This window comes from Moschus berezovskii, chromosome 28 (genome assembly GCF_049115385.1).
Source record: "Moschus berezovskii isolate FMDL1 chromosome 28, NW_MosBer_1.0, whole genome shotgun sequence".
In the NCBI taxonomy this organism is placed as follows: domain Eukaryota; kingdom Metazoa; phylum Chordata; class Mammalia; order Artiodactyla; family Moschidae; genus Moschus; species Moschus berezovskii.
The window spans coordinates 14,664,770-14,786,665 of NC_142487.1; the positions used below are offsets into that span (position 1 = coordinate 14,664,770).

Sequence of the window (121,896 nt, forward strand, 5' to 3'; positions counted from 1 at the left end):
AACCTGTTTCTCAGAGTCCTGCAGGCTGGAAGTCTGAGATCAGGGTGCTGGCATAATCAGGTTCTGGTGAGGGCCTTCTTCCAGGTTGCAGACTGTTATCTTCTTGTATCCTCACTGTGGCAGAGAGCAGAGAAAGGAAGTGAGTTCTTTAGGGACTCTTCTAAAGGGTGCAAATTCCATTCATGAGGGCCTCACCATCATGACCTCATCTAACCCTAATTGCATTTCAAAGGTTCTACCTCGTAATACCATGACATGGGGTGAGGGAGGGGTTGTGTGTTTCAACATATGAATTTTAGGGAGACACAAACTGTTAGTTTGTAACCAAAGCTATGCTACATGGTAATTGAAGATAAACCAGCAATGTATTCATTCAATATCTGAGTGCCTACTCTGTGCCAGGCACTCATTTAGGTAGAGAAACAAAAATGATACAGACAGGCCTGGACCTAGAGGAAGCGGGTGAAAGCATTTAAGAACACGTAATAACCCAAGGCAGGCTTAGCCTCATGCTGGGGGCAGGGGCGGGCCAGTTGTGGGAGGTGTTCACCCAGGAGGGTGTTTTGGCAGAGACGGATCAGGGCCTTCAGGGTGGGCAGGCAATGAAATGAGACAGGTGAGCCTGGGCAGGAAGTGAGACCATAGGGAGCAGGCTTATGTGGTGGACTGAGGGGCTTTGCAATAAAAACCAAACACCACCAGGGCACTGCTGGCTCAACAGTCACCCACCAAAGCGCCCATCTCTGCTGCCCTGAACATCACGGGGCTGCCAGACTGTGACCTGCCAGGAAATGGCCAAGGGTCCCCGGTGCTGTTACATGTGTCCATGTGTCATGGTCACTTGGAAGTACCTAGGGTGAATATTCTACAGACCCTGGCTCCCCACGTGGACTCTCCCTTCAGCCAGGACCACCATCAGCTGGCATAAACTCAAGCCCTCTGGGTCAGAAACCCAAAAGTGGTTAAGAATCCGAGGGCCAGAGAGTGCTGGAGAGGGCAGGGACTCTGTGGAGCATCTGAATGAACCTCTCAGGGTAGATGGGACCCAGAGGGACAAAAATGTGAAGTGGGAGCCCCTTGTCACTAGAAGCATTCTTGCAAAGGCTGAGCGACCGCTTGTGGGTGATGCTACAATGAGGATTCTCTGAGTTGGCAGATGGATTGGATTTTGTAAACCATCCCTCCTGGTTCTACAAGTCCCTGATCCCAGGCCCACCACGAAGCCCTTCTCCCTGTGGATGGCAGTTCATTTCCTTCTTCATTCAATTTGAACTCTTCCCATCTGGCTTTGCTTTGGAGCAGTTATTATTGGTAATCAACCATCAATTCAGATCTAATGATGCAACCTGAACACTTGCAGGGCAAAGCCTGGACCTCATCTGCCTTGCAGAGGGACCATCCCAGGAGGTCAGGCTGACCTCTGACCTCTTCCCAACTCCCTCCAGGGCCTGTTAGGGGGTAGAGGCTGGCCCCCTGTCCTAAATCTTCCCCTCCCCCTTCTACACCCTCAGGATTAGCTTCCAAGGCTCAAATCCACCCCTCTGCCCGCCCAAAGAGAAAGTCAACCTCTGGAACCTGAGGCTTTGATTACCAGAGAGCCTGGGACAGAAGCCCAGGAGAGGGACAGGGAGGCAGGCTCTGGGGGTAAATTTGGCGGACGTGGTGGATAAGCTAGGAGTGCTGAGCAGTGCTTCCTGAGCTGTGGGAAGACTCAGCTCCTAGAAGGCTGGCAGGTCAGAGGGGGCTGGTGCATCTCTTTACTGGAACATTTACTGCTTTTGTCCAAGGCAGGAAAGGTTTTCAGCAGGAGCAATGCCTTAAGCCAAAGCAGTGAGGAACGGCGGCACTTTCTGACTGTGTCTGATTTAGGGAGAGATGTTGAGGGGAAGGTTGGGGATTTGGGGCTCCTCCAGTCCCTCTGAAAAGTGAGGCCTATACCTCCAATGAGGGGGGCAGTCAGTCTGTCTTCTTGGTTTGGGGACCAAGAGTGACATGATGCTAAGAAGAACAGAATCCCTGTGGGAGGGAGGTGGGCGGAACCAGGGCTAGGTGGCACACCCAGGTGTGACTCTTAATGCCCTTGACCTGGATACATCGACCTGGCTTCTAGGAGCCTCATTTTCTTCACCCGTGAAACGAGGACAAGCTGAGCCACCCCATCCTTTTCAGGAAGGACAAGAAGCAAGCGTGAGAAGGCGTGAGGACATAGGAGGCAGTCTCTGAAAGTGGAAGGCCTCAGGCCCCTGGCTCCGCCTCACCTCCTCAGCACCGTTTCCAGCTTCTACAGGAGGGATCACCTAATTCTAACCAGAGTTCCTTGTGGGCCGATCAGAGACTGCAGTCAGAAAGTAGGTTGAAGATCAAAATGCTGGCCTGAGAGTCTGAGGTTTTTTAAAGAAGAAAATCCTCAATTCCTGTTGGATGAGAAATTTCTTTTGTTCTCCCGCAGCAGGCTCAGAGCAGCAGAGCCAGAAGTGGAAGGGATTTTAAAGTCACTCTCTTGCCCAAGATCGCTTAGTGGCTCCTCATTGTCATAGCACGGAGCAGCCCCTGGTGCTAACTGAGCCCTGGGTGCTGGGCACATGGTGGAAAGCAGAGCAGACCAGCCCTTGGGATGGGTGGTCAAAATCTAACAGCTGGGTTTTCCCCGAATGCCTCCTCAGGAGGCCTGCTGCAGCAGATTCACTGGGGAAGGTGTGGGGCTTGCTAAAATGCAGGTTCCTAGGCCCACTCCTGGGGCCTCCTGAAAATCTCAGGGGTTGCGACCTGGGGAATCCACCTTTTAAATGTCTCCACATGGTTCTTATAAACACTGACATGTAAGACGCAGTCCTTAAGGATGGTGACTCTAGGGACTGGCCTCTGCCTGCTCCGTGGATTTCCATCTCTCACCTACCCCCAAACCAAGGTGGACACCAAGGCAGAGCGGGAATGGGGGAACCAAGGAGCTAAGAAACATCCTCTGCCCTCATTGCTTCAAGGCCAGGCTAACACTTTCATCCCCTCACCCCCAATCTGTTCCATGTGCCCTGATGTTTGTTGACTGCATTGGACATTTCATCCCTTCCTCTTTGCCTCTTGATGTGCATGGAAGTAGTGCCTCCACTTAGGAACTCAGAGCCTACACATTTCTGCAAGTCTGAACAAATCCTTGCATCCCAGGTGAAACATCTTACCTCTGTCCGTACCCACTAGGCAGGAATCACTGGTCATGTTTTGATTTCACATCTGGCAGCATGTGGGAGAGAGTGAGGGACAGTTTCCAAACAACAATGGTTTCAATGAGATAGAAATTTAATTCTTTCCTACTTTAAAGGAGTCACAGAGAAGCCATCTGGGGCTGGTAAAGTGGTTTTATGGAAGCATCTAGTATCTAGGCTATTTCAGACCGGCTTCTACACCATCTGCATGAGTTTCACTATGTAATTTCCGCTTTATGGTCTGATATGGCTGCACAAGCTCCTGCCCTTACACCCATCTTCCAGTTAGTGCAAATGATAAAGGGGAGAAGAAAAGCACATCTCCTTGCCTTAAAGAATACCTTCTGGGAGTCATACATTAACTTCTGCTTATATGTCACTTGTCAGAACTTAGTCACACTGACAATGGGGGCACTTAGCACAGGGCAGCACCATCGTAGTCTTCCTCAACCTGAGACGCGTTTGCTGTGGTCATATTCATAAATCAACATTTAAGTTGATTTATGAGTATACATGGGGGCTTCCCAGGTAGCGTTAGTAGTAAAGAACCTGCCTGCCAATGCAAAAGACATGAGACTTGGGTTCGATCCCTGGGTGGGAAAGATCTCTAGAGGAGGGCATGGCACCCAGTCCAGTATTCTTGCCTGGAGAATCCCATGGACAGCAGAGCCTGGGAGGATACAGTTCATAGGGTCGCAAAGAGTCAGACACGACTGAAGTGACTTAGCATGCATGAATATATATGACTGCCTTATGTCAAATAAAAGCGAAATTGCAGAAAATGTGAAACAGTAAGAGAATCAGATAATTACAAAGGGATTGAGAGAAAAGTATAACTTTTTAGGGATGAAAATATGAGATTCCTAGAATGACATCACTTTGGATTTAGAAACAACTGGGCTTGGGAACCACCTTTGTAATCTCCTCTCCTCATAAAGGAGGGACTGCCTGTCGGATGTTCTCTTCCTTGTTTAAAAATGTGAGGCGGGTCCCCTGTTCCTCCTTTTCACTTCTGGATTGGTGTGCCATTCCAAAGTCTGACTTTTCGACTCCCCTGCCTGATTTCTTGACTCTTAGAATGTACCCTTCCGTTGATTTTATGCACAGATAGATTACTCTTCCTGATCTACTTGGAAACCTCCAGTGTTTCCCGCTGCCTACCAAATAAACTGTTAATTTCTTCACCAGGCATATAGGTGCGCGTGTGCGCACGCACGCACACACGCACACACACACTATTCCCATTGAGTAAAACCTCTGGCTGTTCCCTTAGCTCACCCGATGAAAGCTGCTATCACAGCTGGAATACCTTAAGAGGCTTTGTGTTTCCATCTGCCACTGCCTGGGAGGACCAGGTCCTGGCTGGCTGAAACAGGATGAGACCCGAGTCTCCGTGGAGCGGAGCCGCCCAGCAACCCACAGACAGCAGCGTCGCCACAGTGGCTTCAGCGCAGAGGCAGAGCTGGCCAGAGCAGCTGATCCCCAGCCAGCCTGCACGTATGTGAGAATAAATGCTTATTGTTGTCTGCCACCGGGATTTTTAAAGTACTTATTATGCAATGTTTTCATAGCGATAGCAAGCCGATCCACCTGACTAGCTGCCTCCCTCCTCACCTGAACCCCTGCAGTATTTTCACTGCCTCTTTTAGAGTGTGAATCACTTCTACCTTCCCAGGTGGCTCAGTGGGAAAGAATCTACCTGCTGATACAAGAGACACGGGTTCGATCCCTGAGTCGAGAAGATCTCCTGGAGAAGGCAGTGGCAACCCACTCCAGTAGTTTTGCCTGGGAAATCCTGTGGACAGAGGAACCTGGCAGGCTATAATCCACACCATGGGGTCGCAAAAGAGTCAAGCGCGACTTGGTGACCAACAACAACGTTTCTGCCTTCAGTGAGAATTAGGTTTGGATGTGAACACAACCGAAGAAACAGAGAAACAGTGGTTTAAACCAGACAGGAATTTATTTCTCTCTCATACGGCGGTTGTGAAGCAGGCAAACTGTCCACAGCTGCCATGGGTGTGTGAACTGAAACTCAGCCTGAGCTCCTGGCCTGGGTCTCAGAGGAAGAAGAAGAAGGCGCACCGCTTTCCACTTTGCCCGACCAGAAGAGACATCCTCTCATGTACCCACGGAGTGAGGGATGTCTGCCTGCTGTCTTTCTGTGTATTTCTTACTTTTAAAAACTCCAATATAAGCTGCATTTGTCAGAGTTCTCCGGAAAAATGGAACAAATAGGATGTAGCTATATTGAAGGAGATTTTTCAATAAGAGATTGACCCACATGATCACAGAGACTGAAAAGTCCCACAGACTGCCACCTGCAAGCTGGAGGCCCAGAAAAGCCAGTGGATGTGGTTCCAGTCTAAACCCCAAGGCCTGAGGACCGGGAGAGTCAGTGGCGTGTGTCCCAACCTGAGTCCACAGGCCAGAGAACTGGGAACAGTGTCTGATGTCCCAGGGCGGGAGACAGTGTATGTCCCCGCTAAGCAGAGAGCAAATCCGCCCCTGATTTGCCCTCTTGTTCCAGTGGGGCCCTCTGTGGATTGGGGGGTGCTCACCCACATTGATGAGGGTGGTCTTTACTCAGTCTACCCATTCAAATGCTAATCTCTTCCAGAGACACCCTCACAGATACATCCAGAAGTAATATTTTGCCATTTATCTGGACATCCTTTAGCCAAATCAAGATGTCACATAAAATTAACCATCACATAAACAAAAGTAGAGAATAATATGAACCTCATGCATCCTTCATTTAATTCCAACAGTTATCAGCTCAGTGTCGATCTAGTTTCATCCGTATCCTTCTCTCTGGGTTTATCATTTAATATATCTGTAAAGCCACTGAAAATAAGGATTTGTTGTGGAAATACAACCACAATATGATTATTCTATCTAAAAACTCAACTAGTAGCATTAGTATCTCGTCAACTTGCATGTCCCCAGTTATTTTTATAGCTTATTTATTCATCACATCTCACATAAGTCTGAATGCTGCATTTGGTTGATATATTCCTTATGCCTCTACAGGGAAACCCTCCATCTCATTTTGTCCCCCTTATAATTTGTTTTTGGAAAAACATTTCTGTCCCATAAAGATTACATGATCTGGATTTTGCTAAGTACATATGTATATGGTTCAGTTGCTCAGTCATGTCTAACTCTTTGTGACCCCATGGACTGCAACACGTCAGGCTTCCCTGTCCTTCACTATCTCCCGGAGTTTGCTCAAACTCATGTCCATTGAATCAGTGATGCCATCCAACCATCTCATCCTCTGTCGTCCCCTTCTCCTCCCACCTTCAATCTTTCCCAGCATCAGGGGCTTTTCCAATGAGTCAGTTATTTGCATCAAGTGGCCAAAGTATTGGAGTTTCAGGTTCAGCATCAGTCCTTCCAATGAATATTCAGGACTGATTTCCTTTAGGATGGACTGGTTTGATCTCCTTGCTGTCCAAGGGACTCTCAAGAGTCTTCTCCAACACCACAGTTCGAAAGCGTCAATTTTTCAGCACTCAGCCTTTATGGTTGAGCTCTCACATCCATGCATGACTATTGGAAAAACCATCATTTTGACTAGATGGACCTTTGTCGGCAAAGTGATAAAGTATTCTTTTAATATGTTTCTCTGTTTCCTGTGCTTCATATCAATTGGAAATTAGACCTAGAGGTTTGATTAGGCACATGTTCCATTTTCTGGAAAGACTACTTCATGAGTGATGGTCTGTTTTTTCATCAGGGAGCAAATCATGTCCTATATGTCTTTCTCTTGCTGATTTTATCCGCTGTCAATGGTCATTGAGTCAGTGACGCTATTATCTAACCATCTCATCCTCTGCTGCTCCCTTCTCCTTTGGCCTTCAATCCTTCCCAGCATCACTGACTCAGTGGACATGAATTCGAGCAAACTCCGGGAGACAGAGGAGCCTGGTGTGCTACAGTCCATGGGATCACAAAGAGTTGAACACAACAGGGTGACTGAACAACGATGATCATTGTTGTGCTTAGGAATATTGTTTCATGAAGATGGTATTCTCATTATATCACTTCTTTTTCATTTATTAGTCAATTCTTCTATAAAGAGAAACTTCCCTTCATCCTGAAATGGAGTTCATTATCCTGAAATGGAGTTCATAGAAGGAAAGGAAGGCTAGATGCTTGATTCTATTTATCAGCTATTTTATTTTTAAAATGGCTTCTTAGCATCTTCCAAATCAGCTCTTTTCTAAGAAAGCCATCCCACACCATCCCTGCTTCCACCTCTTTCCCTAGGACAGGCAGAGTCATAGGACCCCACCGCCCTGCCAGGGTACCTGGCATCTTCAGCATTTAACCTGGGCAGCCAGGTACTCAAGACGATTTCCCGAGCACAATGGAGAAGTGGTTCGTGGCCCCTGGGTACCTGCTGTGTTTCCTGTTGGCCCCACCCCTTTGGGGGCTGTACAGGAGTGACCGGTTCGGTCCCCACGGCTCCCATCCTCGCCACGCCCGGCGTCCCATTCAGTTCTGAGCTGCCGCCTGTGCGTCACTCAGCTCAAGCTGCCGCGGCTACTGCTGCTCCTTTCCCTCTCCTTCCGCTTCCTCTTCTTCCCTCCCTTTCCTCCTCCTTCCTCTTCCCTTCTCTTTCCCTTCCCTTCCCTTCCCCACCTCCAGCTCCTTCTGCATTTACTTCTGGGCCTTTGTTCATGTTTTGCCTCCTTGAGTCGATGCCTCCCCCTACTTTCTCATCTGCGGGAAAAGGACCCAGCCTTTAGGGTCCTCTCCTACCCTTGCTCTATCCCGAAGGAGTCCTTGAGGACTCAAGTCCACCCTGACCTCCATCTGACTCACCATCATGTTTGGTTAAGCCCCTCTTGGATCCTTTTCTTTTCTTGTGTTTGTGCCCAGACCCCCCAGTGACGGTCAGTGCCGGGGGGCCCATGCTTCCGCCCCCAGCAGGCTGCATCTGGACCTCCTGTCTTGTTCAGCACAGGAGCTGTTGTGACACCAATCACGGGGGTGCATTGGTTGAGGCTCTGCTGTTTTGCACCGATCTTGAAAGCGATGTCCGCCCGATACCAACACAGAAGAGCAGGAATTTGCTCATCGGGCTTGGAAAATGCTTGAGGTCTACATGACCGATGAGGTGGATTTGTTTTCATTTGTGGACTAAAGGGCAGTGGTAGTCATAACCCAGGTCTGATATTGGGCTCCAAAGGAGTAGTTCTTGAAACAGTTGCTTCTGGGTCCCAGAAACACGACGCTCTATAGAATCCTTTCTGCAGGTGGCCAGAGTGGAAACAAAAGAGAGTGAGGAGTCAGAGTGTGGGTCAAGGTTCCAAGTGACAGTGCTGTTCCTACTTTACAGAGCCATGTTTCTCCATTTAGGATCAGGAATTTATGGATGGACCTTCACCTTGCATTTTCAGTATCTCCTCCTGAGTCTTACATGCTAAGCTACAAACATGCTCCAGATATCGATTTGGGCAGTGGGCAAGAAGATTATACAAAGAAAAAACTGGGATGAATGAACTTCTGTGGGAAGGGGAGGAAAACAGTCCTCACCAGCATAATGGGAAGAAAATGGGAGGTAGAACAATACTAGGCTGTATGCTGGGGAAAATGGATCCAGCTGTAACCCAGCCTTGAATGGTTCTGATCTTGTTCATGAGCCCATTTCTGAGCCTCAGTTTCCTCATCGGCAAAACAGGGAGGTGGGCAAGACAATAATCAGGTTTCATTCTTGGAGAGAAACTTGAGACCAAGTTTCATCCTATGCTTCTAGAATTCTCTGTATTATTTACAGACTCCGTAACTATCTTCTCATTTGATCCTCACAGTAAACCTTTAATGTGGGTTATTATTACGCGTATCAGACAGATGGGCTAATACACTGAGCACTGAGGCTGAGGGATGGTAGGTTTTATTACAGATGAAGCTTGTTCTCCTGACCCACAGTCCTTCTTAGCAGGAGGTGCAGGCCGGTGTGGGAATGTTGCTATATCGATGAATGTGGGCATCTGCCAGTTATGTTTCTCTGAAGCATATGAAGGCAGGAAGGGTATGGTTAGTAGATGGATTTCCCTAGCTATAGTTCTGGTCTGTTCCTTGATGATTGCTTTTGTCTAATGGCTGTTTCACGTTATGGTGTAATGTCCCCTAAATCCAGTAACTGGGCAGTCATGAATAACAACAGGAGGACAGGAGGTAGCGGACAAGGAGAGATGGACAAGGAAAGGGGAAGGAACGAAGGGCTGCAGAGCCAGGCGCTGTTCTATGTCCTCAAGTATTACCGTGCTTGGTCCTCACCTTAGTCCTTTGGGGAAGGTTGCTATAATCATGCTCATTTTACAGCTCCTGAAACCAAGGCCCAGACAAGTTAAAATAACGTGTCCAAGCTAGTAAGTGGCAGAGCCAGGATGTGAAGCCAGGCAATCTGACTTTGAAGTGTGTATCCAAATTGCTCTGCTGACAAGGTCAGGCTGGGCAGTCATAGCCTTTGTGAGCTGCTGTAGTATAAAATAAGATAAAGAATGCTCACCCAAAGCTAGCCAGGTTGCAAAGGAACTGGCATACGATAAAGTATCAGCCTGCAATGCAGGATCTTCAGGAGACGCAGGTTCAGTCCCTGGGTCGGGAAGATCCCCTGGAGGAGGGCATGGCAATCCGCTCCAGCATTCTTGCCTGGAGAATCCCATGGACAGAGGAACCTGGTGGGCTACAGTCCATGGGGTCGCGAAGAATCAGACATGACTGAAGACTTAGCACACACGCATGCATTTTGCTGGTAGCATTGGCAATGAGCTTAATCTTTTTATAAAGCTTTTAAAATGTATGGCAGGCAACATAAAGTTTTCTATATTTACTTAAGAATGCCAGCCAATCCTCAAAGTTTATTCGAAGTTACAGCTCAACAAAAGCTACCAGCTACAGGAATGTAAAAGTTCCTTGTATGATTTGCAGTAATGAAAAACTGAGAGCAAATTAAGTGCCCAAGAATAGAGGATGATTAAGTAATTTCACAGTGCATTCACTTGTTGGAATACAATGAAAACATCTAAAATGAAAATTAGAAAGATAATTATGGGAAAATGTTTCTGATAAAACTTTAAGTTTATTATTATTATTTTAAACATTTATTTATCTACTTCTTTATTGCTCTGCTGGGTGTTTGCTGCTGTGTACAGGCTTACTCTAGTTATGATGAGTGGAGGCTACCCTCACATCCAAGTTCTAACCAGGCCTGACCCTGCTTAGCTTCCAAGATCAGATGCAATCAGGCGTGTTCAGGGTGGTATGGCTGTAGATTGGGGCTACTCTCATTGCATTGCCAACGCTTCTCCTGGCGGTGGCTTCTGTTGTTGCAGAGCACAAGCTCTAGGGCACTCGGGCTTCAGTAGTTAGGGCGCATGGGCTTAATTGCCCCTTGGAATGTGGGGTCTTAGTTCCCAGATCAGGGATTGAACCCGTGTCTCCTGCACTGAGTAGATTTTTAACCACTGGACCACCACTGAAGTCCCTATTACTATTTTTCTTATTTATTTATTTCCTTAAATACTTGGCTGTCCTGGGTCTTCATTGAGGTGCTCTGGCTCTTCGTTGCAGTGGGCAGACTTCTCTGCAGCACAGAAGCTTAAAAAGTTTTGGCGTGTGGGCTTACCTGCCCCCAAGCATGTGGGACTTTAGTTCCCTGACCAGGGACTGAACCCACATCCCCTGCATCGGAAGGCTGATTCTTAACCTCTGAACCACCAGGGAAGTCTCTAAAATGTTGAGTTTAAAAAGCAAGGTAAAAATATGTAGATTCTGATAACAAAACTTACATAATTATACTGGCAAACCCTGAAACAGAAAAGGAAAAAATTTTAGTAGTTAGGTGTTCTTAGGTTCTTTTCATTTAAAATTTTATTAGTGGTGGCATTATGTTTATTCGATCGGTAATGAACAAAGCGAAGAGCTGGGGGCAGGGGTGGGTTGAAATGATTGTCAAGAGTGGGGCTCTTCTGCCCGCCTTCACCCCCGAGTTCTCTGAGGGCAGTGGAGGTGTTCAGGGTGGGAAGAGGTCTGGGGAATATGCGTGCGCTGGGATCATGCCCAGCTGTGGCCGCCGGGAATACGGTGGGTGTCTTGGCAGAGCCCGCCTGCGGTGTTCCCTTCGCTGTGTTCTTCGCCTGACCTCACTTCTCCCATTCTTTCTTCAAGTCACACTGAGAAGTCACTTTTCTGGAGTCAACCCCGTCTGCTCTCCCCACCTCCCCACCCACTCTGCTAGGCGGTCCTCTTAGGTGTCCCCTTCCCCAGCACCCTGTGCTGACCCCCATCTCTTCCATTTCTGAAGCCCCTCTCGGCAGCAAGGGTTGGGGCCTCCATAGGATTTGGATCACCTCCTTAGGCCCTGACACAACACAAAGTGTATTCAGTAAATAGGCTTCCTTTTCCTTATCTCAAAAATGAAAGCAGGTTTGGTTGAGTAGATTTTTTTTCTCCCTGTTCCACCTACTGCAATTTTCCCATCTAATTTTCCCAGACATGAAATAAAGGAGCCACTGAAGACAAGTTGAGATGGAGGAAATGTCCTCTGCCTTGTGGATGCCAAGCTGACTCTGGTCTTGACTTGGACTTTGGACTGTGAACCTGGTCTGAGGGCCCTGCTGGGAGTTGCCATAGCGGGTGGGCTGAGTGTAGGAACCGGGTCTTAGCAGTCCACCTGACAACTGGGCTGCTGGGTGAAGGCTCTGTGCTTCTGTCTTGCTTGTACCTGAGCAAGCACAGGATGACTCTAAGGAGCCTCCTAACCCTGATATCGCGTCCATGCCTGTCAGCAGTGGAAGTGGGCGTGTCTGTGCACAAGGCTGGTTGCACCTCTGTCAGAGTGCAGAGAATGGTGGGCGAATGGTTTTCTGGGGTGAGCATGTCTCGGTGTGGAACGTGTGCACACTCCTCAGTCTAGGAACAGGGTTTTCTATTCTGCAAATACATATTGTAAGCTTTGTGCTCTGCAGAAGCAACAAAGCGGCGCGACAGGCAGAGAGCCTGGAAGTGTGCATATCTGCATTGTGTGTCCTCTCTGTGTGTCTTTGGGAATGCGTTCTTGGCACGTGTTCGGTTAACAAGGCTTTCGGTGTGTGCCTGCCCGTGTGACAGTGCCTGGGTCCCGTGTGCGGCACTTGCTCGTTTTCCAGCTCCACTTGTGCCCGCAGTCGGGCTCTGCACGTGCGCCTGCCTCCATGCACACGTCCCCGAGTGACCCGGGCACGTTGTGCAAAGACCTCTGGGTCATGTGCCCTGGAAACGCTCGAGCCTGTCTCTCCGCACGCACGAAGGCACCTTCACATGTCTGGGTGCACGTCGCTCTCGGTGTGTGCACGTTCCGTGTGCACGCCGCGCGTGTCTGGGTGCAGGGCGCTCCACGCGCGCGCGTTCCGGCCCGTGGGCGACCAGGGACCCACGCGAGGCTGCAGGAGCCCCGCGGGGCTGACCCCCTTCCCGCGCCCGGCCGCCGGCTGCGGCGATTGGCCGCCCGCTGCTTCTCCGCCGTCACCCCTCCCTCCCTGCGCCCCCGCCCCCCGCGCGCCCGCGGTCCCCGCTGTCCCCCGCGGTTTCGGCGAGGCCGCGCCGCGCTGCGCTCCGTTCCCATTGGCTGGGCGCGCCTTTGTGTGGCGGCAGCTGCGGCCCCAGCGCCTTTGAATGTCGAGAGGGGCCGGGAAGGGAGCCTTTCCATGGGCCATCTGTCTCTCCGCCAGCCGCCGCCCCGCCGCCGCCCGCGCCCCGCGCCCCGCCTCCCGCCCCGGCGGCTCCCGCAGCCCCGCCGCCGCCCGCGCCCGCGCCCCGGAGCCGCGCCACAAAGGGCCCGCGCGCAGCCGCCGCCGCCGCCGCGCGAGGAGCCAGGATGGTCCTGGTCCACGTCGGCTATCTCGTGCTTCCAGTGTTTGGCTCTGTGCGAAACAGAGGTATCGCTTTTTGCTTTCGGGGGTCCTCTTCCGAGCGTGGATCGCCGCGGGAACCGGGCGGGGGCTGGCGCCGAGGGCGGCGGGGCGGGGGAGGCGTTCAGGGCACACCCGGGAGGACGCGGGGCGAGCGGTGGCTTCTCCCCTCTCCCTTCTGGGGCGACCCCGAGTGTGGAGGTGGCCGCCCTCGTGGGAGCTTTTGCAGTGAAGTTAGGGTTTGGCGAATTCGAGTCCACTCCCTCCCCGGCCCCATTTTTTTATTCTTTGCGGCGGACGCGGTTCCCCCAGTCATAGCCCCTTCCCCCAATACCTAGCCCTGTGTGATCGAAGGACGGAGAGAGATGCCTGAGTGTGTGCGCGCGCGCCTGTGTTTGTGTGTGTTAGCCTACTTGGCTTTCTGTGATTTTTTTTTTTTGAGATGTATGTGTGTTTCATGTCATTTGTGTTCGTGTTTCTCCATTATTTAGTCACTGATACCGATGGCTGCCTAGCTGGCATCTGGCATCTGCCCTGTCCCATGCCCCAGCCCCCACCTTCTCGTGGGCACTTGCACGATTTCCCGTCCCATCTTTTCCTCCCCTTTAACCCTTTTTTGTGTATCGCCCTTCTGCTCTCCACCCCCCACCCCATGGTCTTTGTATGACAGTTGTATTTATGGGTTCAAGATGCTTGTGTGTGTGTGTGCGTGCGCGCGTGTATGTGACTGTGTGCAAGTGTGTGCGCGCCTCGGAGAGTCAGGCGTGCACTAATGTGCACCCCTGGACCCGGCCGGCCGGAGAGGGGTGCCGGCCCTTGGTTGTTGCGCTGTGTGTGCGCGGATGCGGTGGGACGCTGCCCCCAGGCCAGGCCTTTGCCCCCGGCAGGCGTTGACAAAGCAGCAGGCCGGCGCCGGCTTTGTTTTTAACTGTGATATATGGGGTGTGTTTGCACGGTCCCCTTCCCCACATCCCCTTTCCCTTACATTCTGCTAACAACAATAGCTTGATTTTCCCCCTTTTCTCCCTGCTTCACATTTATTCCATTTTCTTTTAATAAAAAACTCCTACCTCCCAAAGCAAACCCGACATGCATTTAGATTCTTTTTTTTTTTCTTTTTGCATTCTGCCTCTGGACTCACATTGCTCTTCTTGGAAATGTTTCTGCTGTCCTCTCCCACTCCACGTCTGCTTCAATCCCTCCTGGCTGAAGCCCTCCCCCGACCCCCCCTCCCTCACGCACGGAATGATGTCTTCCCTTTGCGACCAGGGCTGCTCCCCCAAGTCAGAGTGGAGGGGGGTGGGGTCGCGGGCCAGCGCTTTCGTGCGCCCCAGGGGCCCGATTGGGCCAGAGAATGAAAGCCCAGCCCTCTTTCTTCCAGCCCAGCTGTCCCCAGCCCCAGCCTCTCCCCAGAACCGAAAAGGCGAGGTTGACCCCCTTAGGCCTGTTTGAACCGCAGTTTTTTGTGTGATGATAGAACGATGACATTCTGCATTTATCAAATCTTTTTTTTTTCTTCATTGTGTAGCTCAGTGAATGGTCAACTCGCTGCTGTGTGCGCTGTGACCCTTCTGCCTCTGCATTTAGCTGTATTGTGACACCCCTCTTAACCATCTCCTGTCTCCATCTGAGGAAGGCATTGCTATTTAAGCGGCAGTATCCCCTGTCTCAGGCCAGCGGAGCAGTGGGGGGCAGGGGTGGAGGGGATGTGTGAAGAATAGGAATGGGGGGGCTGGGTGAGATCTCCCTTGAAATGCCAACCCCTCCCCCAATACACAATTATATCTCATTACTTGGCATTTCCGTTTAAAACGGGTGTGGAACATTACACTAGGCAGAAATTCAAAAATGATTAAGATGGATGTTGAGCCTGAAAGTATAATTATCCTGATTAAATCATTATCATCCTCATTAATACCACCGATCTCTAAATACCATTGCAGGATGCTGATTCCATGTTTTGAAATTCAAATTGCTCAGCTGCCTTTAAATTTTATTTTTAATACACCCCCCCTCAAAAAACAAAAAACACCTAAGAAAACAAATTCTGCCAGTCAGTCAAAGTTTACTTTCATGGCAAACACGCCCATAGGAAATTCAAGGGCTGAGGGTTAGTCGGGCTGTGAGTAAAATTTAGCACAATGTGATAAGAATTCATGACCTTCCGATAGAGGATACTAATGCTTAACCCAACAACGTCCTAAACCACAATCTTCTTGTAAAACTATTAGATAGCTTGCCAACTTAAATCTGTTCTTTTTAGTTTCCATTGTAGTAGTATAGGATGTAGGCCATTTCAGAATAGATGTAGAGAAATAACCATTTTTGTATCTCATCTTGTTTAGCCGAGTACATTGCACTGTAAATCCCTGTTAAGTGGATTCCTTTTGCCTTGGCTTGGAGGCTGTAGCACCCTATTTGCCACTTATCTGGGTGGCTTCAGCTAGCTCCCTGATAGCACCCTGGCGTAAGTGACAAGATTACATCTAGTCAGAGGCAAAAAATAATAAATATATATATATATATATGAACAATTTTGATAAAATGATAGTTGCTGCTACTCTGAAAATTTGGTACAGCAAGGTCTTTGGCTTAAGGGGGAGCCCTGGCCACGGTGTCTTAATTGTTTAATTGTACAATGTCAAGAGCATCTTTGGACATCCGCCCTGGCCCTCAGAGCTGCCCCTTTAACAGCCGGCTCCCTTCTGCTGCCTCGCTGGCCAGACCTGCTTGAAAACTGAAACAAAACAGCAGCAATAAAGAAAGAATAAGGCCCCTACTTTGAGGGCCCTTCCAAAGTAAAGTCCCAAGGGGCCTCCCTGGATTGCCATTTGGCAATCTGAAAAGAAAGAGAAGAGGAAAAAATGAAAAGAAAAAGAATCCCCAGCAAAATGGTTTTCCATTAAACAGGGATCGCGTGTTCTGCTGTGCTGAATTACTTCCTGTTCTTATTTTGTGGGTAATTTTTTCTGTATCAAATATCCTTTTGGTTGTGTATCTTTTTCACCTTTTCTTGTACTAAAACTAAAGCATGATCTGTATTTTTTTACATCCCCCAGTTGACAATGTACAGCGCTCGGTTAGAGATGTTACCCTGCTGAAACGTACTGTGCTCGTGTAGCCCGGGCCATCTGCTCATTGTACGCTGCTTTTGTTCTGTTGCCCTTCCGAAGCATGGTGGGCCCAGCCTTTTTTTTTTTTCTTTTTTTTTGTATCGTGTGCATGACGACATTGTTACACACAGAATCCACTAATACTAATATACAATCTCTCAATAAAGAACTAGTTTCCTATATTAACCTAGTGTGCTTTTTCTCTTGCTGTTTTCCCATTTATTGTCGTATCCTGCTGTTTAGATTTTCCCCCTTGCTTTTCTATCCCCACCCTCACCCACCCACCCACCACTCCCACCTCCCATTGTAAGATTTGAGTGAATGCCTTCTGGTTTTTTTTTTTTTTCTTTCCTTTTTTTTTGTGATACAGATATGGTGACTTTAATTTCATCTAGTCCATATCTTTCTACAGTAGATGTCTGGGTAATGTGGTGGGGGATGGGTCAGTTGTCCTGACATACCAAAATAGCTCTATTACATAGAAAGAACTCCTATCATTGGCCACCTATGTACCCACCCGATAGCCTCCACTTTTCATCTCAGTTTCCAAGTTTCATGGGCACCGGGTTTATGATGTTGATGAAGAGATGGGCTATAACCCTTAGGTTGAGAAAAGGGATACTGTTCTTAACTAGCAATCTTGTAGCATTTCAGACTCGCCTGAAAAACCCATTTTCAGTTGTCTTTTTTTTCTTTTTACTGTTTCATTGATTTACTGTCCTTCTAAGTCATGCTGGGGGTGACATGTTACATGCAATTGAAGTCTTGATCTGGAATTTGAAAGTATCCTCTCCCAGGTGCATATTTAAATTGTTGGGACCTGCCATGTAAGTTTTGCCTGAAGATCCTGCATAAGGAAGATGTTTGAAACAGAAACCAACTCAGACCACTCCCACATTCATCCCAGGGCCAGCAGCCTGACCTGTTACTGCAGGAATAAGAGGGTCTGTGCCCTCTGCAGGCTGTGAGCCAGTGAATGCTGATTACAGCCCAGTTTCCTGACAGCTGCCTCATCTGTGGCTGGCCCAAGTGCCTCTCTTGAGAAAGAAAGCCAGATCTCTGTCACTGTCCAATTGTGGGGGGCGGGGATCAGGAGGGAAGTCCGAATATACCCCCAAACTGAACTGGAAGAAGAGCCCTTAAAATATATCTTTGTTCCATAGTTATATTTGAGGAGCCAGTGGAGAGGTTTTTTTTTTTTTTTTCCCCAGAGTGGAACCCAAATTCAAACATTTGTCAATTACACCTATTCAATTTCAGCTCAGAATAAGCCTTGCTAAATGAGGCGTTTTAGTCACTGAGGAAATTAGTTGATTAAAGAAATTCACGGTTCCTTCAAAGGGTCATCATTTTGAAGCTGCTTTTCCTTGGGCCAAGGTGCCTCCTGCTCGCCTCTGTGGGCTGTCTCCTAGCTCGCCTCTGCCCCCTGCCAGCCTTCCCTCCCAGGCGGGCGCACCCCTGCCTGACCACAGCGCTTCCTCGCCTCCTTTGTGGCTTGATGCGGCTCTCCTCTCCCCCATGGCTGCCCTTTCTGCTCTGGCCCTTTGTTCTCATGCTCTCCCCAGCCTGGGTGGGAAAGCTGAGCTGATTTACTGTGACACACGGACACACATGCAAGTTCCCAGCAGAGGCTCGTGCTGCAGTTTGTGTGAGACGAGACAGGCAGGTCTTGGGGATTTTGTTTCTCTCCCTCCTTCTCCCTCTCCTCCACCTCCTCCTTTTATTTTGGTTTTCATGAAACTCAATTTTGTTCCCAGTTTGAGAAAGCAAAATAAACCATCCTCCAACCAACCTCAACAAGAAGGAAAACGATTCCAACTCAGGTGATCACCCTAGAGAGCAGTGGCTATTAACCAACTCTCAGATTTGATTTCTTTAAATGAATATTATGTATTATATTGGAATTATCTGATCTTGAGAATGGTTTAGTAACCTAGTAATAACATAGAAAGTTAGGAGGTTACTGGGAAGTCATGTTTTAGCAATTTATCAAATGCATACCATATTTTTGTCTAGACTGTCAGAATAAACTTACTCATCTGAAGGAGCCTTTTTCTCTAACTGGATAGTCCAGTCATTACAAAGCCATTGTACTTTGTATCTACTCTCTCAGCCAACAGACACATACCTGTTTTAATCAATTTTAACTCTTAAGATTTTGGAAAAGCCATCTACTCTGTAGATCCTGTGCTGGACTTTGTAATAAGATGGAACATGGTTCTTATTTACTTTTCCTTTTGAATAAGAGAACTTCTGTCCTGAAACCAGCATTGGATAAGGCCCACCTAATTGAGTGAGTGAAGTTGCTCAGTCGTGTCCGACCCTTTGCGACCCCATGGACTCTAGTCCACCAGGCCCTTCCATCCATGGAATTTTCTAGGCAAGAGTACTGGAGTGGGTTGCCATTACTTAAATAATAGTTTTTCATAAATCGGCAGATACGATTAATCACTCAAGGCTAGGGAAAAAGACCAAGAGTCTCCATGCCCCAGTTTGCAGATAACAGACACTGGGCCACCTCTCACCTCTTTTGCTTGCTTACCTCCTGCCCTACCAGCCATGTCCTTCCCGCCTTTAAATACACAGCCTGCAGTGTCCATTGGAAAACTTAATGCTTCTGAGCCAGGGAAGCAACAGCTCCATGCTGGATCCAAGTGCCGTGGGAAACTCCTGGCCAGGAGACACAGGCCCTTGACTCCAGCTCAGGGCATAACTTTAGGTGTCTCAGCCCTTCCTGACCACAGTTGCTCAAATGTATAAGACACTTGTACACTTGTGCCTTGGTTCCTCTATGAATCTAAATAGTTCTTTAAAAAGTCCTGGCTTAATATAATATGAATCTGAATTTGCTTTTATTGGGATGGTATGGTTTGGCCACAGATGAGCCAATATGTTTCTAAGAGAACTGGAGGGAAAGGCTTACCTTAGGCTCAGATTTTCTGGCTGATTTAAGAACTAAGAGCGAACATCGATAACCCCACAGCTGAACCACTTGCAATGCCTGTATTTTCATGTATCCGTTCATTAAGTCATTCATTCACTGGCTCACTTGTTTGTTCGTTTAGTTAATGAGTGTTCATTGAATTTCTACTTGGGGCCAAGTGAAGGGGGATATGAAAGCCATGTAGGACCTGGATACCTGCCCTCCTGAAGCTTATGCTGAGGCTGGGAGATGGATGCTTACGAAATTAGACACTGTCTAAAGTATTCAGTGCCTCGGCACCCAAACGGATGGCAGAATGTCCCTGATTGGTGCGATGGGAAGAGCTTGGAGCAGTCCAGGAGTTGAGTCCTATCCCAGTCTTGACCAGGAAGGGTGAACTTAGGCCACTGCTCTGAGTGTCCTCTAAACAATGACCATCATTATATCTACCTGATAGAGTGTGTGGAGACTTTTCAAAGACACCTGGCACAGAGCAGGTCCCTAGGCATGCTAGGTGGCCGCCTCCATCCTGCACAGCTGTTGGAATATACTGGCCAAGGGATCAGATAAATCAGGGAAGATGTGCTGAGGAAATGGGGTTGAGTTGTGCCTCAAGGGTTGATGTCTATACCGGAGGGAGAGGAGAAAGACTCCAGGCAGGGACAGGAATGGAGGGAGACTTCAGTCAAGGCCAGGTGGCTCTGCTGACTGGGCAAGAACAGAAAGCGCTTCCGAGGAGGGGTTGTGTGTGTGTCGGGGTGTGGGTGCGGGCCTGTCGCCTTGCATGGCTACTGGAGGCACTGGGACCATTGTCCTGTCTTTGAATGGTTCTCGGGGAGAGCATTATTCCCGGGGTTAAGCAGCATAAGTTTGGGAGAAAATGGGAGAAAAGGCTGGAAGAAATCCGTTTCTTAGGCCTTTGGAAGCTCCAGTAGAGGGATGAGCCCAGAGGGCTTAGCTGGGGAGCAGTCCACGGTGGGCATACAGGGGTGTTGGAAGCCCACACCAGTGCTTTGGAGGATGGGGAGAAGGGCTTATGGGGGGCGGGGGAGGGGTTTCCCACAAGAGGAAATGAGCAGAGCTGAGTTGATGCGGAGGGGCGGAGGGGTGGGGAGGTCTGGAGGTGCCTGGGAGAATGTGAGACCATGAAGGCAAGCAGGGATGATGGGCGGAGCAGTCAGTTTGGGGAGAGTTAGTTCAGCATGTAGATAAATAGAATTTGAGATGCTGAAGGGGGCAGAAGGGAGGGCACCGTGGCCATGTCCTGGGATTTGAGACCTCTAGTCCTGGATGGAGTCCTAGGTGATAAATGTATGGGACATTATGGGACACACCCTCAAAGAACTCTCCCTCCCTGCCTTATCCGGCCAGGCGCCCGCGTCTTTAGTCATGCAGGTCACACTCTCAGCAGCCTCTCCACCAACATTCACTCCCTCAGGGAGCTGTGCTCCGGTATCTCAGTGGGAACAACTTCTCTCAAACTTCACCTTTCTTGAGAAGAGGGGCCCAAGGCCATCAGGTGGCGAGATTATTGCCTCCACGGGTTTGCAAAAAGGTGGGGCCTACCCATGTGAGGAGGAGGGCAGAGTCACCGACAAGGAGGGTGTGGGGGGCAGCTGGGGACAAGAACGGGGCATGAGAGGCGCGGCGTGGGCTCCAGCCTCGGGCTTGGCTCTGTCTGCAGAGAGTGGGTTTTCCCTGATTCAAAGCTCTTCTCTTCTGTCAGCTCATTTCCTCCTCAACACAGTCTGGGAGGAGGTAACTGGGGACCAGAGAAGATAACTGAGACCAAGGGTGGGGAAGGTTGCCCCCTGCTAGCCTTGGGTTAGGGAATGGCTGAGCCGGAAGTGGATGTGGTGTGACTGGCCAGCCGGCTGCGGCTCCCTGCAGAGCTTCCCAGGACCTGCACACTATTAGGAACCCTCTTGAAACCAAGAAAATACTGGAAAGGAATCCCTAATTTTCCTCCACGTCTGGGGACATCAGTTTGTCCGAGTTGGGAGAGGCCTCAGTCTAGCTCGTGGCCAGCCAAGCTGTGAGGCAGGTCAAGCCCCCAACCTCGAGCCTCCACCTTCTGGAAGGGGAGTCTGAGAGACAGGGAGGGCGCATGGTGGACCAGAAAGACCCCAGGGTAGGGGACGAGCAGGGGTTGGAACTGGGTGGTGAGTCCGTTAGCCTGCAGACTCAAGCTCGGAGGAGCCCTCACCAGCTTAACCGGGGGACCCCTGTGCTCAGGTTGCCACCAAGATAACGAGCTGTCCCCCTTCGAGGACTCTGGCTCCCAAGTCATGAGCACCTCTCCTAGGCTTTCTTAGGTCATCATGATGCCTGCGATCTATGTTATATCGTCAAGTAATACACTCACATTTTAACACATTCACATTTTGCAAAGTTTAGAAAATAGACCAAAGGTGAAAAATCTCTTAGGAGTCCACCTGTCTGTGATCACTTTAGTGAAAGGCCTTCCACCAGTTTGTTCATACTCATATGCATATTTTTTGTAGAGCTGTAAACACAGTAATATACACTTTAGCATTCTCCAATTTTTCAGATTTAACCTATTGAAAGCCTTTTCATGTCTTGCTGTTTTCACAAGCATCACTTTGACTGGCTTCACCAAATTCCACTCGAATGGTGGCTCTGTGTTCAGACTCGTGGTTTGTGAAGCACCCAACGGCTCTGGGTCGCAGGCCACTCCTGCTGGTGTGGTCTGTGGCCTCCCTTAGGCTGTTGTTTGGCCACGAGGAGGGTGGGGGATGGTGGACTGACAGCTCCCAGGACTCTCTGCTCACCATCAGTCCGGGCCCAAAGGGGCAGGAAGGGAGGGCAGGAAAGGGGGCATGGGGAAGGGAGCTTCGGATAAATTCCTCTGAGATCTGGCTTCTGGTCTCTGTTCTGCCACCAAAGTCCACTGTGATCTTGAGCCAGTCAGCTTCCTCCAGTGGGTCTCAATTTACCCATCTGTCAAATGGGGCCGATGGGTCTACCTTACAGGACCTGTCACAGGAAGTGTGACTTACCGAAGTGAAGTTTGAGAAGCCAGCCAGAGGCAACAGTTAACAGTGATGGCCCATTATTCAGGCTGGTGGGCGCAGCCCTGCTTCAAGGCTGCTCTGCCCGTAACCACGGTGTGACATGGCTGGCGAGCCTGACTGCTCTGGGTCTGCACTTCTAACTTGCCCGAGGAGATAATTGGCCTAATTGCCCCTTCCTGCTGTAAAAAACTGGTGATTTCCTCTGGATGAGAGTCACTTACACTTCACCATTGTCTTTTGACCCATTTGCTGGGCAGCAGCCATGCCTCGGGGCTCCGCCCTTCCCTGGCCGCAGCAGTGACTCCGCAGGCAGTGAGCACAGGCCCCGCTGGGGGTCCGGAGCCTCGAGTCCCTCCTGCCTCCTGGGGCTGCCGCCGCTCCCGTTTGGCAACTCAGCCAGAGCTTCCCTGGGGCCTCCTTTCCTGAGGCGTGCCACTGCAGGGGAGCAGGGGTCAGCCACCCCGGAGGTAGGGGCTGGCCTCCCGAGCGGAGGAGAGGAAGAGGCACTGCTGACTCAGCACCGGCCTGCTGGGTGGAGGCGCTCTCTGAGGCCGGGAGGAAGTGAGAATTCAGCCGACACCTGTCTGGAGGAAGGGCGAGGAAGCTTTGGAACAGCTGCTGCTGTTTCTCTGGGGGCTGCTGAGTGGGAGGCAAGGGGGCGGAGGCCCTCCCAGGGCTTCGCCTGTCCCCTCCCCCCGCAGCCCGCTTGCTGGGCTGCAGCTCGCCTCCCCCAGCGGCCAGTGCCTCCAGGGCACCCCCTCCCCATAGCCCGTGGGCCCCTCTGTGGCGCCTGTTCCCAAGACCACCCCCTCCTAGAACAATTAGTTCTGCTCCCAAACTCTGTGTGCTGATGGGGTGAACGTGTCCCCTGGCCCAGGGCTCCTGACACCTGCCTTCCTTAAGCCAAAGGGTGGCTCTTCCAGTGGGGCCCTCCGTCTCCTTGCTGTTCTCTGGAGTGGGAGCTGGCCTGGGCGGGCCTCTTCTTCCACCAGCCTGGCCCTGCCGAGCTGCGTGGAGAAGTTCAACTCTGGGGCAGATGAGGCAGGGATGGGAAGACCCGGGTCCGTGGGGTGGTTCCCTCCTGCAAGGCCCCCTGAACTACCAGTCACCCCTGGCCCAGCACCAGGACCCAACTTGGTACTTGTGGTACAACTTGGCCCAGTACCCAACTTGGTACTCAGGGAGGGACCCCAGAGAGGCAGCTGGACAGAACCTTGGCCCCAGTGCAGTCAAAGGTGGCCAGAGCCCCTCCTGGACACCAGGTGGGTCGGCCCAGCCTTGATTTCACCTTTGGTGGACTCACATCCTTTGGAGCGCAAGGGGAGTCGGGCATGAAGAGAGGCCCAGTCAGCTGGTCTAGGGAAGCTGGGCCTGGGCAATCGGGGTGGCGGGCGGCTCTCATCTTCCTGTTTCTGGCTGGAAGAAATGGAGGCTCCCAGGCAGGGTTGTCGGGAAGCAGCGCGGCCACAGAGTGAGAGGCGGAGTTGGGGAGCGGGCAGGGTAGGGAGTAAGGGGCCCCCGAGAGGGAGCCTGGGCCCCCTGGAACCTGAGGAATCCAACCTTCTCCCCACCAGGAGGGATGGGGCTGAGGGAGGGGTGGGGGGAAGAGATGTCACAGGGGCAGGGGGTGGGGGTAAAGGGAGCTACAGCCATCAGCCCTCAGAGCAGGTGAGCTGGGAGGAGCCCAGAGAGGAACCTGGGATGGCTTTTCCCCAGCCAATCCCCATCCCTCCCTCAAGGGCCCTCACCAGCCCAGGCCACCCCCAGGAGAGGGGTGGAGGAAAGAGGAGCCAGAAGCGCCAGAGGGTGGGCGTGGGTGAGGTCAGAGACCTGCCTCTCTCCCCATTCCCCACGTCTCAGCAGGAAGCACCCATCTCTCGGATACCCGCTAAGTCCATCCTGGCACCTACTGCAGGTGACTTTGGACTTCTCTGAGCCCCAGTCTCCTCCTTAGAAAAAACTGGAGATAATTGTTATCAATACCATCATCGTGGGGAGGTGAGGATGAAAGAAAGTTTTGATGCGTGTAAAGTAACAAGACACGCAAACCTCTGGGAAGCGTTTAGAAGAAGATGTTCATTCTCAGTTCCTCCCTCACACATCACTATTTGGGCCTGGAACAGTCTCGGGCCCAAAAGGAGTGCACGGGGAACAGGCATGGAAGGGCATGTCTCAGCTTTCTTGGATAAGCAGTTACTGAGAATCTACGCTGGGCTGTGGGCAACTGAGGCACAGATAGGATCTGGCGTGCAGCCTGGCTGCGGAGACCCCTTGAGGACCCCTGGAGTTGGGCGGAGAATGCACAGATTAGGCTACACTGAGGGCCAGGCTGATGGTCATGCTGGCCGGAAACTGTGGAGGCCGCTGGCCAGTGTTGGTGCCTAGGATGGGAAGTCACGGGAGCCTGGCAAAGTCAGGAGGGCCTCTTGGAGGAGGCGGAACTGGAGCTGGTTCCTGGAGCAGGGTGTGATCTGCAGCTTGCTGCCTGGGAACCTCTCAGGGCAGCCTGCACCATGTCCCCTCCCATGGAGGCCCAGAGCTGATCCAAGAGGTGAATGTTCAGAGTCCGGGGGCTGTCACCTTGCCTGATTTTTCTTTTTTTGGAGCATCGGGCCCTCTCATTTCATTGTCATCCTACCCATGCCGGCCCCTGTCTTCCCTGCTATTCCCCAGCCCCAGCCATTTCCTCGGTAATCCTCTGTCCCCTCCCACCCCTCTGCCCAGCCGGACTGCCTGAGTGCTCCCACGGATCAACGTGTCGTTCCTGGGAGGGGCACGCTGAGATGGAGGCTGCCTGTGGGGAACTGAGGGCTTGTGACCTTCTCTGAAGTGGGTAACCCTCTCAAGCAGGGGTTCTGCTCCCTGCAGAACTGGGTACTCATTCTTCCTGCCAGGCTGAGTGACAGGTGAGATGGTGGATGGAATACATCCACCGTGACGCCTGGCACAGAACGTGGGGCTATACTTATTGTTATACATGGCTACCTGCTAGGTTGTTGCCATGTACAGGATCCCCTGACTGCTTCTAGGAGGCGCTTTGAATTTGGAAAAGGAAACAAAGGGTAGGGCAACAAAAAAAAACAACCTTCCCTGAGTCTCAGTGTTCTCATCTGTAAAATGGGAACAATTCTAGTAACCCTTGCAACTGGTTATAACAAAGCTCAGATCTGATCATGGATTTGTTAAGCTGATCTAACAGATGTGTGTCTGAGGTAGACCAGCCACTCTGCCAGGCACTGGAGATATGGGGAAAATAACAATAACACGAGCATCACCAAATGCTCACGTAGCGCTTGCTCTGTGCCGGGTGTTCTCCCAAGCACTTTAACTGCCCTAAAGACAGGTAGTCCCATGGGAAACAGACATGTGGACAAACAAGAAAGTATGGTTTGACGTATGGGCTGAGTGCTCTTTCAGGGGGAGCTCGGGCTGGGCAGAGTCTTAGAGGATGCATGGGGTTGGATTGGAGCAGAGGTGGGGGCACAGTGTTGCAGGCAGAGGGGTGGACTGGGGAGCAGCGGACTGCAGAGGGGATGGGAGAAGAGGCAAATGTCCTCTGGGGCAGCTGAGCCCTGTCACACCTAATCGTTGTCACAGCAGTGTTGCCTGTTGATCAGCATTGCCAGCGGCTGACTGGCCTTTGTCAGGAACGAAGGGCACACTGCCCATGCGCAGCTCCGGTGTGTCCGGGATGAGCTAAGGGCTGTGCTGAGGCCCCAGTCTGCTCAGGACCTCCTCCCCCTTGGTATGTTCATGACCTTGCCCAGGTTCCTTGGCTTCCCTGGGTGGCTCAGCAGTAAAGAATCAGCCTGAGATGCAGGAGCCGCAGGAGACGCGAGTTCGACTCCTGGGTTGGGCAGATCCTCTGGAGGAGGGCATGGCAACCTACTCTAGTATTCTTGCCTGGAGAATCCCATGGACAGAGGAGCCTGAAGACTACAGTCTATGGCGTCACAAAGAGCTGGACACAACCGAAGCGACTCAGCACAGCATAGATACACACCAGGTTCCTTGGGGTGGGCTTTCTCCCTAGCCGCCTATGAGTCCACAGCTACGTTAGACACATTGCACACGACCCGTCTAGCACTTGACGTGCACATAGTTGTGCACGGGGATGCTCAGCCCAACAGACGCCTGTCTGTACACAGTCCTGAATCATGCACATTTGCACAGTCGCACACAGCCACACACCCGCATGACGTCAGCACGTCCACTCATCGACACGTGTAAATCTCTGTACACACAGCACGTTACATAGTCACACACACAGGTGACAACAGACGCACACAGCCACTTGCTGCTCACACCCGTGCGCACGCGCAGCAGCGCCGTGATAACCCACGCACGCTGTCTCTGCAGACACAACTTCAGTGTCCGCTTCCCCTTCTTTCCATTGACAGGTCTCTTGAGCCCCGTGAGCCGGACACCATCACTGAATTCACACAATATTCCCACAAGACTTCAGCCGGGTCACGCCTCCAGGCCTGACCATGGCCACGTGCCCCACTAAGCCTGACCATGGCCACGTGCCCCACTAGAGCCTGTGGCCCCTAGTTCTCGCCGTCCTCAGGGCCCTGCTGTTGCCATCTCCCTCACTGCAGCCCAAGAGGGGCAGGGGCTGTGTGGGCTTCGGAGGGCAGGACCGCTGACTCGCCGTGGTCTCTGCCATAGCGCCCGCTGATGGATGCGACAAGTGTGGCGCAGCTCCTCTGGGACGCCGTGTGGCCTCGGGGGCTTTGTGGAGGAGGTGGGCCTCGGGCTGCGGTTGAAGGCTGAGGTCCCTGTCAGTAGGAGGTGAGACACGGAAGGGTACCCAGGTGGGAGGAGGCCCCGTGAGGGGTATATGGGAGGACTGAACACGGCTGGCGGCCCTCCAACCCTGAGAACCCCAGCTGTGCTTATGAGGGCAGTTTGGGAGGGATACAAGAAGAAGTCGTGGGTCCAGGAGACGGCCAGAAAACCCCGCTCTGCTGGGGTTTCCACCCGCCACCCTGGGTGGTGGTCCTGACCCCTGGGAGACTCCTCGGGCGGTGCTCAGCCTCGGCGTGCAGATGGCGGGGGAATTAGACCATGCGGTATTAATGGTGCTGCCCTGCTTTATAAAGTGCCCTAACAAGCTGGCGAGCCAGGCACACTCAGTCTTATTTACGGCTGCTATTATTTCTCTGACATCGAGATTAATTTGACGATAGCTGTTTATAAGCTCTTCTATCATCAGATGGGCCCATTACCTGGGAGGAGAGGAGGGCTGAATTTAATTTGTGAATGGTGTGCCGGGTTCTCTTGTTCCTGGAGTGTGTGTGGGAGTCACAGCCATAAATCATGGAAGAGACCAGTAGTGCCGAGACCAGAGGCCTGGGAGTTGCCCAGCCGGCCATGTGCCAGGGAGGGATGTGGGCAGGTGGGCGGGTCTGCAGACCCAGGGAGCCCGGTGGGATGCATCTGTGCTGGGAGAGACCTGGGCTTCACCTGGCCAGAGAGCTTCAGACTCTAGGGTCTACAACAAGTGAGAATCATCTGGAAGTTTGTTAAAACACAGGTTTTCCCAGCCCTACAGAGCAACCACCTCTGGGCAGTGGGGCTTGTGACTTTCCCAAGGCTGGAGTTATCTCATAGGAAGTCTGTCAGGTACAGTGCCACCTTGCTGGGCCTTGGCCTATGGACAGGATGACTGGCCCCTCTGGTCCCCCCTGCTCCAGGCACGGCTCCCCTCCCCTGGGTATCTGGAGAGAAAGGCACAGGAGAAGGGCTGGCAAAAAGTAGACCACGAGTGACAAGCTAAGAGGTTGGGTCCTGGGAAGAACAGTAAATTGGCAAAAGCTGCCTCCTTCCTCCCACGGGCCCCTCCCAGCACAGTCACTCCTCAGCTGTGAGCCCCTCCTGTGGGCAAGGGAGAAGTGTTACCTCGTGAATGTCGTGTTGGGAGCTTACAGACACCATCTCTCTGACTTCTTGCATTGACCTTTGGGTTACCTTTCATTACACCCAACTGAGAGATAAGAAAACTGAGGTGTCGTAGGAGGTGGTTTAAAATTTCATGGCCTAGAACTGAGGCTGGGGTTTCAGTGCAGCTGGGACATCAGGTTCCTTCTATGACCCGAGGCAAAGTTCTCCCCCCGCTGGGGGTCAGGGACTTGGCTGTGCAGCTGCACACTCTAGACTTCACATCCTTAAGCACAGTGACTCTATGGAGTGTGTGCGGGGGGTGGGGACAGGTCCCAGAGAACTCAAGGTGTTAAAGGGGCTCCTGTGCTCCTGAGAAATCTTCCCCTGATGAGGGCTACATTTCCCTGGGTGCCCCTGGAGCCCAATGCAGCAGATCTTTCTCCAACTGTGGCCTGGAGCACCCTGTCACTACAGGTCTCTGGGGGAGACAGTTGAGGGGCAGGAAGGCCTGACTCACACACGTAGCCCCTGACTTGCACTGATGGATATCAGTGGCCTGTGGGCAGCAACCAGGCCCCTTGCCTTTCTTGGGCCTGTCCCAGGATGCCAGGCTCTGTCCTCTGCCTCCGAGTCCCTGGCCTTTCCTTCCCCACCACTGACTTTCCTCTTGGCAGCCTTCGCAGGACTCTGCTGGGCACTTTTGAGAATGCTTCAGGCCAAGCATCCCTGGTTCCACCAGTGTCTTTGCTTCTAATCAGATGCTGACTTGGATGAACTCCAGCTGATCAAATTCCATAAAATGAGAAGGATGCCTGTGTGAATTCCATCAGATGCCCCCCGCTTTGTTGAAAATACACTTTCGTTACTGTAGTCTGAGTGTGCATCAGATGTTTTGAACACACATCGCCTTATTATTGAGCTTAATTCATGCAGACCGGAACTCTCGAATCTGATAACAGCTGCTTGGAGACGCTTATGTCTTCACGTGGTGAAATTGGTTTATTGGGGAGGGTTTAGTCTGGTTCTGGTGCAGAGACTCCAAATAAAGGGGGTACCAACTATCTCAGGTCAGTTTGGAGTTCGTGGTCCTAGGCAGGCATGGCAGGCAGGTGTGGGTGTCAGGGACTCGGGTGTCTCTTCTTGCTCCACCCTCCCTGCGGTATGGCCCTTTTCAGCATGTCCAGGATAGTTCATATCATGTCCACTTTCTAAGCACCAGGACGGAGAAAGAAGAGAAAGGACAGGAAGAGCATGATGTATTGCTACCTGGCACCTCCACTCTGTATCCCATTGTCCAGAACTTGGTCACATGACCAGCCACAAAGGAGGCTGGGAAATGTGGTTTTTATTCTGGAAGGTCAAGTGCCCAGCTAAATTTGAGGGTTCTACTACAATCTACCTGCAGTGCAAGAGACCCAGGTTCTATCCCTGGGTTGGGACAATCCCCTGGAGGAGGAAATGGCAACCCACTTCAGTATTCTTGCCTGGAGAATTCCATGGACAGAGGAGCCTGGCGGCTCACAATGAGTCCATGGCATCACAATGAGTCAGACACTACTGAGCGACCAACACTTTCACTTTACTGTAGGAAGAGGGAACGGGTATTGGGAGACAACCCATCATCTCTGCCCGAGATGGTCCTCAGTACCCACAGTTGAAGCCTTAGGTTGATCTATTTAAAAACTGTCTTGTGAGCGAAACTTATGGTCTCACAGGAAAACTCCTCGCCTATGGGAATAAAAGAGTCTGTCTGTGTCCACGCCTCTCAGTTTAGTGTCATGGTGGTGGGTTAACATGCCTGCAGGGCTTCGCCTAATAGGCAAGAGACAAGGTCCCAAGGCAAGAAGTGAGAAGCCACCTGTCCACGTTGGTGTCCGACCGCTGACCTGGGTTGACGGGCGGTGCTCATTCATTTATTTACAAATTCTTCTCGTTGTCCTGGTGACTAGCTTGCGTTTTCCACCTTGTCCAAAGAACACAGTAGAATGTGTGAGCTAAGGAGGAGATCGTAACTGGGAGTGCCCAGCCCATGTATGGTGTACAGACCCTCCACAGAAGCTGTGTGTCCTGGGGCAAGGTATGTAACCTCTTGGAGCTTCGTTTTCTCATCTGAGAAATGGGGATATAATCATGACCCGCTACTGGTTGTTGGGGAGACTCAGGGAGAGTCCACGGGCAGCACCAGTGCAGTGCCTGGAGCAGGGATGCGGCCACCGCAACAAGTGGTCTAGGGGTCAAGAACACAGGCTCCAGGTCAGACTGCTGGGAGCGAGGTAGACTCTACCTCCTGGAGAGGTTGTTTTTGTAAAGATTAGTGGGGTATGGACAGTGTCAGCAAGCACCTGGCAAAGGGTGGGCCCTGGGTGAATGCTAGTCTGCCCCGGGCAGGGAGCACCACTCCACCCCTCTGCAGATAGGGGGTGGGGGCAAAGGGAGGACTGAGAATCAGAACAGAGGTGACGGGTCAGGGAGGCAGGAGCTGCTGGCGGGTAGAGGCCCAGGACTCTGGCCCCTCAGTCCAGCGTGGTGCCCACCGCCCCAGGCTCTTGTCTCAGGTCCTCCCTGAAGGAAGTGTGGGAAAGGAGGTTTGCTCTCCAGAAGTTATAACCAGACACAGATATCCCAGGTCGAGGACTCTGGCTCCCAGGGACTCCTGGTGGCCTGGCTGGGCCTTGTCCACCAAGACCCAGCTCTCAGGGTTTTTACTGGTAGCCCAGAAAAGCAGGGCTGGAAGGGACCCCAGAGATACCCAGCCCTTCCAACCAGTCCCATTTTGCGGAAAACAGAGACCCAGGGAGAGGAGGGGACGTGGCCAAGGTCACTCGGTCAGGGTGGAGACCCAGGCCCCCTCCCCTCACTCCTGGACCAGGGGACAGAGGCCACAAAGCTCCAAGCTCCCACTTGCTTTCTCTCCTCTTCTTTCTGCCCTCAGTCACGAATTGTTCCATTTCTTCTCAGCGCAGTCCTTGGGTCCAGTCTGAGGGAGGCCAGGGAGGGGCAGGCATGCTGGCAGAAGCGCCCAGCAGGGGCTGGAATGACCTCTTGAGGGAGGCAAAAGGAGCTTCTCAGGGTCAAGGATGGGGCCTGGGCTCCGACGCCAGTCCCGGGGCTCAAGGGTATGTGCTGAAGGCGAGAGTGGGCAAATGAGACCCACTTCCAAGGCCAGGGTGAAGATTTACCCACAGAAGTGTGTGAACTATGAAAGTGTATATATACACGAAAGTGAAGGTCGCTCAGTCGTGTCTGACTCTTTGCCACCCCATGGACTATATATAGTTCATGGAGTTCTCCAGGCCAGAATACTGGAGTGGGTAGCCTTTCCCTTCTCCAGGCTCTCTTCCCAACCCAGGGATTGAACCCCGGTTTCCCGCATTGCAGGTGGATTCTTTACCAGCTGAGCCACCAGGGAAGCCCAAGAACAGTGGAGTGAGTGAGTAGCCTATCCCTTCTCCAGGGGATCTTCCCAACCCAGGAACTGAACTGGAGTCTGCATTGCAGGTGGATTCTTTACCAACTGCGCTATTAGGGAAGCCATTCAGATGTGAGATTGCCTTCACTCAGGCTGAAAACCTGAGGTAATCATGCAAAATGCAGGATGAAAAGGACTGATCAGGGTGTGTAAGTATCTGACTCCAACAGCGCTATCGACAATACAGGGTCTCCTTTTATCTTAGAGGCCAAACAGGAAAAATCTTTATGAGAGTCTGAATATTTCCAGGGCGTTCGCCCGATACTACAGGGCTTCATGAAACAAACTCAGTCCCTCAGCCACTAAGCTCTAAGGCACGTCCACGTTCGTGTTTCCCATCTCTGAAACTGGGATGCTTCTTCTAGATGTCCGTGCGCCACAGTTACATTGTCTTTTAAAAATTGGTGGTGGTTCATAAAGTGACAGGGCACCATCCAATTGATGGCTTTCTAGAACTGATGCAATTTAACACTCTTTTTTTTTAATGCGTCTCATCCACAAAACTTTGAGGGCCACAAATAAGTCTGTAGAACTCTCGGAGGCAAATGGTGCCAAGTTTGTGATTCATAGGATCTTGGTTTCTTTCTCACCATAAACATCCTCCACCCCTTGTCTTGTTTTTAACGTTGCATGACCCCTTACACCCAAGGACCCAGGAGAATAAGCACATCCTACAGGACTGGAAGGCAGCGAATCTGGAGACAGGAGTCCTGGGACCCCTGTGAGCTTTGTTAACCTCTCTGGGGGCTTTGGGCTCCTTGTAGGTCCAAGGGGGAAGAGCATCTACTTTGTGCTTCCCTCCTTAGGGGCTGGTGAACACTTCAGGGAAAACTGCTGTCTAAAAAGCTTTGGAAAGGACAGATGTGCTCTAGAGTTAATATTCTAGGAAGAATGCTAACCTCCTTAACCTTCCTTCTTTCCCTAAACCAGCTGTCAAAGCCCCTTCCTACACCTCTCTGAGAACCGCCAGTCTTCTAGACACACAGGTGGCCCTTCTGGACTGCTGAGCCCCCCTCCTCCCACTCCTCCGGCAGCCACAGTCTCCCAGAACCCTGGGATGCCCCTTGCCAGCGCTTCTGCCCCCTGTAGTCGGTACTTCCTGGCTTCCCTCTGTCTCCCCCCACCCCGACCCCGTGCACTCTGCTGCCCTCTCAAGACTTTCCCTAATCCAGCTTTGTACACATGATCCAAAGCCTTGCATGGCCCCATAGTACCTGCAGGACCTCTGTACCTAAATGCCCAGTACAGTCCCACCTCATGGACTGCCGAGAGTGATAATGACATGACAAGGATGGCACAGAAGGACCTCTGTTGGTGGAGGCATGGCCAGGTAATGGGGCCCGCTGAGCCAAGGCCACGGGTCTGGTCCTTGGCAGGTTTTCCATGGCTCTTGGCCTGAGGTCAGGATGAGGTTGGCTCAATGCAGGCCCAAATCTCTACCTTTCCTCCCTCATTCTCTGCTTTATCTATTACTTTAATATTTATTAAGCCCCTCGTCTGTGCCAGGAACCGTTGACCCGGGATTCAGACCCAGGCAGAAGACCCCAATGTCTGTGGAGAAGCTGAAAAAATATTGCTTCTTTTCATTCATTTTTTATTCACTCCCTCATCCCACAGATGTTGACTGAATGGCCCGTCCTGCTCCAGATTTGTTCTAGGCACTGAAGACATAACAGTAGACAAGTCAGGACCCCTCCCCTGGATTTAGGGAGCTTACCATCGGGTGGGTGGATGATGGCAGACAGCAAATGAATAAGCAGGTAAACAGCAGGCAGGAGGTGATGGGGCCTAGGGTGCAAAATATTGCAGGGTCAGGAGGCCACTGATGCTGGGATGGGGCTGGGGGTGCGGCAAGGATGTCACTTTACTTCCACAATCAGGGAGAGCCCTGTGGTCGGTGTCACGCTTACCAGAGCCCAGAACTTAAGGACAGTGAGAAAGGAAGCCCAGAGGGTGTAAGGGGGTGAATCTTGGCTTCCTTGTTGTTGGGGAGGGGGCGCTGGCTGCTTCTTGCCGCCTCATCAGGGCAGGGTACCCACACTTCTGGTACCACTCTGTACTAGGCACCCTAGCAGCATCGTCTTCACGCCGGGGAAGTAGAGACTGTCATCCCCATTTTACAGATGGGAAAGCTGAGGCACAGTATGTGTGTGCTCAGTTGCTAAATTGTGTCCAACTCTTTTACAACCCCATGGATTGCAGCCCACCAGGTTCCTCTGTCCATGGGATTATCCTGGCAAGAATACTGGAATGGGTCACCATTTCCTCCTCCAGGGGATCTTCCCGACCGAGGGATCAAACTCATATCTCCTGTGGTTTCTGCATCAGCAGGCAGGTTCTTTACCACTGGGCTACCTGGGAAGCCCACTGAGATGCAAAGAGGTCACAAAAGGCAGCACAGCTGGTAGAGGTGGAGCCAGGAGTCAGACCCGGCAGGGGACCCTGGAGTCTGAGCTGTGACCACTGTGCTACACTGGCCCCTCTATGTCTCTGTCACACCTCTGGGCCCAGTGGTCCTCTGAGCCTTGGGGCCCCCCTACCCTCACTCCTCTGCAGGGTGCTGACTGGTGAGTGTGGCACCGGCCAAAACCTTTCTCATTTCATGCCTTGCTATGTCCCTTACATGTGACGAAACTGAGGTCCAAGGAGGGGAACTGACTCACTCAAAACCATATACTAATTAATGACCAAAGAAATTCAAAGACTTTCCTCTCCTTTGCCCTCCTCCCATTGTCTAATTTCTTTGCCTGGGAGCTTCAGGGCTCCTTGGTCGGGGGGTGGGAGGAGGTGGGAGCGCGGTGGGTCTGTGCATATTCTGGGAACCATCTCTGAGGACCAGGTGTGTGTGTGTGGGGGGGCGCATCTGTATGTCGATGCGTGTGTGAGCTGTGTATGTAGGTGTGTGCATGTGCATGCACACGTGTGTACTTTCAGATTCCACCAAGGACGCCCAAGAATCAAGTCTGAGACATGCCAGTTGAGGGTTGAGAGGGCACCAGGGCCTCAGCACCCGCTTCCAGGACCCTGCCGCCCCAGGCCCTTCTCAAGGGCACTGCCGTCTGCTCTCCTCGCCGTGTCAGCTCTCCGCCCCCTGACTCCCTGCCTCTGTTCGAGACCTTAGTCACGCCTGGTCACAGTGCAAGCGTCAGAGCTTTTACCCTCGAGACCCCAAAGGTTAGCGGATTCTGTCAGAGCCGGATGGAGCCCTGGTCAGAAAGGCAACACGCTATGCCTTTGAGCTGCAACAGTGGCTTCAGGTGGGACAGCTGGCTTTGAGTAGTCCTCATATCTGTCACCAGGGTTGTCTGGGAAGCTTGCAAAGATCTGTATGCCCAGCCTCCAAGGCAGAGCTACCTTAGTGAAGTAGATCTGCATCTGTGAAATTACAGTGTTGTGAATTTTAAATACAAGCTAGTATTAATACTAAAATTTAAACGCAAGCCAGTCGTTCGGTCATTAAAGAGGAAAGATGTGTATGTCGGGAAGGTGGAAGCAGTGCAGCAGAGTCGTGGCTGCTCCCGCTCCCGCTCCTTACCTTCGCCCCAGGCCCCTCCCCAGAGGCAGTGACTTACCGCTCACCCCTGATTTAGTAGCAAGTGCCGCACGAGACTGGGCACGTGCCCACGTGCGCCCGTACGCCCCTGCCTTTGTGGCGTTTATGGTCTGGTGCAGGTGACCGGAAGTAAACAGAAGACCCACAAATACATAGATGATCATGAAATGTGACAAGGGCCAGGCATGATCAGAACGGTGTGTTGGGGCCAGAATAGCAGGGACAACCTCATTTTGGTGGGCTCTGCAGGAGCAGGTGGTAGTGGACGGAATGAGGCTTCCTCATCTCCTGTCCAGAGTCTCAGGCTGGAGGCTGGTGGTGGCAGGGACAGGGGACCCTCTCCACTCACATCTCACTTGATGTCTGGGGTACAGAGAGGAGCAAGACCCCTCCCATTTTGGGGGACTCTCCATCCAGCTAGGGAGACAGGACCTCACCCCTGATAAGGATTGTATGGGTTTCCTAAGGTGGCTGTGACAAATAAATGGAGGGCTTGAAACAATGAAGACTTATTGCTTCTCAGTTCTGAAGGCTGGGAGTGTGAAGTGAAGGACCATGCTTCCTCTGAAGGCTCTGGGGGAGGATCTTTCCTTTCCAGCCTCTGGTGGTTGCTGGCGATCCTGGCCTTTTAGACCCATCATCCCAATCTTCACCTCTGTTATCCCCTGGTATTCTCCCTGTGTGTCTCTCCATGCCTACACAGCCTTTTTACAAGGGTATCAGTCACTGGATTAGGACCCACGCTAATCCAGGGTGACCTTGTCTTAACTGGGTCACATTAGCAAAGACTGTATTTCCAAATAAATCTCAGGGGCTGAGATGTCAACGTATCTTTTTGCAAGGACACAACTCCACCCACAACAAGGATGAGACCCGTAGGCCCAGGAGCGGGACAGCCTGTGAGGGCTGCAAGGCTTCAGGGGATATCTCCAGGGTTTGCGAGGAGCCAGGTGCTTGGGGAGGAGGACGGAGAATAAGCAAGTGAAAGACAAGACAGGCGGAATCACACGCGCAGCTGCAGGCCAGAGGCTCCCAGGACCTGCTCAGAGCTGCCTTCTAGAACCGTGAGTCCCGGGAAACAAGGCCGCCAGGTGTGAAGCCTGCAGTGCATCCTAAAGGGAGCCCATTGGCTCCTCCCCTGCAGGAAGCAGTGGGGGCCCTGGGTGTTCTCAGTCTTCCTCTGGGAGCTTCTTCCCTCCTGGCTCTGGCTGTCAGGGGTGGCGACTGCAGGAGCAGGAGTGACTGTCACCGGGGCTCCCAGGACGAGCTAACACGTGTCCCCAAAGCCCGTAGCCTCTGGCCCTGATGACATACTCCCAACACCCCAGGCTGGCCCTTCCTCCTATGTTTAGGCCCACACCAACCAACTTCTTTTTCCAACCAACCTTTTTTTCTCACTTACGAAGGGAGAAACCTGTGGGTGGGATCACCCCCACCTTGTCATCACTTATTCCCAGCATCTAGAGAGGGTCTGCTCAGACCATGCAGGCAAAAGATATTCCTTTTTTAAAAAAATTTATTTATGTAGGCTGCGCCAGATAGTTCAGTTGGTAAAAGAAACGTCCTGCAATGCAGGAGACCCCGGTTCGATTCCTGGGTCAGGAAGATCCGCTGGAGAAGGGATAGGCTACCCAGTATTCGTGGGCTTCCCTTGTGGCTCAGCTGGTAAAGAATCTGCCTGCAATGAGGGAGACCTGGGCTTGATCCTTGGGGTGGGAAGAGACTCTGGAGAAGGGAAAGGCTACCCACTCCTGTATTCTGGCCTAGAGAATTCCGTGGACTATACAGTCCATGGGGTCACAAAGAGTCGGACATGACTGAGTGACTTTCACTTTTCAAGCCTTAGTTGTGGCATGTGGGATCTAGTTCCCTGATCAGGGATCAAACCCAGGTCCCCTGTACTAGGAGCACAGAGTCTTATCTACTGGACTCCCAGGAAAGTCCCAAGACATCTTCTTTGACTTAAAGAAAAACCACAGTGACATGAGAGCATCCGGACAGTCACACCTTCAGATTTTGTCCCTGCAGACACCCAGTGCCCCCTGCTCTTCACGTGCACTACTGCCCAGGAGGACTCCTTCCAGGTCTTACCACGACTGCTGAGCTAACCTGATGCTTGGGTGAGGCACCTCTCCTTCCTGGGCCTTTGTTGCCTTCTTTGTAGTTTGGAGGTGGTAATACCTACTTCATAACCTTACATGTGAATAGCTGTCACGAAGCTAGAATTATGCAATTTATTTCAGCCTGACCGTGTGCACTCCTGCTTTGTAATCTGAGCCCTACGCCAGGCCAGGCAATGCAAGGTGGACGAGGCAGGCTGCCCACTTCTTGCGGAGTGGGTGAATCATGTGTAAGGAGTTTGCAAAATGAGGAACATTACAAGGGGTGGGGAGGTGAAGGCAGCGCTGAGAAGGCATGACTAGGATTTCAGCTGGCTGAAGGGGCAGTAGAGTCCTCCTGAGGACTCTCCTATGAAGAGGAGTTAGCCAGGCAGAGATGGGGAGAAGAATTCTCTGCAGAGGGAATAGCCTCTTGGACAGGAGAGCTCAGGGCTTGCCGTAGAAAGAGAGCAGTCTGATGTAGTTGGAACAAAGAGAGTGAAGGGGATGTGAGAACTGAGGCCAGAGAGACCAGATGGATTCCAGGGGAGAGGTCATTGTATTAGCATTCCATTTGGTTTAGCAAATACAGTCATTTCTCTCACTTCTCTCGAAGAAGTCTGGCAGGAAGAATTCAGGGCTGGTGTGGTGCCTCACAGTGTCAAGGACCCAGGCTCTTCCTAATTGCTCTGCCATTCTTGACTTCCATTCCCAAAGTCACTCATGGCCCAACAGAGCTGCTACAGTTCCAGCCTGTGTCTGCATTCCACCAAATGCAAAGGAGCAAGGGATGAGGATATTTTCTCAAATTAGGGAACTTCCTAAAAATTGTACACAGGGCTTAACAGGTGGCATTGGTGGTAAAGAACCTGCCTGCCAATGTGGGAGACATAAGAGATACAGGTTTGACCCCTGGGTCAGGAAGATCCCCTGGAGGAGGGTATGGCAACCCACTCCAGTATTCTTGCCTGGAGAATCCCGTGGACAGAGGTGCCTGGTGGGCTACAGTCCATGGGGTCACAAAGAGTCTGACACAACCAAGTGACTGAGCACAGGCTGTGTACCAGTTATCTACTGATGCAAACCAAACCACCCCCAACTCAGTGTCTTAAAACGATCAGTATGTGTTGTGGAGAGGGGTTCCCAGGTGAGCTAGTGGTAAAGAACCCGCCTGCCAATGCAGGAGACATAAGAGATGCAGGTTCAATTCCAGGGTCGGAAAGATCCCTTGGAGGAGGGCAATTCACTCCAGTGTTCTTGCCTGGAGAATCCCATGGACAGAGGAGCCTGGCAGGCTATAGTCCATAGGGTCACAGAGTCGGATACGACTGAAACAACTCAACACACACACAGAAATTGTACACACCATTTCCATTTAAATCCTACTGGAGTGATTTTAGTCTTGTAGTCAAACAGCGTCAAAGGAAGCTGGGAAAGTGTCTTTATTACAGACAGCCATGGGTCAGCTAAAAATAAGGAGTTTTATTGTTACGGAAACAGAGGAAGGTGGGTATTGAGGATAACTCACGGCCTCCACCGTAGTCACCATGTTTAGTATTTCACTTGATGAGGGCACTCTAGAAAATCCCGAGAAGCATCATGAATCCATGTCCCGGCTCCACTGAGGGGCTTCCTCGTCGCTCCTCCAAATAGAGCCCTCCTCTCTCCCACCAATATGGTTAATCAAGGGCATGCCTCCTCTCCTCCATGTGCCTCTTGCTCTCCACCCAAGGTGCTGAGGCTGTGGGAGGTCTTCACTGCTGCTAGGATGGGAGGAGGAGGGACCCTGTGTTTGTGATCAGCCCTTGGAGGAACAGAAGCTGTTTTATGACAGGAGACTAGAATGGCAGTCAGGCCCAACTGGAAAAGCAGTCTTCTTGCTGTGGTGGGAACCTGGGAGCCCAGAGTCCTTTAGGACAATGCAATTGGAATTCCAAACAACCTGTTGACTAACTCTTGAGAGTAGGTTGCCGGTGTCATTTTCTCAAAGACAATTCCATGGCAATCCATTCCAATGCTTTCCGACCTGGCCCTCCTGGTCTCTCTTTTGGGACCAAAGCCCCAGGCAGCACTAGGCAAAATGTCAGTGCAGTAGGAAAGGTGTCAGATTCTCCTGGGGGCCAGGACCTGGGGGTGCAATGGGAGAAGACTGCCTTCTCGCAGGCGCACGAAGCAGAGTGTGGATTCTACATGGGGTGGTGCCAGGCAGGGTCAGGCACAGAGTCAGGTTGGGCCCAGAGCACTCAGGTTGGGAGAGAACTGGATGTTGTCCAGTCTTGGGGTGTTCAAGCCACTCTTGGGGACCCCTGGGAGCTGTCGAGGGGGCTGTGGAGGAGCCAGGGGCTCCTCTGAATGCTCCCACCAGCTTTCAAAAGTGGGCTTCCACACACATTCCATTTGAAGGAAGATCTCTGTGACTGGAAAACGCAGGATTCCTGCTGGCTGCTCAGTGAGCAGCTGATGGGAACTGGGCAGGGAAGAGGACAGCGACTTGCCTGAGGGCCACACTGCTTGCTGCTGCCCCATCGCCAGGCCGTCTGGGTGCGAGGGCCTGCCCTCCCCGGGTGCGGGCCGGTCATCTCTGGAGCCTGCTGTCCCCATGCCTGCTGGCTCGACGGGAAGCCAGTCTCTGACCCTCCCTGGACCTCTGTCTCCTGCACTTGGTGACAGAGGAGGCTGGGTGAGAAGCTCCCGAAGATCCTTTTTAGCTCAAACTCTCATGATCCTATTATCTACTTCATGCCCCGTTTCCCCACTTAAAGAAATTAAGAAATAGGGCAGCACTGAAGATAATAGCTCATTTATGTCCCCGAAGGATTTCAAAGGCCTTTACAGCAGGCAAGCAAAATACTGCTCAAGCTCAGCTGTGGCCGGCCTGCCCCCGGCCTTGCTCCCACCTTATCCCCATTCAGAAATGGGGGTGTGGCGGGCCGGCCCCAGGGTCTAGATCCAAGGTCACAAGGGGGTCAGGGGGCAGTGGCTTGCCCTCCAAGGCCATTCTCTTCTTCACTAGGCTATGCTGTGCACCCTGTCAGCTCTTGGAATGGATTCTTGAGAAAGCCAGGTTTTCCCTTCAAGTTTTTTGTGTAAAAATCGGTTTCTACTCATGATTTCTTCGGCCCCAGGTTTACTTACTTCCTCTTAACTTCCTCACTCGACTTCCCTGGTGGCTCAGACGGTAAAGCATGTGCCTACAATGCGAGAGACCCTGGTTCGATCCCTGGGTTGGGAAGATCCTCTGGAGAAGGAAATGGCAACCCACTCCAGTACTCTTGAAAATCCCATGGACGGAGGAGTGTGGTAGGCTACCGTCCATGGGGTCACAAAGAGTTGGAAGCAACTTCACTTTCAGTTTTCACTTTCTTAACTTAGAGCCAGCTGGGCAAGTCCCTCAGTGTGCCCCTAAAAGAAATAGCAGGTTTTCCCACAAGGCTTGTCTTCCAAGAGCTGGCGGTGTGAGTGGAGCGTCCCACAGGCCCCAGGACTGCCTTCAGCTCTGTCCTGCATAGTTTCCCTGTGACTCCTTCTGTTCCTGGAAACCCTAAACGCAGCCCAGAAGCAGCCCAAGTAGATGGCAGCACAGCCACACCTCACTCGTGTGAACGGGGTGGGCCTCAGAGCTTTGCTACTGACAGACTCAGGGTCATGTGACCTTGGCCATGACACTTGGCGAACCTACCTTGCTCAACAGATAAGAGGGATGCGTGATAACCCCACTGAGCTCAGCGGTACCTATGTCAGTGGATTCAAAGTGCTTGATGAGTTCCTCTCCCTAGTAGCCCCCGCCTTTGTCCTTTTCTTTAAATTACAGAAACTTAGCACATCAGAGCTGAAAGGACTTCAGAGAGGTGTTCACTCAGCCCCTCCATTTCACAGAGGTGGAGACAGTCTCCAAGGGCAGAGTCGCAGGAGTAGAGAAGTAGCCAAGGGCTTTTGTGCACAGGCTGCTAGGACCTTTCCGCACCTGCAGAAAGAGCAAAGAGTTAAATCGAGGTCAGCTTCTGCGGCACCCAGAATGGGGGTCATGAAGGCCCGGGATCTGCCCAACTGCCCACTGTGTCCCTGGGGCTGACCCAGAGCTAGAGCTTCGTAAGTGGATGGGAGTTCTACCACATTCTAAATCAGAGGGGTCAAAAGAGTTGTGGCTTTGCTGTGCTGCCAGTCTAGATAATCCCTCCTTCTCTGGGGTTTGAATGTGGTCTTGAAGATGAGCGCCCTTAATTCTTCCACCTCCTTCAGTCACAGAGGAAGCAAAGGTCAAGTCTTCTGGCAGAAAAGGCGGCTCTAGTCTAGGTGTTATTAATAAGAAGATTGAAAGGAGTGCACCTCAGTCCTCCAGCCAGACCTGCAGTTTGCAATGTTTCCATGGGAGCTCTGCCCGCCCCGAAGTTGTGCTTGTGCCCGACTTCTCCCAGCGTCTTAGCTGCTCCCTGACTCCAAGCACTCGTGAATCCAGGTTCCCCTTTGTTCTCTGGGTCCCTGATTCATGTGGGGAGACCAGGTTGCCAAGTCACAGCCCAGCGCTCAGGGGCCCGTGGGCAGGTAGAGGAGCACTGCCTCTCATTGCCTGATGAGCTGACCTTCAGGGCAGGGAACATGCCTCCGTGTCTTGGGTCTCCTTGGACTTTCCAAGTGGAGTTTCAGAGGTCTCATGAAGTTGCTGGGACCACTGGTGAGAGGGTGACCTGCAGACTCACCTCTCAGAGGGCCTGAGGGCTGGGCTCTCCTCCCTCAGCTGCTCCCCTATAGACAAGAGATCTTCCAAGACCTTCTTGTCCTCCCTACCCCCAACCAGAAGTTTGTTTGACGAAAAATCCATAAGAATTACCCAAAGCATATTTTGGTGTGGTGGGCTTCCCAGGTGGCTCAGTGGGAAAGAATCCACCTGCCAAGCAGGAGATACAGGTTTGATCCCTGGGTTGCGGAGATCCCCTGGAGGATGAAATGGCAACCCACTCCAGTACCCTTGCCTGGGAAATCCCATGGAAAGAGGAGCCTGGCAGGCTATAGACTGTGGGGTTACAAAAAATCAGTTAACTTAGCAGCTAGATAACAACAGCAAAGCTTTAGAGAAAAAGCTGTAAGGACATGGATAACACGCACTCTAATGTGACCCTAGGGAGGCTCACTTTGTGGGGTCCCTAGTGGGTCCTTGGGGATGCCTCCTCACTCCTAGGTGAGGTGACCACCCTGGCCTGTGATTTCGGGTCATTTCCACCCCTCACTGTAAGATGCCTTCCTCCATCTAATGCTTGGTGCAGCGATTTTAGGATTGTTTTACAATTGGATTTTGTTGTCTTTAAAAGGCTAGAGGTACCATGAAGTCTCCTTTGGTGGCTTCAAAATGTTGTCTTTTGGCTCCCTCTGACAACCGAGCTGGCTGGGGGCCCCCAGGAACATAGAATCACCGGAAGAACCAGGGCTGATGGATCCCTCTTTGTACCTCCTCGCTGGGCTGCGGGGTGGAGGCTGGTTGCCCAGGTTTCCTCATTAGGCCGTCAGGGTGCTTCAGGAGGTAAGAAAGAGCCCTGGCCCAGGATTCAGGAGGGCTGGGGCTCTGATCGCTGCTACACCCCTCGCAGGCTCTTGGGGGTCTGTTTCTGGTTCTGAGAAAGGGTGGATGGGTTGGGGGTCTTTGGGACTCCCCTTGCTTCTAACGCCCTCTGAGTCTCTGCTTTCCCAGGGCACCTCTGCTTTATCACCTTCCCCTGCTTCTCCTGCTGTGTCCTCTCCAGGCAGTTTCCCGCCTTCCTGCCAGAGGAGGGGGAGGGGAATTTCTCTTTGGAACCAGACATGCGCTTGGATGGCAGATAGCCTGAGCCTAGACTTTAAAGCTCCATTGTGGACTCTTCCAGAACCCATCTCCTATCTGTGTTACCCACCAACACCCTTGACTCAGAGTCACGTAGGGTCAAGGGCCCAGGGTTTCTGTTTGGGGGTGACCAATGTTTGCCTCCAGGAGTCTCTAGAGGAGGCTTCTCTCTGCTAAGCGAACACATGTAGTTGTTTCTTTACAAGGATGTGGGCCCTTGTTACGCAGGGTCCTAAGTTCAAAATCTGGCCGGGGTAACTTTTATGACCTTGGACATCTCACTTCACTCTGGGTTTCCACATCCTCAGACTAACTTCACGGTTAGATTGTCCTGAGAGTGAGGGGTGTAGGCGAGGGATAGAAGCAGTGACAGAAGAGTTATCAAGCAAGGGGGTCACCCTGCAGGAAGTTAGAATCATCTGCAAAGGAAATGTCATATCTTGTGACCAAACCAAAATGGGACTTGTCAGTACAAGTTGGGGTCTAACTAAATGATAGGTCTTGTGACACAGGCTTAAGCCTTGCAGAAGGTAAGGGGGCATGAGCTGGGACCAGCTGACAGTGTTACTACCTCCTGTTCCCCCAAGCCCAGCCCAGGCCTGGATGACACCTGGTTCTTCTCAAGTGCCCCTCAGATGCTGTAGTTCATGTTATGAGATGCCCTCAAGATCTTGGTGAGGGTCCTGGAGAGTTGCTCCCTGGTTTTCTTGTGCTCTTAGTAAATGGAGCGTCCAGCACTGTCTTCTGGAGGATCCTGGGAGAACTTGATGCATAGTGTTATCATTGATATCAATGACGAACCTGGGTCTCCTGCATTGCAGGCAGACTCTTTACTGTCTGAGCCACCAGGGAAGGCCCATGTTGATAGTGCAGTGATTATTAAACGCTGGAGTCCTGACTGAGAGGAAGAGTCGGATTTCTGAAGAGCTTCTAAACTGGGAGAAACGTGTTTCTTGCTGGAAGGGCTCAAGTGCAGCTCTGCCTTGGGACTATTCTCTGCCCTTCCTAGTTCTGAGATTAGGTCAAGTTCATCCGTTCACCCATGTATTCATTTACTTAATACACATGTATGGATTGTCCACTATCTGTCAGGTGCTGTGCTAAGGGCTAGGGAAATAAGAGCAATCAAAACAGTCTTGGAGAGTGAAAATGCAAGTCTAGTAGGGGGCCTTCTGTGTCCTGCTGCATAGAATGGATTTGCTGCAACTGGCTTAGGGCCCAGTCCTCCTGTTGGGCTTCTGGGATTCACACCAAGAGGAAATTCATCATATACTTAATTTCCAAGAAAAAGGAAGTAAATCAGCAAACGAAGCAACATTGTGGACCTTATAAAGCAAACACAACGGGGAGACACTGGCATTGGAAAGACGAAAGGCTTCTTCAAGGCTGCCCATCTGCTGGGGGATGTGGGGTCTCTCCTTACAGATGCTGAGTTTTGGGAGTTTTCCAGGAACCTTTTGGGATTTAGCTTCCTATTCAACTGGTTCAACTCTCTGCAGATGTAGGGTAGACCAGATGACCCCTGAGGTCTCCATCTACTTTAAAATTAAACAGTTCAGGGATTTTCAGGATCTGAGCTCAAACTGGAGGATTGTATGAATATTCGGTTTGGGTGGTGGGGAACAACTTGTGACCTGGAAAGGAAGTGGGCTCCTGCTAAGAAGAGAAGTGGCTTTCTGTTCCAAGCATCTGAGCCAAAGACTTATGCTGATTCTTTCTGAGGCAGGGTAGAATTGGCTCTTGAATTACAGATGGGTCTATTGGAGTCATAATTAGGCAATTTCAATGAAAAGGTGACCCCCAAATGGGGCCTTAAAACTTACGTTGCATAAAGCTTCTAGCATGGAGCAAGACGTGTTTATACAACACACTCTGCCCATCTGACCTTGGCTTTCTCCCACCAGCAGCCTATGACTTTGTGTTTCAGTCATGATCAGACACCAGCTCCCCTGAATAGCAGGTTAGGGGTGTGCTTCTCCAAACTTCTTGAGCGTCAGCATCTCTTCAGTGCTTTCAACAAATCAGACTGCTGGGCTCTATTCCTGGATATCTATTGCAGCTAGTCTGGGACAGGGCAGAGATCTCTATTTTTTAACCACCTCCCTGCTTGATGTCTTGTTAGGGTTGAGAACTTTGGGCCAACAAATCTCCAGGTGTGGTCCCCTCAGCAGTGCCCTTACCAGGGGTGCACGATGAACGTGCAGGTTCCTGGGCCCCAGAGCTACTGAATAAGAATCTGCATGGTAGTTTGGATGCACACAAATGGTGGAGAACCACCTCTCCAGGGCCTGTCTACCCACCCCTGGGCCCGTGCAAAGAAGTCCTCCCTGGGGGAGTTCATTGGAGGTTCACTGTGGGTTCATCCTTGGAGATGTAGGTTACACCCATCTGATGTGGCTGAGACTGGCTTGGGGTGTGAACACCTGAACAGAGACTAGATATGTTGGTTAGATCATTTGCTCTCCGCTACACCCTGCCCACATCATCACCTAAACCCCAGGGGTCCTGTGTGGGAAACCAAGACTTTCAGGGCAGGACCTGGTCACGAGATAGAGGAGCAGGAAGAAGCCCATGGGTGTCCCCACTTCCTCGGGGACCAGGGGGACCCAGGTCATCCTGGTCACAGTTTGGCACCAACGTTGTCCTTGGTTCCCTTGACTGTCCAGGAGAAGTCAGCTGACCTTCTTCAGAGCTGTCTCGGTTCTGCAGTCCTGTTGTCTTCAGGACAACTCCATGGAGCTGAGTCTTTTTAGGCACGCAGGGGCCCTGAAGCACTAGCCGTGGACCAAGGCCTGATTGTGAGTAAAGAAGTGGGCTGGCTCTGCCTAGCGTCCAGTACATTCTGGGGTTCAGACCCCAGTTCTGCCATTCACTGGCCGAGTGGACCCCTCAGGTTTGTTTATTCTTATCCCATCGACCAGTATCTGTTTATTAAGTACCTACTCAACCATGAGCTGGACTTGGCCTCTTGTCATTTTTGAGAGCTGGTTACAGAGCCCTGGATGGGCCCTGTCAGGAAGTGTGACCTGGGGACCAGATCGTTTTTAGGGTAGCACAAGGGAGTATCTAAACAGGAGTGTGCCTCGGGGGCAGCACTGGTGGCCAAGCAGTCGTGGCAGGTCCTTGCAGGCTGGACAGTCTGCTGTGTCCAGGGGTCCTCTGGAACCCGCCAGGTCTTGCACGGGGTCCTCCAGGGCATGCTGATCAGGGTGGCAGCATAGTTTTCTGGAGGCAGCCTGGTTGGAGAATGGGGAGCCCAGTTTATTGCCGACCCTGCCTCTCTAGGGAAAGGGTGCCTCCCTTTGCCGTGCCTCCCTAGGGAAGTCACTTCAGTTCTTCATGCCTCAGTGCTGGGAGCCTTAAGCCTGCCACTGCCCCTCCCAGAAGCCCATGTGGGGAACCCAAAAAGTAGTGCACAGGACGGCTTGGAAAGCAGCCTCTGTGACATTAAGCATGTCACCATCATCTTCCCCATCCCTGTGTGGGCCCCTATGTAAGCTCACTCCCACTTACCCCACACTCTAGCTTATTTTGTCCTGGAGGAGAGGGCCATCAGCTATAGAATGAGTCCGTGTCTCCATGGCAACAGGAAGACAGCGCCTTGGGAGGGGCTGGCCTGAGGGATTAGAGTCTCCTGTTGGGACTTGGTGGAGGGGAGACGGGGCTGGGAAGCAGGCCACCTCTTGCTCTGGCTACAGGAACCAAAGGCTCTGCTGCCTCTGGCCGAGCCGTTTTATCCATACATGTTATTATAAAACCTGAAAGGGACAAGATCTGTGTTTCCTTTAATCGAACCACACTGCAGTGCTGTTATGTAAGGGCTGCGTGGTGTCCAGGAAACCTCTGGGGCACCGGGAAAAGGAGTTTTCTCACCTCTGCAGCCTCTGCCTCGCCCTTCTTTTCCCAAAGCCTTGTAGGGGCACCACCTGCCCTCCTGTGTGTGTGTGCGCGTAGGAGGAGGATATGCCTTCTTCCATGTCACACACAGTAAACTGAGCAGAAGAGCCTTCTGCCGCTGCCAGGCTGCGGTCTCCTCTAGGGGCCTCCAGGGCCATGAGCTGGATGCCAGGGCTCTGGGTCTGGTGTGGCTGGTGCTCAGCCTTGGGGGTGGTGAGTCCAGCCAGAGCCTGGGGGGTAATAACAGGGCACGTTTCCTCCGGAGCTCCACCCACGCTTTCTAAGCATCTGTTATTTCTTTTCCATCCTGACAAGCACCTGTGAAGACTGCTGGCCCACCAGGCAGGTGAGGAAAGTGAGACCCCGGGGAGCTGAGGGAGCTTGGGGATGGCCCAGTGGAGGGCCCTATCCAGGCCCCCCGGCTCCCCAGTGGCCCACGGTGTCCTTGGCTGGGATGACAGGCTGAGTTGGATGCATCGCACAGAGCAGGTCATTTCAGTGCCATTTCTCGCCATTGATGAGCCAGTTGACAGCGATGTGGTGACGATCGAGAGCACAGTGTGGGGGACACAGAGTGTTAATAGACCCCTGCTGACACTGAGGATGGAGCTGAGCTCCCCTGCGGTGGCTCAGGAGCTCCGGGCAGCCGGCAGAGGCCTCCTGAGCAGATGCACGTGCTCCCAGCCCTCCGGTTCTTCCCAGGGACCCTGGCTGTAGGAAGCTGTCATCTGCACCCCGCATGCGGGAGTCCAGCCCCGTGGCCATGAGTGCCCCTGGCAGCTGCCTACTTTCCTGAAACAGACAGACAGTGGCTCCCACAGAAGGGCTGTGTGGTGCCTGCGCTGTGGTTCCCGTGGCAAACTCAGGTCCCCCGTGTTTCTCTTTCCTCCTGGTGTGCTTTGCTCCCCTCCGTGTGAGCATGGCCAGGCTGGTTCCCCCACCTCCCCTCCCCACCGAGTACCCCCGAATGGAGCCCTCCTCGCAAACAGGAAAACTGGGGCCCAGGCAGCTTTGAAACTTGTAGTTTCATTAATTAATTAACTAGTTAACCATTTTTATTGTGATAAAATATACGTTAAGTTTAGCATTTTGACTAAGTGCACAGTTCACTGGCATTAAGCACATTCATGGTGTTGTGTGACCATCCCCCCATCCATCTCCACACGTTTTTCATCTTCCCAAACTGAAACTGCTCCCAATAAACGCCAGCTCCCAGCCTCTCTCTCCCAGCACTGGTAACCTCTCCTCTACTTTCTGTCTCTACGATTTTCCCTAGCTAGGGACCTCCCGTCCGAGGTCTTGAGCTGAGAGCTGGTGGTTTAGTCGCTAAGTTGTGTCCGACTCTTGCGACCCCATGGACTGTAGCCTGCCAGGCTCCTGGATTCTCCAGGCAAGAACACTGGAGTGGGTTGCCATTTCCTTCTCCAGGGGATCTTCCTGACCCAGGAATTGAACCCAGGTCTCCTGCATTGCAGGCAGATTCTTTACCAACTGAGCTACAAGGGAAGCCCTGGGCTAAGAGCTGGGAAAACAGCAAAACAGGCTTAGACTCCTCTGCCCTCAATGAGAGCATGGTTTGGGGCAAGTTACTTCATTTTCTTTTGCCTCTGTTTCCTTATCTCTATAAAATGGGATGTAATCTCTTGGGTTGTATGGGGATTAGGTGCGATGGAGCCTGAGGAATGCTCCCAAGGGGTGGGCACAGTTGGTCACAGCCAACATTGGCCACTCCGAGCCTCCCCCACCTGTGTCTGAGGGGACCACAGGCCCTTCGATGTGCAGCAGTCGGGCCCCTAGCTTCAAACAGCAGCACAACCGCCTCCTGTCACCTGTGCTTCCTGTCCACTTTGTCCTGTGTCTGCAATTAACATACCATGCGGAGGGCGCCTCCTCTGTGTCGGTGTCTCTGTGAGGTAAGAGACAAGGTCAGCGCTTGTGAGGTAAGCGCTAGTTTGCCCACTGCCCCGACAAGGACACTGAGATTCAGAGTGTTGCAGACACGCCCGGGACAACATGGTCAGCACGTGGTGGAGGCCACAGGCAGGCCTGGCCTGCCCAGGCAGCTGAAGGAAGAAGTAGAAGCGGTCCCTTGGGGAGATATCTTTGCGAGGAGTCTTTTGAGGCTTCCTGGGTGTGGGACCTCACCTGTGCTCTGAAATATTAGGCCTATATCCCCAATGTGTGGGATGCTGCAAAATCATGGTCTTCTGACTTGAAAAAGAGTTTCTTTCGAGGCCTCAATCCTGTTCATCTGAAGAAATTCAGCAAGCACCAGTTGAGAGTCTTCTAACTGCAGGGACTGGGAGAGACTCAAAAATGCGCAACCTACCCCCACCCCTAGGAGCATCTAGGCAACTGGAAGGAAGTGGTCGGACACTGGATACGCACTTAGAGAAGTTCAGACGTGGCCACTGCTTCTGAACCCCAACTCAGCGCATGGTCTGCAATGGGTTATTTTAAACTGTGAATGTATTTATGGGGAAGACGTTAAGAAGGTATAGATTGCATACCATTTCATTACATCTTCAGAAGATAACTTAATGAAAAGAAGAATGTTTCATAAAACTGAGACTGGAAATACTTGACTTGTAGTTAATGTCAGCTCTCCCTCCCTCCTTCCCCTTCTCCTCCCTCCTTCCTTCCTTCTTTCTCTCCCTCCCTCGCTTCAGCAGGTATTTATTGGAACTTACTATGTGCTAGACACATGATGAATAAGGAGCTTTCAGGAGATGAGGGAGGCAGACAAATAAGAGGGAATATCAACCTTAAGACTAAAAATATCTATTTAAAAAGGCAATCTGAATATCGCTTCAAAATGACTATGCATGGAGATATGAGAGTACCCAGGAGGGTACTCAGTCAAATCTAGGGCAGGGAGAGGCTGGAGGAAGTTTTCTGGGAAGAAGTGGTGTGGGAGAGGTAACTGGAAGGACAGTAGTATTTTGTCAGGTGAAGCGATGGAAGATGGGGTGGGAAGAAAGGGTACAAGGTAGAGAGAAAAGCTCTACGAACCGAATGTATAGGAGGTCAAGAGAGGGGGTGTAATTAATTTTGCTTGAGGGTAGACGCATGGGAGATAGATAAAGGCTTTAGGGAGAGGCTGGTGTTTGGGGCTTTGTGGGATGAGTAGGAGTTTGATAACCAAAGATTGAGGGCACTCTGGGCAGAGGAAGTGGTGTGAGCCAATGAATGCATTTAGGGTGTGAAGTTCAGGCCACCGTGTCTAGGACAAAGAGTACAAGAAAGTGTGACTTGACATGATTAGACATCTGAGAGGATGATCTGGGCAGGAGGACTGCTAGCAGGTGATGGAGGGCTGCATGAGGGAGGTGGCACAGGAATGGAGAGGCAGAGTAGGTTCAAGAGGCATTTGGGGAGAGGGTGGTGGATCTTGGCAGCTAAGTCTCAGTAACTGAGGCCAGTGGAAAATCACCTTGGGGTTTGCATTTTAGCTAACTGCTCTGCCAGATCCCCGTGCTGACTTCATTACTGCTCCACGGCACCCCCAGCCATTTATCACCTTGCATGGAGGGAGCAAGTACAAGGGTATACAGTACCACGCAGCACCACGTATCTGTACAGTACCGCACAGTAGCTTCTCCCTTTGCCCACGCTGCAGATGAGAAAAGAAGGCTGGGTGTCTGCAGAAGTCCACATAGCACAAGGCCTAAGAGTCAGGCTCCTGGGGCACACCCTCTAGAACATTCTGAGCATGTTCTGTGGGAGGTACTTGGTGAAAAGTGGTGGCCTTTTGTATATCTTTCTCTAATCTGTACCCAGACTGGAAAGGCTTAGGGGAGCTTGCGTGGAACCTCTGAGGTGTCTTCTTTGCGGATATCTAACTTCCCTCCCCCTCCTCTTCCCCTAGTACTGCTTAGATGGATAAACAGTTGAAAATAACCCTGTGTCAACTGGTGGGACCCTGGTGCCTCTATGGGACTCACCTGCTCCTAATTAGGACTGGGGCGGGGAGGAGAGCGGGCACTAAGGAGCAGCTGCAGCATCTGGTCCCCAGGACCCATGGGTGTGCAGGAGGCAGTGAAGGAAAGAGAAGGCTTCGGGGTTTCATGTCCCTTCTGGAAGCCCCTGTCCCCCCATCCTGCCCATTGGTTTTTCCCCCAAGATTAGGGAGGACGTGGAAATGCAATGGTCCTGGCAAATCATTCAGCCAAGGAAAACTCTCTTATCTTCCTTTGTGAGGGCATCTAGTTCAGGTGATTTTAAGCTTCTTGACCCTGCTTTGGCCACCTGATGCAAAGAACTGACCCACTGGAAAAGACCCTGATGCTGGGAAAGATTGAAGGCAGGAAGAGAAGGGGATGACAGAGGATGAGATGGTTGGATGGCATCACCGACTCAATGGACATGAGTTTGAGCAAGCTGCAGGAGTTGGTGATGGACAGGGAAGCCTGGCATGCTGCAGTCCATGGGGTCACAAAGAGTCGGACATGACTGAACTGAACTGACCCTGCTTTGACAAACACAATACCTTCTCCTTCAAACGGAACTTGAAACTTAAGAGAACAAATCAATCCATAGGACAAAGTGCTGGTTTCTCTTCAGGGCTGATACTCTATCCCTCCAGCTACTGAGCATCCCTTCGTACTTATTTCCTAGGACATACCTCCTCCACCCCTGGCCATTTTACAGGTGAGGGAATAAGCCTAGATAGTTTGAGTGACCGGCTGAGGTCACATAGTAATTCTGGCCTTCGAGCCTGGACAATAGCACTGGTCCTCATCTCCTTCCCCCAAGCCCTTCTCTTTTCACCAGGCCCACCTGGCAAGGTTCATCCTTTTGGCCGCCTTCTCTCTGCTGAGGGCTCCCTCTGCTAACTGCAAAGGTCTGGCCTCTCCAGGGGTGGCCACAATTTAGGTAGCCACCCTGGGGAGCCAATGAGCTTTCTGAACCTAAAGGATGTGACTCAGGACACAGAAGGGGAGAAGGAGCTTGATGCAAAAGGTCTGTTTCAGGGTTGCTTCCAGATGTTGCCCTGTGGGTAGTTAGCTACTGAGTCAGTTTCAGAAGGGGCTATCCTACCCCAGGGTCCTTGGCCAGCAGGCAAGTTCCTGCCACTGATGTCCAAATACTAGGTGCACAATCTCAGAGACAGAGTTTTGGGTGAAATAGAAAAGAACAGTTTTATTGTTTGCCAGGTGAAAGGGGACACAATGAACTCCTCCTTCCAAAGCTGTGTGTCCCAATCCTGGAGGATCTGGTGAAGAGTTTTAAAGCAATGGCTCAAGGGTGGGTTGCTGATAAGACTAGGGTGTGTGGAGGGCCTGCATTCCTTTAATCTAGGCTCAGATAATCTCCTTGGAGTCACAAAGAGCCAGACTGCACAACAACAGATAATCTCTTGCTGGCTTCTTGGTTCCTTTAATCCGGCCTCAGATGGTCTTCTCAGGATGAGGAATGCTGAGTCATCCATTTGTTTCGGGTTTTAGTTCCATAGTTCTATCACTCACCCAGAGTCAGACATCCTGGAATGTGAAGTCAAGTGGGCCTTAGAAAGCATCACTATGAACAAAGCTAGTGGAGGTGATGGAATTCCAGCTGAGCTGTTTCAAATCCTGAAAGATGATGCTGTGAAAGTGCTGCATGTAATATGCCAGCAAATTTGGAAAACTCTGAAGTGGCCACAGGACTGGAAGAGGTCAGTTTTCATTCCAATCCCAAAGAAAAGCAATGCCAAAGAATGCTCAAACTACTGCACAGTTGCACTCATCTCACATTCTAGCAAAGTAACGCTCAAAATTCTCCAAGCCAGGCTTCAACAGTACATGAACCAAGAACTTCCAGATATTCAAGCTGGATTTAGAAAAGGCAAAGGAATCAGAGATCAAATTGCCAACATCCGTTGGATCATCGAAAAATCAAGAGAGTTCCAGAAAAATATCTACTTCTGCTTTATTGATTATGCCAAAGTCTTTGACTATGTGGATCACAACAAACTGTGGAAAATTCTTTAAGAGATGGGAATACCAGACCACCATACCTGTCTCCTGAGAAATCTGTATCCTGGTCAAGAAGCAACTGTTAGAATTGGACATGGAAAAACAGACTGGTTCCAAATAGGGAAAGGAGTATGTCAAGACTGTATATTGTCACCCTGCTTATTTAACTTATATGCAGAGTACATCATGTGAAATGCTGGGCTGGATGAAGCACAAGCTGGAATCAAGATTGCCAGGAGAAACATCAATAACCTCAGGTACACAGATGACACCACCCTATGACAGAAAGCAAAGAACTAAAGAGCCTCTTGATGAAAGTGAAAGAGGAGAGTGAAAAAGTTGGCTTAAAACTCAACATTCAGAAAACTAAGATCATGGCATCTGGTCCCATCACTTCATGGGAAATAGATGTGGAAACAGTGTCAGACTTTATTTTTTGGGGCTCCAAAATCACTGCAGATGCTGATTGCAGCCATGAAATTAAAAGACCCTTGCTCCTTGGAAGGAAAGCTATGACCAACCTAGACAGCATATTAAAAAGCAGAGACATTACTTTGCCAACAAAGGTCTGCCTGGTGAAAGCTATGGATTTTCCTGTAGTCATGTATGGATGTGAGAGTTGGACTATAAAGAAAGCTGATTGCCGAAGAATTGATGCTTTTGAACTGTGGTGCTGGTGAAGACTCTTGAGAGTCCCTTGGACTTCCAGGAGATCCAACCAGTCCATCCTAAAGGAAATGAGTCCTAAATATTCATTGGCAGGACTGATGCTGAAGCTGAAACTCGAATACTTTGGTCACCTGATGCGAAGAACTGACTCTTTAGAAAAAAGACCCTGATGCTGGGAAAGATTGAAGGCAGGAGGAGAAGGGGATGACAGAGGATGAGATGGTTGGATGGCATCACCAACTCGATGAACATGAGTTTGAGCAAGCTTCAGGAGTTGGTGATGGACAGGGAAGCTTCAGGAGTTGGTGATGACATGCCACAGTCCTTGGGGTCGCAAAGAGTTGGACAGGACTGAGTGACTGAAATTAGTTCTCTAAGGAACTTAAAGATACTGTTCTGTGTATCCCTTAAGGTGAGCCAGGACCTTGCCCCAAGGCTGCACTATTGTTTCTTGGCTTCTCTTTGCTTGTTTCTGCATCCCCTCCCTTCCCTGATTAGCAGCTGCTTGAACCTGCCCTTTGGAACTCAGGGAATTTCACAGAGGCTGTTCCGTATAAAAGAGAAACACCGAACAGAGAGACTTCCCTGTTCACGAGCCCCACAGGGTCCTGCTCAGTTTCACCAACAAGCCTGCTCAGTTCAGTTCAGTCGCTCAGTCGTGTCCGACTCTTTGTGACCCCGTGGACCGCAGCACGCCAGGCCTCCCTGCCCATCACCAAGCCTGCTGGCTGATCTCATCTCAAATGGACTTGGAATGTGAAGAAAGAAGAGATGAAGGTCCAAAGGCACAGGCCATCTTCACCCTGAAATTCCTCCCGACGCTTCTTCTCAAATTGTCTTCATCCCAAAGCTGTGCTTGATACAGCTTTTAAAAAACAGCTCACTCCTCTGGCACCCCGTCCCTGCAGGGGCAGAGTGGAAGAGTCTTGAACCTTACCTCCCTCTCCATCCCATGCCTCTGGGCCTCAGTTTCTTCCTCTGTAACAGATGAGTGGGACCGGGGGGACTCTCCACCATGTTCAGCTCTGGTGGTCCCTCACTCAGCGACTCTCAGGGAGTCATTGGAAGCGTGGGAACCGCAGGAAGCCTGTCACATGCACACGTGCCCCTGGGCGGGGCTGCGGTCTCAGAGCTCCCCTTTCACCCTTTTGGCCAAGCTGTGGCCCATCTGGTTTTGCCAGGGATGGGGCCTGGAGGTGGGCCCTGGAGGAGCCCAGGGCAGCCTTCCTTCTTCCTGTGCTGACCTGGGTCAGGGGTGTGCAGGGACATCTGCTGGAGGAGGGCCCAAGGACCTCGCCTCAGGTCTCACTGAGAGGGAGGTGAACGCAGTGATGGTGGTGCAACCACGCATCACAGCCCGTGGCAGAAGCATCCTGCTAACGAGCGCTGGGGTGTGTGCAGCGTACACCTTCCAGGCACGGTTCTCAGCGGTTTGCCGCATCACCTCTGGCCCCGGGGGACTGCCTTCCTCAGGCCAGATGCTGCTGAACCTGCTGCTCACGGCTGGGTGCTGGCGACTCTCCTGTGGGTGGGAGCTGGCAGCCAGTGACTTTTGAGGTCCCTCACTCCCATATCTGGGAACCCCGCCTGGTGCTTGGGTCTGGTGCTTGTGAGTGATGCCCACTTGCTAAGAGGGAAGAGAGGCGGGAAGGCAGAGCTGCCTCCTGGGTCAGGTCCCATCACACCCTCCCCGGCCCGTCCTCCTGGCAATCTCAGAGGAAGCCCAGAGCCAGGCCCGTGGTAGAGAAGCAAGGAAAGGGGCCGGGGAGATTGACACAGAGCGCCCCCCGCCAGCTTGCATTTCTCTCTGAAACAGCTCGTCAGGAGTGCCTGCCTCTTGGGTTTCTCGGGTCATGTGCAGGAGTGTGGTGAAGCTTCGGGCTCCACGCGGTACTGGGTCTCGGTCTCCCTGTTTGTAGAAAGGGTGCAGTGCTGCACTCTGCCCTCCCCATAGAATGAGAGAAGGGAAGCCCAGCTGGTCTGACATCGCTACCAGGCAGGCATGTGCTCTGCCGTCCACAGCAGTCGCCAGCTTTCCAACCACACTTGCTGCTCCGACTCTCGTCTCTGAGGAGCCAGGCTCTCCCATCTCAGGCCACGAGGGCAGGGCAGCCCAGGAAACAGTGGCCTGCACCATGGCAATGCTGCGCTTCCCTGCCCCTCTCCTTCTCCAGGCTGCCCCTTGCCTAGAGCTCCCCAGGCTCCGACTGCATCACGTTTGGCCCTTCTCAGGATCCTCCAAGTTCCAGAGAGGCCTCCTAGGGGGAAAAGTACCCTTTAAGACCCTCCTGAACAAAACTCTTGTGGTGGAGTTTTGGGCACCACCAGTGAGAAGGGTTTTTGGAGAAACGCACTTTTCCCTGGCTCAGCCATAGGGTTCAGCTCTGGGGGAGTACCGTTCCTCCCCTTCCCTCAGGCCTTGTAGCCAAAGTGCTCCTCACGAGCCTGCAGCTCAACTTCCGGGGCCTCTGGGACACAGGACAGTGCAGGCCTGCTTTGGCGCAGACTCACTCTGTGGGGCCGGGCAACTTTGGGAGTCTTGGTTTTTAAGTAAGGCTGTAAGGATGTCAAAGGCCAAGTTTTGACATCTGAGAAGCTGGGTCCCTGGCATCACGGCTCCCTCCTGGACTGATGTCTTCCCCTCCTCCTGAGAGGGGCAGGCCCCAGGGAGGCAGAGGTCTCTCAGGCCTGCGGCTGGAGAGAAAGCCAGACACTGGAGTCAGGGCCTTGCCCGCAGACTGTGTCTGGCTTCAGATTTACAGCACAGCTCAGAGCCCTGGGCGGCGCCCCTGGTGGGTCCGGGTGTCTGCAAAGCTGTGGCTTTTAGAGATGAGAAGATCATTCCTCCCCTTGTATGTCATTTAATGTTTTAAGATTATGCATTCATCTAGTGTCAGCTTCCCCATTGTTTATTTTGCCTACTGCTGAAGGTAAGATCCTGCCCACCCACAAATCTCAGCAGGCTCCACTGACAGTTATGAATCTTAAGTTTCCAGCTTTTCTAACCATCCTCCATCTACAGTTCATCTCCTCTGATGCCACAGTCCTGGGAGGTGTGATTTTCTCTGTGTGCAGGGAAAGAAAGACGCTCATGGATCTTCCGTGCTGGTCAGCAGACCCGGGCAGAGCCTGAGATCTTTCCCTCCCCGCCCCAGGTCTGGGGCCTCACACACACTCACGGGCTGGGCCAGTGTGGCTGGGACACAGGCTGGGGGCTGGGGGCAGAGGGTCAGCCCAAGACAGTTTTGAAATCAGATACCCAAAATGTGAAAAGCATAATTCTTCTACAAATATACAGCAAGCATGAACCAAAGATTTATTTAAGTCATTAATGAGGGAACCAGCAGGATGATACACATACACACGTGTACACACACACACACACACACATGCATGCGTGTTAATGGGGAAAAAAAGACTGAAATAATATCACTAAATTAGATACAAAACTGATATTCTCCATTGGATAAAAACCATTTGCACCCAAATCAATTTCCTAATGATAACGTCTAACTTGACAGGGACTGGACTCTGTGTGTGTGTGTGTGTGTGTTAGTTGCTCAGTTGTGCCCAACTCTTTGTGACCCCATGGTCTATAGCCCACCAGGCTCCTCTGTCCGTGGAATTCTCCAGGCAAGAATTCTGGAGTGGGTAGCCATTCCCTTCTCCAAGGGGTCTTCTGGACCGGAGGACTGAACCCAGCTCTACTTCTCTATCATCTGAGCCACCAGGGACGCCCCGATTGGACTCTACCAGTAGTAGATAGTAAGTCAAATAAAGTTGTTTCCCTAGAAAGCTGGATGATTCTTAGGCCTATTAGACAGTGTTCTAGTATGACTTTGAAAGGATGCTCAGTCTTCTTTTTGCCTTATTTCAAGAAATTGTGGATATTTTCCCTTTAGAATCGATAGAGACAGAAAGTGAAACTGAGGGGCAGCAGCCAGAGAGAGCCCAGGTCAGGGGCGGCAGGGCAGGTTTCACTGTCCAGGGCTTTTACCCTTTCACTGGGCCCTGTGCCACCCTTCCTCCATCTAGAATCCCACTCTGTTATTAGAACAACTTCGGTGTTTTGTGATGTGAACAACCTCAGTATTTTGTGAACCTCTCGGGAGGTTCCCATAGGTGCTCAGAGCCCCCAGGGACCCACAGCTGGTGTGTCTGCGCGTGCGTGCCTGGGATTTTACTTCCTTTCATCAGAGAGACCTTCTCCTTCAGGGCTGTGCTGGAACCGGGGCTCGAGGACCTCTTCTTTACTGAAACACCTCTAGTTCCTATTTTCTGTCCTCTCCCAAATCCAGTGCTTGCTCTTTGAATTTTTCCTGTGGACGTGTTATCCACAGTACCCCTGCCCCAGCACACACAATACCTGCTATGTAAGCAGACGCACTCACTCTGATGCCCTGGGAAGCACAAGAGCCTGCAATGGAGAGGGGGCCTGCCTCTGCCTTCTACTTCTTCCCCCAGAGTGCCAAGGCCAGCTCATTCTGCACCTCTGCATGGATGATGCGGACATGGCTCCCCACACCAGCAGGTGCAGCCAGCGCCAGGGCACACATGGCTGCTTCAGCTCCACGCATCCCCCCACAGGACATCTCCGTGCCTGTTCGAGACGGCATGCGCACATACGGTGACCCTTCTCCCTTCTCCTTGGGGATTTCCAGAATAGTCTCCAGGGCTATCTTCAACTTCTTGGTTGGTGCACCATTTGAAGTCCCAACAGGAGATAGTCCTACCCTCGCTGGCACAGGTTCTCTGAGATCCTGCTCACCACACTGGTGCCAGCTTTTTTCTCTTGGGTTGGAGGCTGGGTTGGTTGCCTGGGTGATGTGATGTCAGGGGCCAGGCGGGTCCATCCTATCCCACAATTGCAGCTGCTTCCTGGGCTCTAAATGAAATTGCACAGAAATGAGAGGAACATGATGTGTTTTCTTGGGAGATGAAAGTGGTAGTGTATCTTTACTATTGAGTGTAAATGACTGAAGACAGACTGGTCTGGGGGGCGCTAAGCACTGGGAAGACTGTGTGTGCATGTGTGTGTGTGCGTGTGTGTGTGCCAGGAGGGGTCAGAAGAGGAAGTGCCATACAAGGTCATTGAGGCTGAGACTGGGACTTTTTCCAGGTTGGCTCTGCTGAACCTACTGGACCCTACTCTCCCTGGAGCCTCTAAATCCCCAGATTTAGAGTACTGCTCTGCTCTGATGATGATTGGAAGGAAGGCGAGCCTTGTTTTAAGATGCACAGAAAGAAAATCTAAATATAAGCCCCACAGCCCCTTAGCAGAACATGTTAGCTCTCACTCTCTGGCGTGTGAGCCGAGCACCCATCACCTCCTCCCAGAGCTTCTCCACCACCACCCAGCCCCCAGCCCCTCGCTCCCCTCCTGTGGTTTTGGCAGGACCCTCTGGAGGTCATTAGTTAATAAATCCAGTGTTTACCTTCCTCTTGGAAAAGTGACTTTCCCCCTCTGTGAGTAATACGTGTTTCAGCTGAGCTCAGTGAGGTGTCTGGGGCTGGAGGAGTTACAGTCATTAATATGTGCCCAGAAGACTGGACTATTATCTCTATAACATGAGGGGATGGGGCTAGACCACCTCATGGTGGTGTCTGCCAGCTCTGATCCTCTGGCTCACTGGACCCCACATCCACAGGAGGGACCTCCGCTGCCATCTGGGCCTGTCTCTCAGATGTTTTGCCAAAAAGAGGTATTAGGGTCCACTCATGGCCTTGTGGGGCGTTGGTGGCAAATGCCTTGGCCCATTCATGCAGGGGGAATGTTCTCATGGGTGAGAAGGAAATGGGTACCCATGATGCCAGGATTTATCCTCCTCCTGGCTGCCTCAGTGCCCACCCTGGTGAGGCAACCTGAATGATAGGTTTCCCCATCCTTGTACAAGGATCTAGAGACTCTGACACCCAGCTACTCTCTGAAGTATTGATGAGCTTGGTCATTATCATCACCATCCCTTCTGGCATTTGTGTAATTTGATCATCTACCAAGTACCACTGTTACATAGTGATCCTACTAGAGGCACAAACTCCTTATGAGGCACATGTGCATGCTCAGTTGCTTCAGTCAAGTCTGACTCTAGGCGGCCTCATGGACTGTAGCCTGCCAGGCTTCTCTGTCCATGGGATTCTCCAGGCAAGAATACTGGAGTGGGTTGCCATGCCCTCCTCCAGGGGAACTTCCCAACCCAGGGATTGAACCTGCATCTCCGTGGCTCTCATATTGCAGGCAGATTCTTTACTACTGGGCCTCCAGGGAAGCCCCCATTCACCAAGATGGGGTTGTAGCATATATGCCCAGCATCGTTTTATAGGAAGCAGGAGCTCATAAGGGTTTAATGTCAGCTTTCTTCTAGGGCCACTAAGCACTGGGGCCAGCAATAGAATCCAGGTCTCTTTCTATGGTATATGGTCTTGATTTCAATCCATCCATGAACCACCTAACCGCCCCTCCATCCACACATCCCTCCATCCATCCAATAGACGATTCCTAAAAGCCCATTTCATGCCCACATGCAGGTAAGGGGCAGAGTGGTAAACAGAAACAGCCCTGCTCCCTGCCCCTCATTGTTGCCAGTTAAGCGCGGATTCTCTTTTCTGTCGGTAGAAAGATCCAGGCTGTGGAGTGGGCACCTGGGCATGAAACTCTCAGAGGAAGATTCTGTTTCCCTTCCTACGTTTTCTTCTTCCTCCTGTCCACAGCAGGCTGGATTTAGGTCATCTGGGGAGTTTCTGGTTTCTAGATCCTTCAGCAAGTGAGCAGGTTTTGGGTAGCAGAAGAGTTAAACACTAGCAACGGGGAGGAAGGACATTGATGTTCATGAGCTCTGCTGGAGGCTGGCGCACTCCAGGCGCCGCTACAAACACACTGAACTCATCCCTCACCACACTGTTGAGAGTGGCAGGTCAGGGAGACCGCGATGCCTGCTGGTCTCCTGCTGTGTTATTTTGCCGTGCCTTGTTAGCACAGGGCCCTGGTCTGGGCAGCTCACAAACAATTTACCTGATAACTGTGGTTCTCACCTTTTGGAAAAAGATAACCAGGCCCCAGCTCTAGAGAGTCCCTGGTGGGTGTGGGAGGTTCACACAAGGACCTGCATTAAAATAAGCCTCTGTCCCGACCCAAACACAGGCCTCTGGTGCAGCTCCTGGGTTTCTCTGAGGATGGCAAGATGCCTTTCCTCAGGACAGGAGATGTCTTTGAAAGACAGTCCAGTATGAAAACAGAGCTTAGCTCTGGGGCAGGGTATGCGTACAGAACTTGCAGTATTCCAGGATGTGCAGGGGAGAAATTTGTCCAAGCCTCAGTGCCAAAGTTCCCTCGAGGCTGTCCAAAGCAGGAAAACTCCTGTGCTGCCAGTTCCACCTGTGTGCAGGTCTGGAGGGCTTTGAAGGTAGTGCTAGTGGTAAAGAACCCACCTGCCAATGAAAGCGACGTTAAGAGACACAGTTTCTATCCCTGGATCATGAAGATCCTTTGGAGGAGGGCTTGGAAACCTACTCCAGTATTTTTGCCTGGAGAATCCTATGTACAGAGGAGCCTGGTGGGCTATACAGTCCATAGGGTTGCACAGAGTTGGGCATGACTAAAGCGACGTAGGATGCACACATACACACAGGTCTGGAAGGTAGGGAGTGAGGGCAGCATCACAGAGCTGGCAGAGGTCTGGAGCTGAGCAAGTGGTGCAGGGCTCACCGTCCGGAGCAGACAGACACCCAGGCAACTCCCTCTGAGGCAGCCGCAGCCAAGGGAAAGCCTTCCAGTCTCCACTGTCGAGCACTTTTGAAACCCTAGGCTTAGGGCCCGGAAAGCAGACTCTTGAAGCAGAAGGTGACCTTAGGCGTTGACTGGTCACAGGGACAGCGGGCTGCCAAGTGGCTCCCAAGACGGCAGCAGATATCTTAATTGACCACGGCAGCTTTCCCCCCAAGCCTGGAGGCAGCGTCAGAATTCTTCTAACTGCAGAACCTCAGGCCAGGATGTTCCAAGATCTGAGTTGGCACATGAGTTCCATACAAGCCTCTTTGTCATTCATGATCTAGATTAAGTCCCCCACTTGACACATGAGCATGAGGCTGGGAGATGGAGACAGGCTAGCTCAGTGACTAATAGGATTATTGCCAGGAGATGAAAAGAGGTAGCCATGTAGCAAGGTGTTTGTCGAGGGTGCTTGGGTCCTAGCTTGGTAACTTTGACATATCCTGTGCATATGTATCCTGCGCGTGCCTGCATGCGTGCTAAGTTGCTTCAGTCATGTCCAACTCTGTGCGACCCTATGGACTATAGCCTGCCAGGCTCCTCTGTCCATGGGATTCTCCAGGAAAGAATACTGGAGTGGGTTGTCAGGCCCTCCTCCAAGGGATATTCCCGACCCAGGGACTGAATCCGAATGTCCTAGGTCTGCATTGCCAGATGTGTTCTTTACCACCAGCGCCACCATGTATCCCTTCAAAGTTCACCACTCACTGTTACAGTACAGGCTTGGACCTTTTAAAACCCACTGCTTTTGGAGAAGGCAATGGCACCCCACTCCAGGACTCTTGCCTAGAAAACCCTATGGACGGAGAAGCCTGGTGAGCTGCAGTCCATGGGGTTGCTAAGAGTCAGATATGACTGAGCGACTTCACTTTCACGCATTAGAGAAGGAAATGGCAACCCACTCCAGTGTTCTTGCCTGGAGAATCCCAGGGACGGGGGAGCCTGGTGGGCTGCCATCTCTTGGGTCTCACAGAGTCGGACACGACTGAAGTGACTTAGCAGCAGCAGCAGCAACTTTATAGATGCAATTGGTACCAGGACCCTTTATTGGCATAAGCTGCTCAGTTATCCAGAACAGTTTGTTTTTGAAGCACACTATGGGGCCTGCAGGCTGAGCAAACAGAAATGAGGTGATGAGATTCAGGGTTTGCCTCAGCCATGACTGAGGGCTTGGGGAACGTCGGGTGGGCACCACACAAAGCTGCCCTCGGAGGGGGCTGTGGGGTCGTTGGTCTTTACTTTTTCACTCTGGTGGGTTAGGCTTCTCAGGTGGGGGTGTGTGTGTGTGTGTGTGTTGGGGGGTGGGCGTGAGCGTGAGTGAGCCTACCAAATCCTAACCACATGAAAAAGCAGCTCTTTCAGAAGGTGGTTTTATGGAAAAAGAGAAAGCTGCATTTCGCAGAGTGAGGAGTGAACCTAGAGATCTCCAGGAGATGGGTTTGTGTGGAGAGGTGAGTGTGAGTGAGAACTTAACAACCCTCTCAGGGTGGTCAAAAACATCTAAGAACACAGAGGTGAAAAAAAAAGAAAAGAGAAAAAGCCATGAAATACTGAGATCGTTCTCATGGAGCTCAGGCACTTAACTCTGGGGTCCAGTTTCTTGGATTTCTTTGGTTCTTTATATAGTTTATAGCCCACAACAAATTGGCAACAGCCAATGTGAAGAGAGAAGGCAGGCTCGGGGAAGGATTGGGGACAGTTGTCCCATCCCATTGTGTGCTGTTAGATGATTCTGACCCCAAGGAAATGGGGAGGGGAACATGGTATTAGGTCACTGTTTAAGGAGCTGGGCAAGCTAAGCGTGTGAGTGTTTAGGAAAGGTTTCCATCCTAAACGATGGAGATTAAAGGGATAAGTTTCTGTTAAGGGGAAAATTCTCTTATGTGAACCTTTCTCAACAAGGTTGATAAATGAAACAAGTTCCAGACACTCTCGATAAATTCCTGTGGGTCATATTAAGAGACAGACACATCGTGTGTTTACAGAAAACAAAGCATATCAGAATCACCTGGCTCAAGATTTTTATTTTGTTGGTGCAGACAAGGGGATGACTTGCTCCCCCAGTCAGAGGGCCACAGGTGATGGAGACAGAAAAAGTCTGACTCTGCCCTGCCTTCCTCAGCCAACAGGTCCCTCAGCCTTCCCTCAATCTCCCCTGGACCCTGTGACTAGCTTTCCTCTTCCTACCCCGACCCCACCTCCCCAGGGTGGAGTCGGCCCAGGAATGTAGAAGGTTAAGCCGGGGTGGGGATCTCTAAGGAAAATGACTCCATCTGCCATCCATGGTCTGGGGGCAGATGACAGAGGTTGGAGATGGGTCACTGCCTCTGTGTCCTCAGGTCGGGTGGCTGGTTTCATGGAAGCCCTGGCGCGTATATTCTAGTTTCAGGGGAACTCAGAGATACAACATGCAGACCTCCCATTCCTGTGAAATGGACCCTTCTCTGAGTGATGGAAATAGAAAAGTGTCTTCTGTTCTTTCTCTGCTCCACCCCCGTGCTGGACAACGAGTCCACCTGCCCCATCCATGGCTGCTGAAGGCGTGTGGAATCTCAGACTAAGGCGGAGCAAAGGGAATGCTGGTTGGGGGTCAGAATGCAGACTGGTCTGCCGTTTACTTCTGAGCTGGGAGCCCTGGGCCTTGGTAGTTAATGTCCCTCACCTGCAGGATGTGGGCATGGATGCTCACAGGGGCACGAGGATCAGATGAGAGGATGAGTATAAATAACTTAGGAAGCCTCCAATGAATGGGAAGGATTTTTCAATAAGGGAGATCTTTATTGACGGGAAACTGCCACCAGGTAGGAAAGTGTCATTGAAACTCTTGAAAGCAATGAGCACAATGGAGACACTTCACCATGTATGATGGTCTGCACGTGTGCCGGACTAGATTTGAATCGAGCTCTGCTTTGGCCCGCTGGTGACTGAGCACGGGGTCTCCTAGCTCATGGGGCTGAGGACAAAACAGCGCCAGTCAAGCCTTCCTAAACAGGGCCACCACTTACCATTCACAAGCACTTCCTCGGGGGTGGTATTCACAAAAATTGTCTCGTTCAGCCCTGAGGCTGCACCCTCATGAGCTTGCAGTGTGTCAGCTGAGCCATCCTCTCAGGGCTGTGCGTGCAGCCCACGGCCCATCAGTGGGAAGGACCGAGCACAGAGCCAGGCTCACTGCATGCTTCCGCTTCAAGCTGGACACGGCACCAAGAAAGGGCCCTGGGTTATGAATTCTGACACTTGTCTACAGGACGTGCCCACAGTACCACCCTGACAACATCTGGTGAAGTTTGAGAAGAGCTTCTCTGTATGAATCCTCCCAGCTCCTGTTCTGGGCAACAGAGGATGGTCCTGGCTGAGAGGGCTGTACCAGGATCCTGGGAAGTTGACCGGGTCGCATCTGATGGGTGACATCCTCCTCCTTGTTTAGCTACCTAAACAGGGTCTTCCAGAGGTCAGGCCCCAGGCTGCTCTGCCGTCCCTCTCTCCCTCCCGGGGTTTTAGAAACCTGGTCTTCAGCACTGGGAAGCTCTCTCTACTTTCCTCTAAGCCTTGCTCTCTGCCTGGACCAGGGCCCCTCCTCTGGCCTCCAGGCAGGACTAGAGCCAGACCCCAGGCTGTTTACCTCATCAAAGTGTGAGGTCTCAGACCTGATGTCCTCTCATTGTAAATGCTTCTTAAACCTCGATGTATCCTCCAGGTTCTAAAACCTTGCACCCAGAGAAGCCGTGACCAGTCCTCAGGGACACTGGCAAGTGTGCAGGGGTCAGCGGGAAGATAGACGATCCATTAAATAGAAAGGACTGTGGAGCCGCGATTTGGAGAGCCTGGAAGTTGTGAGAACTCATCTCGCCCACCTGGGCTCTGGAGTCTGCAGTCCAGGGCTCAAAGCCTGTCTCTGCTACCTACTAGCTGTGCAGTTACTTGACTGTGGTTTAGTCACTAAGTCACGTCCAACTCTTGTGACCTCATGGACTGGAGCCTGCCAGGCTCCTCTGTCCTGGATTCTTCAGGCAAGAATACTGGAGTGGGTTGCCATTTCCTTCTCCAGGAGATCTTCCTGATCTAGGAATTGAACCAGGATCTCCTGCATTGCAGGCAGATTCTTTACCGACTGAGCGTTACAGGGTACAATTACGTAACCCCTCCGAATCTTGGTTGATGTGAGACTTGGAAGAGATAAGGTGCCCACTGCCTGGCAGGGATCCAGATGGCTCCAATGGGGGGGCTGCTGGGAGGCAGGGAGAGCTTGTCTCGGGTGCTCAGACCTTCCTCTTTGGCTTCCTGCTGCGGGGAGGGTGGGGAGGGAGCACTCCTGCAAGCCAGACCCTCCTTCATTTCCTTCCTCCAGAAACCTTTTCTCACTTAGATGCAAACGATTAGGGGTGGTGGGACAGGTGGGGGCCCTCCTACAGACTTTAAACAGGTGAAAACATGAACATAAAGTGATCAAGTGTGTGCCTGCTTTCACTGTGGAAGTATAGGCTTTCTGGGGTATATGTGAGAGCCCCAGCCTGACCACCAAAGTGGCTACCTTTGGGCCATAGTATCTTAACTGCCAGAAATTCAGACGTATTATCTCCCTGTTGGAACTCAAGCTGACACTTAAAATCGGTCCAGTCTAGCTAGACTCACATTTATGGACCTTTACAGCAGATGGAGGGCTTCCCTCTATCCAGGGGATGTGGCACTAGTGGTAAAGAACCCACCTGCCATTGCAGACTTAAAAGACCTGGGTGTGTGATCCCTGGGTTGGGAAGTTTCCCTGGAAGAGGGCATGGCAACCCACTCCAGTATTCTCACCTGGATAATCCCATGGACAGAGGAGCCTGGTGGGCTACAGTCCAAAGGGTCGCAAAGAGTCAGACATGACTGAAGCGACTTAGCACACACAGGGCAGATGGACTCAAAGACAGAAAGTGGACTGGCTAGTATCTGTACTAATGGTGCTTTTCCCTGAAGCTCCCAGGAAGCGTGCTGGGGTCTGGGAGCCCCGCTTCTCCAGAGGTCTGTGTGACCACTTCCACGGCTGCTTGCTTGCCATGTGCCTGGAAACAGGGCTACAGACCTTGGGGTTTCTCTCCTTTGGCACCCTTGACGTTTGGGGCTGGATGACTCTACTGCGGGGGCTGACCTGTGCCTTGCAGGATGTTCAGCAGCGCCCTGGTCTCTCTCCACTAGGCGCCAGTAGCAGCACCTTTCCCCCCGCCTCCACCCTGTCTCACTTTGTGGTGATCAGTAAAATCTCCCTATATTGCCAAATGACCCCCGAGGGGCTGAATCGTCCCCACTTGAGAACTGCTGCTTTACACATGTCATCTCATGTAAATCTCATGTCAGTCCTTTGAGGAACCAGCTTTATCATCATCCCCATGTTACAGATGAATTCACAGAGGCTGAGTGAATTAAGTAACTTACCTACAGTTAGTAAATGACAGAGTTAGGTCTTTGACACCAAAGTCCATCATTTTACCCTGATATCCAGCAGCAGAGGATGACATCTGAGTCCCTCTTTAAGCTCCAAGTTGCCCAGGATCTCACCAGGTGTTCACCTGGGGATATGCCCAAGCTGGAGTTTTGGCGAAGTGAACTGGTCGGTGGCAATGCAAGGGTCCCAGCCCTTCAGAGGCTTCCCCAGACCAGGTGGGGATGGGATGCAGCTGGGAGGTAAGCCTGCTCTCCTGCAATAGGTTAGCTGGGCAGGCTTGAGTCAGTAGCTAGAGCCACAATCTGCTGCCTAATGTCGACCAACACCAGTGGCAGAGAACGCAATCACTTATTACAGCTCATGATTCTCTGGGAAACCTGCACAGTTCTCCTGGCTCCGTGGCGGCCCAGCGGGACCCAGGCCTGTGTGTTTTCCTGCTGTTTGTCTGGACTCTGCCACCGTCTGTGGCCTTGGCTGGGACAACGGGGCTGTCTCTGCTTTGTTCTCTGAAGTCTCATCACACAACAGGTTAGCTCAGGCTTGCTTATAAGGAAAGCAAGAGTCTGAGAGGGAGAGAGAAGAAGCAAGCAAGGCCTTCCAAGGCCTGGGCTTGGAACTGGGAACAGTCACTTTTGCTGCCTTCTGTTGGGCTTCCCAGGTGGCTCAGGGGTAAAGAATCTACCTGCAGTGCAGGAGACGCAAGTTTGATTCGTGAGTCAGGGGGATCCTCTGGAGGAGGCAATGGCCAATCACTCCAATATTCTTGCCTGGGAAATCCCATGGACAGAGGAGCCTGGAAGGCTACAGACCATGGGGTCGCAAAGAGTCTTACACGACTGAGAGACTGAGCACTTGTATACACGCACGTTGGCCAAAAAACGTCACCACGATATCCCAGATTTTAGCCTCTTAATGGGAACAGCTACAAAGTCACACTGCAAGGGGGTGGGGAGGGGAGGGGAAGCCGAGGCCAGTCTGTCTTCCTCCTCTCCTGGTGCTCAGCTGGCATCCGGCTCAACCTCTGGAGGTTAGTGAGGGGGGAGGGTAATGCTAGAAAGCTCAGACTCTTGCTGAGATTCTTGCTACTTGGACACACCTCTCAGGATGGTGAGCTCTTTGAGGATAAGGATTTTGTTCACTCCTGAGTTCTAAGAATCTAGCGTGTGCCTGGCACCAAGGAGGTTCTCAGCCAACTGTTGTTAAATATGAAATTAATTCTGTGATTTTACCTGAAGTCAATTCTGTGTAACTTGCCTTCAGTGGTCTTTGTTAAGAAACTGCTGTCTGTTGAGCTCATCCCTGCTTAATCCAAGAGAGTCAGGAGGCTGTCCAGCTCTCAACTTGGCTGTTAGGACCAACACCAAAGGTTGGCATGACTGATGGGGGCTCCAGAAAGGGATCCAGACAGCTTGGGAAGTGCTGTCTTTGCAAACCACACCTTGTGAGCGCCTGGGCCATGCAGGGAAGTGCACGGCAGAGGCCGGGAGCTCTGGAAGCTCGTCCCTGGTCTTGGCAACAAGTGGATCGGGTGGATTTTCTGCTGCTTTTCCAAATGCCTCCATTTAGTCAAAGCTGGCGGCTGTCTTGACAGCCTGCTGGCTTCTCTTTTCCTTTGAAAGCCTGCGAGCTCTGGGAGAGGAGTCTAAGACTGGCTAGAGATTCTCCATAAGCTGTCTGTGCAAGGGCGGCTGGGACCGGAGAAGACTTTCAAGACCCAGGTTCTTTTAAACAGGAAGCTTCCTGCTGCCTGGAGTCCTGGAGGTTTGCCTTGGAGGTGTCCCTCCTTCCTGCCCTCCAGGTTGGGGGAGGAAGGAAGGGACCTTAATTAGACGTCATTCCTCTCCCTCATCTCTACCTTCAGCCTTTCCCAGGGCCAGGAGTGGCGCCTGGGGGAGGGAGGTAAAGGGGGATTTCTTCCAGATCAGAGAAGAATCAGACCAGTGTGTGTGGTTTCTCAGTGGTGACTGAGAGCAAAGGTCACCATGTTGAATTTAGGGTGGGGGTGTATGGAGTGTGTGTGTGTGTTGGGGGGTGATCATGGGGACGTGGCAGAGTGTGTGCGTGTGTGTGTGTAGGCAGGGTCTTGGGGAGGTAGCAGGGTGTGTGTGTGTGTGTGTGTGTGTGTGTGTGTGTGTGGAGGCGGGGTCATGGGCAGTGGCCAGGGTGGGAGGAAGGAGGCAGGGAGAGGGAAGAACAACACTAGGAGCCCAGTCATTTTCTGTGAAGTGTTAAGCGCTAGTTTTTGTTCGGTGGCCTGAACCTTTGCCAGAAGCTCTGGACAGTTCAGCAGAAAAAACCCAGCCCCCTGCCCCCAAGGTGCCCACCACTGGTGAGGACATGAATCTGCCACGGGGAGACCACCGGCCAGCCGTGACGGACAGAGTCCCATGAGGTGTCAGAAGGTGTGGCCTGGACGTCGGGGCAGGAGGGACACAGAAGGGAGGTCAGGGAAAGTTCGAGGAGGAGGAAGGTTTGGGCTGGAGTGACACCGTGGGCCTGGTGGGTCTGGAATGGCAGGCGGCCCACCTGCTGTTGAACTGAGGGCACACAGTCCTGCTCCAGGGGCTCTGTGGAGACTTAAAGCTGCTACCATCAAGGGGTCTGTTGCCTGAGACAGGAGGGGCCGAACGACCCGCATGCCATGACTCCTCCATCCCCGCCTCAGCACTCCTGGGAGGGTGGCCTGCAGGGTTAGGGAGGAGCGGATACAGGCCCAGACTCAGGGCTCAGAAGGCCCCTGGGGTGCTGGGCACTCTGCCTTTCAGAGACCATCTCTCCAAACTCAAGCCGGGACCCTGACCCCCTCTCCTGCCCTTCACCTGGCTTCATTTCTCATCGTCATAAGTCCTGGCTTCGCTCATGAGCTCTAGCCCTGACTTTTGAGAATGGGCCAGGTATTTCTCCCCTCTCACAAGCTTCTCTTCTCTGAGCTCTTCACTCTGACTATGTCTTTGTACCTGAGCTTGGCCAGAGTCTGCCCGGATGGCAGAGACCTGATCGCCCACTTCTCTGGGTCCCTGAGAAGAGGGACGGGGCACCCAGCAGGTTCCCAGCACATTGCCGTGAGTTTATCAAGAACTCTTCTGGCTTCTTTCTGACCTGCTAACAGAGTGCCGTTATGTTATGACTCAGGTCAAATGGGGACCTTCGGTCTAACGATGGGCAGTTTGTAAGACTGTGTGACCTGCAGAGCAGGGAAAATAGTGCGTGTATAGAGCAATCGGAATGCCACTTCTATTCTCACAGTCCCCAGTTGTTCAGGATATTTCTGTGTCTGTTAGTGCTGTGGCCCGAGCCTCCCATGGATGCTCTTTCGTCTCCCTAGGTCTGAACGCAGCCTGGATTGTGCCAGCTTGTCAGCAGCCCTGTCACTAAATCCTGCCCCTCCAACTGTTTGCATTTTTCCCTCCTCAGTCTTCCGTTTGAGTAAAATATGCTGATAAGGGTTCAGGATTAAGCTTGGAGGCATTTATAATCCCCACTCCAACCCAGAGTTTATTGGGGAGAGCAAATTTTGGATGGACAGATGGAAGGGGTTGGGGCATGGGCTTTGGGGAGACTGAGGATGCTATATGCAAAGATTGTCACCATCAAAGCCAGGCCTTGTACTGGAAATGCTGGGGCCAGACATCCCCATAAGACAAGTGGGGGGCGGTGGCCTGGGCAGGCTGATAGTCCCGGAACTGTGGGACGTGAACCTAGAACCCAGAGAGGTAAGAGCACAGGAAGACTGAGCCTGGGTCCCCAGGGGCTGCTCGGTCCTGCCCAGAGGCAAGGGCAAAGCCTGTTACCAGGCCCTGTGCCTGGCGGCCCACTGCCCAGGGAGCCACTTCACCAGCCACACCGCCCAGGCCTGGCCTGGGGCCCCCACTCGCTCTGTCAGCCACACCTAACTCAGCAGATCCACAGACTCCAGTCGAGGTGGTCGCTGGCCACCACGCAGCAGCGTTTCTCCCACCCTCCACTTCTCAACCAGCTGGTGTCACTCAAGGACATTTTTTTTCCTTATTGTGGAATTTTCCAGATCTCTCTGAAATCTTTCTGGAGAGATGTGGGAAACTCTTTGTATTTAAATTCTATAATAATGGATCCAAGACCATGAGGGCACAAAAGGACTCGAACAAGCACCTAATCCCCTTATGGATGGTAAAGTGATTGACCTGGCGTCACCCTGCTACTTGGGGTGTTTGGCCTGGCCCACACCTGGGTCAGAAGACAGACAGAAGGCACATAGGTCTCACCTCGTCCTGTGGTCTTCCCACTAAACCCTCTTTAACAAATGTCGGCCACCTGCAGGGCTGCCTTTAAAGTGACAAATCATGGCAACAACCTAGTGGGTCTTCCTGGCACCTGGGACCTTAGACTTGAGGAGCCCTTGGAGGTGTTGCCCCCTAGGGTCCCCAAATAGAGCAGGAAGTCCAGGAGTCCAGCTGACGACAAACATCTCCTGCTAATGTGGGGAACTGTATACTCTGGGAGGGGCCATCTGCTTTTATTTGCTCTATGCTGGGGGTGGGGCTCTCAGTAAAATCAATTTACACAGAAAAGAATTTGGAAATCATAAATCTGATGCAAACTAGGAAAACCTCTCCTTGCTGCCCAACAACCTTGTCTAGGAAAAAGTGAGGCAAACCAGTCTTCCCTCCTCCATAAAAAAAAAATTAAACTGCACATATTTAAATTATACAATTGGATGGGTCTGGGCATATGTATACTGGTGGTTCAGTGGTAAAGAAACTTCCTGTAATGCTGGAGACCTGGGTTCGATCCCTGGAGATACCCTGGAGAAGGAATTGGCAACCCACTCCAGTATTTTTGCCTGGAGAATCCCATGGACAGAGGAGCCTGGTAGGTTAAAGTCCATGGGATCACAAAGAATCGGATATGACTGGGTGACTGACAGTTTCACTTTTTTATACAAGCATCTGTGAAACCATCTCTTTCCTGCTGGTTAGGTCTTCTTGATCCCTTATTAATTCATGTATTAGATCAGCTACGTATTGAGCATGCACTACAAGCTATGGGCTGTTACGATTTTAGACTTGGAATCTGCCTTCAGATTCCTCTAAATTCTATTCTAATGCCTCTAAATTCTAGTCTCTGACCCCAGCTTCACTGGGGCTGCTAGATAAAATACAGGATGTTCAGTTAAATTTAGAGTCATAGGCAAAAAATGAATGGATTTTTAAAAACAAGTATGTCCTAATTATTGCATGTGACATTTTAAAAAAATTAGCTTTAATTGGAGGATAATTGCTTTACAATGTTGTGCTGGTTTCTGCCATACATCAGCGTGAATCAGATGTAAGTATACAGATATCCCCTTCCTCTTGAACATCCCTTCCATCCCCCCATCTCACCCCTCAAGGTCGTGAATGTGACATTTTTTTATACTAAAAAGCCACTCATTGTTTCTCTGAAATTCTGATTTAACTGAGCAGCCTATGTCTTTGTTTACTAACTGGCAATCCTAAGCTCTACTCACTTGTATAGAGCTGTATAGAAATCACGTGCTGTTTGTCCCAGGACAGCCCCTCTGGGGTTTGAAGATGGGCCCCAGTGCTCCCATGTGCTGTGAACCTTCCTGGTGTTCAGGGCACTGGAGGGCGCTTGCTCTGGTCTCAGTGCCATGAATTTAATTACTGATGTGAAGACTGTGAAGACTGTGTGAAGCGGGACTTCCTTGGTGGTCCAGTGGTTAAGACTCTGCTGGCGAGGGAACTAAGATCCCGCATGCTGCGCAGTGTGTCTGAAAAAAAGAAAAAATTGCGTGTGAACCTTTTTGAGCCAAGTCCCGTGGCTGCTGTTAAGCTAGTCACGCTGAGAACCCCTGGCTCCCTTTGGGGCCATCAGGCAGGCCTCCCCTCCAGCCCTCAGGCAGGGGTTTTGAACAAAGCTGTGGCTTCTCCATCTGTGCTGATGAGATTTCGTCTTGTTGGTTTATTCATGCTTCTAGGCCATTGGAATCTCATGGAAGCCAGAGTCTGTCACCTAGCAAAAGGTCCATCCCTCCCAGGTTAGAATATATTTAAACTTGATTATAAATCAGACTGTAGATTTCCCATCAAATAACTGGTGGGAATGCAGACAGGACAAGGCTAAGTGCAGACGATTACCGTTTGCTGTGAAGAGAGCCTCTGTCTCCTCCCTCCCTTCCTGCGTGTTGACATTGCTAACATTCATTGGACCAACTCACCTAAGTGTAGTATCTGTTACCCAGATGGCATTTCTCATTTTTATCTACAAACATTTCATAACAGTCCAATTCAATTTTGTCACTCATTCACTATGGTGGATATTTATTCCCTGCTTCCTTGTGCAATGTGTCAGATGCCCGGTGAAAATCAGATCCATTACATTCTGGTGTCCTTCATTTCCCAACCCAGGTAACCCCATCACAGAAGCCCATTCTTGAGGGAACTCACTGGTCCCTGCAGATGATCAGGGCCCTCTTACTCTCCCTTCGCTTTTAAATCATCACAGTTCAGTTCAGTTCAGTTCATTTCTGTCGCTCAGTTGTGTCCGACTCTCTGCGACCCCATGAATCACAGCACGCCAGGCCTCCCTGTCCATCACCAACTCCTGGAGTTCACTCAAACTCATGTCCACAGAGTCGGTGATGCCATCCAGCCATCTCATTCTCGGTCGTCCCCTTCTCTTCCCGCCCCCAACCCCATCAGTCTTTTCCAGTGAGTCAACTCGTCGCATGAGGTGGCCAAAGTATTGCAATTTCAGCTTTAGCATCAGTCCTTCCAATGAACACCCAGGATCGATCTCCTTTAGAATGGACTGGTTGGATCTCCTTGCAGTCCAAGGGACTCTCAAGAGTCTTCTCCAACACCACAGTTCAAAAGCATCAGTTCTTCGGCAAGCCATTTTTAAATCCATCACAAATTTGTCAAGGTGTTTTATAGTCTAGTGTAAAGTTTCTGGCTTTTCATCCTTTTCCCTATGGGAAAATTGAAACACAATTTACAGTCTGAAACATCGGCCCCTCTGCTGTTATTCTTGCTCCTCACGAATTGCGCAGTAGTTCTGGGGTCCCATCAGCAAGTTCCCTGTTTGTGAAAGTGAAAGTCGCTCCGTCATGTCCGACTCTTTACTACCCCATGGACTATGCAGTCCATGGAGTTCTCCAGGCCAGAATACTGCAGTGGGTAGCCTTTCCCTTCTCCAGGGGATCTTCCTGACCCAGGGATCTAACCCAGGTCTCCCACACTGCAGGTGGATTCCTTACCAGCTGAGCCACAAGGTCCCTGCTTGTGCTGCACTATAATTTAACATAGTTGGAAAACACAGTTCAGTGAATGTGCGGAGTGTCTCCCTTACTCTTTTGAACTTAGAATGAATTCTCATTAATTGGATGGATGTAGGTCAAGGGCAGGAAAAGGTTAACAGAAGGAAAGTACCAGGTATTAGACACTTTGTGTCAGATGTGCAATGCTTTTGGTATTCCTATGTCTTTTCATGCTCATCAAACTGAAGTAGAGACTGTTAGCCCCATTTTTGAACTGGAGGAACTGAGAACTTCAGAGAAGTTAAGGGCGGTACTCAAGGTCACACAGCTGGGACGGCTATGTGATGCGTGTAGAATTCGTGTCTGGCTTTGTTTGGTTTCAAAGTCCGTGTACTTTCTACTGTTCTGCAGAGCAGAGCTTAACTCTAGGTCTAATATGGAAAAACCTGTTTTGTTTTGGGAGAGGGGTGGTGAGGTTCATCATAGAATTCCTTCTTGTGTCAGAGCTGCTTCTTCACATGCGCTGGTTATTTGGAACCGTCTACTGTATGGATGTGAGAGTTGGACTGTGAAGAAAGCTGATCGCCGAAGAATTGATGCTTTTGAACTGTGGTGTTGGAGAAGATTCTTGAGAGTCCCTTGGACTGCAAGGAGATTCAACCAGTGCATTCCAAGGGAGATCAATCCTGGGTGTTCATTGGAAGGACTGATGCTAAAGCTGAAACTGCAATACTTTGGCCACCTCATGCGACGAGTTGACTCACTGGAAAAGACTCTGATGCTGGGAAAGGTTGGTTGCGGGAGGAGAAGGGGACGACAGAGAATGAGATGGCTGGATGGCATCACCGACTCGATGGACATGAGTTTGAGTGAACTCCGGGAGTTGGTGATGGACAGGGAGGCCTGGCGTGCTGTGATTCATGGGGTCGCAGAGAGTCGGACATGACTGAGCGACTGAACTGAACTGAACTGTGTACAGTATGGTGGACTGGGTTGCTGCTCTCTGGGATGCAGAAATTGAGTGACCTGTTGAGTGTCCTGTAGTGGACTTTCTAGCTGAGAGAAGAGTTAGCCTTCAGCTCTGAGGGCTCCCTAGCAGTTGGAGTGCCTGTGGGAGGTGCCTGTGGGCAGCAAAGTGAAAATGGATTGTCAGTTGGTGCTTGGATTGGGGGGCGTGGAGCTTGGACTGGGGGGCGCAGATGGGCTGACTCGCGGAGCGCAGCCTGGCGGAGTGTGCGTGGCAACAGAGGCCTTTGGGGAGGAGGGGCCAGCGAGGCCCACAGTAGTGGCCCAGGTGGGGACACCAGGGACAATTGGAGCAGCAGACACAGTGGAGGCTGTGCGGCCGGCGGGGACCAGCCTGAGGCAGGGGGAACAGCAGAAGCGGGTGAAGGACTGGGCAGAAAGCTGGAGGAGAGAGCCAGGGAGAAACCCTTAGGAGGCTCCCAGGATCCCGGCCTGGCCCGCGGGTCCCGGTGAGCTCTGCATACCCCCAGGCGGAGGAGCAGATGGGAAGAAAGATCCAATTTGATCCAGTTGAGTGGAGTCTGAAGTGTCCGTGGGACGCCCAGACAAAGAACTTCTTAAGGTCTGAGCTGACGGGAGAGAGTCCGGGTTACCGTTGTGAGGGCAGGTGTTCTGTAGTTATTTGTGTGGACGACCTTCCCTGCCATGAATCCCCCCGCAGAGCCAGCGTTCCCGCCTCCCTCCTAGGTGAGCTGCAGCCTGGGGCTGTGCGCACGAGTGCACCTTTGCACACACATCCACACACAGCACGTGCACTCATGCATGCACAGTCATACATCCTTACACACTCATCCCACACACATGCGCACAATCACACACATTTGTGCACCGTTATGCCCTCACCCATACTTTCCTCACACACACTAGAGCATTTACACACACAGCATACACCCTTGCAGAATCCGTATCCACACGCACCTTCCTCTCTGACACACTTACTCCCATCAGGCACACATTCACACGTGAGCACGCACATACATACATCACATACACCCTCACTCACTCACACACACACGTGAGTCATTGACACACCCATCATCTGCACACGCTCACCCCCACTCACTTGCACACATTCGTACACACACACGGGAGCACTTACTCCCATCCCACCCAGGAGCTGCTCCCGCTGCGTTAGGTCAGCCCCTCCTCAGCCTCCTGGGACACTGAGTGCCGGACTCTACCATGGGGGGCCCATTTGAGGTAGCTCCCTACCCCTAACTGCCCCCCACCCTGTGGGTGCTGACTGGGGTTGGCTGTCTGGTGTCCGCCCCCTGAGGGATTTGCAGCCCTCTGTGCTTAGTTCCAGGAAACACGAGATGGGGTGTCCTTGGAGTGGAACAAAGTGTGAGGACTAGAGTTCAGCCTGAGCCTCTCATCTGGCTCATGGGATGTGAGAAGCCTGCCTAGCCCAGGTCAGCCTGCCCTCGGCGGCAGGTTAGGAGCTAGGACACCACGATCTGGGGCAGGGGCGCTCTGCCCCTGGCTGACGAGGTTGACCAGAGAGGGTTCAGAGGTGAGCCCAAGTTTTGAGGCTGGACATTGGGGTCCCTTATGCTCCTGTCCTGTCCCATGGGAGCTGCCTCCCCAGGGTGTGGCCTGACTGGTGCCCTGGCCTTGGCAGGGAGGGCAGTGTCTGGCAGATCCGGGTGCCAGCCGTCCATCCCAGGGACATGCTGGGATAGGGAGGCAGAGTGGGGCTGTCTCTGCTGACATCACCCTCATTTTGTCCCCAAACAGCCTCAGTTCAGTTCAGTTCAGTCGCTTAGTCGTGTCCAACTCTTTGCGACCCCATGAATCACAGCAGGCCAGGCCTCCCTGTCCATCACCAACTCCAAGAGTTCACTCAAACTCAAACTCATGTCCATTGAGTCGGTGATGCCATCCAGCCATCTCTGTCGTCCCCGTCTCCTCCCACCCCCAATCCTAGTTTCCCTTTAGAAATGACTATTTATGTAGCTCTTATTTAAGAGTTATCTAAAACCTTCTCAAACCTGGCTTTTGCACTGGCCTCTGCCACCTCTTGGAGAGATAGGAAGACTATAAATTGCATCCTACTGCAGACAGTTGGGCTTCCTTTGATTTGCTTGAATTCCCCTATGTTTGAGAGCTGTTTGAAGTATTGGGATTGGTGACAAAGGCTGTTGCCTACGTTTCCAGGGCTCTTACAGCCTTCACCCCCCAGAGTGGAAGGCCAGCTCTGGCCCAGGCATCCAGCAGCAGACCTGCCCAGCCCTTTCGAGGAGCCAGGTCTCCACTCCCAGCCAGTCTCCTGACATTCCCTCCAGACACCGTGGCCAACGCCTGGCACGGGGATTAACACTTGCTTGCTTAGTTACCTGTGCTTCCTCTTTGGCACATATTGTCTTTATCATTATTATATGGCTTTATTTCTTCTGCCATGACAAAACCATGTAACAACACATTTGGAAAATATCCTTCTTAATCCAGTCACCCAACAGAACCATGCTCACCTGCTGCACTTATCTCTAGAATTTCTCTCTGGGCAGATGAGGTCTTGTTTAGTTTTGTTTTGTTTTTTAAGTTGAAGGTTAATCCCTTCTAATGGAGATGCCATTTCCAGACCTGCGGCTCCAGCCATGGCTTTCATGGGGAAGAAAAAAAGTGAGTCACAGCTGCTATTCATAGCTGGATTTTTAAAATTGACAGCAGGGAAGCACGTGCTGGGAGCCATCTCTGGGCTTGATGCCTTGAGGCATATCAGGTAATTCCTGCCTGGAAGGAGTATTCTGTTGCAACTGAGGTGGCAAGATGCACCCGGGAAAAGGTTGGGTGAGCTCACAGGCATTGTGTCATCACAGATGTCACAGGGTGCTTGGGAGAGCCCTCCCTACCGAGAGGCACAGAGATGGGCGGGCCCTTCAGGAATCCAGGGTGGCGAAGACCCAGTAGGGTGGTCAGAGAAGCCTTCCTGGAAGAGGTGGGGTGGCAGCTGGGCTTTGAAGTCTTTGCAGATGGATGTTTGGGGAAGGGTTATGTTTCAGACTAGGGAAACAGCCCGGGGAGATGATTGGAGGTGGCAGAGCCCCAGGGCTTCCCTGATAGCTCAGTTGGTAAAGAATCCACCTACAATGTGGGAGACCTGGGTTCGATTCCTGGGTTGGGAAGATCCCTTGGAGAAGGGAAAGGCTACCCACTCCAGTATTATAGCCTGGAGAATTCCATGGACATTCCATGGGGTTGAAAAGAGTCAGACACGACTGAGTGACTTTCACTTTCAGAGCTCCAGTATATCTGGAGGTCTGGACATAGTTCAGCATGGCAGGGGTAGAGGCTGGAGGCAGAAGAAAGGGTGCCAGCTGCCCTGGAAAGACTAGGGAACCATGGCGGTGCCTGATGGAGACGCTGCCATGGAGGCTGCTGAGTCAGGGGAAGGAGGGCAGGAGGAATGTCAGGCCTGCTTTCAGGGACAGTGAAGGGGCTGTAGGAGAAGGGGGGATTCTGCCAAAGAGCAGGCCTTGCCTTGCTATCCTTGACCTGATCTCCCTCCTGCCCAGACCCAGGGCTATCTTGGGCCAAATTGACTGGCAGCTGTAATGACAGCCTGGAGAGTAGGACACCTATACAAGAGGAACACTCAGCACACAGACCAACTTCCTAGGTTCAAATCCCAGGTCTATCCCATTAGGGTTTCCCTGGTGGCTCAGACGGTAAAGAATCCGCCTGCAATGCAGGACACCTGGGTTGGGAAGATCCTCTGGAGAAGGGAACGGCTATCCACTGCAGTATTCTTGCCTGGAGAATCCCCATGGACAGAGGAGCCTGGCGGGCTGCAATCCAGGGGATCACAAAGAGTCAGATACGACTGAGCACAGCACATGAATACATCCCATGAAAGCCCACCAGCCAAGACCTCCAAGAACACACCTGGAGAAAAGCAAAGTCAGGCATGCTAGCCTGCTGCAGCACGGCAGAGCACACACCATGGGAAACCCTGGGACACCTCCAAAGGGGCTTTAGAGAAGGGGCGATTACGGAGTTTGGGGGATGGAGTTAATTATAGCCCAGCCTTGGTCGGGGTTGCTCAGCTACTGTTTCGCTGGAACAGTCAGAAGTCATATCTTTAGAACACACAAGCCTATTTGGAATTGCTGTCAGATCAGTTTGTCTGTGGTCTTATCTTGGAACATATGGGTGTGAGTGAGCTGGTGTCAAAAGAATCTGAGCTTAGATAGTCTGTGCTGTGCCATTTATCTGTTTTATGAGTCACTGCACAGGCCTTTTTGTAAGTTGTGGTTTCTGTTTCAAATCTCAGTTCCCTACTTACTGCCTGGCTGCCCTCAGGGCCATTTCCTACCTCAGGTTGGTCTGTGGGCAGGTTACGTTGCCCTTGCTGTGCCTGGTTTCTTCATTGAGCAAGCGGGGACAATGACAGTAGCGACACCATGGGGTCCTGGGGATTACAGAGTTAACATGTGTGACGCATCTAACAGTGCCTGGCACAGAGTGGGTCCAGTGTCAGCGTGAGCCATCCTTGTAACCACAAGCCTTTAAGACTGAGATGTGTGGATGGCTCCACTGCCTCCAAAGAAAAGATAGCCCTTAAGCTTATTTTCTACTTACTGGGGAGGGGAAAGGGCACATTGATATGAGTTACTCTGACCAAACAGGATGGTGTTCTAGGGAGCAGGCTCCACCAACTAGAATAAAGCCGTCTTCTTTGATTGGTATCATCTTCCAAGAAGGTGGGAAGGCAGGGGATCAGAGGATGCTTTGAGACTTGGGGTACATCTTTGGGGAAAGATGGTGATGCCCTCTTCCTTGATTTAGTCAAGGGCAGAGCGGGAGGGAAGGGACTAAAGATCGGGCACTACAAGTGCAGATTTCATAGAGAAAGACTAGGCTGACTCTGGGTTGTTAAGTATCGGGGTGGGGAGGCTGAGAGGCTGTGGACTCCCAGCCACGTCTGAGTATGGCGGAAATTGTGGGGCAGTGGCGGGACCTCGGCCCTGGGTGTCAGGCCGCCTGGGTCCCAGCTCAGAACTGCTTCTAATAGACGGGCATGCCTGCTTAGTCGCTCAGTTGTGTCCAGCTCTTTGTAACCCTGTGGGCTATAGCCCACCAGGCTCCTCTGTCTGTGAGATTTTTCAGCTGAGAATACAGGAGTGGATGGCCATTTCCTCCTCCAGGGGATCTTCCCGACCCAGGGATCAAACCCATGTCTCCTGTGTCTCCAGCATTGCGGCTAAGCTTTAGCCGAGAGATGGCTTTCTGCAACGCAGTTCTCATCCCCTGTGTCTTAACCTTCCTATTTACAAATGAAGAATTCAAAGGATCTTTCCGAGTCCTTGCTTTCTTCACTTCAAGGCACAAGGCGTCCTGGAGACCACGGTCTTTCTTTCTCAAGACTGTACAGTGTTTCCTGAACATACGGTTCACTATTGATGGACATTTGGTTCTTTCAGTCCTTTGTACTTACAAGCAACAGTGCACATTTTGTGCGCATATCTTTGCTGGAGTTGTACGCATTTACATATAGGATGCCAGATGGAGTTGCCTGTTGACAAGGGTTGTGTATTTATGATTTTCACTGCCATTGCCAAACCTCTCCACTGAGGTTGCACCAAATTGGACTGCCGAGTTGTGATGTGGTGAGGGGGTGGTAGGTGGGAGGTTCTTGGTGACCCTACCGATACATCTTCCACCTCTAAGGTTGCACGTTATCAGGGTCCTGCTCTGCTTCGGCTCCGTTTCTTAAGGCACCGAATGCTTCGCCGGGTTGAGCTTCATGCGCCTCCGCTTGCACTGTGGTTTTCTGCGCTTCAGCTGGTCCCAGAGGGAGAGAGAGAGAGGATGAGAAGGCATGAATGAGAGAGTTCTAGAGGCTCAGAGTCTCATCTGTGAAATGCCAGCAACCGTCATCCTCCAACTCCTGCATCCACACACTTGGCTCCCCACAGTCAGCGTGGAGAAAGAGGAGCCGGCCAGCCAGCCGTGTGTGTTATGGTGAAGATCAGAGCCCCCTAGGTCCTGAGACTGGACCCCTTAGGTCCCGTGTTCTGTCTTCAGGTTCAGGATCATTACTCGTTAGCTTCATAAGACCCCTGATTCTTTGTGGAATTTTACCCCAGGGAGGTGCTTAGGGCCTCGATCTTGCTTGTGACCTGGAGCCCTGCCCGGAAACACTCAGAGCTGTCACCAGTAACTGTCCATGGGTTTAGCTTTAGGGAGGGCCTTTCTGATAGACAGACAAGTTCAAGCCATCACAGAAGAAGTGAAACAGACCCAGAGAGTGGAACCACTGCTGTTCCCCCCATTTTCATCGCTGATGTGGCACATGGTGAATTAGCTTTATGAATCCTTCCCTCAACTGACCAGGCTACTAAAAGTGGTCGGCAAGCAATCCCCTGATTTTCTACATGTGCCTTTGTAGTGTTTACAGGACACCCCCACCACACACACACACATACACTCATTAATTAAACATCTCTTGGGCACCAGTGTGTGCCAGGTGCAGATGATCAAGACCCCGCCTCCACCCTGGGGAAGTTGCTGAGACAGGCTCCTTGTGACAAAGCATGGGGCAGAATTGACGAGTGTCAGAGACAAGACATGCAGCGCATGCCTGATGGCTCCAGGCTCCCTCCTCCGCTCCTCAGGGGCAGCACTCTTCGTTTGCATTCCCCAAGCATCCAGTCATTTCCAGAGTTGAAGGAAGGGAGAGGACCGGAGTAGAAAGGAGAGGACTGCTCCTGGAGAAAGTGGGTGAGGCCTTGCAGGAGAGCTGCAGCTCTGGCCTTTGCTGGGCTCACAGGGTCACGGGAGGTGGCTTTGGGTTGGGCAAGTTTGCTGACAGACGCAGTGACTTCGGCTGGAGAAAGGAAAGAGACTTGTTTCCTGGAGGCCCCTGGGTTAGGCTCTGCTGATGAGGTGATGCCGCGTGGCCATGATTAATAGCAAACATGGGTCAGTTGATGGTTTTTCACCTTTGCACCAAGAGGGGCTGCATGGAGTCATTTGCATTTTCCTGTCAAATCCCCTTTACCACTGGTCCATTCAACACACCCTAGTTAAGTACCAACTGTGTGCCAGCAGTGAACTACACCGTGGAAGTCTTGCCTCATGGAGTTGACATTCTATATGTGTCTTCAACTGTGGTCTAGTACCCCTCCCAGGGATGGTCACTTGGATCTTCGAGAGGAATTCCCAAGGGGTGAAGCTCTCCTGCTGGAATCTCAGGCATGAGTCAGATATTTAAGATGGTTCACCCCATGTGAACAAAAGTTGGAGGGTGTTTGAAGAAACCAGATTCAACCAAGTATCTGGATGTGTCCTAATGACCCTGGGCTGGGCCGTGTGGGTGTGTGTGATCTCTGCATCTCCTTGGTCCCTTTCTCCTGGACCCTTGGGTGCCCTCTGGGAGGAGGAGGGTCTAGGGTACCATGATGTCCTGTCCCCTGAGTGGCATCCAGGATGCCAGCCTCCCTGGGCTGAAAGCCTCTTGTCAGCAGAGTAATTGGATCTGACTTGCAGCAGGCAGGGAGCAGAGGTATTCAAGTCAGTCATGCTATTTTTAAACGCCCTCTCTTCTCCAAGTGCAGATCTCAAGCTCAGCGGGAGATAACGGCTCATCTCAGAGCCTTGGGAATCACAGCACAGCCCCCTGCTCCCACGTTTGAGTGTCCCCACCTCCATCCTTGGGAATCAGATCTCACACCGGGCAACTGTCCATGAACCCTGCCACGACCACACGTCCTGGTTGGGAAAGGGTGGACTCCATGGGCCTCAGGGTTGTGGGGACCCATCCCGGTATGGGCTGACTGCTCAGCAGGCCGGAGGCAAGCCAGCAACCCCTGTCTCTTGGTTGCCTGGCAGCCCCAGAGGCTCACCACTAAGCTTGCATGCAAACATGCCCCTGCCTGTCTGCCACTGTCTTTGACTCTCAGGAGCAGCTCATAGCTGCCTGTCAGTTCTGAAGACAGCGGGGGTCAGAGCAGAGAGCAGGCACCCTCCTGCCAACCTCCCTCTGGGAGCTGAGCCCCGTCCTGCGTGCGGCCCATGGTGCGGAGAGGCTCCCGGGAGGCCAGCGCTCAGTTCCACACCGTTTATCTATGGATTCACACTCACTCCTCTGCCCAGCTTCCGCAGCAGCTGCAGCTCCAGGTGGAAGGCTCTCTGAGCCACAGGTTGGCTGGGTCACGCTCTCCCTCCTGGGGATGCAGACAGGAAGGGCAATTGCTGAAGGGCTGGGCCAGCCCCCACTTTTGGAGGAGGACAGGCCACCTCTGGAAGGAGCTGTTGTGGAAGTGGAGACACTGCCAGCGGCCACCGTGGAGTGCGTGCCATCCACGCTCCAGACAGCACACCTGCGGGTTACATGTCGCTGCTCCCTGTTACAGGTGGGGCCACAGGGGCCCAAAGGGTAGGCCCTGGCCAAGGTCACTGGCGGGTCCTCCCTGCCCCTGACAAGAATTCTCAAACCCTTCCCCCGACCACCAAGTTCCTGAGGTCTTGGTGGTTTAGTTGCTAAGTCGTATCTGACTCTTGCTTTCCAACCCAGGGATTGAACCCATGTCTCCTGCATTGCAGGTGGATTCTTTACCGACTGAGCCACCAGGGAAGCCCCTCTTGAGGCCTTGGGTTACTTCAGATGAGGCACAGTTCAGGTTCAACACGGCTCTCTCTCTGAGAAGCTGGAGGTGTTCCCGGCCTTTCGGCCGTAGCCAGGGGGAGCCAGGCTCCGAGGCATGCCGCTAAGGCTTGTTGCTTCGGGTGACAGGTCTTGAACTCAGTTTTCAAAATTGTTTGGTTAAAACATTGCAAGCTGGGAAGTCTGCCAAGGCCTCTTCTCTCCCGAATGGAATTAGAATGAGGCAGCTGCCTAACCCTGTCCAAGGGCCCTGATTCCCAAGTTGACACCGCAAGCACCTTCTGTAAAGCAGCGTCACTGGAACCCAGCCTTCCCCCGAAGCAGACGTGTGGTGACATTGCGGGGAAGACCCTTTCCCCTGCAGAGTACGCCTCCGTGGGTGTCACACAGGCCTGGGCCCACGGCCTCGCTGCACCTTCTAGGCAGATCTGAGTTAGAGGTTAGGAGTGAAAGCGGAGACTCTCTGGGTCTATAGAACTGACCCCAAACCCACCCCACATCAGCCCTGCCAGCTGGCAGGTGGGACAGCAAGGTGTTTACCTTCTTTGCACCTCCGCTTGCTGGTCTTTTAAGTGGAGAGAGACAGCTGAAATTTGGGGAGAGGAGTGGGAGACAGTCACGGGAGGTCCTGGGACCCTGGGGTGAAGGAGGCAGAGGATGAGAAAGGGGAGCAGAGCAGCCCTGAAGACCTTTCCTGTTTTTCTATATGGTCATTTTTTATTATTTGATTTTTAAAGACTCCTCTGTATTTTAATAGACACATAGTATATACAGTGGTTCAAAGTTCATGAGGCACAAAAGGACACATACAGAGAAAACCCCAGTCCCCTCCGTCTGCCCGCCTCCAGCCACCCAAGTTCCCTCCTCGTGGGGAACCATGATCCTTCCAGAAATCATTTGCTTATTATTGATACTTTTGCTGCACATGTGTTGTAATCTAACCCACACAGTATATTTCAGACTCTTCCAACACCTTCAATTCAGTTCAGTTCAGTTGCTCAGTCCAACTCTTTGTGACCCCATGGACTGCAGCATGCCAGGCCTCCCTGTCCATCACCAACTCCCGGAATTTACCCAAACTCATGTCCATTGAGTCAGTGATGCCATCCAACCATCTCATCCTCTATCGTCCCCTTCTCCTCCTGCCCTCAATCTTTCCCAGCATCAGGGTCTTTTCCAATGAGTCAGCTCTTCCCATCAGGTGGCCAGAGTATTGGAGTTTCAGCTTTAGCATCAGTCCTTCCAATGAACACCCAGGACTGATCTCCTTTAGGATGGACTGGTTGGAAGCTCCTTGCAGTCCAAGGGACTCTCAAGAGTCTTCTCCAACACCACAGTTCAAAAGCATCGATTCTTCGGCGCTCAGATACTCATTTATGTGCTTGTTGTAACATCTTTGATACAAAGCCTCATTATGTGTAAGTCTCTTCACAGTTTTCAAGATGTGTATCTCAAATGAATCCATGACAGTCCTGGAGGTAGAGATGGTCATATCCTTATGCCCATTTTGCAGGTTGGGAAGTGGAGATTCAGAGAGATTAGGCTATTTGCCTAAGGCCACACAGCAAGTGAGTGATTAAGATCCATTTAAATGCAACTTGCCTGACTCCCCAGGCAGATATATCCTACTGCTTCCACAAGGAAGAATACTTCACTCCCTGTTTATTGTGTTGGGTATAGAGCAGGTATTTAATAAACAATAATTGACCTGGCAAACCTGGACTATGTGTAGGCACTGCTAAGGCAAGCCTGACTAATCCCAGCAGGCCATGGGGCAGGCTGTGGCCCCACATGTACACTCACACACACTCAGTCCTTTCACACACCCAAACTCCAGAAGAGCAGACAGCCTGTGGAGTCCCCTGCCCCGGAGGAGAGCGAGGGGGCAGTGGGAGCTGCGGAGATCTCCCCAGAGACCCCACTAGGTTCAGTTTGGGCCAATTTGCCTCCAGCAAACACCTTCATTTTGTCCATCCTGCCCTTTTAAGGGGGGGACTGTGGGTGAGCTCAGGGCTTGATCGGAGCTACAAGTTTTTAAAAGAACCTAGCGATAGGCCATTATTCTTGGCTCTTGGATTCCCTTCTAGCTTCAGATGACGGCTGGAGCCCCAGTGAGGCAGGCAGGTGCAGTCTCTGGGCCTGGGAGTCTTTTCAAAGTGCCCCCTCCCTGGGCCTGGCTGACTGCAACCACAATTTAACTGACATGGGTTATATGTCCTCGGGAGACCTAACCTAAAATTACCAACAGTCTGCCTAAGGAGCCCCTCTGACCCCTTCCTCAGTGTATTTGGCCCGTCATTGCAAACATATTTTGATGGTGCCAATAGTGAAAGAAAGACCGGTTTGGGATCAGAAAACCAGGCTCTAAACTCAGCCGTGGGTCAAGTGGTGTGGGGTGAGTCTGCCAACTCTCAGAGCCTCAGTTGCTTCATCTCTAAAACGGGGATAGTCTTCTAATCCACCCAGCTTGGATGGTTGTGGGGCTGGCTGCACTTGGGAGATGCTTTGTAAGAGATGATCTGATGTCCCGACATTACCGAGAGCATCACAGAAGCACCAGTGTGGGTTCCCAAGGGACCTGGAGCAGCTGGGGTGGAGGAAAGACAAAGAAGCAGAAAACAGTGCCTGAAGCCCTGGAAAAGGACACCAGCCCTGGGTGGAAAGTCAAGATGCCCAACGCTGCACCAGCTGGCTACTCAAGGCTGGGGATTGTCCTCAGCCCTTTTGACTTTGCTGTTGGCATTTCCCCTGCTAATTAACATGTCATGGGGGTGTCGAGCAAGAAAAACCCCAAACAATTGATTTGTCTGTTTGCCAGCACATCTGGGAAAAGACTGGGTGTGGGAGGTCAAAACAGGCTAGAAATCAGTGCTTCGTGTTCTCAAGGAAACACACGGATCTGTGGGTTTCAGTTCTCTGTTGCTATTGCTGATGGAAGCTCTGGGAAGTCAAGGTTCAACTGCAAACTCTCAACGGAGTAGCAGGCGGTTGGTAGCGGGGAGGAAGCATTTAAAGTTCATCTGGCTTTGTCAAGGGAAGGGTGACTCAGGGACCTGGCTGGTCCTTGGGGAGACTATTAATAAGTCATCTATCAAATGAATTCATCCACCCATCCATCCAAGTGCTCACTGAGCACCCAGATTCCATCTAGTCCTTTCTTGAGGGTGCTCTGAGTGTTTCAGGGAGAGAAGACAAGGATTTTGTTCTCTATGCATCCAGACTCACATTCAAAACAATCACAGCATAATTAAAAATTGAGTCTCCACCTTAATAAATGGTAATATTATCTGTATCAGTTAGTATTTTTCTGCATGATAGCTATTCCAAAGCTTGTTTTAAAACAACAACCATCTATTCAGCTCACAATTTAGTGGGTTGATAATTTGGACATGAGTTTGAGTAAACTCCAGGAGTTGGTGATGGACAGGGAGGCCTGGCATGCTTCAGTTCATGGGGTCTCAAAGAATCGGACACGACTGAGCAACTGAACTGAACTGAATTTGGGTTGGGCTCATCTGGGAGTTCTTTTGGTCTTAACTGGGTTCACTTGTATTTTTACAATCAGTTGGGACAGACTGGTCTAACGTGGTCTCAGCTGGAAACTTCTCTAAGCTTCACATGGTTTCTTGTCCTCCACTGGGTTAACCTGGGCTTGGTTACATGGGAGGGACAGGGCTCTGAATGAGAATGGAAACAGCAAGGTCTTTTGAGGCCCAGGCTCAGAACTGGCATGATGTCACTTCCACTGCATTCTATTGGCCAAAGTCAGTCATATGGTGAAGCTCAGATTTAAGAGGTAGGGAACTAGATTATGCTTCCTGGTGGGAAGGGCTGCAAAGTCACCTTGCAAGCGGTGTGCATACCAGGAGGGAAGGATTGGGGCCACTTTAGCAAACTGTTAACACACCATCCTTCTAGTTGCTCAGGACAGAAGATCTGGAATCCTTGTCTTCTGCCTCTCACACTTCACGTCCCATCCATCAGCAGATCCGGTCACCTCTTCCCTTGACATATGTTTCGGATCTGACTACCTCTTACCTCTCTGCCCCACTCCCAAGGAACAGCCATCTTTCTTGGTCTCTGCTTCTGCCCGTTTGTCCCTGCAGCCTGTTCTCAATATGGCAATCAGAGGGAGTCAAAGTTTGTCATTTCTCTGCTCAGACACCTTCCTATGGCTTCTCACTAAGAGTAAAAGCTAATTTCACTCAGAGTAAAAGCCAGTATCCTATAACGGCCAACAAGGTCCTGCACAGTCCCAACATTTATTCAGTTCAGTTCAGTTCAGTCGCTCAGTCGTGTCTGACTCTCCGCGACCCCATGAATCACAGCACGCCAGGCCTCCCTATCCATCACCAACTCCCTGAGTTCACTCAAACTCATGTCCACAGAGTCGGTGATACCATCCAGCCATCTCATTCTCGGTCGTCCCCTTCTCCTCCCGCCCCCAACCTTTCCCAGCATCAGAGTCTTTTCCAGTGAGTCAACTCGTCGCATGAGGTGGCCAAAGTATTGCAGTTTCAGCTTTAGCATCAGTCCTTCCAATGAACACCCAGGATTGATCTCCCTTAGAATGGATTGATTGGATCTCCTTGCAGTCCAAGGGACTCTCAAGAGTCTTCTCCAACACCACAGTTCAAAAGCATCAATTCTTCAGTGATCAGCTTTCTTCACAGTCCAACTCTCACATCCATCCATGACCACGAGAAAGACCATAGCCTTGACTAGATGGACCTTTGTTGGCAAAGTAATGTCTCTCCTTTTCAATATATTATCAAGGTTGGTCATAACTTTCCTTCCAAGGAGTAAGCGTCTTTTAATTTCATGGCTGCAATCAGCATCTGCAGTGATTTTGGAGCCCAAAAATAAAGTCTGACACTGTTTCCACTGTTTTTCCATCTATTTCCCATGAAGTGATGGGACCAGATGCCATGATCTTTGTTTTCTGAATGTTGAGCTTCAAGTTGAGCCCCCAATATTTATCTTACCTCAACTCCTACCATTCCCCCCTGCCCCTGTCTCATTCTGCTTCAGCCACACTGGTCTCCTGATATTCCTCAATGCCAGGCTCACTGTCAGTGCAGGGCCTTTGCACTTGCAGTTCTGTCTCCCTGGAAAACTCTTCTCCTGATATCTTCATGCTTTTTCAGCTCTTTACAGAAAAGTCACCTCAGTGAAGGTTTGTCTGGCCATCCTATTGAAAAATCAACTCCCCCTTCTCATCTTCCTTCCCTGTTTGTTTTCTTCCTAGCTTTTATCATCACTGATAAACGATGCTTTTTCTGATATACCTACTTACTGTCTAGACCAGTACTGTCCACTATAAAGTAAGAAAAATATAAATGAACATTTTCTAACAGCTACATTTTAAAAAGTATGGAATTTATTTTTAATAGATACATTATTTAATTCATTATATCCAAAACTTGTTATTTCAACAAAAAATCAGTTTGCCAAGTTTCTAATATTTTTTACAATGTTTTGTTGGTATAACACCTTTGAAGTCTGGTGCTGCAGACTTGTTTTACACTGACAGCCTTTATCAATTTAGACTAGCCAGTTTCACATGCAGAACTGTCACACACAGTCACACTGGTGACCACACAGGACAGTTCAGGATTAGATTATAGTCCCACGAGGGCACATGTTTTTGACTGTTATTCACGGCTGCATCCCAACATTAGAACAGTTCCTGGCAAGTAATAGGCATGCAGTAAATATCTGGTGAGTGGATAAGCCAAATTTAAAGTCAAATGCAATTGGCCAATCAAACGCATGTGGCCAGACAGCAAAAGACCTGTCGCTGGCTGTCTCCATCCTGGGAACTGCTGGGGCAGAGTTGTGAAGGAGATAAAGTCAGGCTTTCTCTCCCAGCCTCGCCACCTCACTTGGCATCTCAATGATTTTTCCGTTCATTCTGGACAGACAGAAAGTCTTGCAGGTTCATCCACACCCAACAGTAAGGACCTGATGTGCTACCCTCTTGGGAGTATTTGCATCTTAAAAGTGGGCGTGAGTGATGCTTAATTCAAAGCAATGACTCGTTCCTGGAGAATTGTTGGCTCCAGTGGGAATGCTATTACTGACATTCCTTGAGTGTCCCTGGTGTCCCAAGGTTCACCTCAGGAGCCAGGAGACCCCTAGAGACCATGCTTGGGGCTTGATGGGGAGAGAGAGGACTCTGAAGACGTAGGTTTTCCTTGAGCTTGTTCTCTGCACCCAGGCTGGAGGAGGGTGAGAGTGCTTGTCCTCTGTAAGGCATGTTCACAGGTGATGTCTTATGGCCATCCTGCCAGGTGGCCAGGTGAGGCCCCATGCACTCGCTCTGTGGATCAGAATCTCAGCACAGAGCTCAGAAGTGAGGAGACTCAGCTGTTCTCCTGTGCTCAGTCCTGGCCTCTGGGGGCTCTTGGTCCAGTTGGGGTGACTTGATCAAAGGGACATTGGCCTGAGATGATAACGATGCAGGATACCAGGTGATGAACAGTGTAGACATGGGCACAGCTGGACATGGCCTGCCTGGGGGGCCCATCGTGCTGGTGGAGGCAGGAGCCATCGCAGGCCAAGCCAGGGGCCCCAGAGGGGCCTACAGAGACCCCTGAGGTGACTGGACATGGGCCTGTGCTCTTTGAGGCATCTGGAACCTGCCAGCTTTGAGACGGTGAGAGTACCGTCTGCCTTTCGCCCTCCTCTCTCGTCCCTCCCCCTGCAGACGTCTCCTTCCTCTCTTCTCCTACAGCCAGTTCCCTGCTTCCCTTTCTCAGCTCTCACGGATTTTAACTAACGCCCTCCCTCCCTCCTTCCTCTCTCTTTCTTTACACAACCCCCCAACCCCACCCCTACACACACATCCCAGGGTGCCAGACCGACGTGCCCAAGGTTAGAACCAGTTGGGAGTGTAATTTAATTGCTCAGAATTTAATTTCAGGGTGAGACTAGGCTCTCCCCCCTTTCCCATGCCAAGACTCACTGGCTACTCTCTGAAATTCCATCATTAGGACTTCATGGTATGATCTTGCTAAAACATAGCCACTCCTGAGAAAAGCCATCACTGCAAGTCCATCATTGCCCGTCACAGTGAGTGGGCCCTGAGAGCCAGTCTGGGAGCAGGGCAGAGGAGGTACAGGAGAACACAGAGTCAGAAGGAACAGGATTCTCCCCGGGGGGAAAGGAGGCCAAGGAATGAGGTTAATCCCAGTCCTGCCCAACGTATTCACAGGGCCAGGCCTTTATGTGGGTGTCACATGAAAGGTCCATCTAGTCAAGGCTATGGTTTTTCCAGTAGTCACATATGGATGTGAGAGTTGGACTATAAAGAAAGCTGAGCGCCAAAGAATTGATGCTTTTGAACTATGGTGTTGGAGAAGACTCTTGAGAGTCCCTTGGACTGCAAGGAGATCCAACAAGTCCATCCTAAAGGAAATCAGTCCTGAATATTCACTGGAAGGATGGATGTTGAAGCTGAAATTCCAATACTTTAGCCACCTGATGCGAAGAGCTGACTCATTTGAAAAGACCCTGATGCTGGGAAAGGCTGAAGGCGGGAGGAGAAGGGGATGACAGACGATGCAGTGGTTGGATGGCATCACTCACTGATTCAATGGACATGAGTTTGAGTAAACTCTGGGAGTTGGTGATGGACAGGGAGGCCTGGCATGCTGCAGTCCATGGGGTCGCAAAGAGTCAGACACGACTGAACGACTGAACTGAACTGAACTGAACGTGTATTCTGCAGATCTCAAGAGAGTCTCAGAAGTGACTTTCTGAATTTGGTCTGTTTTGGGCACCAGGAAGGCTAATGTGAGGTGGGCCCAGGAAGCTGCCCTGGCACTTCTTGAAAGTTCTTGGGGCTTGGATTTTTTTTTTTTTAATTTACTCGAGTCTTTATCAAGAATATTAGACAAGTATGACCTAGAAGGAACTATATATGGTTTACAAGAAAGTTAACCAATGCCATCAACAGTGTAGGCCCCTCCTTCCTTGGCCAGGAATGGCAGGAGGCTTTCTGTTCTAGATCTGAAACTGTATCTTCTTCTGGGTTAGTTGGTTGTGACTCACACTGACCACTGGGTGTGCTGGGCCACCTCAGTCCACGGTGACTAGTAACTGGGTCCTTGCTGCTGCTGCTGCTGCTGCTAAGTCGCTTCAGTCGTGTCCAACTCTGTGCGACCCCATAGACAGTAGCCCACCAGGCTCCTCCGTCCCTGGGATTCTCCAGGCAAGAACACTGGAGTGGGTTGCCATTTCCTTCTCCAATGCATGAAAGTGAAAAGTGAAAGGGAAGTCGCTCAGTTGTGTCCGACTCTCAGCGACCCCATGGACTGCAGCCCACCAGGCTCCACTAGACGCATTGAAAGAATTCCCAATCCTCCTGTCTGCAGCATCTCCCGGATCAGTCTTTCTATGTTACATCTTCTCTCCTTGAGTTGCATTTCTTCCTCTGCCACCATGGAAAACCCCCCAAAGCGCTGAAATGCCGGGAGGTGACTGTTTTGCATACTTCCCAAGGTTTTTAGCAAGATGTTATTGCCTACATATTCATTTTTCTCCCTCCCTTCCTTCCTTTTTTTCTTCTGTGAGTTCTTACTACATGTCAAGATCTGTGCCATGCACTAGGAATACGGGTGCATGATATAGAGCTTGGTCCTTTCCCCAGGGAGTGAGGTCTCCTAACCATAGGTAGCCTCTACAAAATGCCCTTTTATGACTCTGGTGGGAATATTTTTATAGAGCTCATCGGCGTCAGACAAAAAAAGGCATCTTCCAGGAGAACTGTCTTCTGTAATTGCATCCTGTCTCCAGCTGACCTCGCACTCCTGGGCTCCCTTCCCTTACTCCTGATCTGTGACCACAACTGGAGCACGGATCCTTTGCTGTTTCCCGGAAGTTTGCTGTTTAATTATCTCATGCCCATGGGCAAGCAGGCTTCCTTAGGATGGAAAGTTCCCTCCCACCAGTGCTTCGAGAGCCAGGAATTCAGTTCATCGGAAGAAGCTGAGCTTTTCATTAGAGATCAAAGCCTGGCCCTGGGGAAGCATTCACAAAGTTGCTCTTGGCGGTAAAGAATCCCTCTGGGCATATCATTTCCTTTCTAAGCCTTGTTTGTTCCCGTTGGTCAGGAAACTAAACTATGCAGAGGAAGGAAAGCAGACCAAGAAGCCAAGCCAGGGAATATTCTTCTTTGGATCAAGCAACTGGATCAAAAGAGGTTAATTCAGTTTACCTGGAGTAAGTAAGGAGGCCAGGAAGAACAGCCTAAGCTGGGTTCTGGGCAGATGATCCATATCCTTCATCTCTGATTTCTGTGGGTTTCTTTGAAGTAGTTGTCTCACGAGGTATACCCCGACTTCCTGGTCCTGCCATTCAGACATCCCACAATTTTCACCCTCCTCCGTCTTTCCAGTATCATCTCCCCAAGCATCCTGCATCTGAGAGGATCACAAAGGATGTATTACCTAGCAACGTGAAACGTGAACGTGTCCCAGGATGGAGGAGTCAGTGGGGGCCATTGGGAGGCTCAGAAGATACAGGAAACCAAAGTTCTGAGCTGTATCAGTGCGGGAGGGAGAGGAGGCTCCCGGGGCTGTGTTGGGTAGGGGAGGGGGGCTGTCTTTGGTGGCCTGCCTGAGGCTTGCTCCTCCTCCTTGCACCTGCAGGTTTGGACCCTGAGTACTCCAGTGTGCTCTCTGCTTGTTGCCGCGTTCCTTCTTCTTTCCCCCTTCACCCAGAACAGGATTTCTGTGCCTCCAAAGACCAATCTGTCCTACCTATGCTCAGGCAGGGGGTAGATGCTGCAATGAATTTGCGTCATCTCCAGTGAGCACAAAAGGGGCCCTGGAGGTGTTCCAGGGCCCTCTCCCTCTCCGGTGTTCACACTCCTCTGCCAGGCAGCTGCCCAGCCTCTGCATGGACATGCCCAGTGATGAGGCACTTTGGAGGACAAGTGAATTCTAAGAAATGTCTCCCTAATATTGACCCAAATCCACCAAAAAGAGTGATTCCCTTTGCCTGAGCTGTTCCTGACCCAGAGTCTCCTCTGCGCTGCTCACACCTGGATTCCTCAGCTGTGCCTCCTTTCAGGCAACTCAAGTTCCCTCCCAGCCCTGGTCTCCTCATCAGACTTCAGTTTGGGTGTCCATATGAAAACAAGGTGCTCAGAATTGGTGCCAGGACCGTAGAATTTCCTCCATCCCTCTTTATCAGTTAAAACTGTGAATCGTAGGGCCAAAGCTTTACAAGGGAGGATTCCCAGGGACCCTGCTGAAGCAGCAGTTGCCTTTTGCCAGGAGGACCCAATGGGTTGCAAAGCCTACCTAAAAAGCTGGGCCTTGTTCTTAGGCCAGGGAAGAGGCCTGGGGCTGCCGGCCAAGGTGAACTGACTGGGCCTAGGCAATGTCAGCCACCACGGCCACTCCTCAGCATCTGTCACAGCAGAGATTCAAACTGCTTCTACGGGCACCAGCTGCTGGACCTTGTCACCCCCCCACCCCCGGTTACTCCCTTCGGAAGGAAAGGCTTCCTCCTGGGGGAGGCTTAAGATGGGGATGGGGGGTGGGGGGGTGGGGAGACCACCAGGGCCTGGGCAGTTGGGCTCCTCTCTAGACACTCCGTGTGGACCAGTGTGGGCACATGAGGAGCTGGTGCTGGGTGGGGAGACTCTGAAGTGCAGCAGAGGGTGGAACACACCACATGGGGACTCAGGAGGCCTGGACTCCAGTTCCAGCTCAGCCATAACTACCTGAAAGCACTTGGAAAAGCCATCCCCCTTCTCCAGCCTCCTCGAGATCCTCGTCTTGTAGAACAAAGGCTGTGTAGTCTCTGAACCTCATTTAACTCGTATATTCAAGGATTCCCTGCAGTTGTATATTTCCTTGTGTGTGTGTGTGTGTGTGTGTGTTAGTTGCTCAGTCATGTCTGACTCTTTGCTACCCCATGGACTGTAGCCCACCAGGCTCCCCTGTCCATGGGATTTCCCAGGCAAGAATACTGGAGTGGGTTGCCATGCCCTCCTCCAGGGGATCTTCCCGACTCAGGGATCAAACCTGGGTCTCCTGCATTGCAGGCAGATTCTTTACTATTTGAGCCACCAGGGAAGCCCGTGAATTTCTTTACTAGCAAATAGTCTAATAGTGAACTTTTCTAAGATAATGAGTCTTTCTCTTCTTTCTTTCCTTCTCTTTCTTCTCTCTCTTCTTCCCACTTCCCTGTTTTTCTTTCCCTTTCTCTCTTTTTCTCTCCCTTCCCTCTTGGAAGTTTTCTAAATCTTTCTAAGAACAAAGGACATTTACTGCATGGTATTTGTCCTGAAGTCACTCACTTTACACCCGGTTATTAGAGAGAAGATTTGTGCAGAAATGAAATGGGAAGTATAACAGATAGGCAAATGCCACAAATCCAATGGGAGATTCTGTCCCAGAGTTAACATTTGCCCTGGGTATTTAATGCTGACAGAATGCAGGCAGTCTTGGGAGGTAGGGTATGGGGTCAGGGATCAGGCAAGTCCCCTGGGGGTCCGGGAGAGGTCAAAGAGAAGGTCACAGGGAGCAGAGAGAGCGAGAAAGGCCAGAAAGGGTGTTTGCAAGGGATGGACTGCTCAGAACTGGCTTTAGGATGACACAGTAGCCACTGGAAGATGGATTTTAAGTCAGCACTGGTTGACTATGCCTCTCACCGCTTTGAGCTCACTTCCTGTGCTGGACATGGCACAGAACACACAGGATTGTCCCAGCAGGAGGTGGGCACTTGTGAACTGAGTGCATTGACTGCCCCGGGGTCCCCCACGAGCCAGACAAGAGGCTGAGCCAGAAGATGCCTGCCGTGCCCCCACCCCACAGCTGAGAAACATTAGCTAGCATGTAGGATGTGGTGTCATCATTGTGGGTCGCAGTCTGAGGCCCAGAGCAGTGGACTGTCCCTCCAGATCTGACAGCGAGGGGAGGCACCCTGGCCCTACGACTGAGCCCTTCCACGGGGTAACTCTCCCTGGCTCTGAAAGCCTCTTCGGTACCAGAGGTCTTTGGGGGCAGAAATCTGCTTTCAAAAGACCGATTTTCTTTGACACTTGAGAGCTGGGCTTTTCAGAGAGCAGCAGACTCTGGCTCCAGACCTGGCTTCAAGAAGCGCTCAGCAGAGACAAGGGGCAGCCTCCCAGGCTTGCTGGCCGGCTGGTCTCCATCCCTCCATCCCAGGGCCTGCGGGAGGGGGTCTCTTTGGCCCTTCCCTCCCCTCTGACTCTGCTGTGGGCACTGCCTTCCTGCTCTGCCTCCATATCTGAGGGAGAGAGAGAGGTGGGTCAATGACCTGAGGACAACAGGAAGCTGGTGCCTGAGAACTGGCCTGGGGAGAGGGGAAATGCCAGCTTCCCTGGAGACCCAGGAGGTTTGGTTCCATCCTTTTCTCCCAGGGTCCTGCACCCATCCCCGAGAGAAGTGGGGGAACTTTGGCCTGGTTGGCCGGGGGGTGGCCTGCAACCTCGTCCCTGAGGTCCCCACCAGCAGGAGGTGGTTATCCCCGGGGCAGTGGGGTGGGCAGCTGGCCCCTCTGGTGGCTGCCTCCAGCACTGCCTGCTCTTTCCCTTCCTTCTTGGTCTGAGGATTTGAAGACAGTGCCTCTCAGCTCTGGGGTCTGGAGGCCGAAAGCCCCCTTTCCTTGAGGTGATCAAGCTGGTGCAGGTGAGAATTCAGCTAGAACATCCGTCCAGCGCAGGACGCTGCCTGCTCTGGAGAAGCCCGTCTGGCCACACCGCTCCGCTGTCTCCACTGCCGTCCCTGCTTCCTGACTTCTCAGCCTGGCTCCTCTCAGCTCCCAACCAGCCTCCTCTGCCCCTTGCCTCCGTCCCATCGTCCCCAGAGGGTGCTCCGGGTGTCGGGCCTTGCGTCTGCCCTGCTCTCCTCCTCGGAAGGGCCTCTCACTTTATCAAGCCTCCTGGTTCCCGGGCTCCGCCCCTCCTTCCCGTTGACAGCTGCCTTTCAGTAAAGGCCTCAGTTCAAGCCTCCGCTCTGTCACTTACCAGACAAGTGTCAGTGAACCTTCCAGAGATGCGAGACCTCCGTCACTGTCTTCTTCTCCCACCTGGCCCACAGCCCGTGGCTCCCACATCCTCCGCTTCTCCTTCACCTTCCCCTCCCCATGGGGCTTGTCCTCTGATCCATGCACTCTCCAGCTTCCAGCCTTTTTGGCTCCCCACCCACGAGGCAGGAATCAAACACCAGCTCTTTTGGGGTGCCTGCGTGTGCCAGGTGGCCATTGGGCAAGGCCAGCACGGTGGCCTGCCCCATCCCAGCCCTGCCCTGGGAAACACCCCTGCTTGAAGGTGCTCCCAGATAGCTCTCAGAGGGACCCGACAGCACCAGTTCCAGAATGCTAAGATGCACATGTTTCTTTTCACATTACTGAAACTACTGTGTGTCTGATACTTTGCTGTGCTCCTTTAATGTGGTGCTTAAAAAAAAAATGTAACCCCTCTTTTTCCCCCACTCCCTAATTATTTTATTTAGTTCACAATGAATCTTCCAACTGATGTCATTTCAGCCCTGGGGAAATAAGATAAATGGACAGTATAGTCAAGGACATCTGGAGATTATTTTTTTAACCCAAAGGAGTAACTCTAATGGGAAAAATTGCAGGCTGTCTATTGATGGGGGCATTGTGGGATGTAAGTGTTATTCAGATGTCACTGATCGTTGGCTTGCCAGGGGCCCAAATTGTGTACCCTAAGAACTTCACTCCTCTGCCCTTAGAGACCACGTACAGCAGCCGCTATCTGCTGCTTTCATAGGTGCAGGACACAGGCTGGGGGAGGCCGGGGCCCCAGAATGGGTGTCTTCTGCCTTTAACTACCTTCTGAGTAGGGCGGCTGAGACTGACAGCCCTCTGGGGATGGAGATGAAAGGGGAGAGGGGCACAGAACCCCAGAACGGAGATCAAAGGACTAGTGCACATAGAAATTGCCTGAAACAATTCGGGACCTACAGATACTTCGGTTCACTTTTGCTGCCCGCCCAGGAGAGAAGGCAGCCGTGTTCACTGCCCAGCGCATCGGCTGGAGGCACAGGTTACCGGAGGGTGGAAACCTCTCCAGGTTGGGGTGGTGGCCCATCTTCTTCCTAAGGGGCCTCCACAGGAACCTGAAAGGCTTCCCCCCTCACAGGGTGGGCGCCCTCATGGCAGGAGGGGACTGTGGGAGGAAGGTAGCTGCTGTTCCCTGTGATGGGAAAGACTCCACCAGTGCCTGAGGTGAAGGATGCCAGCCCGCTCGGCCTGATCAGGCCCCGGGCGCTGCAGCTTTAAAACCGAGAGCTCACCCCAGCCCTACTGGCCACCTTCCTTCCCTCTCAATTTCATATCAGTTTGCCTTTAACTGGCCTCAGCATGGCAGTCCCCCCGAGCCCCTGTCTTTCCCTCAGTCCCTCCAGCAGTCAGTCAACCAGCTATTCACTGAGCACCAGCTCCAGGGAGGCGTGTCGGGATCCAGAAACAGCGAAACACAAAGCTTGGCCAGCTGGGGGCGGCAGGCATGAAGTCACAGCCCAAGGTAGCTGCTGCCAGGTGCCAAGGGAGTGGTAGCGACAAGGCCTTCTATAGGAACACAGAGGAGGAAGGCGTCCCTGGGGGCTGGTGGGCAGGAGAGGCATTTTTTGAGTTGCCATGATATGACCTTTAAAGGTGGAGAAGGCAGCCACCAGCGTGAGCAATGGCCCCGGAGTGGGAATGTGGATGTCTGGAGATTCGAGGGGTCCAGCGTGGATGACGGTGAAGGGTTTGGTGGGGGTGGTGGGGATCAGGAGGATGGAGCTGGACGATCAGGTTAAGGTGTGTGAATCTCACCAGCAAGCCAGGGGGGCCACTGGCAGACACATTAGCAAACTTGGCTAAAATGCTTTGCTCTGTGTGTGGAGCTGGTCTTTTTCCTTTAGAGCTGCACTGTCCAACAAGGAAGCTGCTAACTGCAAGTGGTCAAGATGTTCTGTGCTAGGTGTACCCTGGATTTTGACAACTTAGTATGAAAAAAAATGTAAAATATCACAATACTTTTTAAAAAAATAATTTCATTTATTTATTTAGGCTGTGCTGGGTCTTCACTGCAATGTGTGGAGAGCACACTGGCTTCAGTAGTTGTGAAGCACAGGCTTAGTTGCTCTGCATGTGGAATCTTCCCAGACTAGGGTTTGAACCCCTGTCTCCTGCATTTGCAGGCAGATTCTTAACCACTGGGCAAACAGGAAAGTCCCTCAATACATTTTTATATTGAGTATATGTTGAAATAATAACATTTTGGATATACTGAGTTCAGTTCAGTCGCTCAGTCCTGTCTGACTCTTTGCGACCCCATGAATCGCAGCATGTCAGGCCTCCCTGTCCATTACCAACTCCCGGAGTTCACCCAAACTCATGTCCATTGAGTCGGTGGTGCCATCCAGCCATCTCATCCTCTGTCGTCCCCTTCTCCGCCTGCCCCCAATCCCTCCCAGCATCAGGGTCTTTTCCAATGAGTCAACTCTTCGCATGAGGTGGCCAAAATATTGGAGTTTCAGCCTCAGCATCAGTCCTTCCAATGAACACCCAGGACTGGCCTCCCTTAGGATGCACTGGTTGGATCTCCTTGCAGTCCAAGGGACTCTCAAGAGTCTTCTCCAGCACCACAGTTCAAAAGCATCAATTCTTCAGCGCTCAGTTATACAACAAACGTTATTAAAATTACATTCACCTGTCTCTTCTGACTTCTTTAAAGGCGGATACTAGAAAATCTACGATTACATACATGGCTCACACTGTAACTGAGCAGACAGTAGTGGATTGGAGTCTTCACAGTATTCTTTGTTTTTGTCACCCCATTCCTTCCCTCCGCAGCCGTGGCTGTCTTTCACTTCGTTAGCTTCGACAGCTCTCCATTCCTCTCTTGCCCTCTTTCCTTCGGCCGCGTGGCCTTCTCCTCCTTTTTTACAGTTGTGTTGATGATAGATGGTGGTGAGGGAGAAGGAGGAAGCCAGAGCCAGCTTGCTCAGGCCACAGGCCCTGGGCTCATGGAAGCCAGAATTCACCAAACAGGGAGGCCTACTGATTTGTAATGCTTGTGGGAGTTAAGATTCTGGATAATTCTTTTCTGGCTTACTTGCAGTGAGCCAGAAATACATTTTAGTTCCATTTTGTTTTGCAAATATTCATTAAAAATTTTTTTTAAAAAACCTATCAGTGACATGCATGTCATTTACAAAGACAAATAACTCCAGTACAAGACACATTTAGTAAAACAGGGATTGTCTGCCCTTCATCCTCCCCACCCCAGCCCCACCACTAGAAGCTCAACACTCCCAGCTCTTCTTCAAGTATTTACTTCCTGAAATACATAAATTACTAAGTGCTAAGTACTAATACTGCTATTTGTTGACTTTTCAATTTTGACATTGTCTATTTTCTTCTTATTATGGAATAAATGTCCTTTTCTGTTCTAAAATAGTTTATTAATGCTTGTTGCATTATTAATATATAGAGATTGTTCACTGCTGAACCAAGTGGTACATAATAATTACACTTTCTGAACAATATTTTCCCTTCCTAGAGGTAATAATTGCCTGCCTTCTATGGCAGTTTTATAAATTCTTACCAAATGCTCTATAAAATTGGAAGATGTCTTCCAGTATTATTTTATTGTGGCTGAATCTAACGGTCACCCTATGTTTTTTTATCTACCCCCAGATACCTTCAGCGCACCCTCCCTCCTGCCCCCCTTGAAATGGTTGCTGGAGGGTCTGTACAGCTGTGTGCTTGGGAAACGCCCTCTCTTCCAGGTGTCACCCTCTATTTCTTTGCTCCTTTCTCTTGGTTTGCATCAGTACCTCTTTGAGAAAGGGTGCAGAGAAGTTTAATTTTTTTGAGACCTTGCATGTTTGAAAACAGTCTTGTTCTATTCTTATGCCTGATTAAGTTTAGCTGGACACAGAATTCTAGATTGAAAATCCCCCCTCCCCTACCTCTGCCGTACCTTGAAGGCAGTTGCTCCACTGTTTTCAAACTTCTGATATTGCTGTTGAAAAATCTGGTGCTATCCTGCTTCCTGACCTTCGAATGGGACTGGTGTGCCTTCTCTCTGGAAGTTGTGAATCATTGCCCCCAGTGCTTGGGGGTTTCCCAGTGAGATGCCTCACTGTGAGGTTCTCCCCACTGAGCACTCAGAGGGCCTTTTCTATCTAGAAGCTGACCTTCAGTTCTGCGAAAATTTTTAAATACTTTTTTCCATAATTTTTTCCATTTTTTTCTCTTACCAGAAAAACTGTGGGTTCTTCTGACTGAACCCTTCAACTTTGGCATCTTTCTCCTCATCTCCTTGTTTTCTTGTTTTGCTTCCTCGGAAATTACCCCAGTGTCACCTTCCAACCCTTATGCTAAATTTCAGCGTTCACCTCTTATATTTTTGAATTCCAAGCGTTCTCTTGTCTCCTCATTGCTCCTTTTAAAGGAGCTTACAGTTGTTTCATGGACCCAATATCTTACTTTTTCTGAGGATATTAATTTAAACGTTTTGAAGTTTATTGGTCTTTTTTTTTTTTTTTGCATCCCTGCATTACTTCTGTTCCTGAGTTTTTCCTTTTCTTTTTTTTAATTTAGTATATTCTTCCTCTCTTTTCACTTTTCCTCAAGAGACTAGCTATCGTTGGCTAGCTGTTCACATTGAAGAGTAGGTCACTAAAACTTCCAGAAGCTCTGTGTCTATGTGTGGACCTTTCAACTTATGGGCTTTATTATGCAGTGGCCAGCTGAGGACTCTACCATTTTATTGGGTACTGCCAACCAGAAGGATCTGTTGAGCTCTTTCTGGGACCAGTTTCCAGCCTGGAGCTGTGGGGTGTGGGGGGACAGTGGAGAGGCACATGATGGGCAGTATCCACCGAACCGAATGCCAGAAGGGAACAGAGGTTTCCAAAGTTCCATGTATGGACTGTCACTTCACCCCCCGGTTGGAGCACAGTGCTGCATCCCGGTCCTCCACTACTGTGGCCTTTCTGGCTCAGTTTCCCTGAAAAATGCCGGGGTGAGGGAGGGGCAGTCACTGCACTGCAAAGGGCAGAACTGCTCCTCATACAGGTTGGCAACCAGCCTCCCCATTCTCAGCGCCACCATCTCTCCCACCTTCCAAAGGAGTCACCACCTCCAACTCCACACTGTTTCAGCATGTGTGGCAAGATCTATCCACTGCACCTTATTCTGTGAGTGTTTAGCTGCTCAGTCGTGTCCACCTCTTTGCGACCCCACAGACTGCAGCCCGCCAGGCTTCTCTGCCCATGGGATTCTCCAGGCAAGAATACTGAGTGGACTGCCCTTTCCTTCTCCAGAGGATCTTCCAGACCCAGGGATCGAACCCTGGTCTCCTGCATTGCAGGCAGATTCTTTACCATTTGAGCTACAAGGAAGTCCACACCTTCATTAGGTGCTTTGTTTCCAATTTCTCAGCTCTGCTAATTCCTCCATCTGCTGTCTGTCTTCCAAAAATCTGTTGACATTTGTTTCCTGCTGGTGTCACGTCTCCTGTTCTCCCTGTCCTTGCCTGTTTATTTTCTCTTTATTCCTTTGCCCTCATTTCAGTGAGGTTTGGGAAGGAACAGATATGTGTTGAACCTGTCACATTTAACAGGAAGCCTCTTTAAAGCTTCCTGAGGTGTCAAGTCTACTTCCTTCCTTATTAAAGGACTCCAATGCTGAGAGCTGGATCTCTGCTTACGGAGAAGTTGCAAGACTTTCCCATCATCAAGGTTAATTTTATTTAGAAGGTGGTGGAGACTAGATTAAATTTAGTATTCTTGCCTGGGATTTCTCAGGCAAGAATACTGGAGTTGGTATCCATTTCCTTCTCGAGGGGATCTTCCCAACCCAGGGACCAAACTTGGGTCTCCTTCACTGCAGGCTGTTTCTCTAAGCATCTATCTTAAAAGGTAGCAGGTTCAGTAAAGTTGCCTGGGAGAAATTTAAGAAAGCCAAACTGTCTCCTGGGACCTTAAAATTCCTTTAACTAGTGTGTTAATTTAAAAGAGAACACTTATCTATTTATTAAACAAAATACACCTCCTCCCTCCAACACTTCTGCACTGAGCCTTTACCAGGCAGCACTGATGATCATTTGTATATAAAAATAATGACACTGTTGGGTTCTAATGAAGGTTTTGAGTTTCACCGGCTGCAGGTTGCCGGTAGGGGGAGATGAGACCCGTGGGGGAGGGCAGCAGGGCTAGTCCTCATGGGGTCTTTCTCATTGCTTCTCCAGGTGCCCCCTTTCAAAGGTCTCAGCTTCCTCACGCTACCTCCTGCCGCCACTTCCACCTGGGCCCCCCGCAGCCGCAGCAGCTCGCTCCCGACTTCCCCCTGGCCCACCCCGTGCAGTCGCAGCCGGGCCTCAGCGCCCACATGGCCCCGGCCCACCAGCACAGCGGCGCCCTGCACCAGTCGCTGACCCCGCTGCCCACCCTGCAGTTCCAGGACGTCACAGGTCCCTCCTTCCTACCTCAGGCCCTGCACCAGCAATACCTCCTGCAGCAGCAGCTCCTGGAAGCCCAGCACCGCCGGCTGGTCTCGCACCCCAGGTGTGTGCGCCACGTGTGCGAGGGTGGGCGGGGCCGGGGCGGGGCCCAGGGCCGACCCCGGGTTTCCTGCCAGGCTGGGCCAGCCATCAGTCAGCAAAGGAGTCTCCCTGGAGGAGGCAGCTTTTGCGCTGGTTAGAGGCGTTCATTCCGGGTAGTGAGCACGGCTTTAACCTGACACCGGTTCCCTCCGTTGCTAGTGTGTGTCCTTGTCACATGGCCCAGGTAGCTGGTCAGGAGCCCGGTAACTAGTGGGCTAGGATGCTCACGGTAGACTTTTGCATGGTGTGGGAGACTAGACTAGGGGACCCCTCGCACCCTCTCAAATGTTAGGGTCACCTGATTCTAACACTGGAGGTCCCTAAGGGATGCCCTGGGTCAGCCCTGCCCACAAAGAGCCCATCATGTGGTTGGAGAGACCAACAATGAAACGAATGCAAAATTAAATGAGACAGTACTAATCAAATGGGGCCGAACTGACCGTGGGACCTTGGGCAAGTCACTTCCCCTCTCTGAGTCTCAAACGTTAAGAGAAGGAGTTGTCCAAGATAAGTGTTTCTCTAACATTTTTGTCTCAGGACATTTTACACTCTTAAAAATTATTGAGGACCATAGCAAACTTTTGCTTATGTGGGTTATGACTATTGATACTTAACCCTATTAGAAATTAAAAATGAAAAATATTTAAATACTTGTTAATTCATTTAAAAATGACAATGACAAAGTTATATTAATACCAGTAATGTTTTTCAAAAAAATAGCTATATATAAATACAGTAAAAAGACTGACTTTTAAAAATTATATATTTGCAAATCTCTTTAATGCCTGGCTCGATAGAAGATAGCTATATTCTCAAGTCTGCTTCTGCACTCACATTGTAGCTGAATCACATGTCATGTAGTTTCTAGAAAATTCCATTGTTTACTTGTGAGAGAATGAGAGTGAAAAAGCAAATACATGATAGTATTATTATGAAAATCATTTTGACCTCAGAAACCCTGTGAAAGGGACACAGGGATTGCCAGGGGTCGCTGGAGCATACTTTGAGCATCTCTGGACATGATGGTCTTTAAGGCCCTAAGTGCTCATATCTATAGAGGCTGGGGTACCTGGGACAGAGGGTAAGTATTGTAGGAGGTCAGAGGAAGGAGAGGTCACCATGATCTAGAGTGTTCTGGGAGGCCTTCCTGGAGGAGGCCCACTCCTGGGCCATGAAAACTGGGAAGCGTGTGCAGAAGGGTGGAGGAGAGAAGAGCATGGTGGCAGCAGAGGGTGTGGGTGCATAGACATGGGAGATGCTACGGGAGGCAGGTCTGTGTGTCCTGAATGCAACCCACCGAGGACAGAGGGAAGGAGAAGGAGAAGGAGCAGAGGAGGCAGAGAGCCTGGGTGAGACAGTAGGCCTGCAGCAGTTAGACCCAGGGAGCGGCCTCGGGGTAGTGGGCAGCCCACAGACAGCGGGACTGTCTGAGTTATGAGCTGCTGCCCAGGAAGCTTCCTTGGAGCTTGGGAAGAGGGCTGAAGGCCTCTGCTCCATACGTAGGCGTGGGTGGGGGCCGCCGGGGGCTCAGCACTCTTGCAAGCTGGGCTGGCCCGGGCTGCCCTGACGCCTGGGTCCTCCTTCCCTTCCGGTGCAGGCGGAATCAGGAGCGCGTGTCTGTCCATCCGCACCGCCTCCACCCCAGCTTCGACTTCGGCCACCAACTACAGACGCCTCAGCCCAGGTACTTGGCTGAGGGCACTGACTGGTGAGTCTTTGGGGCCCCTGGGGGAGGGACAGAGGAGGGTCTTGCCCGGTCCATGGAGCGCCTGTTTCCTTCATATCAGTGACGCGGGAGTCCTAGTCTTCAAGCCCCAGCTTTTGCCCTGTCCCCAGACACCTTCGGAGCCAGATGGGCCCCCAGGGGCCTAGTTCTGGCAGCAAGCTCAGATGTGGCTAAGCGCCACCACGTGCCCGTCCTGGGGCTCGGTTCTCGTGGCTCTTCCTGGAAGGAGCTGACAGGGATGCAACGCATTTCCCAAGTCCTGGGAGTGTTGTGAACCAATAGTCCTTGGGAGGAGGGCAGATAGGAGAGTCTCAGGAGCTAGCATGATGGTCAGGGAAGGCTTCCTGGAGGAGCTGGGCCTTGAGGAGTCCAGAGAGAAGTGCCAGGGCATGCCAGCCATGCAAAAGAGGCTCAGGGAGATAGAAGCAGCCAAGTTGGGGGCAAGGCCTGGGGAGACTGCCTGGGGAGAGGATCAAGACTTGCTTGAGGGGTCTTTGTAGGCAGTGGGACCTTGTGAAGTCTTCCCACAATCTCCTGAACTCAGGACACAGGTCTTTCTTGCCCTGAGATGCAGTGCAGATGCCTGGTTTTAGGACCTTGGTCTCACCCTACTCACAGCTCAGGGAGGGCTGACCTAACCTAGGATCAGAACCAAACACCCCAACACTTGAAAAAAAAAAGATGTGCATTTCACTAAAGTACTTAGCGGTAAAGGGCATCATGCCTGCAACTTACTTTTAAATAGTTTAGAAAAAAAAATCCATGGGGAACTGTGTATGGGTATATGTAAGTAGGGATGTAAGGATGGATGAATGGAGAGAGAAGGAAAAGGAAATGCAGTAAAGTAGTGAAACTCTAACATTCGGGGAATCTGAATGAAGAATAACCAGGAATTGTTTGGTGCTGTTCTTGCAACTTTGAGGTTAAAAAAATATTTTTTCTTTAAAAGAATGTAAAAACAAAAAAACCTCAACGAAAGGGAATGGACTATTTATAAAACAGACATACAGTAGATTCATTACTCAGCCATTTAGTCAGGCTAACTTTCATGGGCAAGGGTTGCTTTGGCAACGCAACCAGGATTGGACACCCAGGAGCGGTTCTGAGGGGCAGTTCTGGTTGATTGGAAGTTAAATGTGCTTCTAGGTGCAGGAGAGGGTTGTTTTCACAGGTTCCATCATCTCCAGTCCTCACTAGTTCTCAAGTTTTCTCTGATAGATTTAAAGCTTCCTTAAGAGATTGTGTCACAGCCAGCTTCAGCCCAGCCTCTTTCTAATTAGCACATTCAAATTAGGAAGATTTAATTGTTGTTTGGATGAAATTCTGTCCCTCAGCTGGCAAGTCAATTCAATTTCATTCACTTCAGCACACAGAGCACCCAGGGTCCTTGTGTGCAGCTGAGGGGTCTGAATACACACACGGGGTCCCACATGGTGACACAGTGAGGGTGACACTGCAGAGATGTCAGGAGGAGGGTGTTGCAGGTAAGCCTGCTTGCTTTAAGTCTCCTGTCCTCCCCAAATTTAGGTTGCTCTGCATTCCTGACCCCTGCCTGCCCCGAGAACTGGGAGAGACTGGGGCCCTGAGAGGCTGGGAGGCCCCTGTGCCCAGGGCCACCTTGGGCTTTTCTGCCTGTCCCGTCCCCACTTCCCAAGCAGGAGGCCCCCTCTCCTCCCTGTAATGAGCTCTGCTCCAGCAAGGGCCAGCCTAGTGGTGACGAGAGGCTTTACATACCCGCCCCCCTTCTTTTCCAGGGAGGTCTCTTCTGCCAGGAGATGCAAGGTTCTGGAAATTAGATGACAGGAAATGCATTAGAGGAGGGGCCGCTTTCACACTCTGCAAGGAGCCCTGGGAGGGAGGAGGTGGCGAGTCTGTCTGGACCCAGCCCCCCTGCCCCTTTCCTTTAAAGAACCATCTGCCCTAATCATTCCAGGAACCGGCCCCCAGAGCCTGGTCCAGCCCCAGGCCTGAGGCTGACTGGCCTTTCCCTGAAATTTAGGAGATTTCAGCTCTACCCAAGTAACTGCTCTTAGCTGAGCACCCTGGCCTGAGAGTGTGTGGGAGCAGCAGGCCTTGGGGGATAAATACCTGCCACGAAGTTCCCCTTTCTGGCGTAGGCCTGGTAACTTGACCACAACTTTGTGCCCTGCTCCAGTGTCTCCATTCTCATTGTGCTCCTCTGACTCCGTCCAGGGTTCGTGGTTCCATCTCTGCCCCCACTGCAGGCCACTCCACCACCTAGCCCTAGCCCTGCTTGGGCAGCTGGGACAGGTAGAGAGGGGGCATGGAGATGAGAGCCCCCTGGCTTCCTTCCCCTGCAGGCAACTGTTCAGGGATCCTGGGTTTGGGATCAGAGTTTTGGTGAGATGATAAAAGGGGATCCCAGAGCCCACCCAGGTCCACCCTGGGCAAATCGCCCCACTCATCTTGAGGGTGAAGGTGTCTTTTGCTTCTCTAGTCAGCATTCTCGGAATTGGAGTGATTCTATTCTCAAACCTTGGGACTTTGCTTTTGGTAGAATTCCCTGAACATCTCTCTGCAGCTGTGAATCTGCAGGGACTGCTGGGCAGCTGCTAAGAGTCCGAGTTTCTGCCCATGAGGTGCCCATGGAACTCCTTTTGTCGAGGCAGGTCATAGGATGAGCCCAGCTGAGGGTCAGAAACCCCGGAGTCCCAGACTGGCTAGCCCAGGGCTGTGGATCGGGCACTGCCCTTCTTCAGGCCTCCGCTGGGCCTGCAAAATGAGGGGTTAGACTCGGAGGATTTCTAAGTTTACTTCCAACCAACTCCAAGAGTTACCTCATTTCCCAAGGGGGCAGACTCATCAGGAGTTGTTCCAGGGATCTGGGCTTTGGCCACCTGATGCAAAGAACTGACTCCTTGGAAAAGATTCTGATGCTGGGAAAGATTGAAGGTGGGAGGAGAAGGGGATGACAGAGGATGAGATGGTTGGGTGGCATCACCGACTCAATGGACATGAGTTTGAATAAGCTCCAGGAGTTGGTGATGGACAGGGAAGCCTGGCGTGCTGCAGTCCATGGGGTCACAGAGAGTCAGACACGACTGAGCGACTGAACTGAACTAAACTGATGGAAGAAACACAGGAATATGTTTACATCACACAGTTCAGACATCACAGATGGAAGCAGATATTCCTCTCATGTTCCTCACGTTTTACACAAATTGCATTTGCTCGGCACCCTTTGGTTTGCTATATTCCCTACACCCTGGCACTCAGGTTGAAACCTGAGCAGGTTCAGCTTCAACTCGCAATTGCTGGTGAAAACACTTCAGAGGAGATGCTGGGTTCTTCCAGTTGGTTGAAAAGCTGGTTGACTCTCCTATGTGATTTTAATAGTAATTGATGATCTTCCCCCAGGTCCTTTATTTCTTTAGGAGACGTGAGAAGGTGACAAGCAATTCAATCATTCTTTATTCACTTATTACACAGAAAACTTTCATAAAGAGCAATTTCCCTTCATCGTGATTTGGTTACCCTGAAGTACAGTTAATAGAGGAAAGACAGAATAAATGTTTGGTTCTTCTCCTGTATTTATTAGTTTTCAAAATGAAGCGTTGGCTCCCTAGCATCCTTCAAAGGGGACCGATGTGCTTTAGCATCATTTCACGCCCCTGGATTTGAACTTATTTGATGTGTTTCAACCTATTGCAGTTACACTCATTGATGCAAAATGTCCAGACTCTGCGAGTGGGGGCCTCTTCAGGATGGTTCCTGAATCCTTTGACCTGACCTTGATGACTTCCTTGGTTTCAATTATGACAAGATGTTTCAATCTCATTTTGCACATTTTTTTTTATACTCAGACCTGAACTTAGCCATTTTTTCAAGAAACTCTGGTTCCTTTTCAGTATTAACTGATTGATTACTAACTGAAGTGAATTTCCTGCACTGTTAAGAATGGGGGCAGTGGTTCAGGAGAGTTTCCTGCCCCAAGGCTGCAGGCCCCTTTCCTGTTATTTTCTTAAAGTGGTCAAAGCATGGCCTCTGACCCCTTCACTTTATCTGGACCTGTCTTTCCTTTGCTTTGAATCTGTGTCTGGCTTATCTGGATTTCTCTTTCAGCATTTCTCTTAGGAATGGACTTTGCCTTGGGAGGGAGATTTGTGCACTAGTCCCAAGTTGTATGAGGCTCAGAATGTTCTAGCTCCTTTGGATCTTGCAGAGCCCTTCCTTCTCTGAGTCTTGCTTCTCTTTGTCCTAAAGAGGGGGATGGACTAGGCGGGACTGGCTCCCTTGCCTCTGTGGCAATTCATGACCCTGATTATACTCGATGGGCTTGATGTCTGGGGTCCCCTCGCACCCGACGGCTGAAGCCCCTGTGCCTCACTGTGGCCCTGTCCCTGCAGGGATCTCAGTGTGGACGCCGGCTTGAGTTCTGCTCAGTTCCAGGTGCGGCCCGTCCCTCAGCACTATCAGCATTACCTAGCAACTCTTCGAATGCACCATTTTCCCCGAAACTCCTCCTCCACGCAGATGGTGAGTGAGAGGCTTTGCCGGGCGACTGAGTCCTCTGCCGCCTGTTGGTGCCAATGGTGGGCTGAGGCCTGCGGCTCTGTTCCCCTGTGACCTGCACCCCTGTGCCCACGCCCAGGCAGGTCCACTGCAACCTTTCCCTCCCAACTCCCAGTCCCAGTCAGGCTTGAAGAGGAAAGAAAGGAAAGCTGCTGGGCTAGAAGCTAGCACTGCTGGAAGGAGGGGTGGGGGTGCTGGGGGAGGAGCAAGGGGCAGTGTGGCAGGCTGTGGTCTGGGGGCGCTGGGGGTGTGGGGATGGAGGTAGGAGTGAGTGAGGATGGGGGGTGGTTGGGGGAAAGGCCCAGGGTTAAGAACAAGCAGGGTAGTCCCCAAACCCCATATGACCTCATTTAGGGTGGACGCCTCCCTGGGCTCTGGTTTTACTGATCTGTGAAATGGGATGAAGACACCTGGTGTGGGAACATAAGAGACCCCCAGAGGTGGCCCTTAGGGCTGCCTGCCGGTCTGGGGCGGCCTCGTGTGGAGCGTAGGCCTTCAGCACTGCAGGGGCAGGGACTGTGGGAGGGTCAGGTTGGGTTTGGGGGCCTTTGCGTTCCTGGCATCCCAAGCTTCCTGATGCTTCATGAATGAGGGTGAAGTGAATCCGTTAAGGCAGCTGAAGACCTACTGAAAATCTTATTTCCAGACATCTTCTCCACGCTGCTGCCCTCAAGTGTTAATTCTGCCCTTCTGGCACTGCCTTTGCCCTTTAACCATCCAGCACCTCAGTCTCTTCACTTGTAAAGTGAGAGCTAGGATGTGTCGTCTCAGAAGCCTTGTTGGCTCTGCAGTTCTAAGGTTCACGTATGGAGTACCACCCCCTAGGAATAAAACCTTGTGTTTGCTGAGAACTTAGTGCATACCAGGCACTAAGCACTGTATGTTCAGTTGCTCAGTCATGTTTGACCCTTTGCGACCCCATGGACTATAGCCCACCAGGTTCCCTCTGTCCATGAATTTCCCAGGCAAGAATACTGGAGTGGGTTGCTATTTCCTACTTCAGGAGATCTCCCCAACGCAGGGATCACCCCACAGGAAAGGGTTTATCCCTATTTTACAGATGGGCAAACTGGGGCATAGAGAGGTTAAGTCCAGGATCATGCAGGAGTAAGCTGAGGAGCTCTTACTCACAGTGAGTGAGGTAGGGCTGTTCAAGGAAAGGGTCAGATCCTGTTTTTCTTTACAATTTTGATATTGTTGTTCATTATGGGCTTTTTGGTATTACTTTGATTTTTAAATATTACATTAAAGTACTGTTTCTCTTGGTTCCTGAGTCATTAAATTTTGTGCCCTTGCTTGTCCCACCCTCGTCTGGGTGGCGCAGTGTAGAGGGGAAGAGAGTGGATTTTGCATCTGGCTGCCTGGGTTTGAAACCATTTATGTGTCTTACCTCATTTGTTTGCCTCTCATTTACCCTATCGGTAAAATGGGGCTAGTAATTGTGCCCACATGACAGACGAGGTGAGATAATTCAGTTAGTCATGAGAAGGGCTTCAAACAGGGCCTGCTATGAAATAAACGCCCAGTCAGATTAGTTTGTTACTTTACTGATTTTATGATTCTTTCTGGGGCTGGTTCGGCACAGGCTCGGTTCTTGATGAGCAGAAAAGACAGCAGGAGGAAAGACAGTGCTTCTCCTCCCTTACCTGCAGCACCTCAGGGCTGCACTGACTGGCAGCGAAGGGAGGGGGAATCAGAGGCTGGGCTCCTGGAGCCTGGAATCCTGTCTGAGGCATTTTCTCCCCAACAGGTCGTCCATGAAATCCGAAACTACCCTTACCCTCAGCTTCACTTCCTTGCTCTCCAGGGACTCAACCCCAGCAGACACACCTCCGCTGTGCGGGAGAGCTATGAGGTACGCCCTGCCCCTCTGTCTGGGGGGAACCCTCCCATTCCGCCTGGTTCCCGCTGGGTTGGTGGAGACCCCACCATCTCCTGTCCTTCCCTCTCTGGTGGGGGAGGCATGGGTGGTGGCGGGGAGACTCAGGGTTGAGAGTAGGAGGGAGAAAAAGAGGAGAGATCTCACGGTCTTTGAGCCTTTGACAAGTTAGTTAGTTCTCTCCATGTGAATCTTTGCTGACGTCTCCCAGTGCCCCCTGCCCGATCGTGTGTGCATCTGCGTGTCTGCACGTGTGGAGTGCACGCATCCACACGTTTTCTCTTTGTAGGAGCTGCTGCAGCTCGAGGACAGGTTGGGAAACGTGACTCGGGGAGCAGTACAGAACACCATTGAGAGGTTCACCTTCCCCCACAAGTACAAGAAGGTAAGCTGACCAGCAGGTTGGGAGGTGAGGTTGGGGGGTGGCCTAGTTGATCTGGGTGTAGTTTAAAATCTAGAAGAAGCTCTGCTACCTTTGCCGGGTCTTCTGTGCCTCTGCCGGTGTGATCAGGAGGGGTGATGGCAGGTGTCTCATTGGTACAGGAGGGGAGCTGGGTGCATGTGTGCACGTGTGGACTTGTGAGTGGTGTGCTGGGCGGGTGTACAGGTAGATGAAGGTTTGTATCTGAATGTGGAGGGCCCAGGGAGCACAAGCATGGAAGGCTAAGGTTTGCCTTAGAAAAGACTCCAAGTACAACCTCCCCTGTGGAGAAGCGGGAGGCTAAGGCTTCAGAGTGTAGGTTTCCAGTCCTTAGTGAGTGTCAGGTTCACCTGGACCACTTTTAAAGTCACAGATTCACAGGCTCTACCCTAAGCCTGCAGAGGAAGGCTCTCCAGGGCTATTTCTTGGGAATCTGGAGTAGGATTAGAGCCCAGGAATTGAAGTTAAGTTTTTTTTAATTCAATAAGTAAAAAAATTGGAAGCAACTGAGATGTTTTTCAATAAAGAAATAAATAAACTGTGGAACATGTATATATTCCATGATGTGAAAAAAATATCCAGTCATGAATAGATGTCATACAGAAAATACATATTAAATGCATATTACTAAGTGAAAAAAATTGGCTTGAAAAGGCTGCATACTGTATTATTCCAAATGTACAGCATTCTAGAAAAGGAAGACTGGACTGTAAAAAGAGCCGTTGTTGCCAAGGGCTCTGGGGGAGGAATAAACAAATAAACAGGTGGATCACACGGGATTTGTAGTGCGGTGAAACTATTTTCCTATGCTACTGCAATGGTGGACACACGACACTGCATTTGTCAAACCCTAAGAACTCTAATGTAAATCAATGGACTTTATTAATGGTGAGGTATCACTCTTGGTTCATCCATTGTAACAAATACACCAAACTAATGCAAGATATTAATCAGGCAAACTGTGTGCATTTTGAGAGGGGAAGGGATGGAACAGGCTGTATTTTCTGCTTAGTTTTCATATAAAGAAACACAACTCTATGAAATAAAGTCTGCTATGAAAATAAATACATACTTATTTAGGTTTAGGAATTAAAAGCTTGACAAGCACTGAGAATCTTGGAGCTGGAAAATGCTCGTACTGGTCAAGCTGGAGCCCGTCTTCACCCCCTCAGGAGGTCCTAGGCTGCAAGCACTAGGTGCTGGAATCAGTTTCAATTTCAGTTTTACTACTGTCTTTGGGCTGCTGTAACAAAATACTATCTGCTTGGTGGCTTGGGCTGGCACTTATTTCTGATGGTTTTGGGGCCTGGGACGTCAAGACCAAGGCACTGGCTGACTTGATTCTTAGTGAGGGCACGCTTCCCGTCTGGCAGATGGCTCACTTCTTGGTCTGTCCTCATGGGGCAGAAAGGAGACTCTGGTGTCTTTTTCTCTTCTTATAAGGGCACCAACCTCATCATGGGGAACCCACCCTCGTGAACTCATCTAGACCTCATTACCACCCAGAGCCCCATCTCCATCACATTGGAAGGGTGGTTCGGGCTTCAACATATGAATTTGGGGTGGAGAGAGAAACATTCAGACCATAACCACTACTTATAGCTGTGTGACTCTGGACAGCTTACTTGGCATTTCTGGCCCTTCCCTTGCCCTTTTTAATGTAAAATGGGAAAGATATATTAGTAGCTGCCATAGAGTGACTCTGGGGATTCAGTGGGACAGTGCGTATACACAGTGCCTATACCTGGTGAGAGCTTGGGAGTGGGGAGCTGCTCTTACCTTGACAGCAGGCTCACTCACTCTAGGCTTGCCCAGGATCCATGGTGTCAATATCAAAGACCATGACCCTTGGCCTGTGCAGCTTCCCTTGGAGGCACTGGATTTACCCATCAGTGATTCCAACCAACATCTATTAACACACCTATTATGTGTCAGTCATGCATAGAATGTTAATAGGAGACATGACAAACATAGACAGCATATTAAAAAGCAGAGACATTACTTTGCGGACAAATGTTTGTCTAGCCAACGCTATGGTTTATCCAGTAGTCATGTGTGAATGTGAGAGTTGGACCATAAAGAAGACTGAGTGGCAAAGAGTTGATGCTTTTGAACTGTGGTACTGGAGGAGACTCCTGAGAGTCGCTTGGACTGCAAAGAGATCAAACCATTCAATCCTAAAGGAAATCAATCCTGAATATTCATTGGAAGGACTGATGCTGAAACTGAAGCTCTAATACTTTGGCCACATGATGCAAAGACCTGATTCATTAGAAAAGACCCTGATGCTGGGAAAGATTGAAGGTGGGAGGAGAAGGGGATGACAGAGGATGAGATGGTTGGATGGCATCACCGACTCAATGGACATGAGTTTGAGTGAACTCCGGGAGTTGGCGATGGACAGGGAAGCCTGGCGTGCTGCAGTCCAGGGGGTCGCAAAGAGTCAGACACGACTGAGTGACTGAACAGCAACAGAGGAAATGACAGTATTTCAGTAATTAAGGGGATCATTGGCATGGAGAAAATGACCATTCGTTGGTGGGAGAGCTTGAAGCTTATGGAGAAGAACGCGGAAGGGAGAAAGGTGTGTTCAGGACCCCAGGAACAACTTCTACCTTCCTGACCAGGGTGGCCTCACTTACACCAGACCACACACTTCATTTGCCATCACTTCAAAAGGCTGAGAAGAGATAAGGAAAAGAACAAATGCTAAAAATGAAAAGGAAAAATGAACTGAGCCAATGAGATAAAGAGTTGAGCTAAGAAATTATAAGAATAAAAGGAGAATTAGGGGAATAAAATATTTTAAAATAAAGAATAAGAAGAATTAAAAATGCAAAATGAAAGCATTTAAAACCCTTTTAAAATATAAAAAAAGCTTAAAAAATTAAACTCAGTAAAATAATATAAAACAGAAAAGGATATTTTAAAATAGTAATAATAAGAATAATTTAAAAAAATACAGAAAAACAAGAATAGGAAAAGATATGAAAACAACATACAAAATTTATATCAATAACATCAAAGTAAAAAGGGGATGTTAATGAAAATGAGAAAATAAGGGTAAAAGATAAAGTAAATATTAAATATTAAATTTAGAATGCTAAAGAAAGTTATAGTTAAGATAAAAGTTTCATGGATAATGAAAAGATAAGACAAAAACCAGAAGACCTAAAAGATTAAAAATACAAAAGAAGAAATAAGATAATACTTGAAAAGAGACAATAGTTTAAAGAAATATAGATTAAACATAGCAAAACAAAGTAGGAATATTAAGTTAAAATTATTAACTATAAAAAGGAAATCCTGAATAATGATGGGAGAAGACTTGTGACACTTCAGATTTTTCTCTTGGCTCAGTTCAGTTCAGTTCAGTTCAGTTCAGTCGCTCAGTCGTGTCCGACTCTCCGCGACCCCATGAATCACAGCACGCTAGGCCTCCCTGTCCATCACCAACTCCTGGAGTACACTCAAACTCATGTCCACAGAGTCGGTGATGCCATCCAGCCATCTCATTCTCCGTCGTCCCCTTCCCCTCCCGCCCCCAACCTTTCCCAGCATCAGAGTCTTTTCCAGTGAGTCAACTCGTCACATGAGGTGGCCAAAGTATTGCAGTTTCAGCTTTAGCATCAGTCCCTCCAATGAACACCCAGGATTGATCTCCTTTAGAATGGACTGGTTGGATCTCCTTGCAGTCCAAGGGACTCTCGAGAGTCTTCTCCAACACCACAGTTCAAAAGCATCGATTCTTCGGCGATCAGCTTTCTTCACAGTCCAACTCTCACATCCATACATGACCACGGGAAAAACTATAGCCTTGACTAGACGGACCTTGGTTGGCAAAGTCATGTCTCTGCTTTTTAATATACTATCAAGGTTGGTCATAACTTTCCTTCAAAGGAGCAAGCATCTTTTAATTTCATGGCTGCAATCAGCATCTGCAGTGATTTTGGAGCCCAAAAAATAAAGTCTCTTGGCTAAACTACCTGTAAGTCTGCTTATCCCTGGAGAAGAGAGAGAAGTGAAGTGAAAGATGCTCAGTCACGTCCGACTCTTTGCAACCTCATGGATTATACAGTCCATGGAATTCTCCAGGCCAGAATACTGGAGTGGGTAGCCTTTCCCTTCTCTGGGGGATCTTCCCAACCCAGGGATCAAACCCAGGTCTCTCACATTGCAGGTGGATTTTTTTACCAGCTGAGCCACCAGGGAAGCCCAAGAATACGAGAGTGGGTAGCCTATCCCTTCTCCAGGGGTTCTTCCTGACCCAGTAATTGAACCAGGGTCTCCTGCACTGCAGGTGGATTCTTTACCAGCTGAGCTACCAGGGAAGGAGCTAGTTTTATTTCCATGGGTGTTATCAGAATGTTTTATTGCTTGGCATGGAGATGGGGACAAGAAAGTGGCCTGTCTTCATTCACTGATTCGATCCCTTCCTCCCCAGAATATTTTTTAAGCACCAGTGACATGCCTTGTCCTTGACCAAGTGTACATAGAACCTAAAGAAGGATGCGCCATGGTCCATACCGTCTAAGAACTTGGAACTTTCTACATAGTAGTTCTTGTTGTTCAGTCCTTAAGTCATGTCTGACTCTTTCCAACTCCATGGAAGCAGCATGCCAGGCTTCCCTGTCCTTCACTATCTCCCAGAGCTTGCTCAAATTATGTCCATTGAGTCGGTGATGTTATCTAACCATCTCATCCTCTGTCACCCTCTTCTCCTTTTGCCTTCAGTCTTTCCCAGAATCAGGGTCTTTTCTAATGAGTCAGTTCTTTGCGTCAGGTGGCCAAAGTATCGGAGCTTCAGCTTCAGCATCAGTCCTGCCAATGAATATTCAGGGTTGATTTCCTTTAGGATCGACTGGTTTGATCTCCTTGCTGTCCAAGCAACTCTGAAGAATCTTCTCTAGCAGCACAGTTCAAAAGCATCAATTCTTCAGCACTCAGGCTTCTTTATGGTCCAACTCTCACATCTATACATGACTACTGGAAAAACCACAATTTTGACTATATGGACCTTTGTCAGCAAAGTGATGTCTCTGCATTTTAATACACTTTTAATAGCTTTTCTTCCGAGGAGCAAGCATCTTTTAATTTCATGGCTGTAGTTACTGTCCACAGTGATTTTGGAGCCCAAGAAAATAAAATCTGTCACTGCTTCCACTTTTTCCTCTTATATTTGCTATAAAGTGATGGGACTGGATGCCATGATCTTAGTTTTTTGAATGCTGAGTTTCAAGCCAGCTTTGTCAAATACTTAGCATAGAATTTAAAACAAGACAATTAAAGTTAGCAAGTATAAACAGAGTGCCTATATGATGGCTAACATGATATTGGAACTAGTGCTTAACTTATCCTTTTTTTAAATTAATAGCTTTTAAAAATTGAAGTATGGTTGATTTACAACATTGTGTTAGTTTCTGGTGTACAGTGGAACTAGCACCTATTTTAAAGGAACTTTCTGGGCGGGCAAAGAGATCCAACATAAAATAAGCATGGTACGAAAATTAAGAGGTAAAGCCCGGTTTGCCTTCATCTAGCAATGAATGAATAACTGAATAGACATTAGCTGAGGGAAGGAAGGAAGTGGAGGGAGAAGTGTGGAGGCGGGGATCTAGGCTGGAGAGAATGTAAGGAGGAGTGGACAGCGTGAGGGGCTAGAAAGTGGGCAGCTGTTTATGCACAAGCCACAGATTTGCCAAGGGTGATTCATTAGCACCCAATTCCTTTCCAGGCTCTATGCCCTTAGGACTGCATTAAGCTTATACCCTGGACAAAATTTGCCTGGAACAACAAAAATAAGATTCGTTTGGTTTCTTCCACACCCTGTATTCTGCACCAAGAAGCGGGGTGTGGGGAGGAGGCAGGGAGAAGAGTCTAGGAAGCACACAGAAGTCTAGGTGTTAAAAAACGACATAAAACAAAGTCTGCTGCTGCTGCTGCTGCTACTGCTGCTGCTAAGTCACTTCAGTCGTGTCTGACTCTGTGAGACCCCAGAGATGGCAGCCCACCAGGCTCCTCCATCCCTGAGATTCTCCACGGAAGAATACAGGAGTGGGTTGCCATTTCCTTGTCCAATGCATGCATGCATGCTGAGTCGCTTCAGTCGTGTCTGACTCTGTGTGACCCCTTGGACAGCAGCCCACCAGGCTCCTCTGTCCACAGGATTCTCTAGGCAAGAATACTGGAGTGGGTTGCCATGTCCATTCCAAAAACAAAGTCTAGGTATTACTTAAGGAGAAGGCAATGGCACCCCACTCCAGTACTCTTGCCTGGAAAATCCCATGGACGGAGGAGCCTGGTAGGCTGCAGTCATGGGGCCGCGAAGAGTCAGACACGACTGAGCGACTTAGCAGCAGCAGCAGCAGCAGGTATTACTTAAGAACTTGAAAAGTGACTGACACACAGGGAAAGGGGGCTGAAAGGCAGAGGGGGAGTGCTGTGCATGAAAGACAGTAGCCACCACCAGGCGGGTCGGCTTCAGGTGACAGACACTCTGCTTCTCACAGCGAAGACCCCAGGACGGGAAGGGCAAGAAGGAGGAGGGGGAGGAGTCAGACACCGATGAGAAATGCACGATCTGCCTGTCTCTGCTGGAAGATGGAGAAGATGTGAGGTAGGAGCGCGGCCCCGTGAGTCCCCCAGTCCTCCTTCCTGGGGCTGATCCAGCCCTCTGCCGTGTGTCGGGGTCAGGGGAGTGCTTGCTTGTTTGCCTGCGCGAATGCGTGAGTGTGCGAGAGTGCGCAGTGTGCTCCATGGTGGTCCTAGGAAGGTGGAGTGTGGAACATTCTGGATGTGTAGTGCCCATTGTGTGGACACCCGGACACCAAGCTAAGAGAGCAGAGGGGCATTTGGCCTGGATGGATCTCAGATCAAGTCCTGGCTTTGAGTTGGAGGGCCAGGAGGAGGGGGGTCTTGGGATTCTCCCTCCTGTCATGCATTCCCATCCCAGCCACAAGCTCACTCCATGGCAGGGCCCCCAAGACCCTTTGAGCCTCCTGGTCCCCCGAGGAGTCGGTTTCCCTTGGCTCCTGCTGCAGCGCAGGACCCTTTCCCTTGACCATTGCTCCCACTTACCCTTCCCTCTTGCAGGCGCCTCCCCTGTATGCATCTCTTTCATCAACTGTGTGTGGACCAGTGGCTCGCCATGAGCAAGAAATGCCCCATCTGCCGAGTGGACATTGAGACACAGCTGGGAGCCGACAGCTGAGGGAGGAATCAGCCAATGGACACCCCATTTTCCTTCACCAGGTCCCCCCACGGCCATAGCCCTTGCAGCCAAACTTTGCCTTCTGAGCCATTTGATGTAGAGGAAAAGCCTGCAAGCACATTTTTGTGGAAAGAGGAGTTGGTGGTAATCCATATCCGAGGAAAGCAGGGGGTGGGGGGAGGCCCGCCCATGCAGAGTGGTGACTGCCCTGTCCATCCGTCTGTCCGTCCGTCCGTCTGCCTGCTGCGCGGGAGGGAGGGAGCTGGCGTTGCCCGGAGCCGGGGTGGGAAGGGGGGCCAGGCTGCTGAGAGTCCAGAGGTGGTCCTGCAGGTCCCAGCTGACAGCCCGGCCCCTCGATCCTGTCCTTCTAAGGATTGTATATATACCTCTCAACCACGTAGAAACCATGTAGGGGTCTCTAGCTATTTCTGTGGATGGCAGCCAGAGCATGTTAGCTTCAGAAAAAAATGTCGTGTGTGGTGCTCCAGTCATCTGTGGTGGACATGTCGCTGTTACCGAATCCGCACCAAATATTTCTCATTGAGTTTCTTGTTTTGGTGCCTGACTGAACCAACCACCGACAGCCCAAAATCTTCCCGTCTTTACGAGAGAAAAAGAAAAAAAAAACAAACAATGAATCAGAGGTGAAAAAAAAAAAAGAGCCAAATTCTGTTTACGGTGAAAAAGGATGCTTTTTTTTTTCACCCAGGTTGGGAGGCGGGAGGGGGTCCTGGTTTTGTTTTTGTTTTGTTCTTGGCTTTTGTTTTGCTCATGTTTACAAGCGCACGGAGCCGAGCATGGAGGGGCATCTGAGGAGACGGCGGATGGGGGCCTGCGATGGGTCTCTCAGGGGCTCAGCCGGGCTTGGGAAGGCAGCATCTGAGTGGGTGAAAGGCATAAAGCTGTCTTGAAGGAGGGCTCCCCACTTCCAGAGCCCATCTACATAGCTCCAGCCACCCCTCACCCCCTCCCAGTCCCACACTGACCCAGGAGGGGTTCAGCTAGAGCTGCCCCAGGCTCCTCGGAGCCAGGATAGCCCTGCTCACGCCAGCTTCTTCCTCTGGCTGTGCTCAGACCCTGCCACAAAGAGGCAATGTGGCCACTGCCTCCCTAATGCAAAGGATTAATCAGATGTTAAAGATAAAAAGTAGTCTTGGCCAAAGTGCTCTCAGCTAGCATGCGCAAGTTGAGGTCAAACATGTGGAGCTTGAGGAGGATCTTGAGCTTCTTCAGGGACGTCTCGAATCCTGATCAAGCCCCTCAGAGAGGACCCTGGCCCTGACACCACCTTGGTGGGCTTCGGAGGCCCTCGTCTCTAGCTCTTTCTCTGACTCTTTGCTAACCTTGGGCAAGTCTCTTTCTTTTTCTGTGCCTCGGTTTCCTTCTTCTTACAGTGGGGAGAAGCAACAGTGCATCCCAGTTTCCACTTCCTCTACCTCACCGAGGTGTTGCGAGGAGTACGACTATCTGCCCAGCGACTTCTGTGCTCTCTCCTGGGAACCTCCTTGGGACTGAGGGATGGGGTGGTGGGAGACAAGACCTGGAAGCTCCAAGTGACATCATACCTGGACTGTAAGCTCCCCTCGAGGCCAGGATGTTGCCTCCCTGGCCGCTGTCTTTCTGAACTCCTCCACATTTTTTTTTTTCTTTCTGAATTTCAAAGGGAGCAGAGAGAAAGGAGGACAGGAGAATGGAGATGGGAGAGTCCATCAACTTCAATCCCAAGCCAGCTTTGTTCGTCCATATGTGGAAAATACCAGCTCAGCTGGAGTTCTGCTCCCTTCCTCCCCCTGCCTCTGGCTCCTTGTCTCCCTTATGGGTACTGCCCTTCAAGCCTCCCCTGCCCTTACTTACCCCATGCCCCAGACTCAATGCCTTTATATCAGTGAGATGGGACTAAGCAGGACAGATATTGATCACATATACGAAGATCATCCTTAAGGTTAAGAAAATTTGAGTCTGCGTTGTTGCTGCAAAGGGTAAAACCTGGATCAATGAGTGAAAATGATGGGGAGGCAGATTTCAGCTTGAGATAGAACCTTCTGGAACACGTGGAGCTGTCAGGTAGAGGGACGCAGCTCTGGACACCTGAGGGCAGAGAGCAGGGGTCATGGCTTCTGGTAGGAGGAATCCTCGAGGATCTCACTCAGACCAAGGCCGTCTATCCTGAGTGCTGCCAGCGCAGGTGCTGAGAGAGACAGACAGCAGCCAGGGAGGCAACATCCTGGCCTCGGGGAGCTTACCGTCCAGGCGAGGAGCCAGGGTGATAGTGCAGGGTGACTAGTCTGATTGAAGGTCAATGGCCTGGGCATGATCCCATCCCATTTGGTGGTTCCAGTGTGTGAACCTGGTCTCCAGGGCCAGTGGCTGGAGCTCCCACGAGTGGGAAAGTACTTGTCAGGATTTTGGACAGAGCTAGTTACCAGCAGCCCCAGGAAGCTGGGAACTTCGCCCCCTACCCTGCTTTGGCCTGAGATGCGTGGGGCGGCCCAGGGAAGGTCACTGCCGTTTAATTAGTCTTTGTTCTTCCCTGCGAGGCTGGTTTGAAAGGCCAGCAGAGGCTGGTGGGGAGCTGGTGTCTGGCTTCTGGCCAGGCTCTTCACTGACAGCGTGGCAGCTCTAGAACCTGCCCTCTGCTCCCTGGGCCTCAGCTTCCTCAGCTGCCCACAAGGAGTTCGCATTGGATGCTAGCTAAATTTCCTTGCAACACTCATATTCTCTGATCCTCCCTAACATCAACACACATTTTTCAAGTCGGGAGAGCTGTGTGCCCACCAAGCTGTTGACAACGATTCTCCCCAGGGGCACCAATCTGTATCACAGGCTGAGTGGGACAGGTCCCCTTCTCCCCCCACTTCTCTACAGGCTCCCTGCAGGCCCCCAGGCTAACACGAGGCACTAACTGGGCTGAGCATCACCCAGAGGGGAGAGGTCAGCACTGG

At 51.2% G+C, this 121,896-nt stretch overlaps 1 protein-coding gene across 1 annotated transcript; it reads left to right on the top strand.

Annotated features, from left to right (window-relative positions):
• The first annotated feature begins 13,071 nt into the window (after window positions 1–13,071).
• On the top strand, window positions 13,072–119,084 carry ARK2C (arkadia (RNF111) C-terminal like ring finger ubiquitin ligase 2C). Its single transcript, XM_055416818.1, has 8 exons — window positions 13,072–13,132; window positions 102,832–103,147; window positions 104,783–104,893; window positions 109,279–109,408; window positions 111,195–111,299; window positions 111,613–111,708; window positions 118,254–118,360; window positions 118,837–119,084. The coding sequence occupies exons 1-8, from the start codon at window positions 13,072–13,074 to the stop codon at window positions 118,952–118,954; spliced, it is 1,044 nt and encodes a 347-aa protein (XP_055272793.1). The 3' UTR covers window positions 118,955–119,084.
• Window positions 119,085–121,896: the final 2,812 nt, after the last annotated feature.

Excerpts from the sequence above, each read along its gene's own strand:
- ARK2C (XM_055416818.1), top strand. The coding sequence starts at position 13,072 with ATGGTCCTGGTCCACGTCGGCTATCTCGTGCTTCCAGTGTTTGGCTCT. Across the intron at positions 111,300-111,612 it reads CTGTGCGGGAGAGCTATGAG|GAGCTGCTGCAGCTCGAGGA; the intron begins GTACGCCCTGCC and ends TTCTCTTTGTAG. Across the intron at positions 118,361-118,836 it reads GAAGATGGAGAAGATGTGAG|GCGCCTCCCCTGTATGCATC; the intron begins GTAGGAGCGCGG and ends TCCCTCTTGCAG.